Source organism: Nicotiana tabacum, chromosome 6 (assembly GCF_000715075.1).
Source record: "Nicotiana tabacum cultivar K326 chromosome 6, ASM71507v2, whole genome shotgun sequence".
NCBI lineage: Eukaryota > Viridiplantae > Streptophyta > Magnoliopsida > Solanales > Solanaceae > Nicotiana > Nicotiana tabacum.
In genome coordinates, this window is record NC_134085.1 from 88,311,176 (window position 1) to 88,455,354 (window position 144,179).

The 144,179-nt window shown below is 38.8% G+C and overlaps 5 protein-coding genes across 12 annotated transcripts; 2 read left to right on the top strand and 3 right to left on the bottom strand.

Moving 5' to 3' along the window:
* The first annotated feature begins 6,677 nt into the window (after positions 1-6,677).
* LOC107815993 (uncharacterized) lies at positions 6,678-15,455 on the top strand. Of its 7 annotated transcripts, none has more exons than XM_075254914.1 (9): positions 6,678-6,845; positions 7,499-7,573; positions 7,701-7,757; positions 7,846-7,933; positions 9,195-9,262; positions 12,270-12,360; positions 13,574-13,613; positions 13,701-13,785; positions 15,204-15,455. In XM_075254914.1, exons 1-5 carry the CDS (start codon positions 6,785-6,787, stop codon positions 9,250-9,252), a joined length of 339 nt encoding a protein of 112 aa, XP_075111015.1. In that variant the 5' UTR covers positions 6,678-6,784; the 3' UTR covers positions 9,253-9,262; positions 12,270-12,360; positions 13,574-13,613; positions 13,701-13,785; positions 15,204-15,455. The 7 variants fall into 7 exon arrangements, 3 of the variants coding, with proteins under 3 accessions (XP_075111015.1, XP_075111016.1, XP_075111017.1); XR_012710451.1 differs by having other exon boundaries at positions 6,684-6,845; positions 7,846-8,862; XM_075254915.1 differs by lacking the exon at positions 7,846-7,933 and having other exon boundaries at positions 6,680-6,845.
* Positions 15,456-36,689: 21,234 nt separating this feature from the next.
* Positions 36,690-39,624, bottom strand: LOC107810163 (putative fructokinase-5). The gene is made up of 4 exons (XM_016634901.2): positions 39,322-39,624; positions 37,923-38,468; positions 37,736-37,852; positions 36,690-37,011 (listed from the first exon to the last, which is right to left on the bottom strand). The coding sequence occupies exons 1-4, from the start codon at positions 39,496-39,498 to the stop codon at positions 36,874-36,876; spliced, it is 978 nt and encodes a 325-aa protein (XP_016490387.1). The 5' UTR covers positions 39,499-39,624; the 3' UTR covers positions 36,690-36,873.
* A 35,853-nt stretch (positions 39,625-75,477) lies between these two features.
* On the top strand, positions 75,478-91,693 carry LOC142181639 (uncharacterized). Its single transcript, XM_075254917.1, has 11 exons — positions 75,478-78,739; positions 79,053-79,210; positions 81,541-81,626; positions 81,703-81,807; positions 81,924-82,014; positions 83,730-83,853; positions 83,936-84,014; positions 84,940-85,060; positions 85,159-85,316; positions 90,331-90,451; positions 91,337-91,693. Exons 3-6 carry the CDS (start codon positions 81,587-81,589, stop codon positions 83,815-83,817), a joined length of 324 nt encoding a protein of 107 aa, XP_075111018.1. The 5' UTR covers positions 75,478-78,739; positions 79,053-79,210; positions 81,541-81,586; the 3' UTR covers positions 83,818-83,853; positions 83,936-84,014; positions 84,940-85,060; positions 85,159-85,316; positions 90,331-90,451; positions 91,337-91,693.
* A 4,523-nt stretch (positions 91,694-96,216) lies between these two features.
* LOC107821171 (berberine bridge enzyme-like D-2) lies at positions 96,217-99,007 on the bottom strand. The gene has a single exon (XM_016647590.2). It carries the CDS (start codon positions 98,006-98,008, stop codon positions 96,308-96,310), a length of 1,701 nt encoding a protein of 566 aa, XP_016503076.2. The 5' UTR covers positions 98,009-99,007; the 3' UTR covers positions 96,217-96,307.
* A 133-nt stretch (positions 99,008-99,140) lies between these two features.
* Positions 99,141-100,971, bottom strand: LOC107821170 (uncharacterized). Of its 2 annotated transcripts, none has more exons than XM_016647589.2 (3): positions 100,788-100,956; positions 100,533-100,707; positions 99,141-99,670 (listed from the first exon to the last, which is right to left on the bottom strand). In XM_016647589.2, the coding sequence occupies exons 1-3, from the start codon at positions 100,921-100,923 to the stop codon at positions 99,574-99,576; spliced, it is 408 nt and encodes a 135-aa protein (XP_016503075.1). In that variant the 5' UTR covers positions 100,924-100,956; the 3' UTR covers positions 99,141-99,573. The 2 variants fall into 2 exon arrangements, with proteins under 2 accessions (XP_016503075.1, XP_075111019.1); XM_075254918.1 differs by lacking the exon at positions 99,141-99,670 and adding an exon at positions 99,677-100,121 and having other exon boundaries at positions 100,788-100,971.
* Positions 100,972-144,179: the final 43,208 nt, after the last annotated feature.

The window sequence follows — 144,179 nt, forward strand, 5'->3', positions numbered from 1 at the left end:
GCCTTTCATCTTGCTTGATCGGACGGACGATATCGATCCACCCCACCCCTATATAAATCCCAAACCCTTACCCCGGCCCCTAACTAAACACCCCCCCCCCCATCCTCTCCTGTTCATCGTCTTCTCAAACAGACCCCTAACCCTAGCCGCCCCTATTCCCCTTCGCCTGAAACCCGGCGGCATCAACGCCGCCGGTCACCAAAGTAACACCCCAGAACCCCTGAGCCTCCCCTATCCAAATATGTTATCTGCTTGGTTCGAATCTCCCTGAAGGTTCTCGAATCTTCATTTGAAGATTCGAGCCAAGTTCAGATCTAAACCAAACAACATCAAATTAACACCATGGCTTCCCCTAACAACCCTTGTTATAGATCTGAAGTTAGTTTGGTTCGAATCAGATCTGAAGTTAGTTTGGTTCGAATCAGCTCGGACCAAACCAGGACGAACTCAGATCCGTTTTAAACTGACACCAAATGACCCCTAGGCTACCCTCACCCTTGTGTCATGTTTGGTTCTTCTCGAATCTGACCAGAAATGGGTAAATCCCAAATCAAATTTTTAAGAACCCTAAAAATACCAAACTTTCGGATTTTGTTCAGATTAAGTGAAGATTGAGGTTTAATCGACCTTAGTCGAAGTATTTTCAGTGGAAAATACTTCGACTAAGGTCAGTTTGATTTCAAACAAAAAATCCGAAATCCAAGTTGAGTTCGAGTCTGAATAAAAAGATTCAAAGGTATTTTTTCTATTTATTTTGTGTATTATACATGTATTTTTGTGTTTGTTTTAGTCTGTGTAATTTTTCCCATCTTTTATTATCATACTGTCTCCTACCCGTCTACCTGATTTTGAATGTGAATTGTTTCTATTGATTGTGCTTAGTTACAATGTGTGTAATCGACTCGATTAAGTTCGTCGATTAATTATATTACGAATTCTCATAATACTAATTGAAATTATCTGTTTCTATTATTATGTACTGTTTATTGACAAATATTATAGATAATCATTTTTAACTAATACTCGTTAGTTAAATCATCCTGGTTTATATGAATCTGTCAAAATAAAGGTTGTATATATGTTATTGTTTGAACATTAAAGTTTCAGGACATTGTCAGTATTGACAATGATCCTGTGTGTGTTTGATTCTAGTTCAGTGTTAGGACCAGTCTGAATTGTTTTGATAATTTCAGTAATATGTTGTTAGTTCTGAATTCAGTGAAATATTGCTGTAATGTCAAGTTTGGATTCAAGTTTACAAAAGTTGGTCAGATACAATTGTATTAGGAGGTTAATAGGATTGGTTATAGCTGTAAATCAGAAGAATAACTAAGTTTGTACAGATTTTAGAATCTATTTTGCTGTAGGTTCTGATTTTTCAGTAATAACATCAGGATTTCAGGGGCACTTTTGGGAATGAAACAGTAAAAAATAGGGTGTTAGTGCTAGTGTATTATAATGTAATGTTAATGGCTATATTTAAGTAATAAAGGGGGAACAAGGGATAATGGGGCTGCTGAAAATCATGTTAGGATCACATAAAGTATTAAAAAGAAGTTTGAATGGAAACTTTCTGGCTGTTAAAGGGATAAAGGGTCCCTCCAATACTAATTAGTGTAGAACCAGCCCTGTTTAAATACAGGAGCTGGACAGACCTTAAGGAGGGGGTCTTTTGATCAGTTTTAAGACAGAGAGAGAGAATTTTGAGGAGAGTTTTAAAAAAAAAAGGTTTTCAGAAAAAGGGATAGAGCTTAAGGCAGTTTTTTTTAAGAGAAAAAACAAAAATCTGAAACAGAAACAGATACAGTAGAAAAGGAAATAGAAATAGAACACTCACATATATACTCACACACAGGTACAGCAGCAGAAACAGAAAATTAGAAAAAAATGGGAATTTGAAACAGGAAGAAACTGAAATTCTGAAATGTATTCTTTCTGAAATCATGTTGTTTGCCTGTGAATATTGTTCAGTCCAAATCTGAAATTTTTCTTAAGTCTCTGTCACTATTCATCTGGGTTAATGGGTCTTGTTCAGACTTGCTGTGTTATTGGTATATTCTACTGATTTTGTTATTGCTGCTACTGCTGACATTTACTCCTCCTACCTCCATTTCCAGGTACATATCCTCTTAAATTCTATGTTGGAAAGAGATTCAGCATGATAAATCAATGAAGCTTGAATTGCATTTCTATTTTTCCATTTATCTAAGTTTGTTATTATAAATTTCAGTTTTTTTTTGTGTTTCATGTTGTTTCATATAGAAGTATGCTTAACATGTTAATTGTCAGCTGATTATTCTCTTTTGAAATTCATATAAGTGTTGTAATAATATTACTTATTCTAGAATTTCATTATAGTTAAGATTGAATTGTTAAGGTAGGGAACATGGCGTAAAGTTGGCTATTAGTTAAATCATATGACGTTGTTAGTCAGGTATAGAGTATGACAAAAATGAAAAATGCATGGTTAATGTATTTCGATTGTTTGGTTATGGATTAAGGTTAAATATTGTTAGTTGAATAAAGAGTAAAAACCATGTTGCTAGTTTATTCTAATACCTAATTTAGTTATGGATTGAATGATGTGAGTTGTACGTTCATATATGGCATGATAATAGGTATATATAGAATCATTAATGGATGACGAGTTGATGTATCTCATTATGATGTTAAAATGCTAGGAATGTTTCAGACATACAACTATGTTGCATGAAAGGCAATATTGTTAATCGATTTATAATTCCCTTTCTTATCAATTTGATACCTATTTACCGTCGTAAATAAATTAATCTAATTTCGCCTATTAAATTAAAACAAGTGTAAGAGAATGAGATTGAGAGGTATAAGCATGAATCGCAACATGTTATATTAAGGGTGAGTAGAAATAGAATTTTCATTAAATAAACAATGAAAAATTCTTTAAAAATATCCCTTCCTTTTATAAAACATTTTTTTGTGTAGTTGCACATGTAATTCATTTTTGGGTATATACATATATATATGTCATATTTACGAGAAAGTGGTATTTTTATTCACACTTCGTTTATTTTACTCCTAAAATTTGAATAGTCTTGAATGAACATGTTATATGCGGAAATTATAATCAACGAGCAACATTCAATAAATTGTGAATTCTTTTTTTTTAAGAATTAAGGATATCTAAAAATGAAGATTTCTCATAATATAATAAAACAATTTATAGAAAAATCCCTAATATCATTATAAATATGTCGCGTAATTAGGGATACGTTCGCGTACCCTGATTATATTTTTAAAAACTAAATTCGGATTATGCGTACGCGCAATTTCGAACGAATATTTAATAAAAGGATTTTTCCAAAGGCGTTAAATCAATTTCATAAAAAACCGAGATGTACGGTTCACTATTCAGAAAAACAAATATTCTTGATTCGACACAATTTCGAAAAAATGATTGCTTAATAAATATGTTATCAAAAGTTATTGTGTACACGTACGCGTGACACAATTCCGCATTTTTTTTAATTTATAACACGAATATACGTACGCGTAATTCGATTCAAAGAAGGGTTCTTAACCACAATAAGTAAAAGCGGTAGAAAAAATCATGTAATAAAAAGTATTTAATAAAAATCAAGATAATTAAGCCAACAATAAAAACAGTTAAGCGACCGTGCTAGAACCACGGAATTCGGAAATGCCTAACACCTTCTTCCGAATTAACAGAATTCCTTACTCCGGATTTCTGGTTCGCAGAATAATAAACAGAGTCATATTCTCCTCGATTCAGGGATTATAATTGGTGACTTGGGACGCCTTAAAATTCCCAGGTGGCGACTCTGAAACAAACAAACAAATCCCGTTTCGACTCCCTTTAATTGGAGAAAACTCCCCACGTGCCCCGCGGGCGCGGCGAAAAGGAGGTGTGACACCTCTAAAAAGTTTCTGACGGTTGATTAGACGCACATCTCTCCGCATTTAACGCCCCGAACACGCGTCATCCCACGATGCAACATCACTTTTGCCAGTTATCGAGGTAATTATGGTCATGATTTTAGCCGCCTATACCTTTACTTATACGCATCAAACTTCTTCATACACAGTTCATAATTATTCAAACTTTCTCCAACTCTCTTTACTCAACTTGTACTTTGTCTTCAAGCTTTCTTTAACTTTCTTCTTGAGAGAAAACTTTCCTCCTTTTCATAAAGAATGGCCTCTTCTTCCAGAAACCCTAGATCTTCAAAGAACAAAGGTAAAACTGATGATGTTGCTTGTTGAGTGGTTTTGGTTTTGATGATTGACAAAGGAACACATGCATGAACCAGGTCCATGGACAGTGTACACAGGTGACAGATAGAATCAAGCAAAATGCATGCACGTAAAATGGATAACCACTTATACATTATCCATTTTAACCACTTATACTTATCCATTTTACGTGCATGCATTTTGCTTGATTCTATCTGTCACCTGTGTACACTGCCCATGGACCTGATATGCTTTCTCACATGCTGATATGCTTTCTCACGTCATAGGAGAAGACTATGAGCTATGGGACATTTTCATTGATGGTCCCCAAGCTACCAAAAAGAATAAGGCTGAAGGAGTAGATGTGCCAAAAATGAGAGCTGACTGCAACGTTGAGGACTTGAGGAAATGGGAGAAGAATGCTAAGGCCAAGAAATGACTTGTGTATGGACTTGGTCCAAACGAGTACATCAGAATTCAAAGTTGTACCATTGCTAAGGAAATTTGGGACACTTTCCAAGTGGCTCATGAAGGAACACCTCAAGTGAAGAGGTCCAGAGGAACACTATTGTATTCTCAATATGAGAATTTCACCATGAAGGAACGGAAAACCATCCAGAAGATGTATACAAGGTTCACCACACTGACAAATAAACTTAAGTCTCTTGGAAGGGTTATTCTTGAAGAAGACAAAGTTGAGAAGATTTTGAAAAGGGTTCTGCTACTCGCTTGGGAATGCAAAATCGATGTTATTTAGGAATCAAATAACATCGCCACTCTTAAGTTGGATGAGCTAATTGGAAATCTCACTACCTATGAACTTATAAGGCAAACGATGAAGATGGATGCACCCAAGAAGGAAAGGATCCTAGCACTCAAAATCACTGAAGGTGCTGATCTAGAGGATGATGAAATGGCCATGATCACAAAGGACTTCAAGAAGTACCTAATGAGAGGAAAGGGTCCTTCCAGAAGTGGAAACCACAATAAACCAAGGGTTCCTAAAAAGAAAACCAATGAGGGATGTCACAAGTGTGGGAAGATTGATCACCACAGCAAAACTGCCCTCAATAGGAAATTGAATGGAAGAAGGAAAGAGCTGAAAGTAGAAATAGGAAGAAGGAACAGGTTCATCCCAAGAAGAACAAAGGATTAACAAAGGCTATGGTTGCTGCCTGGAGAGAAATCTCATATGAGGACTCAGAGAATGAAGATGGAGATGAACAAGCACTTATGGCTATTGGAGAACCTGATGAGAAATCTGAGGTCCAAGTAAAGGGAAGCAACCAAATATAGTACATAGATAGTGGTTGCTCAAAGCACATGACATGAAGCAAGAACGAGTTACTTTCACTTGAGGACCTCAAAGGAGGAAATGTCTCCTTTGGAAATGGAAAGAAAGGTGATATCATTGGGGTTGGAAAGGTAGGTAAGACAGACTCTCACTCTATTGAGAATGTCTACTTGATAGATGGCTTGAAATACAGTCTAATTAGTGTATCACAACTGTGTGGCAGAGGTAACTTGGTAGCATTCACCTCTACCAAATGTTTTGTGATAAATCTTACCACTAACAAGATTGTTTTGAAGGAAAAAAGAGTAAATAATATTTACATTGTAGATCTGTCTACACTTTCAAAAAATGAACTCACTTGCTTAAGTGTATTGGACAATGATCCCCTCATGTGGCACAAGAGACTTGAACATGCAAGTCTGAGTCAACTCAACAAATTAGCCTCCAAGGACCTGGTGATAGGACTTTCTAACAACAAGTTTAAAGAAGACAAATTTTGTGAGGCTTGTTCCAGGGGGAAGCAGGTAAGATCCTCTTTTAAATGCAAGAAAGTGGTAAGCACCACCAGAACAATGGAACTGGTCAATATGGATCTATGTGGTCCAGTGAGAACATTAAGCGGAGGTGCTAAAAGATATGTGATGGTGCTTGTTGATGATTACTCTAGGTTTACCTGGACATTATTTTTAACATCTAAAGATGAAATATTTGACATGTTTACTTCTTTTGTTAGAAAAACTCAGAAACAACTAGATAATCAACTTGCATCAATTAGGTCTGATCATATAACTGAATTTGAAAATGCCAAGTTTGCTGAATTTTGTAATATGCATGGCATAAATCATAATTTTTCTGCTCCTAGGACTCCACAACAAAGTGGAGTAGCTGAAAGAAAGAATAGGATCACTACTACAAAAAAGGCCTTTGACGACAATTATTTTGCGGCAAAAAGGCAATTATCGCTAATGGATTCTTTAAGCTAAAATATTAGCGACATTTTACCATTGGCCAGTAAAAGATATTATTTAGTGACAATAAAAAAATTTGCCACTAAATTTTTTATTATTTTAACTTTCTATCTGAACAAAATAAAATAAAATCTTCCCTCCAATTGTTTTGGACAAAAATTAAGTATTCCCTCCAATTAGAAACCAATACGACTTCTGCCAAAAAAGAAAAAAAATAACAAAACCTATTCCCTTTCGACAGTATTTGGCCTGCAAAATCGCTCCGGTTAATAGTCTCTAGTTAACAAAATCAATGTGGCCTGCGACAGCTCCGGCCTGCCACAGCCCCCGGCGATCTTCTTCCCAAATCCCAGGTAAATTTCTCTTCTTCCCCAAGTAAATTTTGAAAAATCTGCTGTCAATCTTCTCCCTCTATCTGTTTTCCCCAAATCTGCAATTTTTTTTTGAAATTTTCCCCAAATTAATTAAGAATGAGAGCTCTGATTTATGGAGCATGAATTTACAGCAGTTTAAGGTAAGAAGAATTCCGTCATGACTGCTAATAATTCAATATCAGTACATAAATTACATATGTCAATGTGTTGCAACTGTAAGGCGGTATCTACTCTTTAAACTTTAGGGGCATATGACGATTAATGCTGAGTTGAATTAGTCATGCTTTTGAATTTCTTGTCTTGTTGTGATGCCATATTGATTCACTACTTCCAGTATTATGGCAAATAGGTTGATATAGTTCTGAACTCTCTCCTAAAATCCGTTCCCTTCATGGAAAATGGGTTCAAGTTATATGTTATTTTTCTTGTAATAAATGCAAAGAAGAAAACATTACAACACTATAGACTTGGACAACTTAAAGAAGAAAATAGAATACCCCTAACTTAATTTTTCTGTTTGCATGTTTTCTTCCATATATATATCGGATATTTTCCAAATCTGCTCGATTATGCTCAATCATCCTTGTCAATCTTCTCCATCTTATCTGTCTTCAACTTCTCTTTTCGTGTAGGTTTCAAGATTGCCGCAGAAATCATTATTCTCTTTCACTTTCTTGTCTTTATCGGCAAAACATTCTGCTTACCAGGTACCAATTTATTGTAACGACCCGACCGGTCGTTTTGAACTTTTGCACTTTGATCGCCAGTTCCCGGGCATGACTTGCCTCGTGTAACGTATTATGACTGATGTAGATCGTTGGTTTTGGTTTTTAGGAAAAATCAGAATAAATTTGAAGGAACAATCTCAGTTGAAAGCTTTGAATTTGAAAGGTTTGACTAAGAGTTGACTTATTTGTATATGAGCTCGGATCGGAAATTTTATGATTTGGATAGTTTCTTTGGGTGATTTATGACTTAGGAGCGCGATCGGAATGCATTTTGGAAGTCCGTGGAAGGATTTGGCTTGAATTGGCAAAGTTAATATTTTGGCGAATTCCGGTTGATAGGTGAGATTTTGATCCAAGGGTCGGAATGGAATTCCGAGAGTTACTGTAGCTTCGTTATGTCATTTGTGATGTGTGTACAAAATTTCAGGTCATTTGGACGTCGTTTGGTCGGTTTTTTGATCTAATTCGAATTTTGGATGATTTGGAATTCTTAGGCTTGAATCCGAGGGTGATTTGATGTTTTGATGTTGTTTTGAGCATTCCGAAGGTTGGAACAAGTTTAAATTATGTTATGGGGTGTGTTGGCATGTTTGGTCGGGGTCCCATGAGGCTCAGATATGTTTTGGAAGAGGTTTTAGAAGATTTTGTCGTTGTGAGCATAAGCATGTAATGATCCAAAGGTCCATTTTTAGTTCTAGAGATCGAAATTTGATTTTGAGACTTCCGGAATTTTGATAATGAATTATAGGACTGATCTGGAAAGTTTGGTCTAATTTCATCAAGCCGCGATTGGGTTTTTGACACGAAACATGAGTTAATTGTTTAACGAGCGAAATGGGTATTGAACTGAGCAAATGAGCTCCGAATTGAGTTTCAACTAAAGGGCTATGTTTGTATTATTATTTGTGACTCATAGGAACAAGAATCATTGAATTCCGAGTTCGTACGATGGAGTTAGAGCTTTTTTAGTGAAAAGAAAAGCTGCTGCAACTTTCTGGGCAGTTTCTCCATTTTTCGCACGTGTGAACAGTAACCGCACCTGTGTGAACAATATCCGTGTACAGTACCATGTATAGTAAACATGAACAGTATCCGTGTACAGTACCCCGTGAATAGTGTAATGAACAGTACCGCGTGAACAGTACCCAAACGCGTGAACAATGCCCCGACATTTTCTGGGCAAATTCTTAAGTTCCCATTTTCTATTTTTATCAAATTGGAGCTCGGGGAGAGGCGATTTTCGGGAGATTTTCAGAGAAAACAACGGGGTAAGTGTTCTTAACTTAATTTTGGTTAGATTACCCGAATCTATTACTAGTTTTGGCATTTAATTGGTGATTTTAGTTGGGAAAATCTTGAAAACCATCTTGGTTTAATTTGAAGATTTGAGGGTCGAGTTGATGTCGGATTTTAGTAAAATTGGTATGGTTGGACTCGTGGTTGGATGATGTTTCATATTCCGTAATTTTTGTCGAGTTTCGAGACGTGGGCCCCACGGGCGAATTTTGAGTGCAATTTCGTATTTTTAATGAAAAATGTAGAATTTCATATGGAATTAATTCCTATAATTTTATTAACTGAATCGAATTATTGTGGCTAGATTCGAGGCATTCAGAGGTCGATTTGAGAGACAAAGGCATCGCGAGCTAGAGGATTAGCCGATTCGAGGTAAGTAATGATTTTAAATACTGTCCTGAGGGTTTGAAACCCCGGATTATACGTCGTTGTGTTACTTTGAGGTGACTTGCATGCTGGATGACGAGCGTGGGGTAGAGCACCGTTGGAGATTGTGACCTAGTCCATCCCGAACGAATATGTTAATGCGTATTGGATAGTTAATTGTTTGACATTATTATATTTTTGGGTTGTATGCCATGTCTGGGGCCTTGTGCCGACTTGTTGAGACCCTTAGGGGCATTTTTACTATCTTTCCTCACTCTATTTGTTTGAAAGCATATTCTCAGTCATGTTTTACCTGTTTATTGCTCAAATCTGGCTTTATCACTATATTCTTAACATGTGGAAATTGTTTTGGGATGAGTTCCCTGTTTTACTGAGATAGACCGAGAGTCTGATTGTGAGATTGATGACTGAGATAGACTGCGAGTCTGATGGTGAGGTTAATGACTGAGAGAGGCCGAGGGCCTAGTTGTGAGGATTATATATCTATGGATCGGGTTGCACACTGCAACAATGTGTATATATATATAGATCGGGCTGCACGCTGCAGCAATACTTATATGGATCGGGCTGCGCGCGACAGCAATATAGCGTTTGGGCTGTAGGAGCCCCTCCGGAGTCTGCACACCCCCAGTGAGCGCAGTCGACTATTTATATGGACCGGGTTGTGCGCCACAGCGATGCATGGATCGGGCTGCACGCCGCAGCGGTTACTTTGATTTTAGTTATTGTGAGAGATATACGGATCGGGCTGCACGCCGCAGCAGTTACTATATGGTACCAATTGAGCGTGAATGCTGAGTGCGAGTACTGATTGGTAAGAGTTGAGTTACGAGTGACAGAGAGGCTAGCCCGAGGGGCGATAGATATATACATGCATATGAGTGATGTTTTTGCCTGAGAGGCCTGTTTATGGACTTATTGATTTCACTCCTCTTTAAAGTGAATTTCTATCGAATATGTTGATTTATCGACTGTTTTCACTCATCTTTATATTGAGCCTCTGTCGGAAAGTTGAACAAATGTTTTAAAACAACTTTTATTTAAACTGGGGTTTATGAGATGTTTAGAAATTAATCACTGATTTGGCATTGGTTATTTCCACTGAGATTTTTAAGTTATGAAGTGTTTATGATTACTGTTTTACCCGAGGGGCCGATTATGGCTTTAATCTCTATTATTATCTTAAATGGTATTGAACCCCTACCGAAACTGCTGGAAAGTATTTCAAAATGATTTTTACTAAAAGCTGGATTTTAAAAGGGAAGATTTACTCGTATTATGATTTGAAGGCCTGTTGTGTTTATGGAGCCTAACGTGAATGTGGATTCATTGTTTCCTACTGCTCAGCCTTTATTTACTCTTATTACTTACTGGGTTGGAGTACTCACATTACTCCCTGCACCTCGTGTGCAGATTCAGGTATATCAGAACCCGGTAGCGGGTGTTGATAGCTCAGTCGCATGACGTTCACAGCACCGCTTCCTTCCCCTCATTGTTGTTACTGTATTTAGTACATTTTTAGACTTTTGTTGTATTCAGACCTTGATAGTTGCTCATGACTAGTGACACCCCGATGTCGGGCTGGTATTTTATTTCGCACTGTTATTCCAGGATTTTATTATGAAACATTGTTTAATTTAAAGACTTAAAAATGACTCTTAAAGCTTAAAGGGTTAAGGTGAGTGTTGTGTCGGCTGGCCTTGTCTTCACGAGAGGCTCCATCACGACCGGACCGGTTTGGGGTCGTGACATTTATGATTTTTGATATCCAACTATGGCATTTTGGAATTTGTGAAAGTTTAGCTTTTTTGTGTTTGCTAAATCGTTTGTGATATTTGGCTGCTGTTAGATTGCTAGTCGATTGATTGAATTGATTTCTCCTCTATTCCTCTATTGTTTTATGAACTATGAAATTTGTCGCTCATGCGGTTATTACTCACAATAATATATATTTAGAATTAAATTTAGTTGAGATAGAATAGATAATTTTTTAAGTATACATGCATAAGCAAGTTTGAGTATCTCTGTTAGGTATACAATGGTACTCTAAAAAAAGAACGCACAGAGCAAAAAATACTATCTAAGCTTATTCTCTATCACTATTGTTAGAGTATCTGAAACTTATATAATGGCTGGAACTTTATCCAGTAGGTTTTTGTACCACAATGTATAGTTGCAAATCTGATCCATATGTAGTGGGTAACAATGTAGCTCTTCTCATTGCTAAATAAACTAGTTTTAGTAATCTAATGACAATGATGGGATATCTTGAGTTTGCCGTTATTTGTTACTTTCAGTGTAAACAGGATCTTACGCGTAGAGCAACAATCTAGATAACTTAAAGGTTTTCCCTGTTCTTATCAATTTACTACGCTGCAAGATACAATTAGTTGAAGTGAGCTATATGATTTTCTCTACATTCAGTCAGTTCTGTTCAAGTCAGAGATCATCAAACTAAAACTATCTTCAGTAGGAAAGAAGTTCTTAACGTGTAAAGGTTGTTAAAATAAAGTTAGCTGTAGCTTTTAGTTTCCTATAACTTAGCACCACACCGATCCAAGTTGGGTAATAGCTGCATGTTACACTTGTAGCATATGTTTGGTTACTTGGTTTTAGTTTTGATTTTTGTACTTGTAGCTTGCAGAGTTATAAAGTTAGCAAAACTTACATGATGTAAGGTCATTCCCATAGTGATCACCAAACAAAGAAATTGATCCTAGCGTTGGATTGACTGGGTATAAAAAGTTAAATTCCAAAAAATGAGGGAGCACAACTCCCTTTTTCTTTGTTCCTTAGCCTGTTAACCCTCCATGAATTATCTGGTTTTAGTAAGTAGGAAAAATTTTAAACACGGTGAAGCATTTTCTATAAACACTTGTGTGTTTGTTGGTTTCTATTGATTTTGTGATGTATCTAAGTGATACGTCAATGCTACTGATAAACTTGCTACTTGTGCATATTTCTGTTTAACACTGTTGTCAATGGTTAGCAGTTAAAGAAAGTCTAATGCTTACTCACACTTCACTCAAGCACCCAAGCTGAAAGAGTCTGCAGAGCTGCCATTAGATGTACACTTTGTACAGGTATAGTCTTAATGTAAGAGCACCTTATCTCATTTGTAGTGACTATGGATTTGGATCTGAAAACATGAGTCCTTGTGGCTTTGGAAGGTTTTAGCTACTCTGGAGGCATTAACACTATGCTCTTTTGGTGTCGATGGAACTCGCCGAAATGAATAATTATCAACTTTTCCAAACATGGCTTAGCTAATTCTACTCGCTAGTCACACATAATCTATTACAGTATTCCTTTAAATAAAATATTGGTTGAGTCAAACATTGGTCACAAATGGATAAATTTTTCTAATCTAACCATTCTAAAGAATACTGAATTCTTCAAACAGTTGGGTTAATGTATACCTTCATCTTTGTCATAATAAACAAAATGGCCTGATTTGAAGGGCCCTTCTTTAGTCCCATTAGTTGATGTCACAAGATGATGTTTTGACTCTTCTTTAGCTTCAGTTTGCTCTTCAACCCTATTATTTGCAGCTACAACCTACTGAATTGACACTTCTTTTTGTTCTTTTCCTTCTTCAGTTTCAACCCATTATTGAAATCTGAAAACTGCTCCCCTGATCTTTCTTGTTCATAATCAAGATCAGATATTTCAGTCCCATTAGCTAAAGTCACAAACTTCTGTTTTGACTTTTCTTTAGCTTCAGTTGTTCCCTATTCTACTCCATTAATTGAAGCTAGAACTTGCTGAATTGACACTTCTTCTGGTTTTGTTTCCTGTTCAACTTCAACCCCATAATTAGAATCTGAAAGTTTCTCTTTTGAATTTTCTTGTACATCACCAAGATCATATTTTTTTTGTTCCATTAGTGATCTTTGGGGAAGAATTTGAATGCCCATTTGTCTGAATTTTCCTATTGGTTACTTCTTTAGTAGCTTTAGAGCTTCTTATTTGAAGACCCCCATCTTGTTGTTGTTATTGTGCATAAACTAAGGTTTTATCATGATATTGTTAACAGATTTCAGAGCATCTCTCATGTGCTTAACCATATAAGTTTTTGTCATTTGATAACCTTCGAGTCTTCCATTCTAGGTAATTCGGAGCCAAGAAAGATTCGTGGGTCTACTTTACTAAAAAATATTTGAAAACTTTTTCTGGGAAAAGTAGTTGATGTGCCGTTTAATAATCGTAACCAAGTTGTTGAGGAAAAAGGTCAAAAGCTTGCTAGCTTTCTAGGAATTATTGCGAGAACTCCAGAACTAACACCTCTACATGCAGGTGATTGGAGAAATTTTAGAAAGGAGGAAAAGAAGAATAGGTAAATGCATTTCATAAGCTTTAGGCATTTTTAATGAAATTCTAATCATATAAAAATATTGTTATCTAACATGTTAATATTTATTAGATCCCTAACGGCAACAGCGGATATGAACGAGTACCACAAACATAAAGGATACCTAGTGTTGCTGAAAATGCTCTACCTTCTTACGGTACTACTCATGTTTGAGTTTTCCTCCTTCAATTTTTATTAATTTATTGTTGTATTTGGGCTTACTTGGATGCTTCTTGCTTTTATATATTTCCGTTTATCACTATTGGTTTCCGTTTCAACAGTATATATCTTTTACATTTGGAAATAATCTTCTGTGTCTTCTTTAGACTATTACAATTAGAAATAGTCTTTTGTGTCTTCTCAACAATATTTTTATTAATTTCTTTCTTTTAGCTAAATAATATATATCTTTTAAAATTATAAATAGCATGAATTTGTGGAGAAAGAAATGTTGTATGCTCACAATTCAATTATATCATATATATATTTATAGCCAGCTTCTTAATTTTCTGTTTGAGAACTCTTGTGATAAAGGAGACTATAGAGTCAAGATTAAATTGATTACAAACCTTTTCCATATGTTGCTGGGCAGGCTCTTCACAATATATATCATTAAAAATACAAATATGTTATTTACAACTACTCTTATGTTCTGAGTCAAATCTTTCCTCCGAATTTTTACAAACCTGAGCACTAAAGCAGTATCATTATTATTTTGTGGTCCTAAGTACCACTATCTTAAGAATCTACTATCATAGGACAAAATAATATTCCGTTATGGGAGAAAAATCTAGTCAAGGAGCAGACATAATAGACTGCATTTTTATAATTTTGTGCATTTTGAACAGTTGCAGTTGCTTATTACGTTATTTGATAAGATAAATGTGTCTTGTCTAGCTGTTCTCACCAATTATTTATTTTTATTTTTTTGATTTTTGAGATACCAACTTGGTAATATAAAATCGTCTCAAGTTAACATGTCATTTTAGGTGGTGTTTTGGTCTTTTACATTATCTTCCATGATTCGCCGGAATTTTCTACAACATTTTGTAACAAGAGATGATAGGAAATCACATTATTTTTATACTTCTATATTATAGAATCTTCCATAGATCCATATATCTATAACATGAGATATTTCAGTTAATTTAAGAAAATAATTAACAATCATGTTGAGGGGATTAATTTTCTGTTTTATCAGGTTCATTTGGAATTTAAACTGATGGCTTAATATTTTTAAGTTTCACAAAATTTAGAATTATCTGATAAGTGATGGTACATATGCTTTAAAGAGTCTTATAGGGAACTCTGCAGCATATGAGTGATCTTTGAATTCCTGTTGTACACATGGTACCAATGTTATCTAAAGGAGAGATAGTAGTAAGTGGTTATTACATGCACAAATGAAAGGAGAAATACTTGTATGGAATGTGAGCTGTCTTAGAGGCTAGTGCAGAAATGACATTCACAAGTGCAGATAATGACTTGTTTATGAATTGTGACAGTGATGAAATCTTCAAGATATTTTTTTCACATTGTATTTTATCTTCTTACATAGTTATTTTATAATTGCAGGTTATACAGTTCGATGTTCGATAATTTAGCAGGTGGAAGATTTCAAAATGATAAAAAATTGTGGAAATCATTTGAAGACCATCATTCTTCTGGATTAGTTATATAATAACATTAGCTATTTAGTTCAAACAATATAAGTTTAGTTACAATGACATTAATATTTTTGATTAGTACTTCCTTTTGTTTGTTAAAATTTGATGAGATATATATATTTTTTTGAATTAATATTAATATATTTTCTTATTTGAGTCATATTATGGATGAATGTAGTAACTATTATTAATGGTGGCTACACTATTGCTATTACCTTTTGTGACTTTTAACGCTAATTTACTTGGATATACCAGCTATATAAATGGACGATAAAGGGCAAATTAAGATGTTTTCACAAGGGATATTGCAGCTAGTATAACTGCTGTAAAACAACTGCCATTAAAGATATTGACTTTTGGCGGCAATTTAGTTAAAGATATTAGCCACTAAAATGGACGCTAAAACGGTAAACTAAAAAGTTTTCAGAAGGGATACTATGACCGTTTTAATTATCACAAAATAATTTCCATTAAATATGCGACCTTTTAGCGGTAATTATTTTGAATTTAGCGGCTATAAAAATGGATGTTAAAGGAGTATAATTAATCATTATGGATTGAATTTAGTAGCCATTATAATTGCCGCAAACAATTACCGTTAAAGATAATAATCTTTAGCGGCAATAAACTATACCTTTTACCAACTTTTGTGACAATAGCCGTTAATAGCGAAATACTAATGGCCGGTAAAAGTGATAGCGGCTATTGTTATTGCCGCTAAAGCCATTTTCTATTGCCGCTAAAGCCCATTTTTGTTATAGTAATACTTGAAGATATGGCTAGGACTATGCTTTTTTCTAGTAAAATGCCCCATAATTTCTGGGCAGAAGCTGGAAATACTACATGCTATATCATCAATAGGTGCATGACTAGACCTCTTGTAGAGAAGACTCCCGATGAGTTACTTAAATGGACAGAACCAAATATATACCATCTTAGGGCATTTGGATGCAAGTGATCTGTGCACAACAATGGTAAAGACTCCCTAGGTTAGTTTGATCCCAGAAGTGATGAGGGAGTATTCTTGGGATATTCTTCACATAGTAAAGCTTATAAGGTATACAAAAAAGGAACTATGTGTGGAAGAATGTGTACATGTAGTTTTGGATGAAACTAACATTCTTTCTGAGAGACAAGAACATGAAGATGAAGCAATTGGGCTGGTAAGAACTTTAAATGAAATCACATCCCAGATTGAAGCTGCACCAGAAGAAGAAACATGTGATGGAATAGGTTCTTCTATTCAGGGCAACCTGATAGGGGGAACTAAACAAAGAGGAACTAAATCTCATACCTCGATGGAACATGTCCATGAACCTATTCCTCAGGAACAAATCATTGGAGAAACATCAAGAGGAAACTAGTTGGTTGTGAAACCTTACAAGTATCAAAGTTCTCATCCCATTGAGAACATAATTACTGATTCAACCTCTGGAATTAAAACCAGATCTTCACTAAAGAATCTTTGTGCTATTGATACTTTCTTAATTTCTTATTGAACCTAAAAATGTTGTTAAGGCTTTTCAGGATGCAAATTGGGTAAATGCAATGCAAGATGAACTCAACCAATTTGAAAGAAGTCAAGTTTGGCATCTGGTACCAAAACCCAATGACATATCAGTAATTGGCAATAATTTGGGTCTTCAGAAACAAATTTGATGAAGATGGAACAAATACAAGGAACAAGGCAAGATTGGTGGTTCAAGGATATATCCAAGAGAAGGGCATAGACTATGATGAGACCTTTGCTCCATTTTCAAGATTGGAAGCAATAAGACTCCTCATAATCTTTGCTGCTTACATAGAATTTACTCTTCACCAGATGGATTTCAAGAGTGCCTACCTCAATGGATATTTAAAGGAAGAAGTGTTTGTCAAGCAACCTCTAGGGTTTCAAAGCAAGGAGTGTCCGGATCATGTGTACAAACTTGACAAGGCACTCTATGGGCTCAAGCAGGCTCCTAGAGCATGGTATGAAAGATTACCAAAATTCCTGCTTGAGCATGGTTACAAGAGAGGTAAAATCGATAACACTTTATTCTTGAAGGAAAAAGGTAAAGATCTTCTAGTAGTACAGATATACGTTGATGATATAATCTTTGGAGCAACTACTGATAAACTAAGTAAGGAATTTGCTAAACTAATGGGGAGTGAACTTGAAATGGCTATGGTGGGTGAGTTTAATTTCTTTTTAGGCTTACAAATTAAACAAAACTCAAATGGAACTATGATCCATCAGCAGAAATATGTGAAAGAGTTACTTAAAAAGTTTAAAATGGAAGAATCAAAAGAAATCGATACTCCTATAGCAACAACCACAAAATTGGATATAGATGAACCTAGTTCATCTGTTGATTAGAAGTTGTATAGGGAAATGATTGGTTCTCTTTTGTATCTTACTACTAGAATACCTAACATTGTTTTCAGTGTAGGTCTTTGTGCTCGGTTTCAGGCAAATCGAAAGGAGTCCCATTTGACTATTGTCAAGAGAATATTGAGATACTTGAAAGGCACCACTGGCCTTTGCCTTTGGTATCTAAAAGGTAGTAATATTAACCTAGTGGGATATGCTGACACTGATTATGCAGGTTTTCTTGCGGATAGGAAGAGCACCTCACTTATGGCACACTTTCTTGGTTCATGTCTTGTGTCATGGGCTACCAAAAAGCAAAATTTGGTGGCCTTATCTACTACTGAAGTTGAGTATGTTGTTGATGCTTCATGTTGTGCTCAATTGTTGTGTATCGAACAACAATTATTAGACTTTGAAATTGATGTTGGTTGTATCCCCATATTTTTGTTATAACACTAGTGCCATTAGTATGATAAAGAACCTAGTTCATTATAAGAGAACTAAGCACATAGATGTTAGGCACCATTGTTTAAGGGACAACTATGAGAAAAGCTTGATCACTGTGGAGTTTTGTGCTACTAACAAGTAAATTGCTGACATCTTCACAAAAGCCTTAAGTAGAGATCAATTTGAAAGGAACAGGTTGGAATTAGCGATGATTAAGATCACCTAAAAGGACCAGTTCAAGGTTAAACGGAAAAAAATTGAAAAAAAAAAATTGGTTAGAAAGTCTGTAAATTGTGTATAATTAGATTAAATCTTGCTCAGTCTCATACTTTCAATAGTATACTCTTGTGCCATGTGTTAAAATGACTCATTAATCTCTAATGATATTTTCTATATTTTGGCAAATTTAGACTTACACAAAAAAATTATCGGTGAATAACCCGGTTCATCAAGATGACACGATATGTTTTCTACACTCTGCATAATTTGGAATAATAATATTTGTCATGAGCAGAGTCCTACCTAAGCTAAAATTTCTTTTGAACTTATCCATTACAAGTGAACCAGTTCCGTTCAAGATTCCTAACCGTATTAAACTACCTAGATTCTTTTAAGTCTGCTACTGAGAGGGAAGAAAGTGGTTCTTCGAAACTGAGCAGGTATCTTCTGATTCTAAATTTGCTCCTAAGACAATTTAGTGCGGTGAAGTTGCTGAAAATTTGGAGAATAGATTCGTAGGATCTATAACAGGTGTTAAGACTACAGAAACTGGAGAAGTTAGTGGTAAAAATGTAAAAGAAAAAAGGAGAGCAAGGGTGCTAGGAGTACTGTGAAGGGAAATGAGACAAGAGTGGCTGATTCTTCACCCACTCCTGTGAGTTTAACCAAAGATACAAGTGCAATGATTATTTGGGGAGATGAACCCGGTTCATCTGTAGAGGAAACTCTCGTAGACCTGCTGAAGAAAGTGACTGAAAGCTATAATCCAGCTTCTTGATAGAGTTATCAATGGCACCAAAACTCATATTATTCCCTATGGTTTCATTCTCACAATTGTGCTTGCACATTTCAATGTACCTATGAAGAAGCGGGAGGTTAGTACAAGCAAGGATCATTTTGGGGTTAATACTCTGCTTGCTTGCGATTATGAAGTCAATGCCACTCCTAAAGAACCTGGTTCATCCAAAAAGGTACCAGTGAATAGCATGGTCAGAGCCTTGGTGCAAGAAAGTGGGACTAAGAATGTTAAGATAGAAAGGCTGAAGACAAGGTTGGCTGAGGTAGAATCTGAGAGAGATGCTCTCAGAACTGAACTTTCAAGGGAAAAGGAGAAGAATGATGGAATTCTTCAAGACATGCTGAAACTTCTCCAAGCCAATAACCCAGCACCTAGTTCTTCCAAGCCTTAACTTCCTAGCCTAGTGTAGTTCCTTCAGTGACCTAGTTTGGGATGGTTTTCTGTTTGCTCATGTTTTTAGTATTTTTATTTTCTTTTATGCTTTGTGGAAGAATCATATCACCTATCAATGAAATCAATGAAATCTGCTAGTTTTTTCTCTAATTGTTTGTTTATATTTCTTTGATGGTTGAAATTCTTAGCTTGATCGATGATGATTAATCCATGATTGCATTTGGGATAGCCCTAGTGGCCATGAGTGATATCTGATAAAATCTGGTTATCTAACATAATTATGCAACTTTTCAATGATGCCAAAAGGAGGAAGATAAGGTGTGCTTTCGCTTTAGACTGTGATGTTTATAACCTAATGAACCTTGTCCTTGATGATTTGTGACTTTAAATGGAAAACAATCTTATAGTATGATTGATGTTGTGCTGAGCTAAAACAGGTTCCATGCTTTTGAAAAGCACATAGTTTGTCATCATCAAAAAGGGAATTTTTTTGAGTGGTTTTGGTTTTGATGATTGACAAAGGAACACATGCATGAACCAGGTCTATGGACAGTGTACACAGGTGACAGACATAATCAAGCAAAAAGCATGCACGTGAAGGGATAAGTATAAGTGGTTATATCTGATATTCCCTGAACGAAAAGGTTGCATATTTGATAAGGAGGAGGACTCTTTACTTGAGAAAAATCCATCCAAGACAAGGGAAGAATTAGAAGTCGAAGATAACTAGAACTCTTCCACCAAGGAAGAGTAAAGCATTAGACTTCTAGTTAATTTTTATTTACTAACTCTATATATATCAGTTGTCTTCTCTTTTACAGGTGATGCACACATACTGAAGTAAAGCAAGAATTGAGAGCAAAATAGCAAGGCATTTTGTGAGCAATTCCTGTGAGTTTAAAGAGTGCGATCTTGAAGCTACACGAACCAGATTGAAAAACCAGCTCCATAAAGAGTTTTAAGTGTTTGTCTTTTATTCTAATTCAATTGTAGTAGGTGCTTTTATATTGTACCTTTCAGCTTTATCTAGAGGCAATTGTAATAGGTACTCAGAGTATTCAAGTTAGAGTTAACTTGAGGTTGTCGTAACAGTTAGAGGTTGTTAGATACAATGGGATTAGAGTTAATCCTAGGTTTACGAAAGTGTTTTGTAAATGCACTTTTTGGCTCAGTGATTTAGTGAAGATTTTGGGAAAATCTTACTGGGAAGTAGGTCGTATTTTTTTTCACCTTTTTTGCTAGGTGTTTTCCACATAAAAATACTTGTGTTCTTTACTTTCCATATTTACTATTTCTGCAATAGTAGGTTAAGGAACACTTAGAAGAACCAGGTCATTCCATAATCAATTTAAGCGAAAAATTGGACACCACACAAATCAGCCCCCCCTCTTGTGTGGTACTGAAGTATAAAATATCAATTTGTATCACTGAAGGTGCTGATCTAGAGGACTTCAAGAATAGCCATGATCACAAAGGACTTCAAGAAGTACCTAATGAGAGGAAAGGGTCCTTCCAGAAGTGGAAACTACAGCAAACCAAGGGTCCCTGAAAAACAAACCAATGAGAGATGTTACAAGTGTGGGAAGACTGATCACCACATCAAAAACCGCCCTTAATAGGAAATTGATTAACCTTTCTCTTCTGTTGAATTCAGGTATACCCCATGGCTTAACTTTCATCCCCGAGAAGGATGTTTTGGCTAGTCCTACTGATGTAGTGAGGCTGCTGTAGGAAGCTATTACCCTGAACAAGTGTCTTCGGGCCTGCTTCTGGTGCAATTTCTTCTTCTTGGACTCCCCAGATGGAGAACAACCAACCAAAAAGAAGACTTTCCTCCGCGGCCCGGGAATAATAAAAAGGCAAAGAGTGTCACACCTGAGTTGTCTCTTAAAGTTGTGGTGATGATCCCCCGACCCGAGCCGGCCATAGACACCATGATGATTGACGATGATGGAGAAACCAGCGATGAGGGGGCTTCTCTACATAGAAGATGTTGACTTTCCTCAGCTTAATAGACTGCTTAATTTGTTGGGTTAATTACTCTAGGGGGATTATGAGATGGTGGAAAAAGCCAATTCCTGCTTCCGGATCCCAATCACCGTGCCCGGTGTTGTGAGACTGAGTACTAGGTTGTTGTCATCTTCGGTTGACGAGCAACCAACAACCAACACTACACTTGTCGTAGCCACTTCTCATCCTTCAACTCCATCAACTTTATATCCTTCTTCGCCAACTCTTCCTTCACCACCAGCAACTTCTACATCATCTCCACCGGCTCCCAATCCCAAATTCACGGGAACTTGGGGCAAAATTATGCTGCCCCCTCAGAAGATCTACATAGGAGGGGAAATGTCACCCTCTCGATTTGCACTGGATGTCATCTGTTGTCCCGGTCGGTGGGACTTGCTAACTATCTAAAGCCTTTGGCTTTAGAGAAAGATTAGGAATTCTCTCGGGAGAGTGTTTGTTGAACAATGCTATGCATCATATAATGGCGGTATAGTCTTTGTTTTCTCTATTGTTTCTTCTATCAGTATTATGCCAGGGTTTTGAACTTGCATTCTTGTTTTGGAGGATAACTTTCTTGCTTCCAAGGGCCTTCAAAGGTTGATTCGTGATAAAAAGGAGCTTACCTCTGAGCAGGATCAACTTTTGACCGAGCGGGACCATACTGCTGCTCGCCTCTCAGAATTGGAAGCTCGAGCTGTCGAAGCTGTTGAGTTGGAGGCTCAGTTGTAGCACATCAAGTAAGAAGTAGTGACTCTTAGCTAGGAGGTCGCCCCATTAAGGGCATAATTTGAAAAAACCAGGGCCATGGGTTGAGGTCCACAATGTCATTCTTGCTGCATCTGATCGTGAGGCTGCTTCTGCTGAAAGATTGAATAATTTAGAGGCGGCCTTAAACTCCAAAGTTGAAGAGCTTGCTGATATTAGCGAGAAGTATGACTAATTGGAGGAGAAGCATAAGAGGAGTATCGAGCATAATAGAATTTTCAGCTTTCCTATCCGCGACTTCGATGCCAGCCTCCAGTCCATTAAATCTGCACGGGAAAACATTTCTACTGAGGTCGGCCATCTTAAAGAAGAACTTTGGCACCGAGTGGCTTCCCTCTTTGTTTAAAAAACATATGCTATGTAAACCTTGGAAGAGGCCAAATCGGGTGTCATTGACTTTGAAGCCAAAATCACTAAGGTTTGTGAGTTGGATTTAGCTACAAAAAGGGGTCTTTCGGCCCGGTATGATGCTACCTATTATTATGGTTTAGATTCTGAGTTCTCAGAAACTGAAGAAGAACCGAAAGGCGAAGATCCTAAAGGCCAAAATGATGAACTGGTGGCGGATCCACCCACTTCTTCTGGGGGCGTATATTCTTCTCTTCCTCCGAGTTCCGGAAATGCAATAGTTTAGTTTTTGCTTTCTTTTTTCAAACTTTTGTAGTTGTGCTTTTTGGAACATTTATTGTAAATAGAAACACTTTTTTCGTTCAAGTATCGTATAAGTTTCCCTTTCTGCGTACTTTTGCTTAAGTATTTGCACAAGTTTGATCTTTGCGTCTTTGTTCATTTAAATGTTTGCGCAAGTTTTTGCATCAAATTGTGCAAGGATTTGAGTGAATTTCCCCCCCAAAAAATTTGGATTTCGGGCATAAGCTCTTCCGAAATCAACCCTTTAACGTGAGGGTTTTTATAAGAGAGGGCCCTCTTATGTTTACGGTGCTCTTGAAGAGGGCGTCTCCTATTTATTACGGCACTAGCATTTGAAGTACTTATTTAACTTTCAAATGATAAAATCAATTTATCATTTAGACAAGAAACAAGATAAAAATAAAAGGACTTTACTTTATTCCTTCCATTTTCAAAAGTATGTAAGTATACGTTGTACTAAAAAGAAATTGACATTTCTTGTGGCTAACTTGTACAACTTGTTTCTACGGGGTTGGCCGTGCAGTCCCCGGTCTCGATGATACAACTATATTTCCGGGTTTTGTATTCCGGCCATAGTGTTAGTCGTTGTTGTCGTATCCTCATATCATCCCTCTAGTGTTTGAATGCGAAGAATGCGAATTTGAACACTGCAAGTTTTACACCTTCGAGTATTCCACTAGTGAATTGCTAGATAATCTTTAGTTTGGTAACAATCTATGCTTCCCTTTAGGAATTTATTCTATCGATCCAAAGATTATCTAACAATCCCCAGTGTCTTGCACTTGTGAACAGTCGGATAATCTCTGTTCGATAGCAAACTTAACTTCCCGTTAGGAACTTTGCTACCGAGTAAAAGACAATCTAAGTGCTCCGAGTGGTCCTTTGCTTATGTTCCTTGTCATTTAAAGGTCTTATTGATACTCTCGAAGCTTCAATCGTAGTATATATTCCGACACTACCTCGTTAAAAGCCTTGCCAAAAAAATCCAATTGGGAAAGAACTGAACGAAGGAAAAAAGAGTGCAGCACATACTTTTAGTACATGTGATGTTCATCAGCAATAGTATCTCTTGAGGTGTGCCACGTTCCAATTGCTTGGAAACTTTCCTGCATCTTGATTCTCTAACTCGTATGATCCTTTATCGGTGAGAGCTGAAACCCGCTAGGGGCCTTTCCATGTTTGACCTAGCTTCGTTGCATTGAGCTCTCAGGTGTTCTGAGTCACATTCCTTAAAATTAAATCTCCCACTTTGAAATAACAGAGGTTGGCTCTTCAATTGTAATATCTTTCTATTCTCTTCTTTTGGGATGTAAGTTAAGAGATAGTTGAGTCTTTCCTTACTTTGTCCCTATGTGAGGCTAGTCTGGTAGGGTTTTTTTCGAAGTCAGCTAGTGTTTATATTGTGTCTTACTACTATTTCGTTTTTCATTGCGCCAGGTCTATACGTTGTCTATCGTTTTTCCTTTACATCTACTTTTTCATTTTCATGATGTTATTTTTTCTAAGTTTTCTATTTGAGGCACTAATATTGTATCTTTGTGTTTTTGTCTTCTTAAGCCGAGGGTTTTTTGGAAATAGCCTCCCTACTTCTTCGGGGTAGGGGTAAGGTCTGCATACATACTACCCTACCCAGACCCCACTAGTGGGATTTTACTGGGTCGTTGTTGTTGTCTCTTCTTTTGGGATGCCATCCTTATATGCACCAAGTCCTTGAGTTCATTGAGCAGCTCCAAGTTGACCAATATTGCTTCATTATTTGTTTCTTCATTCTCCCGAAAATATCTCATGGTAGGCTCCCCTACTTCTACCGGGATCAAGGCTTATGCTCCACACACGAGGGAGAAAGCAGTCTCTCCCGTGCTCGATTTAGCCATTGTTCAGTACGCCCATAATACACCTGGCAGTTCTTCGGGCCAATTACCTTTAGTGGCTTCCAATATCTTTTTGAGATTTTGTATAATCACTTTGTTAGTTGATTCTGCTTGACCATTTGCGCACGGATGATCGGGTGAAGATGTGATCCTTTTGATTTTCAAGTCTACAAGGAACTTTGTGACCTTTGCACCTATAAATTGTGGCCCGTAAGTCGCATGCTATCTCTTTTGGTATCCCAAATCTGCAAATTATATTCTCCCACAAGAAATCTATCACTTCACGTTCATCGATCGTCGGATAAGGACCTGCTTCAACCCACTTAGAAAAATAGTCAGTTAAAATCAAAAGAAATCTTACCTTAATGGGGGTGGTGGTAGTGGTCCAACAATATCCATTCCCCACTTCATGAATGGCCATGGTGACAAAATGGAGTGTAATGGCTCTACTGGTTTATGTACCAACGGTTCGTAGCGTTGACATTTATCACATTTTTGAACACAAGCTTTGGCGTCTTGTTCCATCCGGGGCCAATAGTATCCTACCCTAATTAATTTTAACACTAAGGAATCTGAGCCTATATGATTTCTGCATATCCCTTCGTGGGCTTGTCGCATAACATAATTAGCTTCGGAGGCTCCCAAACATCGGGCCAGCGGGCCTTGGAAATATTTTCTATACACTTATCCTCCTTTGAAACTATATTGCTCCTTAGCGCCCCAGATGCCTTGGGATCTTCAGGCAACTTTCCGTGCTCAAGATAATCAATGATCTCATTCCTCTAGTCCTAAACCAAATTAGTCGCATTTAACTCGTAGTAGCCATCTGTGTCCAACACCGAGTGCATAAGTTGTACGACCGTACTAGAGTACGATCCTTTTATTTCCTCAGCTTTTGCATTTTCTTCCCTTGGGATATGCCTGATTGACCACTCCTGAAATCGAGCGAGCAAATCCTGAACCTTCATTACGTATTGTTGCATGCATTCCTCCTTGGCTTTGAAGATCTGTAGACTTGATTTACCACTAACTGGGAGTCGCATTTGATTTCTATGACCTCAGAGTCAAGTCCCCAGGCCAATTCGATCCCTGCAATCAAAGCTTCATACCACACTTCATTGTTAGTTAGAGGAACCGTTCTTATGGCTTGCCTTAGGGTTTCTCCCGAAGGCGTGGTTAATGTTATGCCAAGATCAGACCCTTTCACATTGGATGCTCCATCCGTGAACAAGGTCCAAACTCCGGATATCGATTTCGACACCATTACTGCTTCTTTGGTAGCCACAGGTAAAAGTCTTGGACTGAAATCGGCCACAAAGTAGGCCAAAACCTGTGACTTAGCTACAGTCCTAGGTTTATATTCTATGTCAGATTCACTCATTTCAACGGCCCACTTGTCCCTGCCTACCTGAAAGTTCAGTCTTATGAAGAACATTTCGCCGGGGAAAAGTGGTCACTACAGCTATCCGGTGACATTGAAAATAAGGGCTTAGCTTTCAAACGACGACTACGAGGGCTAAGGCCAATTTTTCTAGATGTGGGTAATGAGTTTCTGATCCGGCCCATTAAAATTTTACTAACGTAATAAATAGGAGATTGCACACCGTCATCCTTAAGGACTAAAATGGCACTTAGCACTACCTCCGAGACTGCAAAGTAGATCAACAGCTTTTTGTCTTCCTCAGGTTTTGATAGTAACGGAGGGCTTGACAAACACCTTTTCAAATCCCTCAAAGCCTATTGAAATTCCGGGGTCCATTTGAAGTTGTTCTTCTTTTTGAGCAGTGAGAAAAATGATGGCATTTTTCTGAAGAGCGGGAAATGAATCTGCTCAAAGCGGCCAATCTCCTCGTTAGCTATTGAACCTCTTTTACGCTTGGTAGCTTGTTCGGGATATCATTAATGGCTTTGATTTTATTGGGGTTAACCTCTTTCCCCCTTTATGACACCAGGAATCCGAGGAACTTACCGGAGCTGACCCCGAACGCACACTTCTCGGGGTTAAGCTTCATGTTATTCTTCCTTAAGCTATCAAAGTTTCTTGCAAGTGTTTGAGATGATCACCTGCATTCAAAGACTTAACAAGCATATCATCTATGTAAACTTCCATGGTTTTCCCTATTTGTTTTTCAAACATCTTGTTCACAAGCCGTTAATAAGTGGCTCTGGCGTTCTTTAGCCCGAAGGGCATCACATTGTAACAATTTGTGGCGAAGTTCATGATAAACAAAGTTTTCTCCTAATCCTCCAGATTCATTTTGATTTGGTTGTACCCGGAGTAAGCATCAATAAAACGCATTAACTCGTACTCGACCATTTCATCAATCATTTGATCAATGTTTGACAATGGGAACGAGTATTTTGGGCACGCCTTATTTAAGTCCTTATAGTCTACATACATGCAAAATTTATTATTCTTCTTCGTAACTATTACTATGTTAGCTAACCAGTCATGATACTTTACCTCTCGGATTGAACCAATATCAAGCAAGCGAGTTACCTCTTCCTTGATGAATTTATTCCTAACCTTGGCAATAGGATATTTTTTTTTGTCTTACTTGAGGGATGTTGGGATCTAGGCTTAGCTTGTGCACAACCACTTTCGGCGGGATACCTATCATATCTGCATGCGACCATGCAAAACAATCGACATTAATTTTAAGGAATTCAATAAATCCAGACCTGAGCTTGGGGTGCAGTCCTGTCCCTAAGTGGAACTTCCTCTCCAAGAATTTTTGGAACAAAGCGACTTGTTCAATCTCTTCTGATGTGGACTTTGTTGCGTTCGTCTCTTCTAGTACCTGAAAATACCTTGGCACATTATAGGATTCCGATGAATCTTCCACTTGGTTGTCTTCACTCGCCCAGGGAGCAGGCGTCGGTTCCTGTAATTGCTATGCTGCAAGTTCCTTGCTGAGATTGGGTTCATCTCCCTTGCTACCGGTTGGTCACCTCTTATTTGTTTAAATCCCTCGGGAGTTGGGAATTTCAAAAACTGGTGATATGTCGATGGCACAACCTTCATCTCGTGCAACCATGGTCTACCAATGATAATATTATAGCCCATATTGCCGTCCACCACCTCGAAAAGGGTAGTTTTCATCACCCCTTTGGCATTCGTGGGCAGCAGAATCTCTCATCGGGTCGTCACACTTGCTAGGTGGAACACGACAAGAAGTTTTGTGGCCGTAATAATGCTTTCGGTAAGCTTGGATTGCTCCAATACCCTCCATCGTAGGATGTTAGCCGAACTTCCTAAATCCACCCAGAACACGTTTAATTTTAAAATCTAAGATATTTAAAGAGATTACCAATGCATCGTTGGGTGGTAGAAACAATCCATCTGTGTCTTCCTCCGTGAAAGTAATGTCGTCTTCAACGATTTACATGAGTCTCTTGCTGTGGGTTACTAACACCTTCATCTTTTTTACTACCGAGAATGTAACCCGTTAATCTCGTCCCCCCTGAAAATCATATTGATCGTCAGGCACTGGGGATCTTCTCCTGCTTTTGAAGGCTCTACGTTATAACAGTTGTGACCATAGTTATTTTTGGCCCGGTCACTTAAAAATTCTCTAAGATGGCTTTTTTTAGCAATGTCGCCATTTCTTCACGCATATGCCGGCAGTCCCCAGTCCGATGAACATTTTTCTCGTGGTATTCGCACCATAAGTTAGGGTCCCTTTGGCTGGGATCAGACTTTATTTTCTTTGGGAATCGTGCTTCTTTAATGTTCCTCATGGACGACACTAGCTCCGCCACACTGACCTTGAAGTTGTATTCAGAAATCCTGGGGTAGGAAGAATCTCAAGAACCTGATGTTTCCTTGTCCGGTAATGACCTATTATTTTTGTCCTCGATCAATTTTCCTATTGGTAGCGAATCTATCTGCCGATCAAAAACCTCTATCTCGTCCTTTAACCCATTCATAGGGAAAAAATCGACTCCTTGAAGACCGTCGATCTGTGTCGAAATCATCTTTCAATTTCTCCTTATTCTTCTCCCTGTCTCGATCCTTAACCAATGTCGGGAAACCGAGCTGGTCATCTTCAATCCTTATCTTTGATTCATATTGGTTGTGAACATCCGCCCAAGTTGTTGCTTGGAACTCGAGCAAACTTTCTTTTAACTTTCAGGAAGCGTCGGAGCTTCTCGGATTCAGACCTTTGGTGAATGCTTTAGCCGACCATTCGTTCGGTATGACCGATAACAACATCTTTTCCTTCTGGAATCTGGTTACAAACTCTTGCATCAACTCGAAATCTCCTTGTGCAATCCTAAATATATCGGCCTTTCGAGCCTATACCTTTCTGGCCCTAGCATGGGCCTTGATGAAAGAGTCCACGTGTATCTCAAAAGAGTCTATGGAATGCTCGGGCGCAAGCGAATACCACGTCAAGGCTCCTTTCGTAAGAGTCTCCCTGAATTTCTTCAGCAAAACTGACTCAATCTCGGGGGGAGCTAAATCTTTCCCTTTCACCGCCATTGTATAGGTGGTTATATATGCTCCTGAGGATCTGAAATCTCATCATACTTCGGCACGTCGGTCATTTTAAATCGCTTTGGGATCAATTCTAGTGTTGCGCTTGGTTTGTACGGCAATTGTATGTACTTTTTTGAGTCCGGCCCTTTCAGCACCAATGGTGTGCCCGAAATTTGATCCATTCGGGCGTTTACTTTTTTCAAAAACCACATGAGTTTGATTCTAAAGGGATCACTCTCGTTATTGTGACCAGATCCGCTCCACCATCCCCATCGAAGAAAACCTCGTGCCTTGGGGTGTTGTTGTCGACCCTCTGTGTTATTTGATTTGCGGGAGCATTGGGAAGAACTGGACCTCGTCCATTCGCGTTGTTTGAAGCACCCGACAATGCATGCTTCAGCTCCGTCATGACCTTATCCTGTCATGTGAGATGGCCTATAATGGCCTCCTGTTGCTCCTGCAAGAGCCTTACTCCTTCGACAACATACTCTTCTTCAACATCACCAGGAGTCACCTCCCGAACATATTACAGATATCGGCCTCAGTGGACCGGTGTGGCTTTGTTCCCCTCATTACGGGTATCGTTGATAGAATCTTCGTGGTGAGGCTAATTTCCTTAGGTCTCAATGTTGTGTGTGTTGTTAACACCATTATCTTGTCACGACCCAATCCCCAAACCCGGTCGTGATGACGCCTCTCGTGAAGACAAGGCCAGCCAGACCAAAATGGAACACCTCTTTTAAATAGTTAATCATCATAAACAATAATAACATATAAATATAATACTAATAAATTGCGGAATTTTAACGTTAACAACAGCAGGAACCATCCCGACACAGCCCAAACCGGGGTGTCACAAGTCATGAGCTACTACAGAATCTGCTATAGGTCTACAAAGTACGGAATCCGATACAACTGTCTGAAGAAACATAAATGATAGAGGATAAGAGAGACAAGGGGCTGCAGGCGTCAACAACTACCTCGTAACTCCAAATCACTGCCTAGCTTGGATGGAATCAATGCTCAGGTGCGGACTCTGCTATACCGAAATCTGCACACACAGTGTAGGGAGTAATGTGAGTACTCCGACTCAGTGAGTAATAACTATAAATAATGGCTGAAAGTATGAAAACACGTAAAGGCACAAAGCAATTCCATATCAAGCAGTAAAAATCACTTAAAGTAGTAAATCAGTGAAGAAATCAAGTGATATTCCTTTTAAAAACAAGTAAAATCGGTAATTTAACAGGTAAATAACAAGTAGAAATCCACCCCTCGGCCACAGTATCAATCGCTCAGCATAGTATCAGCCCCTCGGGCTCACTCTCGATACAGTATCAGCCCCTCGGGCTTAGTATCAATCACTCAGAATAATGGGTACCCGCGCTCACTGTGGGTGTGCAGACTTCGGAGGGGCTCCTTTCGGCCCAAGCGCTATATCAAGCCACCTCGTGGCATCATCACTTGGCACTCGGCCTCACATCACTCGAGCCACCTCGTGGCATATAAAGTATCTCAAGCCCTCAGCCTCATATCACTAAGCATATCCTCACCATCTGGCCCTCGACCTCACTCAGTCCAAAAATCATCACAAGCCCCTTGGGCATTAGTAAAACAGTAGTTCTCAGCCCAAAACATGATGTAGAAATATCATTTAAGTTTCAAATCTGAGTAAAAGTGGTTGAGTTTGTAAAACAGTAGATATCAACAGGACTGAGTTCAAATAATAAGTCAAGTAGTGAGAAAACAGTGATAAAAATCCCCGAAGGGTTCAAATAATTGGCACGAAGCCCAAATATGGCAATCAGCCAAAATCATGATGATAACAAATGAATTTCAGTCAAATATTCGGTAAAATCATCAATCGGGATGGACCAAGTCACAATCCTCAGTAGTGAAAGACCCTACGCTCATCATCCAGCGCGTATCTTGCCTCAATATAGCACTACGATGTGCAATCCGGGGTTTCAAACCCTCAGGACATCATTTACAACCATTACTCACCTCGAACTGGCTAATTCTCTAGCTCGCGACACCTTTTCCCCTCGAATTGGCCTCCACACGCGTCGAATCTATCCAAAATCAGAACGAATACGTCACAATATGCTAAGGGAACAAAGCCCAAGCGAAAACATTCGAAAAATATCAAAAATCCCGAAATTAGCAAAACCCGAGCCCCAGGCCCACACCTCGGAACTCAGAAATTTTTACATCATCGGGTTCCTTATCTCGCCACGAGTATATACATACAAAAATCTCTCAAATCGGACCACAAATGGCCCCTCAAATCCCAAATTTAGAACTTTAATTTCAAGCCCTAATTTCTTACAATTTGGCTACATTTTCATGAATTTCAAGGATGATTTCATGATATAATCATGTATTTAGTTCGTAGGACTTACCTCCAATTACTTCCCGTCAAAACCCCTTCAATTCCCGTCCAAAAGCTCTCAAGGTTGCTAAAAAATGGTGGAAAAATGGGTTTGGTTCGCGGATGAAATGTTTTTAACATTCTGCCCGGATCACTGTAGCTAACTCTATGCGATCGCATTCAAGCCCCTGCGATCGTATAGACCAAAAATTCCATGGTCTCAAATTACCCTATGCGATCGCAACAGGACTATGCGATCGCAGTGCAATACCAAACAACACTATGCGATCGCAACCCCTTCATGCGATCGCATTGAGCAACCAAACAACCCCTAAAATCCTTCTATGCGATCGCAGCCCTTTGTGCTATGCGATCACATAGAGCAAAATTGCTCTGCACTGACTGCTGCATTTCTGCAGCATTTTCCAACTTCAAAAATTTCCGTTAGCCATCCGAAATCACCCCGAGGCCCCCGAGACCTCAACCAAAAGTTCCAACCCATCCTAAAACATCATTCAAACTTGTTCCAATCATCAAAACACCACAAACAACACCAAAACCATCAAATTACATACGATTTAAGCCTAAATTTTGTTAAAAACTTCCAAAATACGCATTTGATCAAAAACCCGACCAAAACACCTCCGAATGATCTGAAATTTTGCACACACATCCAAAATCACCTAGCAAAGCTACTACAACTCTCGGAATTCCATTCTGACCCCTGTATCAAAATCTCGCCTACCAACCGGAATTTGCCAAAATACTAACTTCGCCAATTCAAGCCTAATTCTACTCCGGACCTCCAAAATCAATTCCGATCACACTCCTAAGCCATATATCAACCCCCGAAGCTAACCGAATCACCGAAAATTACATCCAAGCCCTCTAACTTCATAGTCAACATCCGATTGACTTTTCCAAAACAAGCCTTCCTTAAAGAGATTAAATGTCTCATTTCCTATCAAAACCAATCCGATTTAACTCTAACACATCGAATACCGATAACGAAACATGAAGAAGCATAAAAATGGGGGAAACGGGGCAGTAGTTCACACGACGACGGGCCGGGTCGTCACATATCTGTTTTTTAATAATTTTTGCTAAGGGCAAAGAATCAAAATAGTTAGTAATAGATGCAGGGAACAATTCAATTACACAATTGTCTATGCCCCACGGTGGGCGCCAAATTGTTTACACGTAAAATGGTACAATTGAATTTATACGTGGTTTATAGATAAGTGAATTAGTTTGATCCTAAAATAATAGATGAATTAGACAAAAATGTAAGACTTAGCCTTGAAATTGAAATGAAGCGGTAGATATCTTGATCACGGGCGCAGGTCTACCAGGGGCAGTAAGAACAATATAAATAAGTAAGAAAGTAAAATGTTATTGAGCTTTTGATAGAATATAGTGTATGCTTGTCAGAAAATTCGTGTCAATAGAAAGATGATAAAGCTCACAATTTATAGTTACACCTAGGGAACAAGGTTCCAGGATCAAGCTCCTTTTTAATGATAATTATGAGTGCCATTAAAGAATGTGTAATGGTAGGTAGTGAATGACATATTCCCTGTAACGGATCATGCACTTAATGATGTAGAATATTCTTCATTGAATGCCACCGGAAGGCGGCATTTATTTTGTCTTTATGAGTACTATTTTTTTCGATGACAAACGAAATCATTACCTTCGGGTTTGGCTATTTTCTGTCTTCCTTTCCATGCGTCGCTTTCTCATTTTACCCCATACAATATTATGGTCGGATGACCGACTAATTCTGGGCATTTTTGGCCAAAGTAGGATCTAAAATAAATGTGTTATTTTTAGTTTTAATTGTGGTTGTGTTGTATGCTAGATTCCAATTGAATAAATCCTTATTCTAGATGACACAAACAAGGTTCAAGAGATTCAACTTTATTCTCTACAAAGTGTTGGGTTTAATAAGAAAATTTAAATGGATATTTTTTCAATAATATGGGTAAGAGAAGACTAAAGCAAGAAAAAGAATAAAATTTAATGGAACAAGAGAGGTGAAATTTTTTCAAAGGAAATCCCTATTGAGTTTGAAAAGGAAAGGTGAAAAAATGAGTAAGAAATGTGAAAAAATAAAGAAAAAGGTGTAAAAAAACAAATGAGGAGAAAAATACAAAAAGTAAATTTTATAAAAAGTGTAAGGCTAATTAGTTTTTTAAAAAAAGTGTAAGGCTAATTAGTCATTACACACTATTAGGTGGGTCATTTTGATGGCCTTTTTAGACTTCACGCGCTCTTTGGCAAGTTATTACACATATTATGCCATGCAAGCAACGAGAGAGTTTTAGTATGAAGGGGGAAATAGTTAAAAGATGTTTTAAGGTATTAAATCTTTAAAAATCTTTTAACTTGTAACCGAATTAGGAGAAACTTCAGATCGATGTTGCTGCTATTGCTTTTCCTTCTCCTTTTTTATTTCCTTACTAGTTTAGTTACTCGCGCTTCGTGCCGGTTCGCGCGAACATACAAGATATTTTAAATTTACGAAATATACTATTTTGTTAATAAAACATAACAATTTCAATAGAATGATTAAAAAAAATAGCTCTCTATCATCTTCTATCTGATAGACTTGGTAAAAAGTATCTATTGTTAAACCAAGTGAACATTCACTTGAAACAGAAACATCAACTTAGTTGAAACGGCAATTGAAATTTTAATTTTGAGAATTAACTAAAGCACTATCATACAATGATAAATACACATTGTCAAATATAGCGTAACAGAGATCTTAGTACTTTAGATGGTCCGTCAAATTGTACGATCTCTCAACATCTTTCTGATCTATGCTTGGCGCGGTCTTTAAAGACATTTCATCTTGCAAGCATCAATTATAAACGAAACTTCATTTTAACAAAAACAAACAAAACTATAGTAGTCAACTTAAAATTGCTTAAATATGATAATGGACAATCAAAGTACATTTAAAAGAATTTAGCATGCGCTAAGTGCCTTCTGCTTTCTTTTCTTGCAATGACTACTGTCTTTGTTCAAAAATTTGAAATAATCAAAATGCCAAAAAATTTGAAAGGAAAAGAACTCGAAAACCTTATTGCAGTCATGGACATAGACACACTTATATTAGATATTAACATATTCTTTTCTTTAAAGTATTTATATTTATAAGGAACAAAATAAAATAAAAAATATATATTGTGGCCCAAATATACCAACTCTCAAAATCATAAGACAAAATACAGTCTTGTTTAGCAATCAAAAGAAAACAAACGAAAAGTACGCAGAATGGAAAAAGTCTGTTACAACTTGGATGCCTTATAATTTCTCTTGCTTGTCCAGTATTTTTTACCCTCATCCATTCTACATAAATAACTGACATCATCTAAATTTGTTATAGCAGGGCTCAATGGTGATTTACTTATATACATAGTGATTTAATTCTATACCTAATAAATAAACAAGTGTAAGAGAACAAAAAATGATCTAACGTTAAGACAGAGAACTGCTAACTGAATTAATCTAAAAACAATAAAGAATGTGTTAGGAAGACCTGATCAAATAAGCATGTCTTTTTGTTTCTATGTGGCTGCTGCTGAGTTCATTTTTTTATGTTATTGAGACTCCCACCGAAGCCTGAGCGATGACAAAGTATTAATGGCTCTCAAATGGTTTTGCAAGTTGTTAAGCCTTCCAAAAATAGACCAATACTTCAAAAAATCTGTCCTTTGATAGTGGTCTTTGTAATTTAAAACACTATCTATGCATTTATAAACTAACAGAACCATTTGAGAAGAAACTCGGTAATACCAAAAAAGCCATTTGCTTCTCGTAGAATATATAAATTGATACCCAAATAAGAAAGCAGATTTGAGGAGGAAGAGAATCAATGATAAAGAGTGTATTTGCATAAGAGAGGAAAGAGAGAGTTGAGGTACGTAGGGGGAAATTACAGGAAAAAGACAACCAAAAAGAAGGGAAAGGGGTATTAAGGGAGGGGCCAGTCTGCCAGAACAACAAAACGTATTGTAACCGTTGCGGAGGGAGGGCAAATAGTTGTGTCTATTTAATATTAGGTTAATGACAGTTAATGTTTGATTTACAAAATGAGGGCAAAGCGTTGTGTCTATTAAGAAATGAAATTAGAGGGGAAAGAGAAAAAATTGTGGAAAAAGAGAAATGCAATTCTTGCTAAATGAGCCTGCCACGCCACCGGGTAAATGGCTCTCAAATATATATATATATATATATATATAGATTCGTAGAAGAAGAACCTCCTTAATTACAAATCTTTGAGTGCGTTGGTGTCAAAAACGCCATCCAAAAGAACGTTGTTGCCCGTTATGTTTTCCAGATCGTTCCCAAGTATGTCTATTTTCTTACAAATTCATTGTTATATCACCCAACAGGCAACTTGTTTGGTCTTTGTATGAAGCAGACATGATTTATGGGGTTTAAAAGTTATGAGTTTAGGCTGGCTATTGTTTCGAGTATTATAACGATAACTTTAGAATTTATTTTTATGTCTGAAGTTTAGGCTTTGACAAGCTTAACTTCAGATTTGAACTACTGAAGTTACATGGAAGAGATAGAACTGCTTAAATTTCAAATTTTTGAAGTTGTGAATTTTTGAAGTTTCATTTGAAAGATAAAAAAACTTCATATATATTTGATTTTTAAACTTACATGGGAAGATTTATTGAACTACTTCAAATCCGAGTTATAATTTGTAAAATTTTGTGCAATAAGAGTATAACTTCAAAAGTGGATATACACAATCAAATTACTCTCGAAGTGATAGCGATAAGTCCTATCACAACTAACCTTGCTAAGGAGATACACGATGAGTAATCAGTATTTTATATTATCACAGTGCATTGGTCTCAATTGTACTACTATGCTCCACTTAGAACATTAAATTGACGAGTTTTGACCTTATAAGTAGGGTTTGGATATATTGATCTATATAACATGCAGAATAATTGGATTAAATTAAAAGTGTTAGTGCAGATTATTAGAACTCATCAATTTGGAAGAATAAGACGGAAGGGAATTGTTCATAAACTACGGAGTAATACAAACAGTACTAATTAAGCTAAATATATTGTCCAGCAAATTAAACTTATTAAGGAGTACGAATTTGGAGAATTGTAGTCATCAAATGATAGTGGCAGTAAAAAAAAAACACGATGATAACTAGGATAGGTGGTAATTAAGAATCATTAGTAAGCCTTGGAGCCAGCAATGAGTCCTTGGGCATCAGATGTTGATGGCAATGCTGGAATGGCTCCCTTTTGGGTTGTACTGATTGCACCACATGCATTTGCAAATCTCAAGGCTTTCTTCAATTTCTCTTCATCCTACGCAAGCACAGTTAGCGGTTCAATCAATAGTCATCCAAAAAAAGCAGAACAATTTAAAGAAATGAAGAAAGTAGTGTAACATTGCTTCAAAACATCCATATTGCAAAACATCTCACTGATACTGTTTACAAGTTTTGAATTAGGCTAATTAAAAAGAAGGAACTGGATGAGGGATTAATGTCGATCATTGTTAGTGTTCAGTAATTAAGGAAGGAGAGAAGTATTAGTGGAGGATTCAAATACCATTCATATTATCTTATTCAGTCCTGAATAATTATAACAACAACAATAACAATAACGATTATGCCTCTTTCGAATAAGTTCAAGTTAGCTATATAATCTTCAAATATAGATTCTGCTCCATTATTCCAAACCAAGGATTTTCTACATCTCACCCTTATTCCTATAGTATCATATACTATCTAACTAATCCAGACACCGGATCTAATGCAAGTGTATCAATAACAACTAAACTTAATCGTAACTAGTTGGTTCACCTAGACACATATATAGCTTGTTTCCTTTCCAAGAATGAATGTAATTACAAAAACTGTATGCCAAACAAGTAGAAGTACATGTTAAATACTTATGAAAATATGAAAACTCTCTGCTCCTCAACATAGCGCAATACTTTAAAAACAGAACTTTGAGTAAATAAAGCCCATAATAAAAATTTAAAACCAAATGTAAGAGATTCTTGTCAATATCAAAGTGATGATACCTGGAAAATAGAAGGATCTTTGGCGATGGAAACCAGAAGGGAACCTACAAAAGCATCTCCGGCTCCTGTGGTATCTATTGTCTTGACAGAGAACCCACTCACTTTTCCTTTGAAACTCTGTGCATGATTATATAGTGATTGTGTAAACAAAACTTCAAGAACAAGAAAGAAAATGTTAAGAAATTACCTTGGTGAAGTATCTGCAGCCCTTCTCTCCATCAGTAACAACAAGAAGCTTCAAGCGGTCATGCCATAGGGACAACACTGTCTCCTCCTTTTCTGCGTCTTTTTGTGTCAGGAAATTTACCTCATCATCACTAACCTTGATAAAATCAGCTTCATTCCAAATGCTTCTGATATTATCTCTTGCAGCTTCAGGGGAAGGCCAGAGAGGAAGGCGAACATTTGGGTCATACGAAAGGAGGACGCCTGCTTCTTTCGCAGCTTTCATGGCAGCCATGTGAGCTGACCTGCAAGGCTCCGTGATCAAACTTATGGATCCATAGTGAAAGATTTTAGCCTGCTTTATCAGACCCAAGTTCAGCTCTGACTCCTTGAGCAGCATGTCCGCGCTCGGGTTCCTGTAGAACATGAATTCCCTCTCCCCGTTGCTCTTCAGTGTCACAAACGCTAGTGCTGTCCTCGCCTGAGTATCGAAGCACACTCCTTCGCTGTTCACCCCATTACTCTTCAGTATATCCACCAACATACGCCCAAACTCGTCGTCTCCCACCTGCTCAGTTAATCATATTTGAGAAACTTATATATTGTCGAGATCGATATATGAAAAGAAGTACTACTAAAACAAGCTGTTAATTACATACTCCTGGTACATAATAGAATACAAGGGTCAAACATCGTAATTTTTGGTGTAAGTTAAGGATTAATACCTTTTCACTAGGAACTCTCACAAAGGGGATCCAATGCATTGAAAAATTAAACTCAGGCTATAAGCCTCTCAAAACTTAACTTTTCTTCAAAAACTAATACTCCCTCCGTTCCAGCAGTTTACGTGACGCTATTTCCTTTTTGGTCTGTTGAAAAAAGAATGACTTTTTTCTAAATTTAGAAACAATTTAGTTTAAACTTCCAATTCTACCCTTAATGAGAAGCTTTTATAACCACACAAATACTCTGGGCTCCATTTTAACTTGTTTAGGACCACAAATTTCAAAAGTGGTCATTCTTTTTAAACTTTGTACCCAGTCAAACGGGTTCACATAAATTGGAACAGAGAGAATAGTAATAAAAAACTGTTGAGTCCCACATCGACAATGAAGGGGATGAGTGATCTACTTATATGGACTTGGGCAATCACCAAGTCTTGAGCTAACTTTTGGGGTTGAGTTAGACCCAAAATCCATTTAACAAAAACAAGGTAGATGGCTTGACCAAACAGGAGGAGATGGACATAGAATCTTCAAGTTTTATCAAATAAATTTATATATTCATAGATTATATAGAAAAGGTATTGTAAATCACAAAACTAAACACTAAAATAAAATCTTGGTTAAAGAAAAAGATTAGACTCTTCAAATAATAATACTGTCATGTAAAGTAATATCATTGTACTACTACGTACGTACCTTTCCAATGAAGGCGGAGGTGCCGTCAAGTTTGGTAATGGCGCAAGCAACATTAGCAGGTGCACCACCGGGGGCTTTGAGAAAGCCCGTAGACTCTGCTAAGGAGACTCCGGCAGAATCAGGAACGAAATCAATCAACATCTCCCCGAAACAAACAATCTCTGCTGACTTTGCCATCACTTTACGTGTAATTCTACAGAAATATGCAAGCAAAGAAAGAAAGAAAACGGAAAATTAGAGGCGATCGAGAGAGGATATATCTACTTATGTAAACTATATGCTGGAGCAAGGGGAAATCTCTAGCTCCTGTTTAAATAGAAAGCAACATGACGGATTAATTAGACTTTGATTAGAGATCTGGATTCGTACGTAACTAACTCGCTACTTATCCTCTGAGCAAACCTTTTGCGATTATATATCCTTCTTTTTACTAGTTTTCCCGCGTCCCTAGTAACTAAAAACGAATAAATCGTTTACTTAATTAGTTCGTTAAAACATCACAACAGAATTGGAATATATGAATAGAATACTAATTGCTTATAAGAAAAACACTTGGATATGTTTTTATCTTCTTTTACTTTTGTTTATTTATCTAGTACGTACACGTTGTCTTATTCGATTTGGATTCTAAAATATTCAATGTAATTTATGACGATTGTTAAAACAACTATATATATATTGGCTCCAAAAGAAGTTTTTACGGACCCCTAATTGTAAATTAAAATCCATGAAGAAACGGGTTTAATTTATATACGTGTAAAGGTTTTTTATATTATTAGGTCACTTGTCTTGTACTCCAGATTTACAAATTCCACTTTTTAGGGAGGTTATATATAAATATTTTTTGGTGACCTAATATGATGAAGGTATAAACAAAATTATATAAAGTTTTAAAATGAAAAAAAAAATTCATATATTAACATATTTGTTACTTAAGTCTAGTTTTTTTCCGACCTAACTCAATTCTAAGTAACCTTTATGTGGTCCATGGGAAATTAATGTAAATCACGAAAGATTCTGGGTTTGGACATCTTGAGCATCAATTGCAAATGAGTCTGAAACCTTTAAAGTGATAAGTTCAGCTGCTGCCAACTACCAATTTTAGAAGCTCACCATTGTTGAAGCCACCAACCCATTTTAGAAGCCACCATTGTTGAAGCCTCCATTGTTGAATGAAAAATTCAACCACCAACCACCTTCTTTAAGGCTATAAATAGAGCCTTATGTTTTACACAGAAAAATCAATCCAGAGAGATTGAAATACAATCCAGGAAGAGATTGTGAGAACAAAAAGAGAGTTTGGTGAGGTTTTTTTGTAGAGAGAAATTCTTGGTGTAAATTCTCTGTAATTCTATTCTTGTGAAATAGAGTTGTTTTTCCTCCCAAATAATCTTCATATTGATCCGAGAATCACAACAAGTGGTATCAGAGCCCTCGATTTTGTGTTCATCGAGAAATATCGGAACATTGAAAATTTCAACCCGGATTTACGTTTTTCGAAAACGTGATCTTCGGTGTGTTTTGATCATTTCATTCGATTCCTTGCGTCGATACGAATTCAATGCAATTTTTCGGAGGCCAAACAAAGCTAAAACGAAGAAGTTATGGCAATTTTTTTTCTTCTGCCCAAGGAAGAAGATGATGAATAGTAGCTGCCCAGTCAGCGCCACGTCATCACCCAGTCAGCATCTAGTCAGCGCCCAGTCATCATAATTTTTAGAAATTTTTGAAATAACCCCTGAAGTTACTGAAATTATAAATCTGCCTCACAAGTTCAGTATATTTTCGATTTAACCCCAAAAGTTTGGTGTAAATTTTGAAAATTTTCTGGAGGCCCTATTTTGACCCAAGAAGAGTCAATCCTACCATTTTTCACCATTCCGGACGCGTTGGTGAGATTCTGCTCCAAAATTTTGACCAAGCCATTTTAAAGACATAATGGAAGAGTCATCATCATCTGGAGCTATGATAAAGCTTACTGCCACAAATTACACATTGTGGAGACCTCGGATGGAAGATCTCCTTAGTTGTAAAGATTTGTTTGATCCCATAGAAGCAAAGGGTAGGAACCCCGATTCCACCAAAGAAGCAGAGTGGAAGAAATTAAACAGAAAAACTATCGGTCAAATTCGACAATGGATTGACGATAGCGTTTTTCATCATGTTGCACAAGAGACAGATGCGTATGCCCTCTGGGTGAAGTTAGAAGGGATGTATCAAGCCAAGACCGCTAGGAACAAAGCCTTGTTGATGAGGCGTTTGGTAAATTTGAAGTTAAAGCACGGAACTTCAGTTGTCGAGCATACCAGTGAGTTTCAGAGCTTGATAAATCAATTATCGTCTGTTGACATGCCGCTCGGGGATGAGATGCAAGCCCTACTACTCCTTAGTTCTCTTCCTGATAGCTGGGAGACGCTGGTAGTCTCTCTCAGTAATTCAGCTCCTAGTGGAAATCTGACCATGTCTATGGTTAAAGATGCCTTATTTAATGAAGAAGCCAGAAGAAAGGACATCGATCATGGTGAGTCGCATGCCCTTATTACAGAAAGAGGGAGACAACAAGAAAGAAGTCAAGATAAGAGGAGAGGCAGAAGCAAGAGTAGGGGAAAATCCACAGATGGTAGGAAGTCATCATATGTGTGCTACCACTGTGGAATAAAAGGCCATTTAAAGAAGAACTGCAGAAAATTGCATAAGGAGAAGGAGCAGTTGAAGCAAAAGGATGGAGATACATTAGTCACTACCCACGGAGAGGTAGCCATTTGTTCCATCCAAGAAGAGACATGCCTTCACGTCTCAAGTCAAGAAGAAAACGAATGGGTGATAGATACTGCAGCATCATACCACGCCACATCCTGAAAAGATTTCTTCACAACATACAAAGTAGGAGACTTTGGAGTAGTGAAGATGGGGAACACTTCTTCCTGTGAGATAGTTGGAATTAGTGATATCAAAATACAAACAAATATCGGGAGTACAATGATATTGAAGGATGTCCGTCATGTGCCAGATCTTCGTCTAAACCTAATATCAGGTATAGCTCTTGACAAACAGAGCTATGAAAGTTATTTCGGAAAAGGCACATGGAAATTGCTGAAAGGGGTTATGATTCTCGCTCGAGGACATATTTGTGGCAACTTATATAAAACTCATGTGAAGGTATGTTCAGACAACCTCAATGTTATGGAAAAAGTGGCGTCTCAAAACCTGTGGCACCAGAGACTCGGTCACATGAGTGAAAAGGGGATATCAATTCTAATGAAAAAGCAGCTTATCAGAATGGACAAGAAGGCTGCTTTAGACCATTGTAATCATTGCTTATTCGGAAAGCAACATAGAGTCTCTTTTACATTTTCTTCAACCACAAAATTAGAGTTACTAAGTCTGGTACACTCTGATATTTGTGGTCCCATGGAGGAGAAGTCACTTGGTGGCAATAGGTATTTTCTGACTTTCATTGATGATGCTTCTCGAAAGGTGTGGGTGTACTTCTTAAAGACAAAGGACCAGGCTTTTGATTATTTCAAGATATTTCATGCCATGGTAGAGCATGAAACGGGAAAGAAATTAAAATGCCTTCGCTCAGATAATAGAGGCGAGTATACTTCCAAGGAGTTCGATTCCTATTGCAAGAGACAAGGGATTCGACATGAAAAGACGATCCCACGCACCCCACAACACAATGGAGTAGCCGAGAGAATGAACCGGATAATTATGGAAAGAGTCAGAAGTATGATCAGTATGGCAAAGCTGCCTAAGCCATTCTGGGGAGAAGCTGCTCGCGCCGCCTGCTACCTAATCAACCGGTCACCATCAGCCCCGTTGAATTTTGAGGTTCCAGAGAAAATATGGTCTGGTAAGAATCCCTCATATTCTCACTTAAGGGTATTCGGTTGTTTAGCACATGCACATGTATCCAAAGAGCTCAGGAAGAAGCTTGATGGTAGAACTATACCATGTATCTTCATAGGCTATGGAGATGAAGAATTTGGGTATAGATTATGGGATCCAATACAGAAGACGGTGATCAGAAGTAGGGATGTTGTATTCCACGAAAACCAGACAATTGAAGACATTGAAAAGCCCACAATGTCTTATGAAAGAGGTTTCAGTGCCCAAAAAGTTGGTCCAGATCCACTACCATTGCAGTTTGACACAAATAGCACGGGGGAGCATGAAACAGTACCAGAAGCAGAACAAGAGGATGTTTGGCAGGGGGAGGCACAAACCCCTCAGGAAACTACAGAACCATCACAGGGGAACGATGACGGTACACCTCCTGAAGCTAATAATCAACAACCTCGTCGATCTGAACGAGGTCAGATTCCATCAACTCGATACCTAGAGACCGAGTATATTCTACTTTATGAAGATGGAGAACCAGAGAGTTTCCATGAAGCTATATCTCATAAGGATAAAGAAAAATGGCCGCAAGCAATGACCGAAAAGATGAACTCTTTACAGAAAAACAACACTTATGAGATTGTGAAACTTCCACAAGGAAAGAAGGTACTGAAGAGTAAATGGGTATTCAAGCTCAAGAAAGATGGCAGAGGAAAGGTGGTGAAGCACAAAGCCCGGTTAGTAGTCAAAGGATTCCTACAGAAAAAGGGAATTGACTTTGATGAAATATTTTCACCAGTTGTAAAATTGACTTCAATCCGCATCATCCTTGGATTGGTAGCCAGTTTGAATTTGGAGCTTGAACAAATGGATGTCAAGACAGCATTTCTTCATGGTGATCTAAATGAAGAAATCTATATGGAGCAGCCGGAAGGTTTTGAGGTTTCAGGAAAAGAAAACCTCGTCTATAAGCTTACGAAAAGTTTATATGGCCTAAAGCAAGCACCGAGGCAGTGGTACAAAAAGTTTGACTCATTTATGGTAAGTCAAGGATATAAAAGGACTGCTGCAGATTAGTATGTTTACATTCAGAGATTTTCTTTGTTGTACTTCTACTTTATGTAGACGACATGTTGATCATTGGACAAGATGCAACAAAAAATAGACAGTTGAAGAAAGAACTCTCTAAGTCCTTTGAAATGAAAGACTTAGGTCCAGCTCAACATATTTTGGGATTGCAGATAACTCGAGATAGGAGAAACAAGAAGTTATGGCTATCTCAAGAAAATTACAATGAACGGGTGATCAAACGGTTCAATATGAGTAATGCCAAACCGGTAGGTGTCCCTTTGGCAAATCACTTCAAGTTGAGCAAGAGTTTGTGCCCTTCATCCAAGAAAGATATTGAGGAGATGTCTACAATTCCATATTCTTCAGCAATTGGAAGTCTTATGTATGCCATGGTTTGCACGAGGCCAGATATCGCACATGCGGTAGGTGTGGTAAGTCGTTTTCTTTCTAACCCTGGAAAGAAACATTGGGAGGCAGTTAAGTGGATTTTCAGGTATCTTAAAGGTACTTCAAAATCAAGTCTGTGCTTTGGGGGAGCTGATCCAGTCTTGGAAGGCTATACAGATTCAGATATGGCCGGAGATCCTGATGGAAGAAAATCAACCTCAGGATATGTTTATAGTTTTGCAGGGGGAGCTGTGTCATGGTAGTTAAGATTGTAGAAGTGTGTTGCACTATCCACAACTGAAGCAGAGTATATTGCTGTAGCGGAAGCTGGAAAAGAAATGTTGTGGCTAAAGCGGTTTTTCCAAGAACTAGGGATAAATCAAACAGAGTATAAGATACATTGTGATAGTCAAAGTGCAATTGATTTAAGCAAAAACTCAATGTATCATTCTCGGACAAAGCATATCGACATTCGCTATCACTGGATACGCGAGGTGATGAATCAACAACTGTTGAAACTAGTGAAGATCCATACGAAGGAGAATCCAGCAGACATGTTAACAAAGGTGGTCACTCAAGAAAAGTTAGAGCTGTGCAGAGACATAGTTGGAATAACTTTCAAATAGTAGCTGCGTTGGAATGCAGCTGAAGGGGGAGAATTGATAAGTTCAGCTGCTGCCAACTACCAATTCTAGAAGCCCACCATTGTTGAAGCCACCATTGTTGAATGAAGAATTCAACCACCAACCACCTTCTTTAAGGCTATAAATAGAGCCTTATGTTTTACACAGAAAAATCAATCCAGAGAGATTGAAATACAATCCAGGAAAAGATTGTGAGAACAAAAAGAGAGTTTGGTGAGGTTTTTTTGTAGAGAGAAATTCTTGGTGTAAATTCTCTGTAATTCTATTCTTGTGAAATAGAGTTGTTTTTCCTCCCAAATAATCTTCATATTGATCCGAGAATCACAACATAAAGCTCCCTGAGATTATGTTGCAATTAAGCCCCATCATGCTTGACTCTCTAATTGAATTTTGGTTTAACTCCTTTTTGTTCGAAAATGTTTACAACTACCATTCCTTGCCTGACTAGCTAACGGATTATCGAAGGTGTATACGGTAAAATTGGAGGGTTCAATTTTCGGTCACTACGGCGCTTCATAAGCACATTTTTATAGGCTCGAGATTATAGTCGAGATTAACACCCAAAGGGCTGTCAACGCCCGACCTCGGGGCAATTCAGATCGATGGTTATGGCAAAAAAGTGGGAAGTTCCCAAGGCGCGTAGCTAGAGCTGGCAAAGCCTAGTGAGCTAGTTCAGACCCGGATCAAGGCATTAAATGGCTGTACCAGCCCAATATCTTTTCAATAAATGCATTTGTACTATGTTGGGATTCCCCTGATAAATAAAGGGGATACTTGTTGTAAGAAGGAACGGGAGAAAATATGATATATTGATATGGTGTATTCAATACAATCAAGAGGTCCCTATTTATAGCTATACACTACAAGGAGATATTACTGCTCTTCCAATGTGGGACAAGATTACACTATACATATCTATAAACTAACACTTCCCCTCAAGCCGGTGCATACACATCATATGTACCGAGCTTGTTACACATGTAACTAATACGAGAACTAGTAAGAGACTTAGTGAAAATATCTGCTAGTTGATCATTCGACTTTACAAACTTTGTAACAATATCTCCTGAAAGTATTTTTTCTCTGACAAAGTTACAATCGATCTCAATGTGTTTAGTCCTCTCATGGAACACCGGATTTGATGCAATATGAAGAGTAGCTTGGTTATCACACACCAGTTCCATCCTGCTGATTTCTCCGAACTTTAACTCCTTGAGCAACTGCTTGACCCAAGCTAACTCACACGTTTCCATAGTCATGGCCCGATATTCCACTTCGGCGCTAGATCGAGCAACTACATTTTGTTTCTTGCTCTTCCACGAGACCAAATTACCTCCTACTAGAACACAATATCCAGATGTAGATCGTCTATCAGAAGGTGATCCTGCCCAATCAGCATCTGTGTACCCAACAATCTGCTCGTGGCCTCGATCCTCGAATAGTAATCTGCCTGGAGCTGACTTTATATTCCGAAGTATACGAACAACTGCATCCCAGTGACTATCACAGGGAGAATCCATAAACTAACTTACAACACTCACCGGAAAAGAAATGTCAGGTCTAGTCACTATGAGGTAATTCAATTTTTCAACCAACCTCCTATATCTCGTAGGGTCTCTAAGAGGCTCCCCCTGTCCAGGCAGAAGCTTAGCATTCAGATCCATAGGAGAGTCAATAGGTCTGCAACCCATCATTCCAGTCTCCTCAAGAATGTCTAAGACATACTTCCTCTGTGAAATAACAATACCTGAGCTAGACTAAGCGACCTCAATACCTAGAAAATACTTCAGTCTGCCCAGATCCTTAGTTTGGATGTGCTGAAAGAGATGTTGCTTCAGATTAGTAATACCATCCTGATCGTTGCTAGTAATAACAATATCATCAACATAAACCACCAGATAAATACACAGATTCGGAGTAGAATGCTGATAAAATACAGAGTGATCAGCCTCACTACGAGTCATGCCGAACTCCTGAATAATTGTGCTGAACTTACCAAACCAAGCTCGAGGGGACTATTTCAAACCATATAGTGACATGCGCAATCTGCATACACAACCACTAAACTCCCCCTGAGTAACAAAACCAGGTAGTTGCTCCATATAAAATTCCTCGTCAAGATCACCGTGGAGAAAAGCATTCTTAATGTCTAACTGATAAAGAGGCCAATGACGTACAATAGCCATGGACAAAAAAAGACGAACAAATGCTACTTTAGCCATGGGAGAGAAAGTATCACTATAATCAAGCCCAAAAATCTGAGTATATCCTTTTGCAACAAGACAAGCCTTAAGCCGATCAACCTGGCCATCCGTGCCGACTTTGACTGGATAAACCCAACTACAACCTACAGTAGACTTACCTGCAGGAAGAGGAACAAGCTACCAAGTGTCACTCGCATGTAAAGCAGACATCTCGTCAATCATAGCCTGTCACTATCCAAGATGAGATAGTGCCTCACCTGTAGACTTAGGAATAGAAACAGTGGACAAAGAAAATATAAAAGCATAATAAGGTGATGACAGACGATAACTTAGACCAACATAGTAGGGATTAAGATTAAGTGTGGACCGTACACCTTTGCAGAGTGCAATTGGTTGACTAAGAGGAGACAAGTCCGCAGTAGGTGTAGAATCTGATGCAGGACGTGAATCACCTAGGCCTGATGCTGGATGTGGACGGCGATGATAAGTCAAGAGTGACGGAGCTGCAGAAGGTTGAACTGGATTATGTGGAGGAATTGGACCTATAGGTGGTGAAACTAGAGCTATAGATGGTAGAACGGGAGCTATAGGTGGTGGAGCTGGAGATGCAGAGGAAGATGGATGGGAGATAGTGACTGAATCTCCAAAAGAAGAGACTGGTAGTACCTCAGAAATATCTAAGTGATTACCTAGACCTGTAAAGTATGATTGGGGTTTAAAGAAGGTAACATCAACGGACATAAGGTACCGTTGAAGGTCAGCAGAGTAGCATTGATACCCCTTTTGCATTCTCGAGAAACCAAGAAATACGCACTTAAGAGCACGGGGAGCTAACTTATCTGTTCCTGGAGTAAAGTTATGGACAAAATAAGTGCTTCCAAATACACGGGGTGGAAGAGAGAACAAAGGTAAGTGGGGAAACATAATAGAGAATGGAACTTGGTCCTGGATAGCTGAAGATGGCATACGATTAATAAGATAGCAAGATGTAAGAACTGTATCCCCCCAAAAATGCAATGGAGCATGAGATTGTATGAGTAGGGTACGACCAGTTTCAATAAGATGTCTATTCTTTCTTTCAGTTACCCCATTTTGTTGAGATGTGTACAGACAAGGTGTTTGATGAATAATCCCATGAGATTTCATAAACTGCTGAAATGGGAAAGACAAATACTCTCGGGCATTATCACTACGAAATGTGCGAATAGAAACCCCAAATTGATTTTGAATTTCAGCGTGAAAGGTCTGGAAAATAGAAAACAACTCAGATCGATTTTTTATCAAAAATATCCAGGTGCACCTAGAATAGTCATCAATGAAACTAACAAAGTAGCGGAATCCTAAGGTAGAACTGACCCGACTAGGACCCCAAACATCTGAATGGACTAAAGTAAAAGGGGACTCTGCTCGATTATCAATACGTCGAGGAACATGAGAGTGAGTAAACTTACCGAGCTGACAAGACTCACACTCTAGAGCTGACAAGTGAGATAAACCAGGTACCATTTTCTGAAGTTTTGACAAACTAGGATGTCCCAACCGTTTATGTAATAAATCTGGTGAATCAGTAACATGACAAGTTGTTGAAGGAAGACAAGATGTGAGTTCATGTGATTTAGCAAGGATAAGGTAATAAAGTCCATTTGATTCACACCCGGTACCAATGATCCGCCTTGTACTACGTTCCTGTATTAAAACATGGTCATCAAGAAATAAAACGACACATTTAAGTGATTAGTCTAGGCGACTAACATCTATGAGATTAAAAGGACTATTAGGGACATAAAGAACTGAATCTAAAGGTAAGGAAGGAATTGGGCTTGCTTGACCTATTGCAGTTGCCATGGTTTGAGACCCATTGGCCATTGTGACTCTTGGAAGAGATTGAGAATACGAAATAGTAGTGAAAAGGGATTTGTTCCCAGAAATATGATCCGATGCACCTGAATCAATGACCCAAGACTCAGAGGATGAAGATTGAGAGACACAAGTCACGCTATTACCTGTTTGAACAATGGAAGCTATCTCAGAAGATGTCTGCTTACCTGCTTTGTACTGAAGAAACTCAAAATAATCCACTAAAGAAACCATCCGACTATTCAAAGTATCGGTTCCCATGTCGCTACAATTAATAGTGGTAGGGTTAACTTGAAATAGTGAAAATTAGTAACTCCTTTGGGAAAACCGAAGAAATCGTTGAGAAAACACTTTTTACAGTAGGAAAACAGAACATTGTTCACTCCAGAAATATTGTAGCTCTCGGAATATTACTGTAGCAGCCGGAAAGTTACTATAGCTGCCGAAAAAAAATTCAAAGTGGTCAGAATGAAATAAAAACAATAGGGGTAGGATTAGAATTAACAGAAGACCCAACTGTTCTGAAGGAACTTTTTCAAAAAATGGCCGGAAGTCCACTTTTGAAATCACTATTCACGTCGGAAAAATATAAAAGTGGTCGGAATTTGGTGTAACCTGGATGGGTTGGCTCGAAATTGCAAGGGAAACAATCTGTCCTGAAGAGTCGTCGCCAAACAATGGCCGGAAGGTGGCCCATGCGATGTCGGAACTTCGCCGGAAAATTTTCTTCGGACAGCTACAGTACCGCCGGAGATTTTCACTGGGGTTTGGTCGCCGGACAGTGACTACTCTTGTGGTAGTGTTGGAATTTTTGCATAACACTGACCGAGACAAAGCAGATGCAAAACAACTTTGAAATGTTACCGGAAAAAAGGGTTCTGGTGACTGATTTTACTTCCCGGAATCGCTGAAATTTATGCATAGCGATAAATCTCTCACGATAGCTCTGATACCATGTGAGAAGGCACGGGAGAAAATATGATTTATTGATATTGGATATTCAATACAATCTAAGAGGTCCTTATTTATAGCTATACTATAGAAGGACATACTACTCCTATTCTAATGTGGGACAAGACTACACTATATACATAGATGTAAACTAACAAAAACAATGTGATAATCATTATGAATACATATTCATTCTTGCAAGATATTCTCTTGATCTCATTACTTCCATTTATTGCTTATATTCATTGTGTTCTATTTATTGTTCATCATTTATTGCTTATCATTGTTCATAAAGAGCCATCATCGTAGCTCTCATAACTGTTAGTCCTCCTTCATCGCTCTAAACCGGCCATCCAACTCGACCTCGAGGCCTCATATACGACAGCTCGAGGCCCCGATCCCCAGCCGTTTGGTTCGATTATCACATCGTTTCTAAGCTATAATCTTGCTTTCTAATCTTTTACTTAGCATCCATTGCCTAACAACTAGCATAAAAATAGATCATGTATTTTTAGAACCACAAAATCAAATTTAATTGTTATTACCATTTTCACAGTAAACATTTTGGCGCCCACCGTGGGGCAAACAATAATAGTAATTATTTTCTTGCTGGTTTTACTACATAACGCAAGTTATCTTTCACGCTTTTCTTGTCCAAGATCTTTTGATTTCAGGTCAAAATGTCTAACTCAGTAAATGCACGTGAAAACAACAACCTTGAAGACCATAGTGAGAATGGCGTGGATGTTCCAGGTGTTGGTGTGCCATCACGAAACCCTAAGAATGAACCAGAACCAATTCCCGTGGACGTGGTCTCGTGCAATGCTCAACACGTCGAAATAAGCTCCCACACCAACATGAGCATACACTAGGAAAATCAACAAGAAGCACAAAAAACCCCAGCTCAAGAAGAACAAGGGGTTAGCCTTCACGTCATCTTCGAAATGTTACAAGCACAACAGCTGGAGATTGCTCAGTTGCAAAGACACCAAAAGACTCCAATCACTGTAGCTCGAGAAACGACTTCCCGAGCCGAGCAGGTACCAGAAAGATCAAGCAACAACGGGTCGGCAGCTGACCCTGCCATCATAAAGATGCTCGAGGACCTCACAAAGAGGATCGAGTCGGGCGAAAAGAAGATAGAAGCCAACGACAAGAAGGTAGAGACCTACAACTCTAGGGTCGATCAAATCCCGGGCTCACCCCCGATTCTGAAAGGTGTAGATTCAAAGAAGTTTGTACAAAATCCATTTCCACAGGAAGCGGCCCCAAAACCCATTCCAAAGAAGTTCAGAATACCCGACCTTTCGAAGTACAACGGAACCTTGGACCCCAATGATCATGTCACTACTTACACTTGTGCGGTGAAGGGAAATGACCTAATTAAAGGACGACGAGATCGAGTCCGTCCTACTAAAAAAGTTCGGAGAAACACTTTCAAAAGAGGTAATGATGTGGTATCACAACCTGGCCCAAAACTCGATAGATTCATTTGCCATGCTAGTAGATTCTTTTATAAAGGCACATGCTGGTTCTATCAAAGTAGCTACAAGGAAATCCGACGTCTTCAAAATCAAGTAGAGGGAGAACGAGATGCTGCGAGAATTCGTATTTTGCTTTCAAATGGAACGAATGGAACTACCACCGGTCTCCAACGACTGGGCAGTGCAGGCCTTCACTCAAAGTTTAAATGAACGAAGCTCGGTGGCTTCGAAACAGCTAAAACAGAATCTAGTTGAATACCCCGCTGTGACTTGGTCGGATGTTCACAACCGATATCAATCAAAGATCAGGGTCAAAGATGACCAACTAGGATCACCCTCGAGCTCGGTATATCCTAATAGGCTTTCGGCAAAGGAATCAAAGCCAAACAAAGAGAGATACCAACCATACACCGAAGATAGAAGAAACTCCCCAAGGCGCAACATACCCCGCAATGACTGAAGAATGGATCAAGATCAGAACCCTCGGGGACTTGTCAGTAGAGCTGGATTCGATAGGCATACAGGGCCAACAGTGCCACCTCGCTTGTCGGAATACAACTTCAATGTCGATGTTTCAGACATCGTATTCGCCATTAGTAAAATCAGAGACACCAGTTGGCCAAGGCCTGTACAATCAGATCCTTCATAAAGGAGTCATAACTTAGTGTGTGAATTTCACAACGCGCACGGCCACAGGACCGAGGATTGCCATCAACTCCGAGAAGAAGTAGCCTGACTACTCAGCAAAGGTCACCTCCGAGAATTCCTTAGCGACCGAGCCAAAAATTAGTTCAGGGAAAGAGAGGAGACCAAGAAGAATGAAACAAATGAGCCACAACATGTCATCCATATGATCTTAGGAGGCATCGATGCTCCACAAGAACCCATGATCAGAAGAACAAAAATATCCATCACTAGAGAAATCGAGACCTTCTCTCATCCTCATAATGATGCACTGGTAATCTCTTTCCTTGTAAATACATTTCAAATTAAACGTGTACTTGTGGATCCAGGTAGCTCGGCCAATATTATCAAGTCAAGGGTGGTAGAGCAGCTTGAACTGCTTGACCAAATCGTGCCCACCTCTAGAGTCCTCAACGGATTCAACATGGCGAGCGAAACAATGAAAGGGGAAATCACTCTCCCAGTCAACATGGCCGGCACAACCTAAAATGCCAAATTCTATATCATCGAAGGAGACATGAGATACAACGCCTTGCTCGGAAGGCCATGATACACTGCATGAGAGCAGTACCATTCACCCTCCATCAAATAATGAAATTCCCGAAAAGGGATGGGATAAAAACCATCTACGGGGAATAGCATGCGGCAAGAGCAATGTTCGCAGTGCATGATGTACCGCCGACACCAATACCTCCACCATCGAAAGAGCCAAAGGATAAGCAAACAGTAAAATAGTGATAACAAGCTACATTCTCAACTATGCCGGACTAAACAAAACGAAGGACTGTACCGAGTCCTCATAACAAATGATTGAATCACATCGAGATCCGAACCGCCGTTATCACCGAGGTATGGTCATCCCCCTTTCTTAGTTACATTTTATACTAACCTGAATGAAGATATCCGATCGAAACGGCCGAAGCACTTTCCAACTTGAAGGTCTTAGCTTCCAAAAGCATACGTTGCACTCTTTTCTTTCGACCGAGTCTTCATCCCAAGAAGGGTTTTACCGGCAAGGTTTTTAACGAGGCAACGTCTATATGCTACTAAGGAAGACTCAACAAGTATTTAAGGCTTATTTTTGCAATCAACCTCGAATATGAGGGGAATCCGCCCGAAAGGTCACCTACTCGAAGAATTCAAGATGCGCCTAAACAGGGTCTCGATAGGAAAATAATGTACCGGGCCAAACGGTCGAACGAACTGTGTCCGTATAGAATCACCGAGCCCTTAACATCGAAGACATGTATACTTGTACCAAGCGATCAAAGAATACTTTCCAAAAGCATTTCGCGTTTCAAAGAAGCTTGGTATTTTTTGCAAAAATGGCTCCTCCACAAAAAACGTCCCGAAGACTCGGGGACTGGCGTCAACAACTCAAAATAATACGACCCCCGGGTCGGAGCTTCAAACTCATAAGCCCTCAATGAGGCAGCATCAAGATCACAAAACAGCTCCAAAGCCAAAACGTCCCAAACACTCGGGGACTGGCGTCGAAAACTCAAGGCCACATGACCTCCGAGTCGGAAACTCCGAAATCCTAAGCCCTCAATGAGGTAATACCAAGTTTACAAGTAATGTCTCCCGAGCCAAGAAACTCTCGACAACTCGGGGACTACCAACAATCGCCAATCGCCACCCCATTGAATTATCAAAATCCGAGGCCATAAGATCACATGCGGGCAACCTCGGTCTCGTAAGGCCTATATAAGTCAACATCAAAATCTGTAAGACCTCAAGAAAGGCATGAACCATACTTGTACCAAGTAATCAAACTATAAGACCTCAAAGGCATGTAAAATTTGTAAGACCTTACAAAAGGCATAATCCCGATCTTAAAGTTAAGGCTATTTATCGAACTTGTAAGACCCCTAAAAAGGCATACCCTCGATATATATGCTGAAACTACTTCACTCGGGGACTGAAAGGCTTCGGCCAAACACAATGACTACGGTCACAAGGCTGTACCAGCCAAACTAACTCAACTCGGGGACGCCCGCCCGTCGCTATAAAATCACAGGCCTTCAATTACTTTAAATATACTTCGAAAGAACAGGTTAAACAGGCTACCCTCAACATCAGGCAAAAGAGCTTCGACCATGCCAGCTCCAAACTATAGGCTTCGAGATACTCAGCCACCGAACCAAACCTCCCGAGGTGCTCGATTATCGTCATATAATGACTCACAATCGAGGTTTTCATTGAACCGTCGAAGAGTCAGGCAAACACAATTTCAAAAGTCCTTAACACAATGCGTAAGAGCTTAAGGGCCATTATCGCCAATCCATACTAAAGGTTATACCGACCCACTGCGTAAGAGCCACTATTGCCAGCCCATACTAGAGGTCGTACCAACACAATGCGTAAGAGCCCTTATTGCTAGCCCATACAAAAGGTCGTACCGACCCAATGCATAAGAGCCCCTGTCGCTAACCCATATAAAAGGCCGTACCGACCAAAACGTGTAAGAGCTTAAGGGCCTACTTTAAATTCAAAAACTTGAGGGTCAAATGAGCTTGAGTCAAAACCCGACTTGGAGACGAAACCCAAAACAGTTAACTAAATATGCCCAAGGGCAAAAGCATAAGAGCTCAAACGCCGGCTTATATTAAAAGGTCGTACCGACCAAAGCGCGTAAGAGCTTACGGGCCAGCCCAATGAGCCCCAGGGCCATACTATGAATCTAAGGATTCCTTTTAAGCCGAAGACCAATTCATCCGGCTAACGACTGAAAAATATCAAGGCAAAAGCAAATGCGTGAAAAACAAAACCACGAGGCTTGTTTTTATATATGTATGCGAGAGAATACAAGATTCATTTACAATATTCTTTGAAAATACTATTGATAGTAGGCTATATAGATGCTATTTATACTCTAAATGAACCATACTTTATTGTTGTTTTGAATGCAAAATGATAACAAAATTACTCTAATTAGTGTTCTTATGCTTTGCAGGAACTAATCCAAGTTAGGAAGATACTTATGGAGTGTTTTGGAGTCAATAACATGGATATAAGGCCAATCAAGAAGAACCCAAATGAAAATAACCAAGAAAAAGGCAAAGGATGATGGGATAAGAACCCATCGCGACCGCGGTCGACCGCGGCTGGAACGCGGTGGGCCAAACACACGAGGTAGAACTGATGCATTTCACCGCTGTCGCGTCGCGTTCTGCCGCGGTCGACTTTGGAATTGCCCATAAATTTAGGGACTAAATTTTAAATCGTGGGAAACTTATCCTAACCCTATAAAAACTCAACAAACTTGCCCAAGTCAAGGTTAAGCTTGTTTTTAGATTGAATTGGAAGCAAGAACAAGTGTGAGAAGATTAAGACCCCATTAGAGTTTTTCATTCTTCTTCTTTTTATCATAAAATCATGGGAAACTTATCCTAACCCTATAAAAACTCAACAAACTCGCCCAAGTCAAGGTTAATCTTGTTTTTAGACTGAATTTGAGGAATGAACAAGTGTGGGAAGATCAAGACACCATTAGAGTTTTTCATTCTTATTATTTTTATCATTATTTTGAGATCATGGAAACTTATCCTAACCCTATAAAAACTCAACAAACTCGCCCAAGTCAAGGTTAAGCTTGTTTTTAGACTGAATTGGAGGCAAGAACAAGTATGAGAAGATCAAGACACCATTAGAGTTTTTCATTATTCTTCTTTTTATCATTATCTTGAGATCATGAATTATTTTATGGTTTTATCTTTCTTTACTGTGAGTAGCTAAACATTTAATCTAGGGTTGATGGAACCAATTGTTAGATGAAGTTTTGACTCAATTTTATTATAATTGAGCCAGTTTTATTATATAATTGTTCAACTATGTTTTGTATAGTGATTAATTGAATGGGCCCTTGATTAATTATGTCTAATTGCCTTGTGTTGCTGGAGAAAGAATACTAGGTAGATTGTTGTTGAACAACACCACTTTTGGGTAATTGAAGAGATTAATTACTTGAATTTAAAAGTGGGATTAGAGATAAAGAAACTTTGGTGGGATAATTCAGAGCTGCATAAATTATCAGCTAGAGTAGTTCGAAAGAATGCTCTAGTAAATTATCATAGTTGATCGAGAGATAATTGCGGTAACCCATAGCTCATAATCCTCATAGAGTATTACGACGAGATTATAGAAAAAGAGTTAAGACTTGAACTAACAATCGGAGAAATCAATACCCTAGATCTTTTTACCATTGAATTATCTTTGATTTAGAATATTGTTAGTTTTAATATCATTTTACTTTAGTTAAAAAATCAAAATATTTATTAATAAAAATCTTGCATCCAGAAATTGTTTGAGCTTGTACTAGCATAACTAAGAGTTGTAATAGATAGGTTAGTTCCCTGAGCATTCAACTCCGGACTTGAAGACCGAATTATATTTGCGACGACCACTTTGTCTTTTATAAGACATAGTTGAGCGTGATCAAATTTTGGCGTCGTTGCCGGGAAACTAATGGTGTTATTTATTACAACTTAGAAGTAGTGCTAGAATTATTTGTTTAGATCAATTTTCTACGGTGTTAAATAATTTTTCATTGAAATTCTCACGTTTGAACTCTTGTGTGATTCAGGTGTATGCCTAGAGATTCCTCGAGAACTGGTGAACTGTTTGAAGGATTCTCAGACCCCGAGAAAACACTAAGGGCATTAAAGCAAGCCAACAAGAAGAACAAACAACCACAACAAACACACCAACTTGAAATTGAAATGGGTGACGTAGATAACATCAACAGGAACATCAGGATGGTCCAGTTGACCCAAACGTCAGAGTGGTGGCACCTCTTGTGCCAGAAGCTGCACTTTATTATTAGGCACAACCAACAACTGACAACCTGGCCACCGCCATTGTTGTGCCCCCAATACAAACGGAGACATTCCAGATCACCAACAACATGTTGCATCTTCTGCAGAATAAGGGATTGTTCTCCGGGTCACACATTGAAGACCCTCAACAACAGCTGAAAATTTTTATGTCAATTTGTGTGACCCAAAGGCAGCCAAATGTGACCCTAGAAGCCATCAAGTTGTTACTATTCCCGTTCTCTATGACTGGGGAAGCTCAGACTTGGTTGAATTCGCTCCCAATAAATTCTATTGTCACTTAGGAGGAATTAGTCAAGCAGTTCCTGAACAAGTTCTACCCTCCCAATAAGACTGCAAGACAAATTGATGAGATATTGCAGTACAAGCAACATCTTACTGAGACCTTGCAGGAAACTTGGTAAAGATTCAATTGGATGCTAGTGAAGTGTCCCCACCATGGTATTCTAGAACAGATGCTCGGCTAGAGATTCTACATGGGGTTAGCAGACAATTTAAAAGCCAATGTAGATGCTTCAGTTGGGGGTGTATTTTTGAGCAAGACATTCACAGAGTGTAAAATCCTTCTTGACAAGATGTCCTAAAACTCGGGGTGGATGACGAGAGGTGCGACCCTGGCACCAATAGTGCATTCAGTTCCTCTTGACCCAAATAATTCATATGCAGAGAACATAGTCACACTCATGACTCAGATGAGTATATTGACAAAGAAGTTGATGAGATGGGTACAAAGCAAGTGCATATCATTGACACAACAAATAGAGGACTGTGTACACCTTGCATTAATCAGTCTTATGTGTGTTCATGGAGTGGAGAAGGTGACAACCAAGAGTTAATAGAGGATATGAATTATGTCAACAATTTTGGGGGTCAGAGACAAGGAGGACAACAATGGAGACCAACACCCAATTAACAGTACAGACCGAACATGCCACAACCGGGACGTATGCATCCCAAGGCCAAGTGGTGTCATATCAGAGACAACAGGGCTATCAACAGCAGCACCAACAACATCTGGCATATCAGCCACCTCCTCAGCAACAGGATGGCAACATGGCAGAAATCAGGGGTATGCTGTAACAACTCAGTGGAACGAATGGTAAGATGCAGGAAAAGTTAGCAGTGCATGACTCAACAATAAAGAATATTGATACTCAACTGGGGCAGCTGCCCATGGCCTTAAATAACCGCCCCTATGGAACATTGCCAGCCGACATGAACATTAACCCCAAGGAGTAAACCCGAATCAATTGATGGCAGTAAGTCTCCGAAATGGGAGAGATTTAGACAGGGAGTAAGAAGTTGCTCAATCCAGAAGAGAGACTACCACAGCCACTCCAGTTCCATTAGATATAAATAAATCAGCAGAACTCACTGTGTTCAGGTTGATAAGGATAAGGCTAAAGAGAGTGAACAAGCTGCAGAACATGTGGTACCTCTTATGCAACAAAACCCCAACAAAGAGAAGCCAACAAGCAGTGAACAATGGGTGATACCTGCACCATTCCCTCAGAGACTAGCAAAACAAAAGAAAGAAGATCAATACAAGAAATTCATGGAGATGATTCATCAAATTCAATTGAATATTCCTCTGATGGATGCTTTGAGGGAAATGCCAGGCTATGCAAAGATGATGAAGGACCTGATGTCATGAAAATTTAATTTTCAGGACCTATCCACAGTAACTCTAACACAGACTTGCAGTGTAGTAGTAACAAAACCCATGGCTCAAAAGATGTCTGATCCAAGTAGCTTCACTATTCCATGTACTATTGAGAGTTATGCTTTTGCAAAAGCATTGTCTGACTTAGGGGCCAGGATAAACATGATGCCTTTGGCAATATACAAAAAAACTAGGCATTGGAAGAGCTAGACCGACTTCGATGTCATTGCAGTTGGCTGACTGAATGGTTAAAAGGCCGACGGGGATTCTTGATGATATGCTGGTACAAGTGGGAAAGTTTGTATTCCCTACAGACTTTGTTATTCTGGACTGCCAGGTAGATGAAGAGATACCCATCATTCTGGGGAGGCCATTCTTGGCCACTGGGAGAGCATTGATTGATTGTGAAATTGGGGAGTTAAAAATGAGGTTGAACGATGAAGAAGTTATATTCAACGTTCAACAATCCATGAGGAGACCCAGTGAATATGCAAATTGCTCACTAGTGGAAGTTGTGGATGTGATCCTTCATAAAGATGAAGGGACCCTGAATGCTAAAGATCTATTGGGAGCTTGCTTGACAAATTTAGAGGAGATGGATGGTGAAGGGTTGGTAGAGTAGGTCATGGAACTCGAAGGCCAAGGATTCTGGAAGAGGGAACCTCAGTTTGAGTCCCTTGTGTTAGAAAAGAGAGCTACACCACCTGCAAAACCATCAATAGAGGAACCAACCTAGCTAGAGATGAAACCGCATCCATCCCACCTCACGTATGCTTTCTTGGGTCCCAATTCTACTTTGCATGTTATTATATCATCTGGTTTGCTAGCTGTGCAGGTAGAACAATTATTGCAGGTGTTGCACGAATGCAAAATTGTCATCTCCGATAGCAATTGGGTAAGCCTCGTTCAGTGTGTACCAAAAAAGGGTGGAATGACAGTTGTACAAAATGAAAAGAACGAGTTGATCTCAACTCGTACAGTCACAGGGTGGCGGATTTGCATGGATTATAGGAAACTAAACACAGCCACCCGAAAGGACCATTTCCCCTTACCCTTCATTGACCAGATGTTGGACAGGTTAGCTGGGCGATCCCATTTTTGTTTCTTGGACAGATACTCAGGGTCAAATCAAATCTCAATAGCTCCGGAAGATAAAGATAAAACATCCTTCACATGTCTGTATGACATCTTTGCCTTTCGGAGGATGCCCTTTTGGACTTTGCAACGCACCGACCACATTCCAGCGGTGTATGCTAGCCATCTTCACCGACATTGTCAAAGACATTATGGAGGTGTTTATGGATGATTTCTCCGTGGTAAGGGATCCATTCGAAGATTGTCTTCACAACCTTAAGATAGTGCTCAAATAATGTGTGGAGTCAAATTTGGTGCTGAACTAGGAGAAGTGTCATTTTATGGTACAAGAAAGCATAGTGTTGGGACATAGAGTGTCCAAAAAGGGGATTGAAGTAGATAATGCAAAAGTTGACATGATTGAGAAGTTCCCAGCACCCACTTCAGTGAAAGCAGTGAGAAGTTTCCTTGGGCACACCGGATTCTACAAGCGGTTCATCAAGGATTTTTCAAAAATTGCTAACCCCTTATGTAAGCTGCTTGAAAAAGACCAGCACTTTTTGTTTTCTGATGATTGCAGGTTAGAATTTGAGGAGTTGAAGAAGAGATTGGTGATTTCACCCATCATTGCTGCACCCAACTGGGAGCAACCATTCGAGCTGATGTGCGACGTCAGTAATTACACTGTAGGAGCAGTTTTGGGGCAGCGCAAGGAGAAAATTATGTACCCAATTTATTATGCAAGTAGGACGCTTAGTGGTTCACAATTGAACTACCCAATCAGGGAAAAGGAAATGCTCGCTATAGTGTTTGCCTTCGACAAATTTAGGTCATACGTGATTGGCTCAAAAGTTATTGTTTATACTAACCATGCAGCCATTAGGTACTTGATAGCAAAGAAGGAGTCCAAGCCCCACTTGATTCGCTGGGTTCTATTGCTACAAGAATTTGACCTGGAAATTAGTGACCGAAAGGGGACAGACAACCAAGTAGCAGACCACCTCTCGAGGTTGGAAGGGGCAGAAAAGAGAACGGAGGTTGAAGATATCCTTGAGACATTCCCTGATGAGCAATTACTTATTATGACAATGGAGGAGGCACAATGGTATGATGATATTGCTAATTACTTAGCATGTGGTATTGTACCTCATGATCTCTCCTCAATTCAAAAGAAAAAAAAATTCGTGATTATCGGGTAATTATTGGGATGAACCTCTATTGTTCAAAATATGTGTTGATAACATGATCCGGCGGTGTATCCCCGAGCAAGATCAACCCTCTGTTTTGCAGGCTTGCCATGCTTCGCCATATGGTGGACACTTTGGAGGAGTTCGGATAGCAGCAAAGGTGCTGGAATCAGGCCTGTATTGGCCTACATTGTTCAAGGATGCACATGCTTGGGTCAAAAGCTGTAATAAATGTCAAAGAACGGGAAACATATCCCGTCGTCATGAGATGCCAATGACCACAATCCAAGAGCTGGAAGTGTTTGACATGTGGGGGATCGACTTCATGGGGCATTTCGTCAGCTCATACGGTAACAAGTACATACTAGTTGCTGTTGACTATGTCTCCAAGTGGGTCGAAGAAGTTGCTCTCCCAACCAATGATGCAAAAGGGGTGACCAGTTTTCTAAAGAAAAACATCTTCACACGTTTTGGCACCCCAAGCCATAATCAGTGATGGTGGCTCTCATTTTTGCAATAGAGCATTTTCACGCCTGTTGGAGAAGTATTGAGTTCGCCACAAGGTAGCCTCACCATACCACCCAAAAACAAGTGGGCAAGTGGAAGTCTCCAATAGAGAAATCAAAACTATCCTCTCAAAAACAGTGAATGCAACAAGAACTAATTGGGCGATGAAGCTGGATGATGCATTATGGGCATACCGCACAACCTTCAAAACTCCAATTGGTATATCACCATACAAGTTGGTATTTAGAAAGGCATGCCACCTTCCGGTTAAGCTCAAACACAAAGCACTGTGGGCATTACGTCATCTGAACTTAAACATGGAGACATCGGGCACCAATAGAGTTGATGGGTTGCATGAGCTTGAAGAATTCCGGTTCCAGGCATTCGAGAGTTCTAGACTTTATAAAGAAAGGATGAAACTGATGCATGATAAGCACATCTTGAATCGGAACTTCAACCATGGAGAATTAGTGCTGCTATATAACTCAAGTTTGAGGTTGTTTCCAGGTAAGTTGAAGTCCCAATGATCAGGACCATTCAGAGTGGTACAAATGTTCCCAAGTGGAGCTGTGGAGATCGAATCTGAAGATGGGACAAACAAATTCATAGTGAATGGGCAGAGGTTGAAACATTACCGTGGAATGACTGAAGAAAAAGGGGACAACATGGTGATAACGTTGGAGGAACCCCAATACACAAATGAAGAGTGATAATATGAGCTTGCGTCACGCCACAACGTTAAATCAGGCGTTGCGTGGAGGCAAACCATGTTTTCTTTTGTTTGATGTTGTACCAGATGTGTAGGAAATTAACACTCTTATTAAAAGAAAAAGAGCCCGTGATAGTGACTATGGTAGGACCGCGGTACGACCGCGGTAAATGATGAGCATTCTGCTTTGGATTGCTCGATCCACCGCGACCGTGGTGGGACCGCTGTGAAACACAACTATTCTATTTTGCTTCTCCTCCTTCACCGCAGTCGCGGTGGGACCGTGGCGCGACCGCGGTGAAATGCGACGGGCGCAGGTAAGTTTTACTTAAAATTATTTTTTTTATTCTCTTTTCTTTTTCTCTTCTACCCCCCCCCCTAATAAAATTAAAAACACTAACCCCCCCCCCCCCTCCACTTTCCCCATTCTTCTCTTAATCCTCAGCCCTAACACACGCCCCTTTTCTTCATCATCATCTTCTTCTTCTTCACATCTCTCACACACCCACTTCTCTCCCATACACACCCACACACTTCCAACTCTCTCTTCCCCAACTTCCATTACTCTCCCCTTCTACAAGAACCGGGTATGTTAAGCTTCCCATCTCTCTTCTTGTATTTTTTTTTATTTTGCAATTTTAATGCTTGACTTGTTGTAGTATCTATAATTGAATTTTTGGTTTTCTTTTCTTCTTTTTAGTGGGTAATGTGTAAAATGTTGTAGAGAAGAGCTTGGTATTGTTATGTAAAGTTAATTGTGGTGGGGTGGAGTTGTGAAGTGAGAATGGTTGATTTGGGGGGAGAGTTTATGCTTCCATGGGATAGGTGTGTTAAATTATAGACCATGCTCACAAGATGTTTGTGAAATTGCCCCAATGGAGCTGTAATGGCTAATGTGACCATGGTGGTGGTGAAGTCTGAGTAACCAACCAAGGTTCACACAACTCAAACCCTCACTAATAGTAGCCTCTGTTTGTCAGGTACAATACATTAGTCAAGGAAGAGACGTGCCACAGGTTCCTCCGCTAATAGACCAGGAGGTTCATCTAGAGCTTGATGTCAGGCTAGTGCGGACCAGTTTGACTGCACTAGGTTTGTTTCCAAAGCAGCTCAAGATAGGTTTAACGCAAAGGCATCCAAGAAGTTATTACCTGAAGTACACATTGACAGGCATGCCTTGCAAACTGAATGCCCAAGTGTCTTTGACGAATTGCAGAGGTGTCAGATGGACATCTTTTTTAATGAACCGGAAGAGGCAAATGTACTGATGGTAAGGGATTTTTATGCGAATTGCTCGGATCATGTTGATAGGGTGATCACGGTACGAAATACCTGGGTGAATGCATCTCTTGAGGCCATCCGCCGAGTGTACAGACTACCGGTATTCACTGGAGAGATGGATTATTACCTTGCTTATAATCACCTAACTATCTGGTGGGCACCAATTCTTGAAACAATATGTGTGGTTGGCCCGGAGCCAATATGGATAAAGTAAAGAATTACCCTGAACTCCCAGTCTCTCACTTGGGAAGCTAAGTGTTGGCTCACAATCATCAACAGTCGTTTGCTGCCCTCCAACAACTTTACAGATGTTAATGGGCTAAGAGCAACGGTGATTTATTGTTTTATGACCCATCAGGATTTTGATGTGGCCAAGCTCTTTTAGGATGAAATGTTCATTTGCTCCCTAGAAGTACTCAAAGGGTTCTACTTCCCCTCCCTGGTCACCAAGTTGTGTCATGCTGTATGAGTTCCTGAAAATCCCATAGTAGATGGGAAGTGGCAATTGAAAGCCCTATTCAGGGCTAGCAAAATCACAGTTGGGAAAGAGCCGGTTGTGGTGGTTGATGTGATGATGATGATGATGATGAGGATGATGAGGGACTTATGCGTGCTGCCTTCCTACCAGAGGAGAGTGCTGATGAGATGGGCCCATCACAGGCTCGCCGAAGTACCCGCATGACAGCCCTAGAGCAAGAAATTGCTGGCTCACGCACTTTAGTCACTGACCTAAGTATTAGAGTGGACAATTTGGGTACTCAAAATGCTAGGTCAGAGAAAAAGATTATGGCCTAGCTCTGGGCACTAAGACGAGCGTGTCACCTCGTTTCTGGCACCGTCTCTGATGAGGACTGAGCACCAGGAAAGTCCCCTTACCTTACTCTACTTTAAATTCTTTAACATGGGGACATGCCAAATCTTTAAGTGTGGGGTGGGGGATGGTTGTTGTTGTACAATTGTATAAATTGGTTTGGTGTTGTTGTTGTTTGGTATTTTTGGTTGATGTTAATTAACTTTGACTTGGCCCGAAGATGGACACCTTTTGACGGGTCTCTTGAGGGACTTAAGTCGAACAAAAAAAACAAAAGATTTCGTTTGTTAGGTAGTGTATCAACTCCCCCTTGGTTTTTCTTTAAATCACGGTTCTTTTCCAAGGGTTTCCATTTGAACCAGGTGTAGTTAGTTTTTTTCTTTTTAGTTTAGGATGTCTTGGGCGAGATACAAAAATGGAAATAGGGACATTTAACTCTATGGTACCTCGAATAAAGACTGCTTTAGTGTGACACTTAGGCTCTTTAGTTGATTCAAATAAGGCTTAAATTGTGTGTTCTTGCTTGGTTCAAGTACTTAGAGCAGAGTGTCTGATGATCCTAACTGAATTGAGTCATGTGCCATGTGTGAGTGAGGCTTTGTGTATTCCGTGTTAACATTCAATGCCTAGAACTTGTCCTGTGTGTGTAAAAAGTGAAATAGTAGTCTCGTTTGGTCTGGAAAGTGATATAGGTGTTTCTTTACTTAACCTTTCTATGTATTCTTGCTCTCACCTAATTGTATATACCTTAGTCAACCCCGTTGAGCCTGTAAGCTTGTTTTCATTGGCAACCGCATTACAAGCCTAACCCAAGTTTAAATAGCCTATCTTGTTGAACCTTATCACCTCTTAGAAGCACTTGAAGTGTAATGGATATGGAAAAATATAAGTGCGGGGTGGTTGGTTGGGATGTTAAGTGAAATTAAGGAGACATAAAAAGAAAAAGGTACACTGGTTGATAAGCAATATTAGAGGCCACCAGGAAAAAAAAGAGAGAGAAGTCTCAAATTCGTGGTAGCTATTAAAAGAAAAAGTATGCTTAAAAATAAGGGGTTAACACAATAATGTAATGGTGGAATGAAGGTGTGACAAAGTTAAGAGCTTAAAAGTACACAATGTAGTGGAGTGCTTAGGGAGGTGTAGTTACTATACCCATATGTATCCTACCTATTCCACAGCCAACATTACAACCAAATAAAATCCAATTTGATTCTAGACCGAATGAGCTCGATTAGTCGAGTATTACACTACGGGCAAGCCTATGGTGCGTTGTTTGTGGCATAAGAATTTGTTTCTGAGGGTGAGTGAAATGTTGTATTCGAGTTACTCGGTGTGTGATTGGTAAATAATATAAGTCTCTTTTGTAGTGAGTAGGCACATGATTCATGAAGGGAAGGTAAGTCTGGACCTCTGACTGAGAGTAGGAGAGCCGGTTAGGGGTATTGCATGGCTAGAAAAGAGTCCACTCTTGAGGCGAGGATGTCGCGCTAAAGTAGTCTACCGTGTGAAGTATTATTAGTATAAAGAGTAGGGGAGGTATCCTGTGATGATTAGGCCTATAGAGTGTGGTTTGTTGCTAGAGTCTAGCAACGGTTTAAGTGTGGGGTATTGATAGTAGGCTATATAGACGCTATTTACACTCTAAATGAACCATACTTTATTGTTGTTTTGAATGGAAAATGATAACAAAATTACTCTAATTAGTGTTCTTATGCTTTGCAGGAACTAATCCAAGTTAGGAAGATACTATGGAGTGTTTTGGGGTCAATAACGTGGATATAAGGCCAATCAAGAAGAACCCAAATGAAAATAAGCAAGAAAAAGGCAAAGGATGACTGGACAAGATCCCACCACGACCGTGGTAGACCGCGGCTGGAACATGGTGGGCCAAACACACGAGGCAGAACTGATGCATTTTACCATAGTCGCGCCGCGTTCTACCGCGGTTGCCGTCGACTTTGGAATTGCCCAAAAATTTAGGGACTTAAGTGTAAATCGTGGAAAACTTATCCTAACCCTATAAAAACTCAACAAACTCACCCAAGTCAAGGTTAAACTTGTTTTTAGACTAAATTAGAGGCAAGAACAAGTGTGAGAAGATCAAGACACCATTAGAGTTTTTCATTCTTCTTTTTTTTATCATTATTTTGAGATCATGAATTATTTTATGGCTTTATCTTGCTTTACTATGAGTAGCTAAACATTTAATCTAGGGTTGATGGAACCAATTGTTAGATGAAGTTTTGACTCAATTTTGTTATAATCGAGCCAGGTTTATTATATGATTGTTCAACTATGTTTTGTATGGTGATTAATTGAATGAGACCTTGCCTTGTGTTTCTGGAGAAAGAATACTAGGTAGATTGTTGTTGAACAACACCGCTTTTGGGTAATTGAAGAGATTTATTACATGAATTTAAAAATGGGGTTAGAGATAACAAAACTTTGGTGGGATAATTCAGAGCTGCATAAAATATCAGCTAGAGTAGTTCGAAAGAATGCTCTAGTAAATTATAGTAGTTGATCGAGAGATAATTGTGGTGACCCATAGCTCATAATCCTCGTAGAGTATTACGGCGAGATTATAGAAAAAAAGTTAAGACTTAAACTAGCAATTGGGGAAATCAATACCCTAGATCTTTTTACCATTGAATTATCTTTGATTTAGAATATTGTTAGTTTTAATATAATTTAATTTCGTTAAACAACTCCCAATATTTATTACTAAAAATCTCGCATCCGGAAATTGTTTGAGCTTGTACTAGCATAACTAAGAGTTGTAATAGATAGGTAAGTTCCCTGAAGATTCGACTCCGAACTTGAAGACCGGATTATATTTGTCACGACCGCTTTGTCTTTTATAAGGCATAGTTGGGCGTGATCAACTATACACAGAATCAGAAAGGGAAGGCCTATTCTACGTCCCCATCGGGGACTATGGCCCGTCGGCCTCTTTCTCCCTATCCTCGGCATCGGACAGAAGGGACCTAGCGTCATGTTCGTCCGCCTTTGCCTGTTTCACCTCTTCCGGGAGGTCAAAGCCCCTAGCATGGATCTCCTCGAGGGTCTTCCTACGAGATTTGCACCGAGCATATTCCTTGCTTCTACTCTCACGGTCAAGAGCCCTTCTCAGCTTAGCTCGAGCATCGACAGCATCCTTCAAATAAACCGCCACTTTCCTGTCAGCCTTAGTTCGGCTCATTACGGCTTCGGCCTGGGCATCCACAACTTCGGTTTTTATCTTCAAAAGCTCAGACTCAAGCTTTATAACCATATCCATTCGGACCAAGCTGTTCTCACGAGCTAACCAAAGTTGAACCTCGAGGGCAGAAGCTTTAGTCAAAGCACCTTTCTCTGCTTTAGTATAAACATTCGCCCAAGCCTTTAACTCATCGCGCTCATGTTTGGCTTGGCCAACTTCGCTACTAAGGCGTTCCAAGCCCCCCATCTTCTTCTACAACTAAAATAAACGAAATGTCAGCCTCAGGGATAGAAAGGGGAACATGCGCCCCATCTAGAGAAAGAATTACCTGTTCCTCGAGGTAGCTTTCGTAGTTCAGGATTCGATTAGCCTTACATCGCAAGTACGCCAACTCATCTTCTCTCTCATCACAAAGAAGCCTGAGGGACTTCTCCTCATCCACGACCTTTCGCAGCATGGCCTCGCGACGAAGTAGCTCGGACTTCAGCTTGTCAAAAGCCTATGAAAGAGAAACTTGATAAGAGAGTAAACATTATAAAACTATAAAATCAACACGGACGGGCAAAGCTCACCTCAGAATAGAGCCACTAAGCTTCCTCAAAAAGTTGAGCGCACATCTACTAGTCTGGCTCCGTCTATCCCGGAAGAACTGCTCCCGGTGGGGGCGCGATCGCTCAGCGTATGCGGCCCCTGGTTTCGAACATCCCTCGAAGTACCTTCGATGGGAGAAGTCACATCCTCTACGAGCCCCCGGCCTGTACTCGTCTTGCTATAAGCATCGTCACTCTGTGAAGGCCTTTTTTGCTTATTATTATTGCTCCGTAGCCAGAAGCTGGCGATCCTTCTCCCTCTCCGAGATGGAACAGTATCGTCCCAAAGGATTCCCCATGCCTACGGTGACGGGGTTAGTACGCGTAAAAAGAAAGTGCCCTTCAAAAAAGGAGCAAATCACATAGCACGTACCGTGGTGTTTGGCCTCCCATCTGCCCTTAGACAAAGCTCGCTACTTACGCTCATTATAATTCGAGCGAGTCGCCAACTCTCGATCCTAGTCCGTCAGGTTGAGGACCTCGTACGACATCCATAAAATTGTTGTAAAAAGGGAAAGGAAGGCGCATTTGCGGAACCTGCCTGCATCATAAGCAAAACTACAAAGGCACAAGTATATCACTTACGCATAAAATTCCATTCCTCGGGAAATGGCAGAAACTCCATAGGGATAACATCGACAGTTCGTACTCGGACGAATTGGATCATCCATCCCTAATCCCCGTCTTCTCCATCATCAATAACGAAAGGCGTGGTGGATCGGCATCGTAGGGTCAACAGACCCCGATGGTGAAAAGGCCGATACAACCTGATGAGATGACTAAGAGTGAATTCGAGCCCTGCTTCTTCCGCGAAGAGCCTAATCATCAACACTATCCTCCAAAATAACGGGTGAACCTGCACCAAGGTAACCTGGTATTTTCGACAGAAGTCAAGCACAACCCTATCGGGGGGCCCCAGTGTGAAGGGCTACGTGTATACGTTCAAAAACCCTTCAGCGTGATCCATGATTCTCTCTCCCGGGGAAGGTACCTGCAGTACTCCCCTTTCCCCCCATCCACAATCTTTCCTCACTAACTCAAGGTGCCCATCTCCTACTAAAGAAATAAATTTCGAGACATACTCCCAATGACCCCGAGCATTTTGGTTCAAAAAGCCTTCAAGGGCGGAACTCCCCTCTCCTTGCCGAATGGACCTTGGTGTGGCAGCTATAACTATGGTAAAACTAGGGAATTCGAGCAAGGGCTTCAAAGTTGAAATGGTGAAGGTCCTAACACAGTAAAGGAAAGCTCTATAGAAAAGGATAACTACTCGGAATGGCAGAATCCTCAAAAGAAAGAATACAACCCTATATGTGGAGAAAACAACGACTATCCGTCTGCCTTAAAAGCTAATTAAAAATGCTGACTAAGCCATTTTTTGCTTCAACAAGATGTACTAACGGAACTGCCTTGGTCGCTTCATAACTGTGTCATGCAATTAACGCTGCCATACGATATTTCGGGGATCAAAAACCCCCACATCATTACAAGCCTCGAGATGGTAACCGATCTCGAGGACTTCTATCAAAAAGAAGATAGGCTCTAGAAATCTATTTACATCATCACAAGCCTCGAGATGGTGCCGATCTCGAGGACTTCTGTCAAAAAGAAGATAGGCTCCAGAAAGCCATTTACATCATCACAAGCCTCGAGATGGTACTCGATCTCGAGGACTTTTGTCAAAAAGAAAATAGGCTCCAGAAAGCCATTTACATCATCACAAGCCTCGAGATGGTACCCGATCTCGAGGACTTCTGTCAAAAAGAATATATGTTCTAAGGAGCCATTTATATCGTTATAAGCCTCGAGATGGTACCCGATCTCGAGGACCTCTGCCAAGAGGAAGATATGCTCTAAGGAGCAATTTATATCGTTATAAGCCTCGAGATGGTACCCGATCTCGAGGACCTCTGCCAAGAAGAAGATAAGCTCTAAAAACCTACTCATCTGGGTTTGACCTCGAGGTAGTACCCTACCTCGAGAATTTCCATTATTGCAAGAGCAGATCGCTCAAATTCCCCTTTGGATCAAATTAAATGTTTTCTCGATTACTTTAACCTAGGGGCTATTCAAGTCCAAGCGTACCCTCATCCGGGGTCTATCTGCAATGCCTTGAGGCTATCTTCTCTCTAAATTCAAAACAAGTTTCCAGGTCGCCCGAGTTTGAGCAACTCTCACTCAGGGACTGTTTTCGAAAGCCTACAGGCTATCTTTATTCTCAGACATTCGAGCAAATCCCTCCTCGAGGACTATCACGGGGTCTGAAAAGCTCAGTTTCATTCTAAAAGTTTGAAGCCTTACTCTCATTCAACTCGAAGTCGGGGGTCCCGACAACCAGAGTTTATCAATCCAATTCGGGCTCGGTCTAAGGAACGACAAAGGGTTCCATAGTAAATCGAGTTAATCAGTCAAGAGCCAGGTATTTTTGTTACTCTGCTCACTTTGTGCTTTCTGCAACGCCTTTTCCCTTCGCACTCTCTTCAATACGCGCTTTCTCATCCTCTATCGACGTGGAAGACGAATATGTTCTTGCTTCTGCTGCTATCAGCTGTTCTTCCAGATGGGTAACACCTGCTTTTGGATGGATATCCGATTAGGGGTGACTGTCAATAAAATCTGCAATACCTTCTGTTTTGTTTGGGTTTTCTTTTCCTTTTTTTTGGTTGATGGCTTACTACTCTGTTCCTTTTGGTGTCTCTGCTTGCTCGGTGAAACAAGTGAGTTCTTCTTGCTTCCTTCTTTGTCTCCTCCTTTAGATTTCTGTGTACTGCAGTATGTTACTCAAGAGTTATTAGCTACGACCTTTATCTCTTGTAGCCTTTTTTCCCTATGACGATGTTCAGAGAAAGGAGCTGTAATTTATTCTTTAATCAATAAACTTTTGGAGATTTGTATTCACTTAAAGTTAGGCACACAGCTGGTCGTTCTGGTGCTTCTCGCGTTATCTGCCTCTCTCTCTCTGTATCCTTGTATGACGCTTTAGCACTTTGTACTTGAAAAAGATAACAATATTCATACTAAGATACCTATTCAAGTTGTTGTCACTATGATGTATACCCTTTAAGATTAAAACAAAAGGCCCACCAATTAGACCATAAATAATTGTTGGAAAATCTGGGAATAATGTTTAAAAGAATATTTTAGTAAATTCTTATTTACCATGTGACTGGTAGCTTGTCTCCCCACCCTCCTTGTTTTCACTTGGGTTAAATTGCAGTCTAGGATGAGTGACCAGCTTTTTTGTTGGCCTGTGGAAGGGATATAAAGATGGATGTTGGGTATGCTTTGTGAGTCTATTCATGCCTGTGAAAATTTCCAAAGCGTTGTTGTTGTGTTAGCATAATTAGGCTATAATATATGAAGTGATATGGAAATATGTAACAAGACTTTGTAACTTGCATCTTTCTTTTCATGTTAAATTTACTTGAATAAGTTTTAGAAACGTAGAGATAAGTGGTTGGCACATGGCATAAAATTTACAGATGGATGCAGATAAATGAGTTGTTAAAATTTTGTAATTTTTCCTTCAGAACATTTGGTGATTGATTTTTGCTTGAAACAATGATTTAATTCAGTTATTTTTCCTTATTAGTAACCAAGGTACAATACCAAAATCTTGCTGGAAAAATTATATTATTTTACCATGATACTTTTATCTGGGTGTTGTATTATATGATGTGTTAGAAGAAAATGAAAAATAACTTATCTCCAAATGAATGACTCCAAGATTCCAAGCATGTTCCTGGAGAAAGTTTGATGTCGACCTGTTAAATTTGGATCTACTGAATAAACAACGGAAATTTAGCCTTTGTGATCTATATTACGAGGATACTGGGTGGGGGGTATGCAACTACATTTGGTTTTTTGCATCATTGTATCTTGGAAGAGTCATATGAAGTACTGACGAGTAGCCTTTCTAACGGAAATAGCCTTTCTAACGTAGAGCAGGAAAGAATTTAAAGTAAATTAGTGCATCATGAGGTCTCCGAGTGTAAGAAGAAAGCACTGTATTTGAGAGAATGAATATAACATCAACTGAGATAATGAATTTAGGAAAAATTCTTTATTTTGTCAAACAAGTCAGCCTATTTTATGTGTCCGTTAATGTGCCAGAATGATATTTTTAGTGATTATTATCTATTAGAACACAAACAAATAAGGGAGAGAAAGGGGAAACAAATTGCTTCCACCCTACGGAGATGAATTGAACCATAATTATTTTTTAATATTTGCTTCGATAATACACTGCTGCCAGTCTGTAAGAAATTCTCTTTTTTTTAAATCCTGAAAGGTTCTTCGATGAAAATTGGTGAATTACATGTTACTTTGATCGGTCAATCGGTCCACATCATAAATTAATGGAATAACCCAGTAGCACACACCAACAACCTTTTTCCTTCATTGTACCATTACATTTGAGACAGTGACGTTACAATTTCCATACAAAATTATTTCTAAGAGTATTTTCGATGCCCAACATGTTCTGTATGTTGACCATGAATGAAATTGTTTTTTATTTTTGTATAATTGTTGACGTTTCTCTTACGTTCAGTACAACCAACATACTTGCAGAAGAAGTTCAGCACTGTAAGGTAACCAACTATCTTATTTCCGTAGTTGCTGTTGTCCACCATTTTCTTTTGTACAATTATTTTGTTTATTTTTTGTTTGTAAACTGATTTATGTGCGTAACAAAAAGTTTGGCTTGATATATTTGCTTTTTTATTTATGGTGTCGTCTCACGGTGTCCATTTTCTTTTATTTCACTTTAGGTCATGTTTTGGTTAGATTTTCCCGCTTAGTTAGTGAAGCTTTACTTTTGGAAAAGTACCTTTGAGCGGATGTTATAATACGAAGAAAAAAAACCTAAAATATTATCGTAATTGTTCTCCCTATAGGTACAAAAATTGATCAGAAAGCTCAGAGGTATTCAGTTGATTCCAATGTCACTTATGCAAAAACTAATAGTCAAAGCGTATTTCTTTTTGAAAACATACCATGACATTATGAATTGCCTCCCATATTTTATTCCTTGGGGTAACTATATCTGGTCAAAGATAGCCTCAATTTTGTCACTTCCTGCCGTGTGATATGCATCTCGGTGATAAAAATTAATACAATATTAAAAGGCTATGACAGTTTGCGCAATATCATTTAAGAGTAGGTTCTACAGTTCTGATGGATCGTACACAAAAAAACAAGCGCCCCCTATCAGAAACGGATAGGAATGTCAACCGACGTGAAAAATACAAAGCGATGTCAGCAGAGAAAAAACAGAAGTTGCTGCTACAGCGTCGACTTAAATACCAATAATCAAAGACAATCACACCTCCTGAGAAAATAACTGTGGATCGCTTGACTGGAATAATGGATCCACCTGAATGCTCTACGAACACTTCTTACATTCTGCATCCAGGTTAGAACATACGATTCTCCGTACAAAATCTCTTTCACCTTGTCTCGCAGAGTTATCTTTCATTTTAAATAGTTAACTTCCTCGACGCTTTCTCTTCGATGTAGCTTTTAATACGTGTAAGAATTATCCTCTGCCTTCTGCTATGGGTAACGAAATAGATGTACCGCGTCCACTTTCTACTTATGAAAAAGGTGAGTATGCCGGCTTCCACGCTTACTTTTACACTACTTGCCATCATTTTGTACCATCTAAGGACCACCTAACTTGGTCTTAGGTTCAACGTCAGCAGTACCCGGGGAATTACGTAATAGAGACTCAAAAATAGTTATGCCTAGAGGTTCGTTTGGTTTTCTGTCTGCTGAAACACTAATTGTTTCCTCTGGTTCACCTTAATTTTAACGGTCTATTTCCAATATATAGGTCGTACACCCACTACAAAGTCTGCTCCAATTATCGATCAATTGCGTTCAAACTATGCTCCGCTGAAGAAAGTTCCAATCTGAAAATTTTGCCCAGCAAAGAGATTTCAATTTGAACTGCCTACATTTTGCTATGGCAGTGGGACAATAAAGTTAACTTCTCATCAAATGCCTACCAAATTGCGTAATTTATTTCTTGGAAACAGTGTGGAGTCCAAACACTTCCGAACATACATTAAAACATATAATAATCTTTTTGCGTTCACATCACTTGGTGTAAAGTATGACAAAGATTTAGCAAAAAGAAATTCTGGTATCTACACCTTTAGAGTTCAAGGGAAGATGTACCATTGGATAAATAATTTGCACCCTACAAATGACAAACCAAGAAATATACAGCTGTACTTTTATGATAACTGGAATGAGCTGGCACACAGGATGGCATGTTCCGCCAGAATCCGCGAATCAGTAGTGAAAGAATTGATGGATATATTATCAATAAATCCATACTCTGTGTTTTTACGGTCCTTGGTACATATACCGAACCGTCAAGATTTCCATATAGCCTTCATATGCGACTTAAATTTGGACCAGAGAGTATATAATTTGCTGACTTAATCTGAAATTGCAGCAATATGGACCGAGGAAAATGATAGCGCTGCCTTTAATGCACCACATATTCAAATTTACCCTCGTACTGATCGAACACAAATAGTGAATTACTATTATGGCTGTTATGATGCATTGCAATATCCACTATCATTTCCTCTAGGGCAAAGTGGATGGCATTGTGGTATTAAGAAGCTCCCAGCAAATTGTCCTGCGTACTTACGAATTGCGCATCACGAAAAGGTACCAAGTATAAGAAATGTTACGTCACTTGACGGATATCTTGAAATGGAAGCTGAAATAAAAAGGGCAGCGACGAAGAGATACAGTTTCTATTTGTGAGTATTATTGTTACAAATTACAAATGAGAAATGACGATGAAGATGAAATATTGCATATCGGAAGAATATTTCAGCAGTATTCAGTTGATGAATACATTAAACTCGAAACACAAAGGTTGGATTTTACAGCGTTCAATCAAGATTTATTCAGGATGGCTATGCTACAAGGACTTCTTGACATCTTGCAATTAGGTGAATGCGATGCTTCTAATATCGGGAAACAAAATTTTCTTCCAAGCTCTTTTATTAGAGGGCCCCGGGATATGCGACAATGGTACATGGATGCTATTGCGCTCGTGCAGCATTTCGGTAAACTTGATTTATTTATAACCATGACATGTAATCCCTTTGGATGGAAATAAAGGAACATTTAATCTCAACTGATGAGGCACATAATAGGCCTGATTTGATCAGCCGTGTATTTAGAGAGAAAATAGAAGAATTCAAAAACGATATACTAAAGCGAAATATCTTTGGAAAGGTAGAAGCTTTTATGTATACTGTAGAGTTCCAAAAATGAGGTTTACCACACGCTCATTTTCTTATAATATTAACTAATGAATACAAGTTACTTACCCTAGAGGCTTATGATAATATTATTCGTGCTGAAATACCTGATGAAAATGCAGAACCAAATTTATATTCGCTTGTTCTTAAACACATGATGCATGGTCCATGCGGTAATCTAAACCCAACAAACTCTTGTATGAAGAAAAAGGCTATTGTAAATTCAAATATCCAAAAAGCTTTGCGGACCGGACATCAAAAGGAGTAGAATCTTACTTAATTTATAGAAGACGCAATAAAGGACTGGTGGTAAAAATAGGAGAACAATACTTGGATAACTCATGGGTTGTTCCATATAATCCTTTTTTGCTGGGGAAATTTGACTGCCATGTGAATGTCGAGATATGCTCTGATATTAAGGTCGTTAAGTATCTCTATAAGTATATATGTAAAGGTCATGACAAGATTGCTTTTTCAGTACATAATAATGATACAAACACAGAAGTAGATAAAATAAAGGAATACCAGTCTGCTAGATGGGTGTCGCCTCCCGAAGTTATGTGGTGCTTGTACGGTTTCTCCATTAGTGAAATGTCACCGACTGTATGCTCTCTTCAACTTCATCTCAAAGGACAACAATTTGTTTCATTCAGAAGTAGCGCAAATGTAGACACACTTGTAAATAATCCGTTGATTAAGCAGACGATGTTAACACAATTTTTCGAAATGAATAGAACAAATGCAGAGACTATGAAGCTCAATCTATTATATCGGAAATTCCCTGAACATTTTGTTTGGTCTTCAACAGAGAGGATGTGGACACCTCGGAAACAACGATATGCTATTGGTCGTGTTGTAACATGTCAGCCAACAGAATGTGAGTGATATTATCTTAGAATGCTATTAATGACTATTAGAGGACCAAAATCATATAAGGATTTGCTAACTATTAATGGAGAATGTTGTAGCACCTTTAGAGAATCAGTGGAAAAATGGGGATTGCTACAAAGTGACAATAGTTTGCTTGAATGCATGTCAGAAGAAACAAGTTATCAGATGCCATACAGTTTGAGACGTTTATTTGCTACATTACTGATTTACTGTAATCCTACTAATCTAAGACAACTCTAGGAACAATTTGAAGAGCATATGTCCGAGGATTATACGTTGGTACCCAATATTAAGAAAAACGATATTCGATACCGAGTTTTAAACAATATTAACGACATATTACACTCTGTGGGTGGTGACATAAATGAATATCAACTCATTCCTGAAACAATAAGGCATTCCTTCTATAGCGGCAAAAGAGGTACACTTCGAAAGGACTATCATGGTTACTAATGAGGATATACTATTACACAAAAAGTTGAATAAAGATCAGCTTAAAGCATACAATATAATTATAGAGAGAATTTTTTCAAACAAAATAGGGGCATTCTTCATTGATGGACCTGGAGGCACATGGAAAACCTTTTTATATCGTGCATTGTTGGCAATTGTACGATCTAAAAGGTATATAGCATTGGCAACTGCCACTTCCGGTGTAGCTGCATCTATACTTCCTAATGGACGAACTGCACATTCACGTTTTAAAATTCCTATAAATATTGATGAAAATGTGACCTTCAACATCAGCAAACAAAGCTCACTTGCCTATTTGATTCAAGATGCAAAATTAATTATATGGGATGGAGTGTCTATGGCAAAAAAGAGAACGATCGAACTGCTTGATTTACTTTTAAAGGACTTAATGGATTCAACGATACTATTCAGTGGAAAAGTTGTAGTTTTTGGAGGTGACTTCAGGCAGACATTGCCAGTAGTTCGGAACGGAAAAAAGGAAGATTTCATTAACGAAAGTTTACTATATTCTCATATTTGGGAAGAACTTGAAAGGCTACGGTTATTCGAAAATATGAGAGCGAAAGATAACCCTTCATTTTGTAATTATTTGTTGCGAATAGGAAACGAAGAAGAAAAAGTAAACTCAACAAACAAGATTGAAATTCCAACTTCTTTGATCATTCCTTATACACAGAAAAGGAATCTTTGGATAAATTATTCGCGATAACTTATCCAGACGTGCATACATTATTTTCCTCCTCATCCTGTATAAGTTCCCGCGTTATCTTAACAACCAAGAATGATTTCGTCGACGATATCAACGACATGCTTGTTGCTCGCTTCCCAGAAGAATCAAAAACTTTTATTGGTATTGATGAAACTATTGAACCTCATGATCAATCACAACTTGAGGATCTGTTGCACAGTTTAAATCCACCTGGTCTGCCTCCTTACAAATTGACATTGAAACAAAACTGCCCAATTATATTATTACGAAATTTAAATCCGTATGATGGTTTATGTAATGGAACACGTTTGACTTGCTGTGATTTTAAATCGCATGTCATAGAGCCAATATTTCAGTTGGTCACTTTAAGAATACACATGTGTTTGTCCCTAGAATACCATTATTAGCATCCAAAGATGAAAAAATGCTTATTCCATTTAAAAGGATACAATTTCTTGTAAGATTGTGCTTTGTAATGACTATAAATAAAGCGCAAGGTCAGACATTAGATTTTGTTGGAGTTTATTTGGAGAACCTGTGTTTTCGCACGGACAACTTTATGTGGCTTTGTCTAGAGCTAAGAGTTCGAACTGTGTGAAAGTGCTAATCCGACCTACTATACCAGGTAGCGAGGATGATCACTAACGGATAATATTGTTTACAAAGAAATCATCGAAAAAGCTACTTTATGAGGGTATTGCGACAAGAACAGATAGTATCCTAGCTAAAAAAAGGGAAATAACTCACGAAGAATACTGATGATGTGCAATCCAGTCGGTAACAATCAGCTTGTATTCGCTTGCATATAGTACTTTTCTCCATTGTCATGCATCAAATGGCTGTCTCTCCTCTTTCAAAGCAGGCGAGCTTCAAGCTTGGTAGATCAAGCGATGAAACGATAGCTGACGCTCTTTTCGCACATGACTGCTCCAACAAAGATGAATCTATACGAGGTTGTGGCATTGGCTACGATGGTCGTGGAGAGGCATTTTTGCATGAAAATTTGGTACATACTGCTGGAGCTAAAGGGCAATAGTTGGACAATTGATGGCATCACTTAATACACTGGTGGAGAACTGTTCCTATATGTAATTATTTCACAATCTAAAAGATGACATAGATATTTTTAAACAGATGTACCTCTATATTTTATAAAATATAAATGTTTACAAAACTTGAGAGTTTACTGCAACTGAACTTTACATGAGAAAAAACAATTTGTTAGATTAATCTTTTTAACTAATAATGTCAACTTCGTGTGCTAATTATCATTGCATAAAATTATTAAATATAAAATTTCATCCATTTTATTATTTGTATGTACCTATTTTTTAATCTTTTGATATATACTGATGATGTCCTCTTTTTTTCCCCAATGTAGAGTCTCCATAATACATGGAGTATAGATTAACCATTGATAGGATCACTCCACAAACAAAATAGTGGACGTCAAAGGTACAACTCATTGAGAAACCTCAGCCAAGGCAAAGTAAAGATGGAAAGACGCGATTCCGGATTGTTGTTGTCCAAGACGAAAGAGTAATCTTCTAACTACCGTATTATTTCTTATTCTACTGGTTCAAATATAATTGCAATAGCCACTATTGTTTAATTGAAAGAAAAGAAAGAGATCCATCAACTTAGGTAATCACAAGTGTCATCGTTTCTCTCACATTGGCTATGTGAGGAACTAAATGTTTGAGATAATCTATGAAAGTAGATATTCCACATTTACCATTCATGTCTGTCTGATATGTGTTTCTTCAGATAAAAATTGTGGTACCAAACTTTGGAATTTCTTCTTTGGATTATTTACTTCTGCCTGTATAGTCCTTTATTTGTCCAGAAGGATATATTTACGGTACACTTTGCAGTCGTCGTGTTAGAAATTTGCTTAAACTTCTTACATCTTAAGAAATTAAAGAACAAGAATTCGGAAGGCAAGACCAATTTGATGGTAATTATTTCATTCATTTAATGTTCTTTCTCCAAGGCCGCACTCTAATAAAATAAATATCCATAAATTACTGCAGTTTGTTGCTTCATTAGATGTGAACATGTAGTGGTGAGATATGATGATAAGCTTGTCATTAAGTACCTCTAATTACTTTTAGCTTAAAATTTATCTTCCGAGATATGATATTTGAGATCTGTCACGTTCTAAAAAGTTTCTATTTGTATCTTAGGAAGCCTTTTTAAAATCCAAATTATGCATTACAATAAACAACATGAAATCACGTTAAAATCAGATTACATATACTATTTCAAACAAAAGAGTAAATGGAAGCATTCTTAATTGCGAGACATTTGATAGATTGTCTATTTGTTGAATACATCCCCCACAATGCTAATAATATCAGAAACAGTTCATTAAAATACTTCAGCTCACAAATTACTTACATAATGCAAATTAAATACTAGTTACTATTATGTCAAGAATATGACTTTATTTTGTTGCAAATACCTAGGCATACACATAGGAATATGTTTCCTTTTAATTTAAAGTGCCCTTTTATTTGAAAGCCTCTTCGCGACCGATTTTCATTCATTAAGTTAGCAGTTTAGACCTTGTCTTCAACTGTAGGAGTATCATTTCATAGTTATCCTTCCACAACTTATAGATTGTTGAAACCATATTGTTTTCCTTGTGTTAACTGATCATTTATACCTTTATTTAGTAAGCTGAAGGATTAAATGTGGACGTTTCCTCTAAGATAGTAAACTTACACTTTCATAATTGACAGATTATTGAAATCATATTGTTGTCCTTGAAACATTTTAAGTAGTTGGCTGATAATAATACGAGTAGCTAATACGTTAATGTTCTTTCGCAGTCATACATTGTATTCAATTTATTATTCATCGTGCTAATTTGCGATCCTTTGAAGTTAATTTTATTTACTACCTTGCTGTAAACCTTTTGACTGCTACACTACGCATTTTTCATGTAATACCAATTGTCAGTTAACTAATGTATATATGATTTTAATTTTTCTTTTTACCAAGAGAATGTTTTACTTTCTAGCCGCTGGAATACGAACCACACTTGGTAACAGGTCTATTTGGTTTCATCCATACGGAATTGTTAACTTGCTTTCTTTATCATTACTACTGGACTATTGGTGACACTAACAACGAAATTTCGTTAATCTCATCCAAAGTTGTTTCGAGCAGTAACAAGGTTTTACAATAACAACTTTGTTTATGCTATTATTCTTCCACAATGTTGTCCACATTTTCATGTTGTCAAGATCCTTTGCATTTAGTTTTCCTTTGTCCCCTAAATTCCAATTGAGAAGTAGAAAAGAAAAAACAGTTGGTGGAATCTTGAGATGGTAGCCTCATAAGAAAAGTAGCTAAAAGTGGTGGAAACTTCAGATTGGCCTCATAACAGAAGTGGCTAAAATATTTAGATTTCTTGGGGTTGTCACAAAAAGTTTCCCGAGTCACTTTTTTCTCATTTAAACGTTTTAGACATATATAATTATTTTCCAGATTTTGTGATGCAATACTATGGATTCTCTTTAGTTTTGGTGGATGAGATCTACATTTGAGAATGGGGAGTTCAACTACACATTCTTTGCTTCAAAGAGTCATGCTGACTTTAGGTCAATGGTATGAAATAATTTTAGCTATGGTTTATGACTGACTAATATTCTTCTTCGGGCTCCTTTTTTGGTAGCTCTCTACAAATTGCAAATCTTGTATAGATTAGTTATCAATTGTCTTTCATGAGTTTCAGGCTGCTCATACTGCACTTTTTTACTATGTTAATATTTCAATATGTTGCATTAGTATGTCTCCATGTGTTTATATGGATACAATTACGCAAGGGTAGTTGAGTAAGTCATCATTCTATTAAAATGCAGGAAGAGCAAGTAGCCGCTGTTCTATACGGGGAAGACATAGAAAAGTATGCAGACAACTTCACCCCGTTTTCCACTTACTTGCAAAAGTGAGAGTTCTTTTACCCTACAGAGTACCTATCAATCGTTTTGAATGGGTTATTAACAAATTTATTGTCATCGAAGAGGTGAAAGATGATAACATACAAGACCCACCGCTCCCACCTCCGACGAGGTTGAATACTGTACCCTTTGCATATTTGCACGAGCAACGGCGAAATACGGAATTTGGTAACCATTATTTTACGCGTAGTACCTTCTGACAATTAAAATTATTTGTATTCTTATATTCTGAGATCGTGTACATTGGTCTAAATTATAAGTCGCTTGCAATGTCCACTACACAGACATAATTGCCATTGTGGTGAACTGTGGCTCGATAAAGTATGCTGGCGCTAACAATAGCAAATGTCGTGAAATCACCGTAATGGATACCAAGTAAGTCTGCTGGCATTCTATTTACTTTATAACTTTCTTCCAAAAAAAATTGGCTACAAATATATAGCCAGATACTGTATGACGATGTCGTCTTATTTAGTTGATTACTTTTGTCAGATACCTTTAATTAAAAAGTTATAATGTCATGAGATTATAATCTCAACCATCTCCTCATCGGTGTCACCTTCTTCGACTAAAGCTAACAGGAAGAAATATCTCCAGACTCATCTATTGCACCTTCAGCTTGATCTATGCCATATGCGTTACTGCTTTGTTCAACAAATTTAATCTTTCTATAAACAGAACAACGCATAAGATCTCCAAAAAGAAATTGTATAGGATTTCAGACATAATCCAGCTTTCTCTTTGTCTTGACATTTTGAAGTACAACATTTTAGTGATCACCATAGTTTAGTACAAATTTTTATTTTGTATATTGGACTAGGTAAAATCCAGTACTACTCACAAGAAAAGAAATGCAAAGAAGTCTGAAATGTGTCTATCACTATTTTTTTTAATGTGTCTGTTACTGCCTTTTTTAATGTAAACATTAACTACTACCATCTGATACATCGTAGTGAAGAAGACTTCATTAGTCAATGGGAGATCAAAACTCCTTATATTCTACTGTCCGTGTCATTTTTGTAGCTAAAACATGATTCATATATAATACGACTTAAGAAAGTTTGTTACTCATTTTAGAAGATTATCCATTGGAAAATATTTAAATGTGTCTCTTTGTCTTGACATTTTGAAGTACAACATTTTAGTGATCACGATTTAGTACAAATTTTTATTCTGTATATTGGCCTAGATAAAATCCAGTACTGCTCACGAGAAAAGAAATGCAAAGAAGTCTGAAATGTGTCTATCATTATTTTTTTAATGTGTCCATTACTGCCTTTTTTAATGTAAACATTAACTACTACCATCTGATACATCATAGTGAAGAAAACTTCATTAGTCAATGGGAGATCAAAACTCCTTGTATTCTACAGTCTGTGTCATTTTTGTAGCTAAGACATGATTCATATATAATACGAATTAAGAAAGTTTGTTACTCATTTTAGAAGATTATCCGTTGGAAAATATTTAAATGTGTAGCTAACTCTAATATATTAGATAGACGTGTCTCATTTCTCCAAATGCTCTCCTATTTCCTCTTCTAGGTCAGTTACAATTTTTTGTAGAAATATTTTTGGTTGACAAAAAAACCTTAACAAAGAAACATAAAGTACAATATATTAACATCTGAAAAAATATTTATATAAGCTCTTAAGTGCCTATATAGGCAGAAAAATTCTCTTCTCAATCTTTATACTCGGCAATCTATCAGGTAATTTATTTGTTCTCTTTTTTGGACCCTAAAATATATATTTTCCCGATGTATTTGCTGCGTAGATTTTAGAAAATACAGTGACAACTACATAATCCAGAAGTCATTAGTTCCAAATCGAAAAAACCCGTATAGGTTATGCTGCATTTGTTTGCTTAGACACACAAGATGCATCATTTAAAAAACTTTTTCGCCAACCTTCACTCTCTTGCGCGAACATGTTACTTACTTCTTGTAGCATTGTTTGAATTACGGTCTTACCGAATTAACTCTGCTATTTTTATATTTACACCCTCATCTTTATTACTCTTGCTGAAATTGTTAGACTTGTATTTTTTTATTGGGTAGTATCAGTTATTGTCCATTTATTTTACTGTAGTATGAGGCCTACTATCCTTACCCTGTGGGAAGATTTCGCCGACGCTGATGAAGCATCCTCGCTGCAGAGGTTGCTGAATATCCAGTAATTGTAGCAAAACGAATTACGCGAACCACCTATGCTGGTATGGAAAATATTACGCTCTTTTTTTTAGGTATTCCAAGAGGTCTATTGTGAATTCTTTACTAACATAATGAGTCATATAGGATTATCATTGTCGACAAGGTACAACTCGGTCATACTGATAAATCCACCATATCCTCAAGTTGGAAGACTTCTAAACTGGTATGGAACAAATATTGATATAATCGAATTTTATATTTTGTTAATTAGTTCATGCCAAATTAAACATATGCGGGTAAAATTAAATAGTCCAACATATGCAATTCCCTTCTGTACTACCGTGTTTCCCTTCTTCCCCAAAAAATGGGACATACTTAGCGGACTATAAGTTCGAAATTTCTCTTTCAGTTAATTACAAGTTTATACCAACTTGGTATCTATGTATTTTCATTGAAATGGTTTTGAACTACATTGCATCTCATTTTACAGTATAACTTTATGAGTTTAAAATCTTAAAGCTTATATGCAAATTTTCTCACCGATATAATTTACTGAATAGCTCTTGTGACTTTGCCTTTATATTCGGTGAGTATGAGTATTTGGGTATGGTATATGTAATATTGCTAAGAACAACCACTACTTCTATGAGCTCCCAATATGTACTGTTATCCCTTTTATCAGCTATGAAATAGCACTGCAGCACGTTGGTTATTGGGGATAGCTACTCTACAATCTGACAAATAAGGTGATATCGTTGTTCAATGTTGACTAAATTTGTGCAAAATTTGCTTATTCTTTCAACAGGAACTGCTGTAGTCACTGAGGCTAATAACCAAAGTTTCTTATATGTATTTTTATAAAGTGTCTACACTATATGTACGCATACCACATATGCACTATATATTGGAGCTGTAGCCAGCTGAAAAATTATGTTATATGCATTATAATTGTGGTCAGCTAAAAGAATTTTTTTTGGGTACTTTCTGTTAATTTCTCGTGTTATTGGTGTAATCTGCGCAATAATTTGTCACTGAAACAACCTATTCTTACTTTATCCTATGCTTTTAATTTTTGTCACAACCTTTTCGTGTCGTTTTAAATCTACCTGACATTTTGTTGCCATTGAAATGCCTCTATTCATGCACAGGTTCAGAGACAACCGACCAAGATTGATGAGATACAGTCAGCAGGCAGTAGATTCGTCTCTTGTGCTTGCGGCAAAATACAATGATACTGTTCCAATTGCTGATATCCAGTAACAACCTCATGTAGGCGTATTTCATCCATGCTAATAGGTGTACATATAAAGTACTTTAGTATTTTTATCCCAACTCAATAAATCTACTTCAATCCCTCTCTTTCACAGATATAACTCTTTTACGTGGAAAGTAAATTATCATTGCCGGCTGATGACCAAGATTTTTATGAATTACTATGTTCCTACTGCGGGCAGCAGTACAGAACTCATTCGCCGAAAATTATTCATCGTGCGAGCTGCAAACAACATGCGATGTTAACACCCAGGTATTGTGACTCGAATCCAAGCCTAATATAATATGTCCGTTCTACAACTTCAAACAAAAAAGGTTTCTTCAGTCATTGGCTTTATGAAAATCAAATAACAACAACAACAACAACGACGACCCAGTATAATCCCACAAGTGGGGTCTGGGGAGGGTAATATGTACGCAGACCTTACCCCTACCCCGAAGGGTAGAGAGGCTGTTTCCAGGAGACCCTCGGCTCAAAAAGCAATAGGAGATGATATATTAGTACCATAAAAATGCGTATTAAAAATAACAACAATATATAAGAGATATGAAATATGAAATACAGAATACGAAATACGAAATACGAAATAGATGGCTGGTATAGTACAACTAGAAGGTAAAGCCCTGCATCAATAGACGACCAATGACATTCCTAGTCTAACTCCTAATTGGATAGTCTCACTCTATTGTGCTGTAGAAATATCCACACTCTCCCCTAACCTACAACCTTAATGCTCGACCTCCATAATTCCCTATCAAGGGTCATGTCCTCAGTAATCCTAAGTCGCGCCATGTCCTGTCTGATCACCTCTCCCCAATACTTCTTCGGTCTTCCTCTACCTCTCCGCATGCCCACTACAGCCAGTCGCTCACACCTCCTCACCGGTGCATCAGTACTCCTCCTCTGAATGTGCCCGAACCATCTGAGTCTTAATTCCCGCATCTTGTCCTCCATGGGGGCCACACCCACCTTCTCTCGAATATCTTCATTCCTAATCTTATCCATCCTTGTATGCCCGCACATCCACCTCAACATCCTCATCTCTGCTACTTTCATCTTCTGGATGTGTGAGTTCTTTACCGGCCAACATTCAGTTCCATACAACATGGCAGGCCTAACCACTGCTCTATAAAACTTACCTTTTAGTAACGGTGGCACTTTCTTGTCACACAAGACTCCCGACGCTAACCTCCACTTCATCCACCCCACCCCTATACAGTGTGTGACATCCTCGTCAATCTCCCCGATCCCCTGAATAACCGATCCAAGGTACTTGAAACTACCTCTCTTGGGAATGACTTGAGAGTCAAGCCTCACTTCAACTCCCGCTTCTGTCGGCTCAACTCCAAATTTGCACTCGAGGTATTCCGTCTTCGTCCTACTCAACTTGAAACCTTTAGACTCAAGAGCATGTCTCCAAATCTCTAGCCTCTCGTTGACGCCACCTCTTGTCTCGTCAATTAGAATAATGTCATCAGCAAATAGCATGCACCATGGAACCTCCCCTTGAATATGATGAGTCAGTGCATCCATCACCAGGGCAAATAGGAATGGGGTGAGCGTAGACCCTTGGTGCAACCCCGTAATAACTGGAAAGTGTTCAGAGTCGCCTCCTGTTGTCCTAACCCGAGTCTTAGCTCCATCATACATGTCTTTAATCACCCTAATATAGTTACTCGGGACCCCTTTATCCTCTAAGCAGCTCCATAAGACCTTCCTAGGAACCTTATCGTATGCTTTCTCCAGATCAATAAACACCATGTGGAGATCCTTCTTCTTATCTCTATACTGTTCCACCATCCTCCTAATAAGGTGGATAGCTTCTGTGGTAGATCGTTCCGACATGAACCCGAACTGGTTGTCTGAAATAGACACCGTCCTTCGCACTCTCATTTCTACCACTCTCTCCCAAACTTTCATGGTATGACTTAGTAATTTGATGCCTCTATAGTTGTTACAGCTCTGGACATCACCTTTGTTCTTATACAACGGGACCATTGTACTCCACCTCCACTCTTCAGGCATCCTATTAGTCTTTGAATATAACACTAAACAATGCAGTAAGCCATTCCAAGCCTGCTCTACCCACACACCTCCATAGTTCAACCGGAATTTCGTCTGGCCCGGTAGCTCTGCCCCTTCTCATCTTACGCATTGCCTCCATGACTTCATCGATCTCAATGTCCCTACAATTACTTAATTCATGGTGACTGTCGGCATTCCTCGATTCCCCAAGTATAATATCCTGCTCCCCTTCTTCACTTAGAAGTTTATGAAAGTAGGTCTGCCACCTCCTCTTAATCTGGTCATCTCCCATCAAAACTTTGCTGTCATCATCTTTTATGCACCTCACTTGGTCCAGATCCCGAGTTGTCCTCTCTCTCGCCTTAGCGAGTCGGAATAACTTCTTCTCCCCACCTTTGTTCCTTAGTTCCTCATACAGACGAGCAAAAGTTGTCGTCTTAGCCTCTGTCACTGTCATCTTCGCCTCCTTTCTAGCTACCTTATACCTTTGACTGTTCTCTCTCTTCTCCTCCTCGTCAGTGCTCCCTACTAACCTTAGGTAAGCCGCCTTCTTTGCTTCCACTTTACCTTGGACAACTGCATTCCACCACCAATCTCCTTTGTGTCCACCATAGTGGCCCGTAGATATCCCTAACACCTCTCACGCCGCCTTTCTTATACAGTCCGTCGTCGTCGACCACATTGTGTTTGCGTCCCCACTACTTCTCCAAGCTCCCATTGCCGATAACCTTCCTTCCAACTCTTTAGCTTTATCCTTAGTTAAGGCACCCCACCTAATCCTGGGGCGTCCTTGTACTGACCTCTGCTTCCTCCTTATCCTAATACAAATGTCCATCACCAAAAGCCTATGCTGCGTTGAGAGGGTCTCACCTGGGATAACCTTGCAGTCCTCGCACAACCTTCTGTCGCCTCTTCTGAGGAGGAGATAGTCAATCTGAGTCTTCGCCACCGATTGGTAAGTAAACAAATGTTCATCCCGCTTCGTAAAACTCGAGTTTGCAATGACTAGATCGAAAGCCTTGGCAAAGTCCAACAGCGCAATGCCCCCTCCGTTCCGCTCTCCGAAACCAAATCTGCCATGCACCTCAGTGTACCCACCTGCAGATAACCCAATATGACCATTGAAATCTCCTCCTATGAATAACCTCTCAGAAGGCGGTATACTACGAACAATCTCATCCAACCCCTCCCAAAATTGCCTTTTAATATCCTCATCCAAGCCTGTTTGTGGTGCATACGCGCTAACGACATTTAAATTACCCTCACCCACCACCAACTAAATAGTCATTAGCCTATCATTCACCCGCCTGACCTCTACCACGGACTCCCTAAGATGGCTATCTACCAGTATACCCACTCCATTCTTACCCCTCAGGACACCAGAGTACCACAACTTATACCCATCCACGTTTTTTGCCCTCGATCCGACCCACCTAGTCTCCTGGACACACGCTATATTAATCTTCCTCTTCTGCAGGATTTTCGCCAACTCTATGGATTTACTCGTTAGTGAACCTATGTTCCATGACCCGATTCTCAACCTATAGGCTCCCTTGCCCCCTCTACCTCCCCTGCTACCCGACCCACCCCCTGAACCCCACCCCACACTCTGCCCCACCCGAGGACATGCCCTTATTCTATCATCCGAGACTGCAGCCACTACACCTACAATAATCTAGAGAAGATTCGCTAGTGCACAACGTACACAAATCAAACTAGAAGGAAACGCGTGGTAACTAGTATCCTAGTTGAAAGGTTTAACTATTGCGAAGTAAAGTAATAGTAATTTAGCTAACACCAAAAGGGAAACAGTAAAACAGGAGGTACCAACTCCCGACAACAAAACCTGTGGCTGATTTGATGCGCTCGATGTAGTTGTACGCTCCTGCCCACTTCCTACCACCCTTGCTGACACTCGCCCAGGTTGCTCTCCTTTGCCAGTGCTCGTGCGCCCAACTTGTCTCCAATACTCCGAGAATTCTTGTGATTAACGTCTGCTGAGTTGGAATTGAGACGAAGCCTCGGACAACAACCTCGACGTACCGGACCTCGACGACCTCAACGGAAAACAGAAAGTTCGGACCAAGACTGTCAACGACCCGAGGGGTTGGTTGCTGCTGTTTTTTTTCTTTTTTGACGCAGCACTGGTACGTGAATATGAAGCGAAAGGGGTCATTAGCGACGAAGGCGAAGAATTGCAGCGACAGCTGCTCAGCAACGCAGCAATGCAGCAACCCGAACGACGAGCAACAGTAGGGTCGACGGGGCTGAACGACGAAGAAGGTGATGACGATGGTTATGGCGTTTGGACGTAGGGTCGACGGGCAGTGACGGGTGAAGCAGGAGGCGGAAGCAGCTGCGATGAGAAGCTGGGAACGATGGTGAAACAACAGTGGTCGTCGGATTTAATGGAGGATCGTCGGACTGGTTCACGTGAGAAAGATGAAGCGCGACGGGGTTTGAGCCACCATTTTCGTGTAGCTAGAGCTGGTTTTACGACTGGTTTGATGGAGCTAGGAGGAGGAGGAGTGGTCGTGGGCTGGTGGTTCGGACAGTAGGGTCGAGGGGCCTGTTTGGTGGTGGCGGGGTCTGTTTGGTGGTGGTGTTTGGTGGTGGCGGGGAGCTGGTGGGTTTGGACGTGAGGGAGTGGGGTCGACGACGAGCAGCTGCCGGACTGGCGGAGCTGGAGCTCCGACGAGGGGGGGGAGTGGCTGACGGGTCCGTTAGGGTTTTTGGTTTTTTGCGGAAGAAGATGGTCCCTTAGGGTTTTTTTTCTAGGTTTTTTCTTTTTTGCTTTCTTTAGGAGGAAGATGAACTCCCAGTCCAAATTTTTCTTTTGTGAAAATCAAATAATGCAAATTAATTGCTAACGTAAATCAAAGAGATTAATTAATTTACTTGATGCTTAAATCATTTTCTCTTATATATATATATATATTCTAGCTTTGGTAGTACATCATGAAACATTTAGTTTATGAATGCTTCTGCCTGTAAAACTCAATATGGTTGATTTGCTCTTTCATGTTAAAGAAACTTTATTCCCTTGAAGATTTGTTACACTCCAGAACAGAAAAAGGGAGAATTGAACAGTTTCATGTTTCTAAAACTTCACTCTTTTGGGTTTATGGAGAGCATTTTCATTCTTTTCTAAGAAACCAGGCAAGTCAATTGTTACTAACAATTATTTTTCTTGTGGGGTTCTTAGTGTTAATTGTGCTTCTTCTTTTTTTGTTGTTATTAGAGCACGCTTTGAGGTTGTAATGACAGATGGCAGTGGATCAACTGTTGCAACATTAATAGGCGAATTAGGAGAGAAATTTCTTGATATGACTGCCGCAGATACCTGTGAAATCTCAGTTAAGGTACGTTGTTGAAGGCAACAGGAGAAACTTTTTTAAAACTATGATATCGTGAAAACAAGTTTACTCTTAATTTTTTCAATTATGTTTTTAATTGAACATAAATGTAATTCAAACAGAACTTAACATAATTTTTCTTTTCACCACTAAACATAAGTTGGTGGAGTGAAATTTTCTTTTTCTCGCATTAATCAAAAAAGTTCATTGTAGGAATCATATATTGTATTATCTCCCAAGAATTTTTGTCATTTTGTAACATCTAAAATTTTTATCCTTCCTTTTTTTTCACCTACTAATTAAAACATAACCACTAATTAAATATGTTAGAAAAAAATCTTAAAGAAAGTTATTTGATATTTTGTTTATATTTCAATTTAAGAATTACAACTAAAGTAGTTTCACATAGACCTTAAATGATCTAGTGGATAAGCTTTTCTAGATAGACAGAACCATACATAGAGGTAAAAAGAACATCAAAAAGTAAAAGCTCAACAGAAACAATAAAGTGAAATGTTAGTTAACCCTAAGTTATTACTTGACTATTCAATGTTGCTTTGTTAGTTCATCATCTGACTTGTACTGCTTAGCAATGTTAGTTACTACCAATGCACAGAGGTTGTCAACAATTTTCTTACTAAAGTACTGATTATGTCTGCTTATACCTCCATTTTCACATGCCTGTCGAAAACTAAAACATATCCTTTAGGTCGCTTAAATATTACAATTGGCTTCTTAAATTCATCATTAATGAAAAGATAATTAAAGGCTATAGAAGCTTCTAGCCTTTGCATCCCAAGTACATTATAGGCTTAAAACATCAATTAATTCAGAGTATATTACTTTTGAGCACTATCTTGATGTGTTAATTCATCTTTTTCTCTCCTGCAGGACCAACCATTACCTCTTGAACACGTTCGACAACGTCTTCCTTATAAACTCTTCAAGATATAACTGTGAAAAATATTTTCTAGAACTTCTGATACGCGGTTGTTCATTGTGTCCTACTATGTGAAGGAAGATTTGTTTCAATTGCCCGCACCAGTAGCTTCTGATGAAATTGGAGAGAGCAGTAACACTAAATTGGAAAATGTTGAGCTGAAGAAAGAGATAGAAAATGAAGGCAGTAGTCAGTTGAATGTGGAACAAGTTACACCCATAGAAGAGCTGAAGACCGAGTTAACTACAGAAGGTGGCTCTTCTACCAAGAGGCAACAAACTGAACTGGAGACTCCCCCGAAGAAAAAATGAAGGTTAATAAACTTTAATAAACTTTATCTCTACTTTTTCATTACTTTTTTCCATACTTAAAGATGATAAACTTTTAGGAGCTTGTTATTCATGTTCAAGAATAAATTCTTTGATTTCTGATGTAGGAGTAGCAGATTATAGTTGAATCACAAACAACTCAAAGGAAACTTTAAATTAAAAAAAAAACTACTGAATATTCCATTCCATTCTATATTCATTCATAAGCTCTAATTCACTCACATTTATCCTCTTCAAAGAACGCCTTCCTGCAGCCAATCCAAAAAGAAAAGACAGACAAATTAATAGTTTCATGCAACTGCTAATCTGCCTGGTGATTGGCAAACATTATTGTGTTGATAATGTTGACAACCCATTGTTAGCTAAATTTCTAGTGCACTACCTTTCATTAAACATCAGTAATGTTCCAGTGTTCATGCCTACAAAAGAATTCTCTAAGTTCCTATGATAATATATTGCATAACTGCTATATTGATTGACTTATTTTGTTCAATTTACTATTGTTACACTTTTTATTCCTGATAAACAATTACTTATAAAGTAGTACTATTTATCAGTACAGGTTTTTTAAGACATTCTTTTGTCTGAATTGATTTATACTTACTACCTTGCACTTTTATTTCCCTTGTATTGGTATAACTGACTAAGATTATGCAATATGTTTTTCAACATAAATTGTGGTTCACTGATAAAAAATTTTGGTTGACGAAAAAAGGTATCATTATAGATCTTACATCTGATTTGTTCGCAGAGTGTTATAACTCCGTAAAATGCCTGTATGTACGTTTTCTCATGCTATGTACATACGTGTTTGAAGGTCGCTAGCTTGTGTTTGACAGGTAATGCAAAGAACAACTGCTATTTTTTTAAGCTACCAGATACGTTGCTACTTGTCGTTACTGACGTCCTTTTGTTTCTAATATTGCAGAAGATATGGACAATGCAGGTCACTTTGTGTGACTTACTGGCATGTACATTTATATTTTTGTTAGCCGGTAAACATATTGGTCCTGTAACTAATGTAAATAGTGGGTTGAAAGACTAGCACTAAATATGACCTCTTTTTTTGGCTTGAATTTGTTTTCTTCGCTCTACTATATATCCAAGTTTTTAAGACTAAATCGAAAGAAACATACTGCTATCCAAAGGATCATTTAAAGTGACCACGACGCACTTCGTCGCAGAGACCATAATGTTTAACAAATCAACTCACATATCTCAGTACATAATTTATCATAATGCAAGTTGCTCCCTATAAAAGGTTATTTATTTTCTTTATAAATTAATAAAAGCTGCTATTTTTATCAAGTTTGGGCACGGGCTCAGCACGGGCCGTTCCTAATAGTTCATTAATAAACGACAATTATAAAAGCCCACGAGGGGGTCCTTACACATGATTACAAAAGTCCACGAAGGGTCCTTACACAAAAACAGAGAAGCCAAAGAAAAAGGAAAAATGCATATAATAGCTACGAGCCTAATCCGTTTTTCGGGGTACATCCTCAAGGGTAGTGTCTTCAAGAACCGTTCCTCGGGCCCTCCTCTCGATCTTTCAAACGGTATCTTCAAGATAAATAAGAAGCAAAAAACGATGACGAAGAAGAAGAAAAAGATGAAGAAGTGGCTAGGTGAAAAATCTGGCAAGTATGGGTCCCGCCAGCACTACTATTGAGAAGTCACTTCTCGAGACATTGCACCGGTGCGGGATGCAACAGTTAGTAGATGGCACCACTTCACTCCACGGAAAGCAAAAGGAACGAGGCGCCACACTAGGCAATTAGGAAGGATAAGTAGAAGTCTGTGGTGCATATATCCTTTAATGCGAGGGTAATTTGAGATTTCTCTCTCATTACCTCGGGCCAATAACAACAACAATAACAACAAACCAGTACAATTCCGCTTGGGAAGGGAAAGCTCTGGAAAGAGGTCATGGCGCAACTGATGAGGACGCTGCCATGTAACCTTAAGGCCACGGGCCTCAAAATGGGAAATAACAATAGATGAAGATAAAGAGAAGGAAGGGGTAAAGGGCTGTCGAAAAACATTTGAATGAAGTTTGATTTAAGAAGGCTTCCATTTATAGGAAGGGTGGGAGCATAACCGATGGCACAATCAATGTCTTTGAAAGACGTAACGGCAGGCGCAATCAATGCATTTTTGGGAACTAGACCGGCGGCGATATTATCACTTTGGAGAATATAAATTGGTGGTACATCGAACGATTATGGAAAGGTGAGTCGACGAGATGCCTCAGTTATCACAAAGGCTTACGTTATGAGTATGACATCATCGCAGTAAGGTCGAGGAGATAGATATCGAAGTCGTTTCTTATCGTTTCACTCCAAGAAACGCGGGGACTATCTATATACGGTAAAATCGGAGGGTCCAATTTTCGGTCACTACGGTGCTTCATAAGCACGTTTCTATAGGCTCGAGATTAACACCCGAAGGGCTGTCAACGCCCGACCCCAGGGTAATTCAGATTGATGGTTATGGCAAAAAAGTGGGAAGTTCCAAAAGCGCGTAGCTAGAATTGGCAAAGCCTAGTGAGCTAGTTCAGACCCGGATCAAGGCATTAAATGGTTATACCATCCCCATATCTTTTCAATAAATGCATTTGTACTATGTTGAGATTCCTTGTTATTTTGTAAACATCTGATACTCAATATTAAATATACAAGAACATTATCTCTACTCTCTAACATATTCTCTTGATCTCATTACTTCCATTTATTGCTTATATTCATTGTGTTCTATTTATTGTTCATCATTTATTGCTTATCATTGTTCATAAAGAGCCATCATCGTAGCTCTCATAACTGTTAGTCCTCCTTCATCGCTCTAAACCGGCCATCCAACTCGACCTCGAGGCCTCATATACGACAGCTCGAGGCCCCGATCCCCAGCCGTTTGGTTCGATTATCACATCGTTTCTAAGCTATAATCTTGCTTTCTAATCTTTTACTTAGCATCCATTGTCTAACAACTAGCATAAAAATAGATCACGTATTTTTAGAACCACAAAATAAAATTTAATTGTTATTACAATTTTTACAGTAAACAGAAATGGCGGATGACCATTAGGCTTATCTGACTAGCTAGTCTTGTTCTTTGCCTTTTTTTTTATCCACCGACTTATTAGAACCCGTCATTAGGGGTAGATCCAGTGAATTAGTTATGGGTTCCCGTGAACCCAATAATTTTTTTCAGGATTCGGTATTTGTATTGAAAAATTCATCAAGTACAAAAGAATATTTGGCTTGGAGCCCAATACGTTAATCCAGTTATTATTATATATTAATTTAGTAAAAATAGCACGGTATAGCCAGTTTTCGGACTGGTCATTCAAAAATAGCTAGCATTTACCAAGTCAATGAAAAATAGCCACTATTTTGCTGCAACAAAGACCGGTCCAGCATAATATACTGGAGTTCAGGGCACCTGTGTGTGAACTCCAGCATATTATGCTGGACCGGTATACTTTGCTAGCTCCAGTATAATATACTGGAGACTGGAGCACCGGTGCTCCAAACTCCAGCATATTATGCTGGACCGGTATACTTGCTGGAACTCCAGTATATTACACTGGAGTTCTAGTGTACTTATGCTGGAACTCCATCATATTATGGTGGAGTTCCAGCATACTTATCCTGGAACTCCAGTATAATATGCTGGAGTTCAAATATAATATGCTGGAACTCCAGCATAATATACTGGCGTATTTTTCGAGTTTTGAATAGTGTTTTCGCTCAGATTTATCTTTACATGAAAAGTGGCTAAATTTCGATTACTTTTGAAACTGAGCTATTTTTGAACAACCAATTGTAAATCTGGCTATTTTTGAATTTCTTCCATTAATTTAAGATTTCTGTAGGAGCCCACAAGCTTAAAATTTTGGATCCGCCTCTGCCCGCAACGGTAAACCTTTGAATTGCTACCAACCAAATCAGAGGGAAAACGACAGAATCATCTCTTTGTTCAATTTGTATATGCAAGATTTATTTAATTCGCTGTGGTTTACTTTAGATTCTTAAAAGCACATATTTCAAATATCATTACTTTTTATTGTTCTTTGCTGTTATAAACCTCAATTGCTTAGCAACAAACCCGTCTCTTCATAATTATTTTGGTTTTTATCATATTTTTTATCCATTGCTCTTTTTTTTTTTTTTAAAAATAAAATAAATTCCAACCCATGTTCAATAACCACAATATTGGAGCTTCGATTAATCCAGGTTTGCGTCGTATAAGACTCATTAAAAGAAAAATACTCCCCACCAGAATTTTTTTTCATTTCCAAGCACGAAATCGAAGCTTGGAACTTCTAGTTAAGTATTTAGGGATATTATCTACCCACTACAACTGTTGTGAGTCTCTATTGTTTTTCATTCTCAGCTTAATAAAAACGTATGGTCGCTTATTACCTTTTTCCATGATTAAATATTGGAAGAGCTATTCCCTTTTTTTTTTTTAAAAAAAATGCTACATGATCCCAGGAGGCAAAATAAAGTAATAGGACAACTAACAATGTTTTAAAAGGAAAAAAAGAAAAGGAACACCCAGAGACGAGCTAGAACATATATTTGTTATATCTCATTTACTACTATAGGTATGCTCTGGCATTGAGGCGAACATAGGAGGGATGCCCTGTTGATGTCGAAAAACGTTTAGTGGGTCAATTTTTGTCTTAGCTTTGACCAATCTATCATAGTTATTCAAGAAATACTTTTCACCCCAGACCCTTGCTCTCTCCACGGCATGATTAGCAGACGCAGTAGTACTAGTACATGGCAATAAGTAGTCGTCCATCACTCCAAGGTCCAGATCCATGTAGTTGACATAAGCTGCCCTAGGTGAACTTGAAACATGGGGTGCCATTGTATTGTAAAACTCTCTTATCCACTCTATGTACCCAATACTCTTGGCAATATTATTATTGTCCTTTTCTTTCCACACTACTAGATATTGAATTCTGAATAGGTTACCCTTTCTATGAGGGAAAGCAATAGCTTCCTCGCTAATTCTCTGCATGGCTGCACCATAAGGGTCAAAGATGACATGTCCATTTGGTTCTTTCTCAAGAACATCAAGAGCTGTCATAATCCCTCCCACTGAAATTGGGGTCTTCACATGGTCTGATTTGGCTTTGAAGTATGATTTGTTTTCAAAGTAACGCTCTTTCAAACGAGAGACATCGGAGGTGTTCGCAACGTTATCTAATTCGGAGAAGAAAAGTGTTGATTCAATCCAACTCATTTCTTTGCAGTCACTTTCCACAACTCCCAACTCCGGAAAGGCCTCATTCAAGATGGAAATGGCTTCGGTTTTTGTACCTAGGTAAAATCCGCTGAATTGGGCATTTATTTCAATAGGAATGTTTCCTTTACTAGCAGAGCTCATGGAGATCGATAGATAAAAGTCATCGTCTAACTTTGGTGCAACAAGTTGCCATTTGTGAACTAGTTGGGACACATATCGTTTGGAGCCAGGCCTAGGGACTATGAAACTAGTCACAGTCTTGGGCACTTTGAGCAATCGGATTTTCCAGGCGTAAATGATTCCCCAAATTCCTCCACCACCACCTCTGATGGCCCAAAACACTTCTTCTCCCATGGCTTTGCGGTCTAATAGCCGTCCTTCCGCATCAACAAGAAGAGCATCCACCACGTTATCAGCAGCAAGTCCATATTTTCTTGATAAAAATCCAAAGCCACCCCCGGAAATGTGGCCCCCAACCCCAACTGTTGGGCAAGAACCAGCTGAAAATCCATGAACGTCACTGGCCCGGGAAATGGCATAATAAGTCTGGCCAAGTGTAGCGCCACCTTGTACCCACGCGGTTTCGGAATCCAAATCTACCGAAACATCATCTAATTTCATCAAATCAATGACCACAAATGGGGAACCATCAAAGGAAACGTAAGAAGTCCCTTCATAACTGTGTCCTCCGCACCTTACTCTGATTTCATAAGAACCTTGTCTGCAACACAGAACGCTGCTCACCAGCTGCTCCTTGCTCTCTGGTACGATAATGACCGTTGGTTTTGGTTTAGAGGACGCTGCGAATCGGAGATTCTGAATGGAGAAATCAAGCAAGTTATAGTACCTATTACCAGCATGATTCCTTGTTGGATAAACAGAGAAGTTACTGACTTTGTAATTGATCAAACAGGTGGAAATGGTATTGAGATTTGTAGCAGAGACGGAAGGTACAAGAAGAGAAGTAAATAAGAAGCTGATCATCATCAGAATTATGAGCAAACGCTGAAGAGACATGGATATATTTCGTTTCATTGCAGCTTTCGTTTACTTCCAACTTCTTGTTTGACCTCTCCGGATTCCATTGGAGGTACAGATAAGCTTTATACAAGGAAGAGTGCATAGTAGAGGTCAGCAGTTTGAGGACAAAAAGATGAAGGAAACAAGGAAATGAAACAGAATAAAAGGTGCCGGCCTAAGCCTAATCCTTTCTTAACACTTATTATATCTGCATGAAAAAGTATGGAGTGATAGACGCCTACCGTAACGTGACAAAATAGCAGGAGAATCAGGGTAAAATAGGAACAGTGCCGGCCAATTTCAGCATACAACAATTTTAGCAGATTCAAGCGCTCCATGAGAACTGCTATTTTACTTTGTTCATGAAGTAAATCTAAACTGAAGTCAGTCTCCTTTACTCTGCCTCAGTTGTTAATTTGTTCACTTGTCAAAGCAATCAGTGTGCATTATACTCTACAACACATAATAGTACTTCAAAATTTAAGGGACGTGGTTTGATATTTTTTATACACTTAAAAGGCTACTTAGTTTAAGATTTTGTGCTTTTATTAATTTGACCATTACAATACTAGGTTTCAGCCTCATGTCCGAGGTAACTTTCAAATGTTGAATTTGGTTTTCATTAATATTGATGGTAATGACCATATATGTTTAATTTGGAGCACTTAAAATGTGAAAAGTTATGGCCGAACTCGACCTGTTTGTTATGGTCTCACCCATCACTACCAATGGCAGCACACCTTGTCAACAGAAGTAAATTGACTTTTGGCCATTAAACAATCTCAATTCACAATTTTTGTGCACTGATCCTTAGCTTGTTCCTTGTGTATATATAGCCTGTTCCTTGTGTATATATTAGGGGTATTATCATCCTCTCTACCCTTCTAGGGGCAGGAGCAAGACTGCGTACATCTTACCCTCCTCAGACCCCACTTATGAAAAACTATTGGATTTGTTGTTGTTGTATTCAGTAGAAACTTATGCGTACATATTACCATTTTGTTAGATTAAGTTAAGCCAATATAATTGCTTATTTACAGATAACTACTGGTATTGCTGCAGCAATTTTTATTAGTGAAGCTGCTTCTTCTTCTTGTCACGACTCATTTGCGTGCCTCTCAAAAGGCTTTACTAAATTATGAGAACATTAAAGGAAAGGACATCTCGACACCAATAACATCAAACATGAAATATCAAAAACATAATGCTTATTTATATCCACTTAGACAAAGCATCTAAACCTTCGGCTAGAAACTAGCTAATTTTTTTTTTTTTTTTGATTTGTACCGGGTGTCCGAGTCTCTAAGAGCCCCGACTAATCCCGGGGGTGCACAGGCCCTAGGCAAAGAGTTTCTCGCAAGTGCACCACGGTTAATTCAGGTTTTACCCAGTCCGATGGCCCTCAGAAATTGTTTGCACCCAATTGGTTTCGAACTTGAGACCTTGAAAGGGAGCAAACCCCAAGATTTACATAATATACTTCTAGACCAGGGACACCTTCGCTCCAAGGAGCTAAGCTACTTAAGAATTAGCATGTACATTACAAGGAGTGAGCTGTGTACAAAAGGGAACGGCACAAATTAGGACCTTCTCCACTTGTCCAACTCTTGTGTAGTTGCTTTGATTAGCTTTTTGGTGTTCACAACAAGCTCATCGATGAGTTCCCCTACCTCATCCCTGACAATATTACGAATATGGCATTAGGAAATACACCTTAATGGTTAGAAACAAAGCACATATCATGTTATGTATATTGGTAAACCACCCTCAATTTGATCCCCTGGTTCCAAACTCAATTCCAAAGAGGACACAATTAGCTAGAGCCAAGAGAGACACCCATCAAGGATAGTTCCAACAGTTCGTATTTAACGAGAGAAATTTGGCTGTTGAATGCTAACAATAAAAAAGACACTAAGTGTAGGAGGAGACCAGTTTGTTTGTGTCCCTCTTCTCAGCCTTCTTTTGTTTGGAATTGCGCAACTTCTGCCTCACTGAAAATATTGCAGGCGCATCACGATGAACACGTTCTGCTTTCTATGCAGAATTAAAAGGAAATTTTCCCCAGTGATCAACTTGTATAGCCAACAGAAACATTCCACTTGATGACAAGGTCAACATTAGGTCAAGTCTAGAATTGCAGAGCAACATGCAAGATTAGAATCCAGGAAGATAAGCCCAACACTACACTGAAAGTCCTTATAGGCCACATAAAAACAAGAATGTTGGTTAAAACATCTCATTGAGGTACAGTGGGAGAGTAAGAAGTAATCTAAAATATTTATCTAAGCTTAGAAGATAAGTAGTTGAGTATTTTATTTTATCGAACTCTAGTTCTACCGCGTTGGCTGTTGCACTTGATATGACAGCTACATATTATTTTACTGATACTACAATGGGAAAAGGAAGGACTGTTCTTTATGCTTCTTTTAACCCTGTTAATTATCAAATGGCCCTGAAACTTCAGAAGGAACTAAATACTATAAAAATAATGGAATTCCCATCGGTCACGAATAACATAAATTGAGCAGGCAAAACTTACTGATTGGGGAAATTGGCATGGCTGTTGAAGAGCTTTCCAACATTAGAGTATTTACGGTTGTCGTCATAAGCAATTCCTCTTCCAACAGCATAGCCAAAACCAAGACCAATTCCACACCCAGCACCGAACCCAAAACCCAGTTCCAACCCAGGAAGCCCCGGACCAAAGCCAGTGCCTTAACGAAAGAAAGAAATACTAGCTCTGAGTTAATTACTCAAAAATGAAAAGTCAGGAAAAGGGAAGAATTAATTGAACCTCCGATAAGGCCGATTCCGAGACCAAAACCACAGCCTATGCCAAGTCCAAAAGCAGGTCCAATCTTCCCAAATTGCTTCGACTTAACTATCGGTAGCTTCCATACCAAACCCTTTTCTTCGTCTCTGCCGTTCATTTCTCTCTCTCCCGATTTCTAATTTTCGTCTCTCTTTCAGATTAGTTTTATCTTAAGAGTAAATGACAGCTCTAGCCCACACCTTCGGAACATATCCACTTTAGACCTTCATGTTATATTGTAAGCCGATTTGGTCCTTAATCTCCCTCGCATATGTCGGGGAAATGAAGAAGAATTGACCAAAATGATCCATTACGAGTCGACTCTGATTTCAACTAAAATTATCCTTGAAATTGCACATCAAATGAACAGTTTTTATATTTTAGATGCTACTGTTTTCAAAAAATTAAAAGCCTTAGTTTTCGAAAAAAATGAAAAGGCATAGGAAGAATATCTGAATTGATACATGTGCTTGCATCGGATTTTAAAGTAAGTTCTTATCTCCTTTTTTTTTTCTTTAATTGAATTTTAACACTTCTACCTCACGAGATGAGAATTAACTAACGGGACATGATCATGCACATATTAATCAAGTAGCAGGCAATATTGACTGCTTCATCTCACGAACAAGATCCTTCGTAACTAACTTGTTCAGCAAAGAAAAACTTGTATGCCCCAATCGTTTATGCCATAAATCAATATCATCAATGACACTTAGGCATGTTAAATCACCATCATTCAGTGAATCAAAGTCCACAACATATATGTTCTTGAATCTTTTGGCTATCAACATTACTTCACCAGATTTGAGATTGGTAATAGTGCAAGATTGAGACAAGAACTTCACTTTATTTTCTTTGTCACATATTTGAGACACACTCAACAAGCTATATTTCAAGCCATTCACATAGTACACATTCTCAATTGCATGGGATACTATTTTGCCAACACCAAGAATATAGCCATTCTTGTCATTTCTAAAGGACACACTCCCACCTTGGAAGGCCTTGAGTGAGAGAAGTCATCCATTCTTTCACTCATATGATTCGAGCAGCTACTATCTATGTACCATTTTTGATTGCTTTCTCTAAGTCCAACATGCACACAAAATCACTAATTAGACTTAGGAACCCAAGCCTGCTTGGTTTTCTTATAATGATAGAACAAGCGGATCAAACTTCTTTTTGCCCATACAGGCAATACATATTTTCTTCTCAGAGAACTAGGTTCCTTAACAGTATACTTCTTTTCAATAAAAACTTAATTTTTTTTGTAGAGACTGAATTTAGATTTATTGGAAACAACCACTGTATCCTCACAAGGTATGGGTAAGTTTTGCGTATACACTACCCTCCCCAGACTCCACTGTGTGGGATAATACTGGGTATGTTGTTGCTGTTGTTATAAAAATCCTTGTAATGACCAGTTTGATCACAGTGAGTACACAACCAATTATCAGCCACAGTTACATACTTGCTATGGGGATTATACGAGGCTTTAGCCTTTTGGAAACTGATTCCTTGTATGTTTCTGCTATTACTCTTGTACATAGACGTTATTACATCATAGGACCAGGTCTATTTGAGTGACTTATCAAGATCATTTTTAACCCATTTTTAGATCCTCCTAAAGTTGTCTATTCTTTTCAAGCTCAGCAGCAAGACTTGTTTTAACTTTCTTAAGTTCATTCTCAAGCTCAAGTTAAGCCTCACTAGCCACTTCTTCTCCTTTCATCCATTTTTTCATGTGATTTTTCAACAAGGTATTTTCTCTAGTTACTTCTTCCACATATTCCTTCAAGCCTACAATAGAAATTATTATATCATCACTCTCTTGTTCTACGTCACTAATTTCTCTAATTAAAGCATTTTTCTCATTAATGAGGCTATGATAGGCATCAATTAACACATTTGCTAAGGACATCAATTTTTTCTTAGAGTGAGTTTTCAAATTTCTTTGAACATCAAGAAAACTTACCTTACCTTCCTCCTTGTCCTCCTCATCATCAGATTTAGCCATGAGTACAAAGATTGACTCATATTCTGAAGATTCATTGTTAGCAACCATGATAGATGTATCTCCTTGCTCATCCTCACCTCCAGATTCACTGGAAGAATCTCCCCAGGCAGCCAAAGATTGCTTCACCATGTTATTAGCATCATCTCTTTTTTGAACTTCCTGTTAGAGACCTGGTTACTCTTAACTGCCTTATCAATGTTGGTTTTGTAGTGATTCTGCTTATGAAGAGGACAATATTTAATGGAGTGTCCAGACTTTCTATACTTATGACAATAATCATTTCCTTTGAAATTCCTGCTGGAGCTTCCTTTCTTTGGAATCCCACCATTTCTTTGAATCATTTTTTGGAATCTTCGAGTGAGATACACCATGTCGAATTCATCATTACTTGAGTCATTGTTGGCAGCCTTGAGAACCAGATTCTTTTCCTTCTTGGGCTCTTTTCTTTCATGATCTTTCTTTCTCTTCATCTCGTAGGTTTTGAGATTTTCAATAAACTCATGAATAGTCAGATTCTACAGGTCTTTGGCTTTAGTGATCGCATTAACCTTGCTCTCCTAGGAACCTGGTAGAACATTGAGTATTTTCTAGACCAGCTTGTTTCTTGGGATGACTTCTCCAAGGGAGTGAAGCTCTAAAGGTGAATCGTGTGTGCATATCCTGAATGGACTCATCCTCTTTTATCTTGAAAAGCTCATACTCGATAGTAAGCATATCAAATTTAGACTGATTAATCTGAGTGGTTCCCTTATGGGCAATTTGAAGAGCTTCCTAGATCTTCTTAGTAGACTGATAAGCTGAGCTGCGGTTGCATTCATCTAGTCCAATGCCACAAACAAGAATCTTCTTTGCCCTGAAGTTCTTATCAATAGCCTTTCTATCAGCATCATTGTACTCCTTTCTTATCTTTAGGACTGTAACTGTTCTCTCACCAACTATTTTCATGGGAACAAAAGGACCATCACAGATCATGTGCCACAGCTTTGAGTCCTCAGCCATGATGAAGTTATGCATTTTTATTTTTCACCAACCATAGTATTGGCCGCTAAATCTTGGGGGTCTATAAGTCGATTGTCCTTCCTCGAAGTTTGGTGGAGCAGCAATGATGAAGATCCTTTCTAGGTGTTAACCTTTTAGAAAGAACCTACTCCGATACCAATTAATAAAAACTAGGAGTCCACCAAATAGTATAGGGAATCGGGTTCTCTATCTGTTCCCATAGTATATAAGTAAAAAGTAAAACCAAACAGTATAGGGAAATAGGTTCTCTATCTGTTCCTACAGTAAATAAGTAGACAGTAAAAGACAGATGATATTTACGTGAAAAACTCCTTGCTCAAGGGATTAAAAATCACGACCTACCCTAGTAGGATTTCACCTCTACTAAATAGAGAAAACTTCAGATTACAACCTATTGTGATCTAGGAATTAAACTCTTAATCCATTACCCCTTACAATAACTCTATTGTAAACCATTTGCAATAACTCTATTACAAAGCAACAAACCTTGACTAACTCTAGTCAAGAAACCAAACCAACAATGGTTGAAATCTGTCCCACAAAGACACTTCTTGAAAGTAGTGTAGGATTACAAGTGAAGAAAAAATGACAAAGGCTCAATAAACCTAAGGACTTAAGATATCTTCAATCTCTGATTTGGTCCTTAAGGTTATAGCAACTTTGTTCTTGAGAGAGCATTGAAGGTTGTGGCGGCTAGCACTTGAGAGTACGATTTTTAACTTTGAAAGTGTTAGGTTAAACCTTGTATCATATTCTATATATATCACTGAACATGTGAGAAGATATGGTCTTTTAGTTTGGCCTTATCAAGCTACAACTATGTTGCTACACTACTGTCAGTCAGTACTATACAACAACTTTTATAGTTGTAGAGTTGACTGTACGACAACCAAGGGAACTGATCATATCTGGTCCCTATCTGGTTCCTCGAAAACTTTGACCAACATTAAAACATGAAGTAACATATTATATTAAGGCCAAAGAAATTGATCACAACTGGTTCCTATCTGGTTCGTCGAGACTGTTTGACAAATCATCAAAATAGCATAACGTATCATGCATGTAAAATTCGAGATAGTATTTAATTTTAAGAAAACCAAGACAACAAATTTCTGGTTTTCATATACTCCATTTCTATAAGATGTGATTTTTAAGAACCGTTACTCCATAAAATGCCACGATTAAGAACCATCATTCTATGTGGTTTTGCTAATTTTCCATATCAAAGAGGACACGTCTCCATGCCTGATCCAATGAAAGATATTCTTTCTTAAAATTCCGTGACAAAGATGCAAAAGACTCTTGATCACTATGATTACTCGTTCCCACTATCCACTACTACGTCTCTCAACTCACCATCTGATGAGTTTTCAATGTTTTTGCCTTACGCTTCTTATGTTTTGATGATCTAACAAACTTATTGAAGAACCAGATAGATAACCTGACCATGTGGTATACATTTTAAATGAATAATGTCCAGTCTGGTCTCCAGCAAATGAATGAACAACCACAAGGAAGAACACAACAGGGACCTGGTCACCTAGTCCCTTAGGGTTCTCTGACAGAAGTACAAGTCAGTGACTGTCCGCAATTATTCTAAAGAGGAACACAACAGGGACCTAGTCCCTTAGGGTTCTCTGACAGAAATACATGTCAATTGAATAGCTGGAACGTAATAGCAGAAAGTGACTGTCTTGCAACTGTTACAAAAGAGGAACACAATTGGGACCTGGTCCCTTAGTGTTCTCTGATAGAAGTACAAGTCAACTGTACAGTTTGAACGCAACTGCACAGAAGTGACTGTTCAGTAGATAGTGTAGCAGTCACTTCTCATTGGGAAGAAGCGTGTACCAAGAATTGACATCACTATCCATTGTGATGCCTTTTGCGATATAACAACCTGGTGCAAGGCACAATAGCTTACTTGTGCATTTAGTGATACTCTCTCAAGCATAACAATGTTTATTTGGCATTTAAGTCACTGGTGTGTCAAGATTAAGAAGACAACTCCACTAAGGATCAGTTTCTTAATGAGTTTATGTAAATCCGTAGTTGAGTTGTAATCTTGTTATTTATTCTTTATTGTATCTCCTATCTTGCTTTCTTAGAAGCTTTGTCTTAGGAAAACCAAAAATCTATAAACTTTCGAGTTTATATTGTGACTAGGATTAGTCATAAGTTTAAAGTCTTTGTAACTAGGAGAGTTATAAAGTGGCTTGTGGTGAGAGCATCATAAGTTAGTTGAAGTCTTTGTAATAGGGTTATTGCAAAGTGGCTTGTAATAGTGAGATTGCAAGTTATTTAAGTTAAAAGCCTACAAATGTAGGTCGTGGTTTTTTGATCCCCTTGTATGGGATTTTTCCACGTAAAAATCCCTTGTCTTCTTTGCTTTCAGTTTTATTAGCATTCTCAACATTATCTCATAGAGAACCAGGTGCTCTACAGTTTGATGGACTCATACAAACTAACAATTGGTATCAGAGCGGGTTCTTTCTAAAAGGTTAATACCTAGAAAGGATCTCAATGGCTGCTCCACCCAACTTTGAGAAAGAACAATCAACCTACAGACCTCCTAAATTCAACGGTCAATACTATGACTGGTGGAAGACTCACATACATGACTTTATAATGGCCGAAGATTCAGAACTATGGGACATTATTTGTGATGGTCCACATGTTCCTATGAAGAAGCTTGAAGAAACTATACCAATGGTGCCGAAAGACAGAAAAGAGTACAGCGACATTGATAGAAAAGCCATAGAAAAGAACTATCGTGCCAAGAAAATCTTAGTATGTGGCATAGGACCTGATGAGTACAATAGAGTCTCAGCGTGTGATACTGCAAAATAAATATGGGAGGCATTGCAAACCGCATACGAAGGAACTACTCAGGTTAAACAGTCTAAGATTGACATGCTCACCATAGAGTATGAGCTCTTTAGGATGAAGGATGATGAGTCTATACAAGATATGCACACCAGATTCACCTCCATCATAAATGAACTTCATTCACTTGGAGATGTCATTCCCAGAAACAAGCTTGTAAGGAAAATCCTCAGTGTTCTACCTGGTTCTTGGGAAAGTAAGGTAAATGTCATCACTGAAGCTAAAGATCTACAAACTCTAACCATGGATGAGTTGATTGGTAATCTGAAGACATACGAGATGAAAATAAAGAAAGACAGTGAAAGGAGAGAGCCTAAGAAGGAAAAGAACCTGGTACTCAAAGCTGAAAGCAGTGACTCAAGTGATGAAAATAGTGACATGGCCTATCTTACTAAAAGATTTCAAAAGATGGTTCGAAGAAATGGTGGTATAGCAAAGAGGGGCAGTTCAAGTAAAGCAAGGAACAATGATCTCTGTCACAGGTGCAGAAATCCAGTGCATTTCATCAAAGATTGCCCACTCACGAAACAGGAGCAATACAAACAAAATCCTGACAAAGCAGTAAAAAAGAACCTGGTTCCATTCGAAAAAGTGCAGCTGACAATATTGTGAAGCAGGCACTTGCTGCTTGGGGAGACTCCTCCAATAAATCAGAAAGGGAACCAGATGCAGAAAACAGTTCCATGATAGTAGTGAAAACTGAAGCAACGAAGTATGACTCACTGTTCGCGCTGATGGCTCAGTTTGATAAGGATGAAGAAGATGAAGATGATGAGGTAAATTTCAGGGATGTTCAGAGAAATCTGAAATCCTACTCTTCTAAGAAGTTAAGGTCATTAGCCAATGTTTTAATTGATGCTTATTATAGCCTTGATAATGATAAGGAGATCCTGACCTTAGAACTAGAAGAAGCTGAACAATCTAGAGATGATTTGGTTGTTGTGTAGTGGACCTAAATGAGACCATAGCTAATCTTGAAAAAATAAAAGGAAGCTCTAAATGATAAAACTAGTGTAGAAAATGAGATAGATGACCTGATGGTAGTGGTGGTTGACCTAAAGGAAACAGTGGAAGGTCTCAGCAATAAGAAACACACTATAAAAGGAATTTTTTTAGCTACTGAGCAAGAGAGGGATGATTTTTTAGTGATAATCACTAACCTAGAGGAAACCATTGAGGGACTCAATAGAGAACATAGGACTGTGAGTCTTGGGAAAGGGAAAGAAGTAGCCAGTGAGACACACATCAAGCTTGAACATGAATTAAACGATATGAAAACCAGTCTATATGGTGAACTTGAGAAAAATCGGTAACTTCAAGCTGAATTAGAGAAAGTCAAAAGTGATATTGAGAAATCTCTAAAGTGGACCTGGTCCTCAAATGTTGTGACTGCCAAGTACTTGAATAACAGTGGAAACAGGCAGAGAATTGGGTTCCAAAGGGAGAAAACTCCTTACAACCCTCACAGCAAGTACGTCATTGTTCCTGATAATTGGCTGTTTACCCACTGTGGGAACAATGAGCACTTAAAAGAAAATTGTTAGGCCAGGGTTCAATCTGTTCAGAAAAATAAAGTTTTTACTGAGAAAGTGACTACTAACAAGGGACCAGGTACCGGTCGCAAGAAACGAATATTTCATGCATGGACTAGAAAAGCCCTTATCTATCCCTTTTATCATAACAAGGGACCCAAACTGGTTTGGGTTCCTAAATCTAACCCATGATTTGCATGTGCAGGGAACAGTGAGAGGAAGCAGACGTCAATGAACCAAGGACAGTGGATGCTCAAAGCACGTGGATGGAAGCACCATAGATTTCTTCTCACTGAAAGCCCTGCAGGAAAGGAATGTATCCATTGAAAAAGGGAAAGGGTACATTCTCAATGCTGGAAAAGTTGAAAATCTCTATGTCACTTAATTAAGAACGTGTACTATACGGATGGCCTAAAGTACAGTCTCCTGAGTGTCTCTCAAAATCTGCATTAAAGGGAACAAAGTAGAGTTCTTGTCAAAAGAGTGCACAGTTACCAATCTGGTGACTGGCAAAGTGGTCTCAGGAGTCAAAAGAAACAAGAACATCTATGCTGCTAACTTTGAATCTTTAACAGACTTCCTAGGACAGAACTGCTCTGATACCACTTCTGTCACGACCCAAACCGAAGGGCCGCGACGGGCACCCGGTGCCTTACTCAACTGAGTACCAACGCAACATATCTTTCTTATCATATTATCATGAGTAAATGAGCCAGAAAACCCGTCATGAGATAACAAGAATAAAACATAAGGGAATACTCAACATATGAAGACCCAACATGATATACAAACTTATATATGTGATATACGAGCCTATAAGGCCGACATGACCATTAGTAAACTCGAAACATAGGCCCACAAGGCCATACAAGTATCCATACACCTGATATCTGTCTACAAGCCTCTAAGAGTACATAAAATCATAAAGATCGGGACAGGGCCCTCCATACCAATCAATACATATCCAAAGCATACTGACCAACTAGGCAACTCCGGAGCAAGTAGAGTGCACCAACACCTTCGCTGAGCTGATAGCCTACTAGGAGGACTGTCAACCTATCAATTGGGACCTGCGGGCATGACACGCAGCATCCCCAGACAAAAGGGATGTCAGTACGAATAAAGTACCGAGTATGTTAGGCAGGAAAGCATAAACAAGAACAGTAATGTAAAGAGAGATAGAAGAGATACAACCTGTAACATCTGAGTGCCTCTGGGGGCTACTGACATGAAATGCATAATACATATATATACATGAACTTTTTAAAAACATTCGCCTCTATGGGCATCATCATCATCATATCGTACCCGGCCTCAAAGAGGACTCGGTAAAAACGTACCCGGCCATCATAAGGCTCGGTAGAATCGTACCCGGTCATGTGGAGCTCGGTAAACCCAACTAATCAGTGGTTGCACAATAGGTGCCATACCCGGCCGACTATAGCGCGGCTCGGTAGAGTAAAATAGATACATATATATAATGCATGCTCGACTCATGGAATCACGTTCTAACCCTTTCGGAGTGATGTAAGGTCATTGCACCTTCAATTAACATTATGGACATCCCTACCATCAATATGAACCTTAGTGGGATTTATGGATCATACACACTTTTTTAGAATAACTTTATAAGGAAAGAACAACATGGACAACCTTAGTTTCTAGGAGTAGATCCATTATGAATTAGCGTACCGTTTATGTTCATGTCACTTTAGATCATGCCAAAAGAAAGAAGAAAGTGCCTTAACATACCTTGTATATTCTTCCCAACCTCAAGCTATGCAATTTCACGGCTCCTTAGTCTACAATAAGTGAAATGACACTCTCGTTATCGTTTAAGCGTCGTAACTATTATGTATCGACCACAACCTATTTTACAATGAAAAGGACAGAACCTCCCCTATATATATGACTTCACACTAGTCAAAACAATCACAAACAGCCCAACATACTTCTATCACTTCATACACAATACGACAACCATAATAGTGTCAACCAACCCGAAAATGTTACGACGAACGACCAACAAACAACCTTGCCATTATGTGGTGTTTCTCCACAACCTTCCTCCTCTCAACTCCATAAAAATAGTAGTAAAAGAGACAACCCAATACCAACACGAAATAGCCCAAAAATATTCCCACAAGTTCATCAACTCAAAAATAATTTTTCAGTTTACTTAAACACGTTTCGACTTGTCTTTTCTTTCAAATTGGGAAATACAACCAAAAGTACATCATTATACATCTTATCCAATAAACCAGCCATGAATTCAACTTAAAAATAAGTTTACAACCAGCCAACCATTACACAAGAACAAACAACATACCATTCTTTCGAAACTAGCTAAGTCTATTCTTTACGATCGAGTTACAACTCGCAAACGCATAGATAATGGAAGGAGAAGCATAAACTTACCTTGTACTGAGTATAACCCACGAAACCTGGTCCTTTTTCATCAAAAATAAGTTCCTCAACACGGATACAAGAAGGAGAAAGAGAAACTAGCAAGCTGTCCGGACTTTTCAGCACTAGAATCGCGTCGTAACACCCGGAATACCCTAGGGTTTATGTGGGATTTTTGGGGAGGAGTTGCAGGGGTTCAATTAGGTTTTCTTGGTCTGAAAGATAGGTGAAATAACTGAGTTTATAATCCCTTAAAAGTCCCCTCTTGACCGACTTAGTTGAGGCCTCTCTTTTTGGAAAGTAGGTGATGCACCTACTTGTCACCTACTAGCAGCGCGGTCTCGCGAAAATGCGAATATCTCTATACTCCGAGATCGTATTGATAAACGGTTTAATGAGTTGAAAACTAGACTCATAGAACTTAAACTTAATATGTAGATCATCCCTTTATTCAAAGTATGTTGGGAGGAAAGCTCAGCTACATTTAACCTAAGTTTCAACTCATTTTTGAATGTAACTTGTGATGACCTTTTCCAACTTTTGTTCCACAACTTGCCTGACTTAAAAACATAACACACGACTATCATAAGACTAAACTAACTCATAACATAACCTCATCATCATGTTAATCACCCTTGTCTCACCCCAAAAGTATAGGTTATAACATTCCAAACTTGTCGACATTCGACGAAACTTATTTTCTTTAATTCATTTAGTGCCTAAGCTTTCCAACCCTTTTGGTACTCGTTATTCATGATCATAAAGATTTGTAACCTCCATTATAAAAGGATTAACTTACTTTACATACTTTCAAAGTTGATCTCATTTCTGAGCTTACATCAATTGACTTACGGATACTCTAACATACGAAAACATAGGGTGTAACATTCGTGGTCTGTCAAAATTCACCTAGACACTGGTTCCTAGAACAAATGATGAGACTTTCAAAGTGTTTAAGGCCTTTGTCAAGAAGATTCAAGTGAAGATAAAATTGAAGGTAGTATGCACCATATCTGACCACGGGACAGAATGCGACAACGCCAAATTGGATGAGCTTGTAACAAAAACTTGGAATCACACACAACTTCTCAGCACCAAGGACTCCACAACTAAATGGTATTGCCGAAAGAAAAACCAGAACTTGAAGACATGGCATGGACAATGCTCATCGACAATGGAATCGCCAAGAGTGTCTGGGCAAAAACAGTAAATACTGCTTTCTACTTGGTGAACAGGTGTATGATCAGGTCCCTCCTGAATCAAAACCCACTATGAGCTACCAAATGGAAGAAAACCAAAGACAACTCATCTGAGAACCTTCTTGACTGAAAATGCCATATTCTCCACAAAAGGAAGGACCATCTTGGGAAGTTTAATTCAAAAGGCAATGAAGAAATCCTTCTAGGATACTCTCCACAAAGCAAAAGTCACAAAGTCTACAACAAAGAGCACACTAAGTGGAAGGAAGTGCTCATGGGGTATTTAAAAAGACACCTTCCTCTAACCAAGGAAGAAACGTTGATGATCAATATAATGAACCATCTCTGGTCCCTGTGAAATATCTGAGGTTTCAAATAGGGAGGCTGATATGATGAGTAAGATGAAGGAGACAGGTGAAAGACAATGCAACATCATCCTCCACTTCTCACAAGGAGCCTGGTACTTCACTTACTACCCCTGAAGCTACTCCAAAATTTAACAGAATAAAGAGTGTAGAGAAATCAAATTAACATCCCAAGTTCCCCTACCAATCAAGCCTCAGTCCCAAACTGGAAACACAAAAGCTCCCATCTATCTGAAAACCTAATTACTTTTTTTCTAAGAGTTAGACAAGTATTGAAAATTCAAAAAAATAAAATAAAATTGGTCCCTTTTGTATCTCCACTCCAGAATAGAATCCAAAGTCAAGTCCTCAGGAATCCTACTTGATGGCCGCCAAAAGAAGTTTGAGATACCTTAAAAGAACTCAGGACCTGGTCCTGCATTACCCCTCAGATGACAGTTCTTATCTTATTAGGTATGCTGATGTTAACGATGCAGGTTATCTTGTGTACAAAAAAGCACTTCTGGAATGGCTCACTTGCCATGATCATAATTCATCTCTTGGGGCACAAAGAAGCAACACTCAATAGCTTCGTCAACAACTGAAGCATTGTCTTCTGAGGATCAATGTGGAGAAAGAGTTGATTTGTGGAAAGTCATGCAACATAAGTAGACCTAATTCCAGATATCCTTACCAAAGCCTTGACGAGGGAACATTTTGGAAGAAACAAGGTGAAGCTGGAGTTATTGAAATTTAATGAAGAACCCGATTCTCCATCAGATGAATATGAAAAACACCTTCAGGAAAAATTAGTTAAAGTATTTTCTGGCCAAGCCTAACTCATATCGATACTGTTGCAGGTAAACACGCATGATGATCATAGAACCTAAAAGTACAATTATGAACTGCGAAAGAGGAGCTGCTAAAACCTTTTTCAAAGAAACTGTTCTGGCATCAGGTTCTTGTACCCTAGGTTAGTAGTCCTTTCCTACAGTTTTCCCTTTTCTGACAAACCCTGTTTCCCTCCATATTTTGAAAACCCTATGTCTCGCCATTCCTCTGATCTCATCAAAGAACACTCAGGAGGTTTTACCTCTCAAGTATCAGAAGTCTCTAAGGATGATCCTGACCAATATTTGAACTCCTTCATTCTGGACTTAGTGACCCTCTTAAAGTCACCAAAAAAGGAAGCAGTGCATAACATCATGGCTATCGCTGTTGAGAGTCTGATGAATGAAGGAGCGTATCTCTCATCTGAGTATCAAGGGGAAGAAACTCCATTTCTAGGAGATGTAAGAACAACAGTACTCCTCGAGTCGTTGGCTCATGAGACGTTCTTAGAAAAACCTTCTAAAGAATCTGATTCTCTTCCATGCAAGCCCACTCCTGCACCTCCTATCATTTTAAGCTCTTAGAGTCCTCCTCCAAGTCACCCATTATCAGGTCACAACAGCAAGAGAGTTTTGAGTCTACATTGCAGAAAAGTAGGAGAAATGTCAAGACAAGGAAAAAGAGGATGATGAATCAAAGGGAATTTGTTATTGACAAGAGTGTTCCAGTAAGTAGGATTGACAAAAATGCTCTGAAGTTGGTTCCTTAGTATAACAATCTATGAAAGTTCAAAAGTCTGTGGATAAAGCTTCCGATAAAACTATTGAGAAACAAAATGGTGCATCCGTGAAGAGTCTAAAAAAAGTCAAGTTGAGCAAGACAAAAGTCAAGTTGAGCAAGTCATGTCTGAAGATGATACTGTGGGGTTAGTAAGCTGAAATAGAAAGTCTGTTGAAGGATCTAGCAAACGAAAATGGGAAACTGTTAGAGAACCGGGTGCTCTTAGGACCATGCCCAGTGATAGTGGTCTTTGGCAGCAATGATTAAAAACTCAAAAAGTCTTGTGGGGCCGTACATTTGACCCAGCAATTTCAGATGGCCGGTATGAGATAAATTTTGGAGGTTGTGGAATTTCAACAATGGGAACACTTGTTTGAAGGGAGCATGCCTCTGGTGTACGAAGATGCGGTACAAACGTTTTACACATCTCTCTTCACTGTTGAGAGGGATCACATTTTTGTGCTAGTAAATGGAGTAGATATTGTACTTGACGCTTCAGCATTGGGAAAGGTTCTTAGAATTCCATGTGAAGGGATGTCCTCATTAAAGGATGTCTATGGTGTAAACTTTAGGAGAGTCATCATGAAAGAGCAAGCTATTCAGCAAGGGGAACAAGTACATAAGAAGGTATTGCTTCCTGAGTATCAGCTTCTCTTTAAACTGGTCAATAAGGTGCTCTTACCTCATTCTAAGAGGCGATTTATTACTGCAAAATTGGATATGGTCTTAATGGAAGCGCTTGATGAGTTTGTCCCAATCAATCTGCCAGCAATCATGATAGATCATATGCAAAAGGTGGCAAACTTTAAAGGTGGGAATCATGGGCTACCATATGGCTTTCTCCTCACTCAGGTGTTCAGATTCTACAAGGTCCCCTTGGGGAATCCTAGAGTGGGCACACACAAGCAAACCTTCTCTAAGACCACTTTAGAAGAATGTGAATGTGTAGAAAGAGTTGGTGGAAGCATATCGACCATTTCTCAGCTGATCAATGCTCAAAATGTAGCTTTTGAAGAGATCAGAAGGTTGAGGGCTCAAAATGCCATATTGGAAACTCAGCTCAGTCAAGCAGTTAAAGTACCTGATTCTGTTAATGAAGAAGTTGCCCGATTGACAAAGGAAAATGATAAACTTTGGGCACAATTACTTGAAGAACAACTGGCTACAAATGCTCAACTGGACTTGGTTCTCAAAACTATTGTTGCCTACTCTTCCAAGTCTGCCCCTCTTAGTGTCCCCTAGGATCCTCTCAGTGACCAGCTAATTTTTGGCTCTAATGTTTTGTGGCTATTGTTTCTCTTTTGTGTGCCTTGTTTTTGTGATAGGCATGCTGGATTTCACCACTACTGCTTCTGTGTTTGCTCAGTCTAGTGTTAAGATTAATGGCACAACTTCTCTTTTTGCATGTACATGTTGTTTTCCTCTGGTTTCCCTTTTCTGTCATGCTGTGTGCACATATGTGGCATGAGTTAGCTGTGTTAAACTTCTTTATGCTGATTACCTGCTTGTGTTTCTTTTTAATGATGCCAAAAGGGGGAAAAGGTCTGGGAGACAGGGGGAACTGTGTAGAAAGGGTCATGGAACTTGTGTAGAAACTTGTTGCTTGTTGCCAATATGAGGGATCTGATTAAGGGGGAATCAAAAGCAAAAGGGTCAGGGAGACAGGGGGAACTGTGTAGAAAAGGTCAGGGAACTTATGTAGAAACTTGTTGCCAATATGAGGATCTGATTAAGGGGGAATCAAAAGCAAAAGGTTTCTGGAATTTCTGAAACCCTATCTGTCTATTTCCGTTCTAAACAAAATCCTATCAATGCCTAAGTTTGTCATCATCAAAAAAGGGGAAATTGATGGGTTTTCAATGTCTTTGCCTTATGCTTCTAATGTTTTGATGATCTAACAAACTTATTAAAGAACTAGATAGAGAACCTGACCACATGGTATCCATTTCAAATGAATAATGTCCAATCTGGTCTCCAGAAAATGAATGAACAACCACAAGGAGGAACACAATAGGGACCTGGTCACCTGGTCCCTTAGGGTTCTCCGACAGAAGTACAAGTCAGTGATTGTCTGCAATTATTCAAAAGAGGAACACAATAGGGACCTAGTCCCTTAGGGTTCTCTGATAGGAGTACATGTCAACTAAACAGCTGGAATGTAACAGCAGAAAGTGACTGTCTTGCACCTGTTACAAAAGAGGAACACAATTGGGACCTGGTCCTTTAGTGTTCTCTGACAGAAGTACAAGTCAACTATACTGCTGGAACACAACTACACAGAAGTGACTGTGCAGCAGACAGTGCAACAGTCACTTCTTATTGGGAAGAAGCGTGTACCAAGAATTGACATCACTATCCATTGTAATGTTTTTTGCGTTATAACAACCTGGTGCAGGGCTCAACAACTTTCTTGTGCATTTAGTATATTCTCTCAAGCATAACAGTGTTTATCCGGCATTGAAGTAACTGGTGTGTCAAGAATAAGAAGACAACTCCACTAAGGATCAATTTCTTAATGAGTTTATGTACATCCGTAGTTGAGTTGTAATCTTGTTATTTGTTCTTCATTGTATCTCCTATCTTTCTTTCTTAGAAGCTTTGTCTTAGGAAAACCAAAAATTCGTAAACTTCCGAGTTTATGTTGTGATTAGGATTAGTCATGAATTTAAAGTCTTTGTAACTAGGAGAGTTATAAAGTGGCTTGTGGTGAGAGCATCACACGTTAGTTGAAGTCTTTGTAATAGGGTTATTGCAAAGTGGCTTGTAATAGTGAGATTGCAAGTTAGTAAAGTTAAAAGCCTACAAGTGTAGGTCGTGGTTTTTTGATCCCCTTGTGTGGGATTTTTTCACGTAAAAATCCTTTGTCTTCTTTACTTTCAGTTTTATTAGCATTCTCAGCATTATCTCATAGACGAGTAGGTACTCTACAGTTTGTTAGACTCATATAAACTAACACCATCCATGCCTCGCCTCTTTGGTCAATCAAAACTATTTGCTCTTTCGTTTCTCTTCGCAACAAACAAATAGCCACAGTAATTTCTCTCATGCGGCCTGAAGGCAGTAAAAATTTTGTTAGATTTAAATCTATAAGAAATTTAGATTTAATCTTAAATTAAATATATTTTGGTCGAAATAAATGTTACGGGCTAATATAATTGGATCAATTATATAAATCCAATATATATGGATTAAATAAATAAGTCTTAATTCATTGAGCTAACCCATTTAGTTGGGCTGCAAATGAAAAGCCCACTTCATTAGGCTCAATATTCCATCTTTCTAGAGGCCCAGTTTGGTGCCACATGTTAAATGACATGGCACGCCAAGTGAAATGAAAGAGCTAACAGGATCATTCTACATGTCAATATGATAAGGCACGCCAAGTCAAATTAAAAGGCCAATAAAACTGCGCCACATGTGCAAGTGACATGTTTCGGCCAATCAAATGCGGCTATAGCACGCTTCAATCTAATTGGTCGGAAAAAGTTTATTCTCATCGCAACTCTTCCCTTCTACAACTATAAATAGGGGTCTTCATAACTCAGAAGGAGGCCAGAAATTATAACAAGAAGCAAGAGAGAGCTCGTGGATCAAAAGCTGCAAATTTCTCTACAAGTTAAAAGCTTCAAGCAATCAAGTTCAAGATTAAGAATGAAGAACAAATCAAAGTCCAAGGAGTACGAGTTCAAATCAAAGTTCGTGCTAGTTTAGTTCAAGATCATCGTTCGTGGCAACAATATAGATTCCAGATCAAGCTAGAAGGCCCTTGAATTTATTTTCTATTGGAAAAAAGAATCAGAGGATTCATAGAGATTGTACACTCATATCATTTGAAACCAAATACTACAATTGTTGCAATATTTTTTGGTCTCGATTTTATTTTCTTGACGCAAATTTATTGTCTACAAATTCAGGCATGCCCAGTGGGACAATCTCTACCTCTCATCTCAACTCTTCAATCACCAAAGTTCAAGAACATCGAAATGGCTTCAAAGAAAATCAACTCTAGATCAACTTCAACTAAGACTACTAATTCCAAGTTCTATGTTGATGTGGAAAGAATCTTTGATATTACCTTTGGAAGCTTTGGGAGCATTACAAGGAGCAAAGCAAACTCTTTAGGACAACAAACACTCCAAGTGTTATCTGCATCAACCCATATTTTTAGATCTTCATCCTCAAAAGGAGCAAGATCCTCTACACGCGCGACCGAAAAAGGGAATAATGTTGCCAAAAGGATCAAAAAGGTTCTTGCTCAACTTAGTTTATCTAAGTCCAAGAAACCTTTCATACAAGCCCATGATGATGACTTGAGCGTAAGATCTCCTCTAGTCTCCATTAATGCGACCTCTAAGCTCTATCCTAACAATGATGCATATTATTCTTCATCCTCTACGATGATCATGCAAGCAATGGTTATTGAAGCTTTATAGGTTTGAAAGGTTTTCAATATCTTTGCCTTGTGTTTTGATGATCTAACAAACTTAATGTCAAGAACCAGATAGGGAACCTGACTCACTTAGATTACACTACATCTAATGGATTCCAACCAAATGTGAACTTTCTATAGCTTCAGAAGGAAGGAATCCAAACAAGTAACTGATACTCTTGTGGGTTCCTTACGGCAGTACAAAGTCAATTGGACACAGCGAGAAACGAAGATTCTGCTGCACTACACTGTTTCCAGCGCCCACTCATTCTCTGACCAACTAAAGTACTCACATCACTTCAAGTGATGTGATCAAGGTGTACCTACAATGAGTCTATACAAAGCATCATTCAAGTTACTCAACTCAAGACAATCTGGGTGGTGTGCACAAGAAACAGATCAGGAACCTGATCCCTTGGTACTTCTCTGATAGAAGTCCAAGTCAACTATACAGCTGGAATGCAACTGAGTGACTGATCGCAACTATACAAAGAGGAACACGATAGGGACCTGGTCCCTTAGGGTTCTTTGACAGAAGTACAAGTCAACTAGAGTTGGAAAGCAATTGCAGAAAGTGACTGCCTGCAATAGTGCAACAGACAGTGCAGCAGTCACTTCCCATTGAGATTGGACATCACTAAGGATGTCTTGTGTAGTATAAACCTTATGCAAGGCACAAGTTTCAGGTTCTAACACTTGCAAACATAGAAAACAAAAATTCTCTCAAGTGCTCAAGAACTTCTCTCAAGAACAAAGCTGTTGCAACCTCAAGGACCTGATCCGTGATTGATGATATCTTAAGTCCTTAGGGTTGTTGAGTCTTTGTTATTTGTTCTTCATTGTAACTCCTATCCGGCTTTCTAAGAAGCATTGATTAGGTTGAGTCATAAGCAAAAGCCTTTGTAATTGTAGAATTACAAAGTGGCTTGGGGTGGAAACATCACAAGTTAGTCAAAGCCTTTGTAACCGTAGTGTGACAAAGTGGCTTGTGGTGGAAATACCACAAGTTAGTCAAATTCTTTGTAACTAGGATAGTTATAGAGTGGCTTGTGATGAGAGCATCACAAGTTAGTTGAAGTCTTTGCAATAGGGTTATTGTAAAGTGGCTTGTAATAGGGAGATTGCAAGTTAGTGAAGTTAAAAGCCTACAGGTGTAGGTCGTGGTTTTTTGATCCCCTTGTGTGGGATTTTTCCACGTAAGAATCCACGGCCTTATTTACATTCAGCTTTACTAGCATTCACTGTGGAACCCGATAAAGGACCAGGTGCTCTGCTATTTGGTGGACTCACACACACTTAGCACTGTACCAAACCGATATAGGACCGGATCCCTATACAGTGTGGTTCATCAGTATTTTCAGAGGAAACACATAGAGAACCCATTTCTCTATACAGTCTAGTGGACGCACAATTTCTAACAAGTGGTATTATAGCAGGTTCTTCCTATCAGGCTAACACCTAGGAAGGATCCTCATGGCTGCCCCACCAACTCTTGAAAGGAGAAAACCAAAGAAGGAAAAGTACCGGGTACTCAAAGCTGATAACAATGATTCGAGTGAGGAAGACAGTGATATGGCTTACCTAACCAAAAGGTTTCAAAAGATGGTTAGAAGAAATGGAGAATTACTGAAAAGGGACAACTCTAGCAGATCAAAGAACAATGATCTTTGTTATAAGTGTGGAAAGACTGGACACTTCATGAAAATTGTCCTCTCTTGAAGCAAGAATTCTCCAAGAACTTCAAGAGAAAAAGATCAGCTAACAATATGGTGAAATAGGATTTTGCATTTGGTAAGTCTAAAGATGAAACTGATGATGGTGATAGCTCCATGATGGCAAGTGAAGGAGAGGAAAATAAATATGACTCAACCTTTGCATTGATGGCACAACCAGATGATGATGAAGACGATGACAACAAAGAGGTAAATTTCAGGGATGTTCAGAGAAATCTGAAATCCTATTCTCCAAGAAAACTCATGTCTTTAGCTAATGTATTAATCAATGCCTTTCATAGTTTTGGGGAGGATAGGGATTCTTTGACCTTAGAGTTAGCAGAATCTGAACAAACTAAAGACGACTTAGTGGTTGTAGTTACTGACCATAAGAAAACCATTGAAATTTTCAGAAAAGAAAAGAATGATCTTTTGGCCGAAATTACAGAGCTAAGGAAACAATAGTGAAACTCGAGATTAAGTCAAAACCTGAAAATTCTGGAAAAGAAAGGAGAGAGCCAGTGAGGAAAACATTAGGCTTGAAAATGAGTTGAAAGCTGCTAGAACTAGGATATGTGGTGAACTCAAGAAAAATAGGCAGCTTCAAGCTGAATTGAACAAAGTAAAAAGGGATCTTGAGAAATCTCTCAAGTGGTCCTGGTCCTTAGATGCTGTCACTGCCATGTACTTCAACAATAGTGGAAACAGTTAGGGAATCGAGTAGCTTGGCGAGCCGTACCTTATGGGTTGTTGAAACCAGCCCTTTTGTAGGGAAACTTTCGTATTTATGATTTAGTTTGCTTTCTTGGAGTCTCTTACTATGTTCCTTATATTGTGGTATCAGAGCCAGCCCATCCTTTCGGAGGAAGGAACAGTTTACTAAATATGTTTGAGTTATTTCCATCATCCTTTTCCCTTGCAAAAATGAATATGTCTCCTACTCTATATAAAACCTTGTCCAAAAAAATATGATTACCTCTATGAAGTAGATATCCTGCCCGATGAACAAAAAGTAACCTCCACTGAACTACCCCTCATAAACCCCTACTCAGCTTTTGTCAAAAAATCATTTGCACCCTGGACTCAAATTCGTTCCTTAGTCCAACACAGACCAAAAGGAGTCAAAGAATATGTTGTTGCCTCAAAACTTGACCAGCATCCTATTCTTTCCACTCGAGAGGAACAATTTATCACTCTTCAAATCCCAGATGATTTTCCCAGACAATGGAGAGATCATGGTTTTACACATATCCATTTTGGTGCTATCCGAATCACTTTAACATATCATGGAAGAAAAGGTCAACCTGTTGTGGCTCGACTTTCTCTTCTAGATACAAGATAATTGGAGTACCAACATGCAAATTTGGGTACTGCAGAAGTTACCCTGAATGCTGGGACTGTCTTCATAACTATCTTTCTAAATTTCAACATGTCCCTTTATGATCCATACTTAACCGAAGCTCTAAAAATTCAAGTCTAAATCCAAGGAGCCCCTCAAGCAAAAGATTCCATTCAATCCACTCTTCATTACCAAATGGCATGGCGAGTCCAAAATCATGCCATGGATCTTTGCCTTCCCGGAGGAGAAAATGCTTTACTCCTAAATATTGATGCTACCAAAGAAAACACCATGTGCACCCAAATACCCAAACAAATTTCCAGAGATGAACTTGTCAAAATTCTTCCTGATTCCTGGATCACAAATTATGAAAAGTTAAGAGAACCGGAGGAATCTCTACAATCTGGTGAACCAACCTTTACCAAAAGAAATGACAAAACCATCTGCATAAGCTTTGACCATTCCCATCTCAAAAAACCCAATAAAACCATCTTCTCTTGCCAAATGATTCAACCCAAAGATACAATAGATACATACCCTGAACCTGATGGAGAATTCTTTTGGAATATACAAAGAATCATGGAAGAACATGACTGGTGTCAAAATTTTAACAAAGAAAGAGAAAGGGCTTGGTGGTTTAAATGCCGCTTTACGGGACACTGCCCTTGGGATCTTGATTGCGACTGCCCAGATTGTTTGAAAGATCCAATTGGAGAATATGATGAACACCACCAGTGTCATTAGAAAAGATTCGGCCTCAACAAAACCAAACCAAAATCCAAGAAAAAGGGGAAAACCACTGAAAAACAATTTCGAGCCAAATATGAAAATAAAGATCCTTCAATTGGCTTATTAAGCCGTCTAGGTAAATATGAATTTTTTGTCAGTTACAAACCACAGGAATGGCCAAAATTACCAGAAAAATTTACTCCAAGTTGGGAGGATAGTGAAACCACACACAAACCCAAATTATCATCAACTCATACCCCAGAATCTAAAAAGCCACCTGAACCTGAAACTTTACCGACTCAAAAAACCATAAATCCCACACAACCACAGATATTCATGCTAAGCCCTTCAAGCTAAGATTTTCCTTCACTTCAACCTTTTGAAAAAGAGGGTATAAGCCACGCTCCAAAAATTCCCAAGAAAAACATAGTGCTACCTACTGGAGAAAACCCCCCCAACAAGTGACATCGAAGCAACAATGAACTGGCAATCAGAAAACTCCATCTGCCAAAACAAGGTGTTGAAAAACATAGGCAACACCATTGATTCTAGGGTTGTCTTCTAGGCATCTTTTCAAAGACCTTGTGTAGTAATGCCTGGAATTTGACAGTCCTTCCCCGCTGTGTTCTTTCTCCTTTGGATTGAGAGATGTAATCCGCAACTTTAATCTGGAAATGTCAAGAGTGATCTTTTCTCGAATGACTTCGTATGGGGTTTGATATTCTTTTGCTGCTTCCCGGACTCTTTTCCAGTGAGGATGAGTGTTGGTATAATTCTAGCTTGCCCAATCTTTTGGCCATATCTCTCTCGGGATGCACCTATTTTGCTGGAAAAGGATTCTTTGTGCCTCGCTATATTCTTCCTCCATTGATAAAATGGACACGGGAAATTTCCACCAGAATGATGCCTCTACTTGCGCCTGGACTTTTCCATTAATGATCTTCACTGGCCTATGGAACATGAATATCTTTGTTGCATAGGAATCGCTGAAACATTTCATCCAATATCTTCTAGGCTTGAACCATAGTAAAAATACTTTAAGAGCTAGTGCAATGTTATCAAAATCCTTGAAGACATTGCATTTGAATTCCACAAAAATATAATACTGATGGCATAAGTACCAGAAAAACCATAATAGTTCTTGTGGAAAATCCTTGGCTTGAGCTATGAATATATGGCAGAACGGATATTCTGGATTGACCCTATATGTCTTGAGAATGGATCCTCCATGTTGCCGGAAAACTTGGAGATCATAATGAGTTCTTCTTTCCATAATAATTGACGGATCAAAGGGATCCATGAGGTTGAACAACTCTGGTAGATGGTCTGTTGGCTTTGATGAACTTGTTCCTGGTATACTTGGGAGCATGAAGATGTGGATGATCAGCTTTTGCTATGACTTCAGTTTTGCTGGGGAAAATTTCTTTGAGAATTCTTCCGGTCGAGATAGAAAATCTGCGAGAATATTATCCTTTCCTTTTAGGTGACTGACTTGAAATTTGTATGGAGAGAACCATTGAGCCCACCTGAGAATCTGAGGATTGGGAATACTTTTTGCATTTAGCTGAATCATCTTTGGGAACGCCTTCATATCCATCTCTATTAGAAATCCTGTATGAATAAGGAAGAAATTAAATTTCTTGATTCCATTCTTTAATGCAAGAATTTCCTTGAAAGTGGAGTGATAATATTGCTCGGCATCTTTGAACTTTCCACTGGCGCATCCACATATTTTCCTCTGGCCATATTTTTCTTCAAATAGGACAACACTCCAATATTCATTGCTGGCATCAGTTTGCAATATCTTCTTACCGTCTGAAGGGACATAGAGGGACTTGACATTTTCAGAAATCTCCTTTATTTCCTAGACTACTTCATCTTGCTTCTTTCCCCATGGTGGAGCATTTTTCTTGAGCATCTCTGTAAGTGGAGAAATGTATGCAGAGATATTTGGGATGAAATCTCTCACATAATTTACTATACCCAAGAATTGTTGGATCTACTTTGTTGTGAGGTTGGTATCCATAAATTTGAGTAATTCTTGACATATATGTGGTCCTGGACTGTATTCACCTTGGACAAAATGCATTCCAAGAAAATCAATCTCGTTTTGAGCAAGAACCATCTTTTTTGCTGAAAGCATGATTCCATACTGTGTTACCAATGCCTCAAATTGACGAAGCAAATGGACATGTTCTTCCAATGTATCACTAAATAACATGATGTCATCAATGTAAACTAATGAGGTATGAAGGATGGGTTGGAAGATTTTTATCATGGCTTTTTGGAACAAGGAGGGTGCAGTTTTTAACCCAAAGGGCATGACTTTCCATTGGAAGTGATGATCAGGGATGCAAAATTCTGTTTTGGGTCTTTCTTCAGGGTGGATTCCCAATTCCAAAATCCGGATTTTAAATCAAACTTGGAAGAATATTTGGCCTTGGCTAAGTGGGAGAAAAGGGTGAGTTTATTCGGAATAGGAAACTTATCATCTTAGAGGAAATGGTTAAGTGGCTGGTAGTTGATGACTAACCTGAGTTTTCCTCTTGTCTGTTCAGCTCTTTTGTTGACATAAAATGCTTTTCATGCCCATTATGAATCTGATGGATCTATCTGATCAAATTCCAAAAGTTCTTCACATTCTTTCTTTGCAAGCTGAAGATGGTCTGGATTCATCCCTGAATGGCTAGCTTTTGTTGGATTGATATTTTCATTCTTCTTAAAAGGGAGCTTGATAAAAAACTCTTCGTTTTTCCGTAACGGGTGTTTCCCTTTCTTCATGAAATCCTTGTGGGATTCAACACATGAATGTTCAATGAGATTTTGCTCAATCTCTTTGATTTGTTCGTCGTTGGTGATTTTGAATAGCCTTGGAATCTCAGAATAAGGTCTGAACTGCTTTTTAAAAGCTATCCCGTTAGCCTTGATCTGGAGTTGATCTCTAAGTTGTCTGTAAATGTCGAACCCAATAATAAGATCCTTTCCTGGTACATCAAATCCTAGCAGCTTGGTTCTGTACTTCAATCCTAGAAAGAACTCAATTGTGACCGGGTGCTTTGTAACGACAGTTGTGATCAAGATTGCATTTGATGCAGTGTTGAAATCCTTAAAATGTGGCACCCATTGATCTTCAGGGAGAACAACATGATTTATGAGTGAAGAAGTAGCTCCGGTGTCGATGAAAGCAATAACTCGAGTTGGTATATCCCATTTGGATGAATAGACTTTGAGTTCTACTTGAGGAACGACTGCGAGAGCGTCGATCTCCTCTCGGGATTCGATCACTGGTTCTGAAATTTGGTATTGATCATTGCCTTGATCTTCGTAGATATCAAGAGAGAATAAAGTTTCTTCATTAGGTTCATCATCCATAAAGAATATGGATTCAAGGTCCTCCCCTTTTCCAAGATGTATGTTGTGAGCACGTGATTTTTGCCTCGCGTGAATTACTCTTACGGAATTCCCAAAATTAGGATTTTTCTTTTAATTATTTGATTCTTTAGGAATTATTGCATGATTTTGTGTTTGTTTGCATTTTTGTGTGCATGTTTAATTTATTTAATGCATAAAAAAATACAAAAATATGTTGCATTTGCATTTAGGGCCCTATTTTATATTCTTAGGTTAATTAGTTAATTAATTATACAAAAATGAAAGAAAATAACAAAAATAGTTCATTTTGCATTTTTGACTTTTTAATTTTCGAATTTATTATAGTTTCCTTTTAATTTAGGACTTAATTAATTTTTGAGAAAACAATTAGTTTAGTTTTGAAATTAAATCAGGTCTTTTTATTTTAATTTGTATTTAACAAAAATCTGAAAATGAAAAGAAAAATGGAGTTTTTAATAAAAGACCCAACTTTGGGTCAAATCCACAAAATACCCGTCCAAATTGCCACATACCCGGCCCAAAACCACCCTGACCCAGTCCGTCTTTCCCCATTACACAAACAACCCCGTTTTAATTTAAACCAAATCTGAACCGTCGAGGTTTGTTCATCCAACGGTTGGGAAGCTGGGGTCATTTGACATATATATGTTCGAACAAGACCCTGTACCCCCCCATCTCTCATCTCTCTCACACCCTTCAGAGAACACCCAACAAGAACCCTAGCCGCCGCCCAAAAATTCCCACCGCCTTCACCGGCAGCGCCACCCCCTTTCCCCACCAAAATTACACCATGAACTCCTCTCCACTTCCCTATCCCAGATCTCCATTCATTTTCCCTCAAACTTACCCAGAATCTCTCGAATTTCAGTTCAAAGGAGAAACCCTAACGCTGCCCTAACATTCTCCAGTGGCGGCGCCACCACCAACCACCACCAAATTTACACCATATGACCTCCTCTCTTACCTCTTTCCAAATCTATAGCCCTTTACCCTCAAATCCCCCCTGAACTGCTCAAATATTGAATCAAAGAGTCAAGCCCTAAAAGCCTAAAATCGAAACTACACATGCAAGGTCAATGGTCCAGTCTTATGAGCTTTATGGCCAATTTTATCGCGAAATAATGTTATTTGCCTATTCTTCACAAAGAACAGATGATTGACATTATCTCGCGGTTTAAATTGGAAGGTCAGTCAAGTTCGAGTTTGAATCGGTACTTTCTTAACCCTGAAAAGAAAGGGATTGTTGAAACATGTGAACTGAGAGATTGAATACAGGCTGCTTTGAGCTGATTTCTTTTGATCCTCCTGTTATTTCAGTTGTTTTGTAGTAGATATGTAGTCTTACCGGTTGTTTAAGTTATTCCTCTATACAATTAAGGCTGTGTATATTCAGTAGTCATAAGTAGGAGTAGTGGGGTATGTATGCTTGACAGTAGGTAATATTAGTTTTCCAAGCATGTTCTGCTTTGGTATTTGCTCCTAAATGCACTTTGGATATTCCTTGATATGATTCTTTGAAACTTGTGAGAATGTTAGAATTTAACCTACCGGGAATTGTCATTGTAAAGCAAAGTTAATTTAGCATGATTATGTTAAAAATGATTCAGTGCTTATTTATAACGTGTTTGGTATGAGTATGTTTTAAATCCTGCAAGTTTGTTAGGAGGGGTTCAATTAGAGTTTAAACTTCAATGTTTCAAGTTAACTTAAGGATTTAGGAGTTTTAAAGTCGTATGCCATATAATTCTTCAAGAAATGGATCTTTAATTGTTCCCCCTTCAAAATCATGGTATGGTTTGTATGTTATTCATATGGTAATTTTGTAACTAGCTATTTGGATTCATCTTGAAAGTTCACTGCTCAGCCATCACTGGAGCGCGATACAGACTTGATGTCAAGTCTGATGGGTGTTGGTTCTGAAGCTTTTTGCTTGGGCTCAACTTGGGCTCAGAGTTTTAACATCAATGAAAAATGAAAAGGGGTAGGCCCTATTGCATAGGCTTTCTTTGCTCCAGAACAAGTTTCTTCGTTGATGGTTGGGCCAGAATAATTTTGTTTTAATATTGGCCCAATTCCCCAATGCTCACATCGACTGTGTTTAGTTTCCTTGCCATGCCGACTGAATGAATATTTATGGTCCTCTAATTTGTTGATTGCTGGTTATAGTACTGTGATTTTGTCTAAGTAAGCAAAAATCTTGCAAATTTCCTTCATTTGATTAATTTGATTTTTTTAAGAATAGATTAGTTGAGGTGCGCCATATTGAACAACATAAATAGTTTATGACCCTCAAACATTTAGCTCGAACTTTCCTTTAGAATTGGAATTGAGGTGCGCCGCGCCAAATAAAATCTCAAATGCGTGGCCCTCATTTAATTATATCTGTTAAAATTCTTAGAACCCGAGGCATGCCATTTAGCAAATTTCCATGGCCCTCGCAAAGTTAAAGACACGTAGATGCTTTAGGCGCGTTATTTTAATAATTTACCTTCCTAAGTTAGGGTGCGCATTTATGTGACTCAAATCCAAATCTCAACAATGTTAAAATATGTCGAAGATCGCGGGTGCATTTATATGACATGGTTCAAGACGTGTTTTAATAACGTTGCAATTTTCTCTAAAAGTGAATAAAAGCGGTTAAAGGTTTAAAATGGCACCATAGATTTGAACATGTATTAAAATCAGATAATTGGTCAATTATAATGATTTAAGCGACCGTGCTAGAACCACGGAATCCGTGGGTGCCTAACACCTTCCCTCAGGTTAACAGAATTCCTTATTCAGAATTTCTGGTTCGCGGACTATAATACAGAGTCAATCCTTTCCTCGATTCGGGATTTGAACCGGTGACTTGGGACACCATAAATTATCCCAAGTGGCGACTCTGAATCAAATATATAATCCCCTTTCGAATAATATCACTTAAATTGGAAAAACTCGCTTGTACTACCTTCGGGTGTGTAAAAAGGAGGTGTGACATATGCTAGTGTAATCTTCAATATCTTCAAGGAGTTTGAAAGATCTTCTTGATTGAGGACATTTTTTTGCGAAATGTCCAATCTTATGGCAAATAAAGCATTTGTTCTTCTTGTGAAAATTTCCTGGCCTTCTGCGTCTGAAATATTTTGTGCGTCTCTTGGACCTTGATTTCTCGTCTGGAATTCTTGGCCATCTTAACCTCCTGAACTCTCTCCTTCGCCTGGATATGTGGCAGGAACATCCTGATACGGTGATTAGATCAGATTTGCGGCATGATTTGTCAAGCACTGGATTGTGTTGGATAATTTGTTTTAGGCCAGAGCGCTTCATACAAATGTCATCCAATGCGACAAAAATAGCTTGCCTGATGTAACCAATTTGTGGCATTGTTATACACTGAAACTTTTCTTCAATGATGGTCATGGTTCGTCTTGCCAACAACTTTGGAAGGGAAGAGACAAAGGCTTGCTTCAGATTGGTTTCTCCGCCGATTTCAAAGTATATTTTTGCCATTTTTTGAAAATTCCCGTCAATGTCATTTCTGTCGAATGACACACACTTCATCTCGAAGAGTTGTCTTCGCCTTTTCTCCTGTCTTTGGCTAGTATCTCCGTAGAAAACTTCATGTAGGATTCTGATGTTGAAGGCAAAATCTTGGGAAGTAAGAAAAGTATTTTTGTCTTGAATTCCAAGTGAGTTCCATCAATCTCTGAGGATTCCTGAGAACCGTGAAGTGAGTTCTGACAGGATGATATGCTTTTCTCGTTTCACCAAATTTTTGGTCACCATCCAAGTATAGAAGTCTTGGATCCTTTTTAGGCCATTTTGAAACTTTGACGTCATCTAAGGTGAAAGTGTGGAAACTAGTTCCAACGGGTTTTGACGCCATGGGCTCATATCGTCTTTCAGGTATTGGCTCATCTATCATGTCTTCTTGTTCCTCATCTATTTCAGATACTTCTGGGTCTCTTGGCTGGTTTACAAATATTGGGGGTTGTCGTCTTCGAAAGAGTTTGTTGTGGATTCATTGCTTGATTGAGAGCTATCTTCTATTGTTTCATCGTCTGATGAATTTAAAGATTCCGACCATGGGGTATCTTCTTCTGATATGTATCTTGGCTGGGAGACATAGTGGTCTGGAGCCTTCTGGTCAGAAATCATCAGATTTTCGGGGTTGGACCCTTTTGAACTTTCTCCTTGGTCTCGCCTTTTCTTGGTTTGTTTCTGTGCTGCAAGGGCATCTTTTCTTTCCCAAACTATTTTTGCGATATCAAAATCATGTTCTTCTTTTAAGGGTTGGGTGAAAGAGATTGGATTTTTTGAGGTAGATGGAAAAGAAGAAAATGTGTAGTCTAATTTAGGTGGGGAATATGCTTGTGGAGACATAGGGAAGAAAGTAGGTTTTGAGGGGAAAACTGGGGGTTTTTGTGGTTGAAAGTGGTCATTTCTCAGAAGTTGAATTTGTTCTTTGATTGAAATTGTCTCCTTTTGTTGTTGTTGGAAGAACTGGAAAAGTGAAGTTCCTGGCGGACAAATCTCATGTTGTAAATTTGCCAATCTTAGTTCCAAGGCTTTGATTAGTCCGGCATGGTGAGACGATGTCTGCTCCATCTTTTTTCTCAATTGTTTCCACGTCGCTCATCATTTTGTTTTGTGTGTGGGCCACATTCTTTATGGTGTTTCCTATGTTGTTCAACACCTTGTTTTGGCAGATGGAGTTTTCTGATTGCCAGTTAGTTGTTGCTTCGATGTCACTTGTTGGGGGTTTTTCTCCCGTAGGTAGCACTATGTTTTTCTTGGGAATTTTTGGAGCATGGATTATACCCTCTTTTTTAAAAGGTTGAAGTGAATGAAAATCTTAGGTATGACTGGAGCTTGAAGGGCTTAGCATGAATATCTGTGGTTGTGTGGGATTTATGGTTTTTTGAGTCGGTGAAGTTTCAGGTTCAGGTGGCTTTTTGGATTCTGGGGTATGAGCTGATGGTGATTTGGGTTTGAGTGTGGTTTCACTATCCTCCCAACTTGGAGTAAATTTTTCTGGTAATTTTGGCCATTCCTGGGGTTTGTAACTGACAAGAAATTCATATTTACCTGGACGGCTTAATGATCCAATTGAAGGATCTTTATTTTCAGATTTGGCTCGAAATTGTTTTTCAGTGGGTTTCCGCTTTTTCTTGGATTTTAGTTTGGTTTTGTTGAGGCCGAATCTTTCCCAATGACGCTGGTGGTGTTCATCATATTCTCCAATTGGATCTTCCAAACAGTTTGGGCAGTCGCAATCAAGATCCCAAGGGCAGTGTCCCGTAAAGGGGCATTTGAACCACCAAGCCCTTTTTCATTCTTTGTCAAAATTTTGACACCAATCATGTTCTTCCATAATGCTTTGTATATTCCAAAAGAATTCTTCATCAGGTTCAGGGTATGTATCTATTGTACCTTTGGGTTGAATCATTTGGCAAGAGAAGATGGTTTTGTTGGGTTTTTTGAGATGGGAATGGTCAAAGCTTATGCAGATGGTTTTGTCATTTCTTTTGGTAAAAGTTGGTTCACCAGATTGTACAGATTCCTCTGGTTCTCTTAACTTTTCATAATTTGTGATCCAGGAAATAGGAAGAATTTTGACAAGTTCATCTCTGGAAATTTTTCTGGGTATTTTGGTGCACATGGTGTTTCCTTTGGTAGCATCAATATTTAGGACTAAAGCATTTTCTCTTCTGGGAAGGCAAAGATCCATGGCATGATTTTGGACTCGCCATGCCATTTGGTGATGATGAGTGGCTTGGATGGAATCTTTGGCTTGAGGGGCTCCTTGGATTTGGACTTGGATTTTTAGAGCTTTGGTTAAGTATGGATCATAAAGGGACATGTTGAAATTTGGAAAGATAGTTATGAAGACAGTCCCAACATTCAGGGTAACTTCTGCAGTACCTAAATTTGCACATTGGTACTCCAAGTATCTTGTATCTAGAAGAGAAAGTCGAGCTACAACAGGTTGACCTTTTCTTCCGTGATATGTTAAAGCGATTCGGATAGCACCAAAATGGATATGTGTAAAATCATGATCTCTCCATTGTCTGGGAAAATCATATGGGATTTGAAGAGTGATAAATTGTTCCTCTCGAGTGGCAAGAATAGGATGCTGGTCAAGTTTTGAGGCAACAACATATTCTTTGACTCCTTTTGGTCTGTGTTGGACTAAGGAACGGATTTGGGTCCAGGGTGCAAATGATTTTTTGGCGAAAGTTGAGTAGGGGTTTATGAGGGGTAGTTCAGTGGAGGATACTTTTTGTTCATCGGGAAGGATATCTACTTCATAGAGGTAATCATATTTTTTGGACAAGGTTTTATATAGAGTAGGAGACATATTCATTTTTGCAAGGAAAGAGGATGATGGAAATGACTCAGACATATTTAGTAAACTGTTCCTCCCTCCGAAAGGATGGGCTGGCTCTGATACCACAATATTAAGAACAAAGTAAAGACTCCAAGAAAGCAAACTAAATCATAGATACGAAAGTTTCCCTACAAAGGGGCTGGCTTCAATAACCCATAAGGGACAGTTTGCCAAGCTACACAACTCAGAAAACTTTTGTACTATAACCAAAGTTAGTTGTTTATAACTCAGAAAACTTTCGTACTACAATAAGCTAACTTTTAAAGAGTATTCTTACTTTATTTTCATACATGGACTGGCCTTTCTATCCATTCAAAAGAAAGAACAAGAGGGAAATTTAGAAATCACTCATATGTAATATATCACAAAAGATTTACAAAGGTTACAAGATGATCTTCCATCCATCCGAATCGCTTTAACATATCACGGAAGAAAAGGTCAACCTGTTGTAGCTCGACTTTCTCTTCTAGATACAAGATACTTAGAGTACCAACATGCAACTTTGGATACTGCAGAAGTTATCCTGAATTCTAGGACTATCTTCATAACTATCTTTCCAAATTTCAACATGTCCCTTTATGATCCATACTTAACCGAAGCTCAAAAAATCCAAGTCCATATCCAAGGATCCCCTCAAGCCAAAGATTCCATCCAAGCCACTCTTCATCACCAATTGGCATGGAGAGTCCAAAATCACGCCATGGATCTTTGCCTTCCCAGAGGAGAAAATACTTTACTCCTAAATATTGATGCTACCAAAGGAAACACCATGTGCACCCAAATACCCAGACAAATTTCTAAAGATGAAATTGTCAAAATTCTTCCTGATTCCTGGATCACAAATTATGAAAAGTTAGGAGAACCAGAGAGTCTCTACAATCTGGTGAACCAACTTTTACGAAAAGAAATGACAAAACCGTCTGCATTTGCTTTCACCTTTACCATCTCAAAAAACTCAATAAAACCATCTTCTCTTGCCAAATGATTCAACCCAAAGATACAATAGATACATACCCTGAACCTGATGGAGAATTCTTTTGGAATATACAAAGCATCATGGATGAACATGACTGGTGTCAAAATTTTGACAAATAAGGAAAAAGGGCTTGGTGGTTCAAATGCCCCTTTACGGGACACTACCCTTGGGATCTTGATTGAGACTGCCCAGACTATTTGGAAGATCCAGTTGGAGAATATGATGAACACCACCAGCGTCATTGGGAAAGATTCGGCCTCAACAAAATCAAACCAAATCCAAGAAAAAGGGGAAAACCACTGAAAAACAATTTCGAGCCAAATATGAAAATAAAGATCCTTCAATTGGCTCATTAAGCCGTCCAGGTAAATATGAATTTCTTGTCAGTTACAAACCCCATGAATGACTAAAATTACCAGAAAAATTTACTCCAAGTTGGGAGGATAGTGAAACCATACTCAAACCCAAATCGCCATTAGCTCATACCCCAGAATCCAAAAAGCCACCTGAACCTAAAACTTCACCGACTCAAAAAACCATAAATCCCACATAACCACATATATTCATGTTAATCCCTTCAAGCTCCAGTCATACCCAAGATTTTCCTTCACTTCAGCCTTTTGAAAAAAGGGTATAAGCCATGCTCCAAAAATTCCCAAGAAAAATATAGTGCTACCTATTGGAGAAAAACCCCCCAACAAATGACATCGAAGCAACAATGAACTGGCAATCAACAAACTCCATCTGCCAAATCAAGGTGTTGAACAACATAGGCAACACCATAAAGAATGTGGCCCATACACAAAACAAAATGATGAGCAAAGTGGAAACAATTGAGAAAAAGATGGAGCAGACATCGTCTCACCATGCCGGACTAATCAAAGCCTTGGAACTAAGATTGGCAAATTTACAATATGAGATTTGTCCGCCAGGAACTTCACTTTTCCAGTTCTTCCAACAACAACAAAAGGAGACGATTTCCATCAAAGAACAAATTCAACTTCTGAGAAATGACCACTTTGAGCCACAAAAAACCCCAGTTTTCCTATCAAACCCTACCTTCTTCCCTATGTCTCCACTAGCATATTCCCCACCTAAATTAGACTACACCTTTTCTTCTTTTCCATCTACCTCACAAAATCCAATCTCTTTCACCCAACCCTTAAAAGAAGAACATGATTTTGATATCACAAAAATGGTTTGGGAAAGGAAAGATGCCCTTGCAGCACAGAAACAAACCAAGAAAAGGCGAGACCAAGGAGAAAGTTCAAAGGGGTCCAACCCCGCTGATGATTTCTATCTAGAAAGCTCCAGACCTCTATGTCTCCCAGCCAAGATACATATCAGAAGAAGATACTCCATGGTCGGAATATCTAAATTCATCAGACGATAAAACAATGGAAGATAGCTCTCAATCAAGCACTGAATCCACAACAAACTCTTCCGATCCCCTAATATTTGTAAACCAGCCAAGAGACCCAGAAGTATCTGAAATAGATGAGGAACAAGAAGGCATGACAGATGAGCCAATCCCAGAAAGAAGATATGAGCCCATGGCGTCAAAACCCGTTGGAACTGGTTTCCACACTTTCACCTTAGATGATGTCAAGGTTTCAAGATGGCCTCAAAGGATCCAAGACTTCTATACTTGGATGGTGACCAAAAATTTGGTGGAACGAGAAAAGTATATCATCTTATTAGACTCACTTCATGGTTCTCATAAATCCTCAGAGATTGGTGGAACTCACTTGGAATTCAAGACAAAAATACTTTTCTTACTTCCCAAGATTTTGCCTTCAACATCAGAATCCTACATGAAATTTTCTGCGGAGATACTGGCCAAAGACAGGGGAAAAAGCGAAGACAACTCTTTGAGATGAAGTGCGTGTTATTCGATAGAAATGACATTGACCGGCATTTTCAAAAAATAGCAAAAATATACTTTGAAATCGGCGAAGACATCAATATGAAGCAAGCCTTTGTCTCTTCCCTTCCAAAGTTGTTGGCAAGCCGAACCATGACCATCATTGAAGAAATGTTTCCGTGTATAACAATGCCACAAATTGGTTACATCAGGCAAGCTATTTGTCGCATTGGATGACATTTGTACGAAGCGCTCTATCCTAAAACAAATTATCCAACACAATCTAGCGCTTGACAAAGCAGGCCGCAAATCTGATCTAATTACCGCATCGGGATGTTCCTGCCACACATCTAGGCGAAGAAGAGAATTCAAGAGGTTCAGATGGCCAAGAATTCTAGACGGGAAATCAAGGTCCAAGAGACGCACAAAATATTTCAGACACAGAAGGCCAGAAAATTTTCACAAGAAGAACAGATACTTTATTTGGCATGAGATTGGACATTTCGCAAAAAATTATCCTCAATCAAGAAGATCTGTCAAACTCCTTGAAGAGATTGAAGATTACACTGGCATACATCTTGGAAAAAGGAAGACCTTGAATCTATATTCTCTGTGGATGATGAACCTAATGAAGAAACTTTATTCTCTCTTGATATCTATGAAGATCAAGGCAATGATCAATACCAAATTTCAGAACCAGTGATTGAAGCCCGAGAGGAGATCAACGCTCTCGCAGTCGTTCCTCAAGTAAAACTCAGAGTCTATTTATCCAAATGGGATAAACCAACTCGAGTTATTGCTTTCATCGGCACAATAGCTGCTTCTTCACTCATAAATCCTGTTGTTCTCCCTGAAGATCAATAGGTGCCACATTTTAAGGATTTCAACACTGCATCAAATGCAATCTTGACCATAGCTGTCGTTACAAAGCACCCTATCACAATTGAGTTCTTTCCAGGATTGAAGTACAGAACCAAGCTGCTAGGATATGATGTACCAGGAAAGGATCTTATTATTGGGTTCGACATTTACAAACAACTTAGAGATCAACTCCAGATCAAGGCTAACGGGATAGCTTTTAAAAAGCAGTTCAGACCTTATTCTAATATTCCAAGGCCATTCCAAATCATCGACGACAAATAAATCAAAGAGATTGAGCAAAATCTCATTGAATATTCATATGCTGAATCCCACAAGGATTTCATGAAGAAAGGGAAACACCCGTTATGGAAAAACAAAGAGTTTTTTATCAAGCTCCCTTTCAAAAAGAATGAAAATATCAATCCAACAAAAGCCATCCATTCAGGGATGAATCCATACCATCTTCAGCTTGCAAGAAAAGAATGTGAAGAACTTTTGGAATTTGATCTGATAGAGCCATTAGATTCACAATGGGCATGCAAAGCATTTTATGTCAACAAAAGAGTTGAACAGACAAGAGGAAAACTCAGGTTAGTCATCAACTACCAACCACTTAACCATTTCCTCCATGATGATAAGTTTCCTATCCCAAATAAACTCACTATTTTCTCCCACTTAGCCAAGGCCAAATATTTTTCCAAGTTTGATTTAAAATCCAGATTTTGGCAATTGGGAATCCACCCTGAAGAAAGACCCAAAACGGGATTTTGCATCCCCGATCATCACTTCCAATGGAAAGTCATGCCCTTCGGGTTGAAAACTGCACCCTCCTTATTCCAAAAAGCCATGATAAAAATCTTCCAACCCATCCTTCATACCTCCTTAGTTTACATTGATGACATCCTGTTATTTAGTGATACATTTGAAGAACATGTCAATTTGCTTCGTCAATTTGAGGCATTGGTAACACAGTACGGAATCATGCTTTCAACAAAAAAGATGGTTCTTTCTCAAAACGAGATTGATTTTCTTGGAATGCATTTTGTCCAAGGTGAATACAATCAAGGACCACATATATGTCAAGAATTACTCAAATTTCCAGATACCAACCTCACAACAAAGTAGATCCAACAATTCTTGGGCATAGTAAATTATGTGAGAGATTTCATCCCAAATATCTCTGCATACATTTCTCCACTCACAGAGATGCTCAAGAAAAATGCTCCACCATGGGGAAAGAAACAAGATGAAGCAGTCAAGGAAATAAAGGAGATTTCTAAAAATATCAAGTCCATCTATATCCCTTCAGATGGTAAGAAGATATTGCAAACTGATGCCAGCAATGAATATTGAAGTGTTGTCCTATTTGAAGAAAAAGATGGCCAGAGGAAAATATGCGGATACGCCCGTGGAAAGTTCAAAGATGCCGAGCAACATTATCACTCCACTTTCAAGGAAATTCTTGCAGTAAAGAATGGAATCAAGAAATTTAATTTCTTCCTTATTCATACAGAATTTCTAACAGAGATGGATATGAAGGCCTTCCCAAAGACGATTCAGGTAAATGCAAAAATAATTCCCAATCCTCAGATTCTCAGGTGGGCTCAATGGTTCTCTCCGTACAAATTTCAAGTCAAGCACCTGGAAGGAAAAGATAATATTCTCGCAGATTTTCTATCTCGACCGGAAGAATTCTCAAAGAGATTTTCTCCAGCAAAATTGAAGTCAAAGCAAAAGCTGATCATCCACATCTTCATGCTCCAAAGTATACCAGGAACAAGTTCATCAAAGCCAACAGACCATCCACCGAAGTTGTTCAACCTCATGGATCCCTTTGATCCGTAAATTATTATGGAAAGAAGAACTCATTATGAGCTCCAAGTTTTCCGGCAACATGGAGGATCCATTCTCAAGCCATATGGGGTCAATCTAGAATATCCGTTCTGCCATATATTCATAGCTCAAGCCAAGGATTTTCCACAAGAACTATTATGGTTTTTCTGGTACCTGTGCCATCAATATTATATTTTCATGGAATTCAAATGCAATGTCTTCAAGGATTTTGATAACATTGCACTAGCTCTTAAAGTATTTTTACTATGGTTCAAGCCTAGAAGATATTGGATGAAATGTTTCAGCGATTCCTACGCAGCAAAGATATTCATGTTCTATAGGCCAGTGAAGATCATTAATGGAAAAGTCCAGGCGCAAGAAGAGGTATCATTCTGGTGGAAATTTCCCGTGTCCATTTTATCAATGGAGGAAGAATATAGCGAGGCACAAAGAATCCTTTTCCAGCAAGATAGGTGCATCCCAAGAGAGATATGGCCAAAAGATTGGGCAAGCTAGAATTATACCAACACTCATCCTCACTGGGAAAGAGTTCGGGAAGCAGCAAAAGAATATCAAACCCCATACGAAGTCATCCGAGAAAAGATTACTCATGACATTTCCAAATTAAAGTTGCGGATTACATCTCTCAATCCAAAGGAGAAAGAACACAGCAAGGAAGGACCGTCAAATTCCAGGCATTACTACACAAGGTCTTTGAAAAGATGCCTAGAAGACAACCCTAGAATCAATGAAGGATAATTATCTAAATCCCTACTAATCCCACCATAATCCTACATTACCTACCAAAAAACCCTCAAAAATATCCTACCCATGCCAAGACAAATTCCCATGTCTTTCCATACTATCCGGGCCCCACTTCCACTTGTTTTCACATGCTTCATCACATGCAGCACCCTAGTCACATGCTCCCTCATACTTTCACATGCTACACCAGGTATATTCCACCACTTTCACATGTTTTTAGGAGCTTTTAGTTGTTTTGCCTAAAGTCCTTCACATGCCAAGAAGGACCCATATGTAGATAAGTTTGCCGTGTAAGATAGGTTTATTTTATTATGTAAGTTTGTCTTATAATAACCTCCTAGTCCTATATAAAGGAGGCCTTGTAGTAGTTGGAAGATCATCTTGTAACCTTTGTAAATCTAATGTGATATATTACATATGAGTGCTTTCTAAATTTCCCTCTTGTTCTTTCTTTCGAATGGATGGAAAGGCCGGTCCATGTATGAAAATAAAGTAAGAATACTCTTTGAAAGTTAGCTTATTGTAGTACGAAAGTTTTCTGAGTTATAAACAGCTAACGTTGGTTATAGTACAAAAGTTTTCTGAGTTGTGTAGCTTGGCAAACCGTCCCTTATGGGTTGTTGAAGCCATCCCCTTTATAGGAAAAATTTTGCGACTATAAACAAATTAACTGTTTGTGTAGCTTGGCAAGCCGTCCCTTATGGGTTGTTGAAGTCAGCCCCTTTGTAGGGAAACTTTCGTATCTATGATTTAGTTTGCTTTCTTGGAGTCTCTTACTTTGTTCCTTATATTGTGGTATCATAGTTCCTGATAACTGGTTGTGTACCCACTGTGGGAACAATGGGCACTTCAAAGAAAATTGCCAGGGCAGGGCTCAATCTGTTTAGAAAAACAAAGTGTTTGCTGACAAAGTGACTACTAACAGGGAACTAGGTACTGCTCGCAAGAAACCAATGTTGCTTGCATGGACTAGAAAATCCCTTATCCATCCATTCTATAATAACAAGGGACCCAAACTAGTTTGAGTTCCTAAATCTAACCCATAATTTAGATGTGCAGGGAACAGTGGAAGGAAGTGGACTGCAATGGATCATGGACAGTATATGCTCAAAGCACATGACTGGAAATACCATGGATTTTCTCGCACTGAAAGCCCTACAAGGAAGGGATGTACCCTTTGGAAAATGGAAAGAAAGGGTACATTCTAGGTATGGGAAAGAAAACAAGGTAGAAGTTCTTGTCTAAGTTGGTGATATGAGCTACTTGAATGCAGTTGATAATAATTCGAAGACATGGCATAAAGGATTGGGGGGATACAAGTTTCTCACATCTGGATATATCGATAAAGAAGGGCATGGATGGTCTGTCAAATTCAAAGTTCAAAGAACACGGAGCATGCAATTCCTATGGGAATACTGAGCAGGAGTGAAAAGAGGTGCATGATCAGACCTCTCCTAGACAAAACCCCCTATGAGTTGCTCAATGGAAGAAAACCAAAGATAACTCATCTGAGAACCTTTGGATGAAAATGTTATGTTCTCAACAACGGGAAGGACCAGCTTGGGAAGTTTGATGGAAAAAGTGATGAAGGAATCCTTCTGGGATACTCCCCTCAAAGCAAAGCCCACAAAGTCTACAATAAAATGGCACACTGTGTGGAAGGAAGTGTCCATGTGCTATTCAATGAGACATCCTACTCTAAAAAGGAGGAAACAATGATGATTAAGATAATGAACCACTTTTGGTCCCTAAGAAATATATGGAGTTTCAAATTGGAAGGCTGATTTGATGATTAAGATGAAGGAGACAGGTGAGAAACAATACAACATCCTCTTCTACTTCTCAAGAGGAACCTGGTACTTCCATCATTACCCCTAAAGCAGAAGAAAGAGTTGGAGATGAAGTGCAAGGCACTCCCAAAGTAAAAGAACAAGGAGTGCAAGGAAATCCATTTAGCTTACCCATTTTCTCTACAAATCAAACCTCAGTCCCAAATTGGAAACACAAAGGCTCCCATTCACTTGATAATATAATCACCCCATTGATTCTGGAGTTCAGACAAGATTAAAAACCAGAAATTCCCTAGCCTTATCAGCATTTCTATCCCAAATAGAACCTAAAAATATCAAGGAAGCCTTGTAGGATACAGACTGGATTTTTGAAATGCAAGAGAAACTGCATCAACTTGAAAGAAACAAGGTATGGCACCTGGTACCTAGACCCTCAGACAGAACCATCATAGGGACCAGGTGGGTATTCAGGAATGAGCTGGATGAACATGGAAATGCTACAAGGAATAAAGCAAGGCTTGTTGTCCAAGGATTCAATCAGGAGGAAGGGATCGATTATGATGAGATTTTTGGCCCAGTAGCTCGCATGGAAGCTATTAGGATCCACATTGCCTTTGCTTCACATATGGAATTCACCTTATTCCAAATGGATGTGAAGAGTGCCTTTCTGAATGGTTTTCTCAAGGAAGAAGTCTATATCAAGCTACCTCCAGGTTTTTGAACGTCATGTACATCCTGAACATGTATTCAAATTGGATAAGGCACTATACGTATTGAAGCATGCCTTTAGAACCTGGAAAAGAACCTGCTCATTGATCAGTTTTATGTGGATGACATCATATTTGGAGCTATAGCTAACTCATTGTGTGAAAAATTTGCTAAACTCATGGGAAGTGAGTTTGAAATGAGCACGATGGGGGAACTGAATGTCTTCTTGGGTCTTCAAAAGAAGCAGTCCATAAAGGGAACGTGTATCAGTCAAAAAATGTATCAAAGAACTCTTGAAAAGGTTTGACATGGAAGCATTGGAATCATTGGATCTCTACTCTACCTGACTGCCAGTAGGCCAGACATTGTATTCAGTGTGGTATTACAGGCAAGGTTCCAATCAAATCCTGAGAAATCTCATCTGAATGCTGCTAAGAGAATTCTGAGATATTTTAAGGGCACACAGAACCTGGTTCTATAATATACTTCAGGTAACTTTCAACCTTATTAGTTATGTTGACACTGATTATATAGGTTATCTGGTAGACAGGAAAAACACATCTAGAATGGCTCATTTCCTTGAAACATGTTTTATCTCATGGGGTACTAGGAAACAAAACTCAGTAGCTCTCTTAAAAGCTGAAGAAGAGGATGATGCAGCTGCCTCGTGATGTGCTCATTCAATATGGATCAAGCAAAAATTTAGAATATTTTGGTGTATATATTGATTGTGTACCGCTTCTATGTGTCAACACTAGTTCTCTCAACATGGCAAAGAACCCGGTTCTATACAAGAAAACCAAGCACATTGATATTAGACACCATTTTCTCAGGGACTATGTGGAAAGGGGTCTTATTTGTATAAGATTTTGTTGCACGGAAGATCAAATTGCAAATATCTTCACCAAAGCTCTGAGCAGGGAACACTTTGAGAAACAAGATGGCATTGGGATCACTTGAACCTAATTGAGAACCTGGTTCTGCTGACATGACTATGATAGTCACACTAAAGTAAAATTGGCTAAAGTGTCTTCTGACTAGGTCTAATTCACATCTATACCGTTGTAGGTAAAAATGCATGATGATCATAGAAGCTAAAGGAACAGTGTTGAACTTCGGAGGAGAGCTGTATAAAACCCTTTTACAAAAATAGGTCAAGAACCTAGTTCCTACACCACAAGTTAGTAGTAATGTATTTTTCGCATGCTTGTTCAAAGAAAAAGATAGCAAAATTAATTCAACTGCCACATCATCTAAATTTTCAGACCAGCAGTTCTAAACCATTGTCTCCCTTTGCACCTTTTACCACCTCTCTCACCTTGGCCAATGAATAATCGACTTTTTCTATTGCCATCAACATCACTCCCACATCTCCTCCTCCCTTATCATCATCACCAGAAACCCACTTCTTTAATATACCTAATACTACTGTACCCATACCGGTTTCCTCCTCTTCTCTAGTCATTTCATCTCCAGTTTCACTTCCATGTGTTACAAACCCTATTCTCCTCTGTTCCTGAATCTCAGGGGAAAGAAACTCCATTCTTAGGGGATGAAAGAACTCTAGTGCTTTTTGAGTCTTTGGTTCATAACACTGTCGTAGAAGAATCTGTTGAAGAACCCAATTCTCTTTTAGCTAAAGTAAACTAGGTGGTTGTAGAAGAAAGAGGCTTTTGAGTCTGCCTTGTAGAAGAGTAAGCAGAGTATTAAGAAAAAAAAAGAAGAAGAGGTTGATGAAATAGGGGAAGTTGTGGCTGATAAAAACATTCCAGTGGTTGAGGTTGATAAAGATGCTGTGGAGGAACCTAGTTCCTTAGTGAAAAGATATACAAAAGGGTGTGGCTGAGAAAGATTTGTTTGAGGGTGACATTGTGGATGTTGCAAGTAGGAATGAGAAGTTTATTGAAATATCTAGAAAACAAAAGTGGGAAACTGTGGGAGGACCTGGTTCAATGAAAACCATTCTAAGTGACAATGGACTTGGGCAGGAGAGTTAACTCAGAAAAAGTCTTGTGGGGTCGCACGCTTGCCCGACAATCTAGGAGATGGAAGGTATGAGACAAGTTCTGGACTTAGGCAACTAGTGGAGAACCTGCAGGAGAAACTGCTTGAGTAACAGTTGTCTGCAACTACCTGCATGGACCTAGCTCTCAAAACCATTGGTGCCTCCTCTTCCAAGTCTCCCTCTTCTAGTGCCCCCTAGGATCCTCTCAGTGGCCAGTTATCTTTTGCTCTGATGATTTTGTGGCTGTTGTTTTTTTGTTTGTCTTTTTGTAATGGCATGTTGGATTTCACCGTTGTTGCTCCTGTTGAAACAGTCAAATTTTGTGTCAATAAAATAGCTCTTCTTTTGCCTGTACAATGCTTGTTTTCCCTTTTGCTTCTCTTTTTTATCATGATTGTGTGCACATATGTGGCATGAGTTAGCATAGTTGGACTTCTTTATGACTTTTTGTCTGACTGTGTCTTTTTGTTGATGCCAAAAGGGGGAAGAATAGGGTCGGGGGAACATATGCAGACATATGTCAGGGGGAAGAATAGATTAAGGGGGAACATATGCAGTTGCTGGTACCTTATCTGGTTAAGTTAAATAGTCATCAATGTTCAAAGTTTGTCATCATCAAAAAGGGAGAAATTGATAGGCTTAAGGTCTTTTAATCTGTGTTTTGATAATCTAACAAACTTTTTGTATGGAACCAGATAAAAGACCAAGAATGATAATAAAAAGTTAGGGGAACATATGGGGAAACATGTGTGAGTAAGGGCATAAAGTCAGGGGGAACCTATGGTCTCCTGTTATTCAATCTGGTTGTCTGTACTCTAACTCCTTGTTTTCAATGCTAAGTTTGTCATCATCAAAACGGGAGAAATTGATAGGATTCATAAGTTTTCAATATCTTTGCCTTGTGTTTTGATGATCTAACAAACTTAATATCAAGAACCAGATAGGGAACCTGGCTCACTTGTATTACACTACATCTAACGGATTCCAGCCAAATGTAAACTTGCTACAGCTTCAGGAGGTAGGAACCCAAACAAGGACCTGATACTCTTGTGGGTTCCTCACGGTAGTACAAAGTCAATTGGACACAGCTGGAAACGAAGATTCTGCCGCACTGTACTGTTTCCAGCGCCCACTCATTCTCTGACCAACTAAAGTGCTCACATCACTTCAAGTGATGTGATCAAGGTGTAACTACAATGAGTCTATACAAAGCATCATTCAAGTTACTCAACTCAAGACAAACTGGGCGGTGTGCACAAGAACCAGATCAGGAACCTGATCCCTTGGTACTTCATTGACAGAAGTCCAAGTCAACTATACAGCTGGAACACAACTGAGTGACTGATCGCAACTATACAAAGAGGAACACAACAGGGACCTGGTCCCTTATGGTTCTCTGACAGAAGTACAAGTCAACTAGAGTTGGAAAGAAATTGCAGAAAGTGACTGCCTGCAACGGTGCAGCAGATAGTGCAGCAGTCACTTCCCATTAAGATTGGACATCACTAAGGATGTCTTGTGTAGTATAAACCTTATGTAAGGCAAAAGTTTCAGGTTCTAACACTTGCAAACAAAGAAAACA

Excerpts from the sequence above, each read along its gene's own strand:
- LOC107815993 (XM_075254914.1), top strand. The coding sequence starts at position 6,785 with ATGTGGCCTGCGACAGCTCCGGCCTGCCACAGCCCCCGGCGATCTTCT. Across the intron at positions 7,574-7,700 it reads CAAAACATTCTGCTTACCAG|GAAAAATCAGAATAAATTTG; the intron begins GTACCAATTTAT and ends TTTGGTTTTTAG. Across the intron at positions 7,934-9,194 it reads TGGCGAATTCCGGTTGATAG|ATTCGAGGCATTCAGAGGTC; the intron begins GTGAGATTTTGA and ends TATTGTGGCTAG.
- LOC107810163 (XM_016634901.2), bottom strand. The coding sequence starts at position 39,498 with ATGGCAAAGTCAGCAGAGATTGTTTGTTTCGGGGAGATGTTGATTGAT. Across the intron at positions 38,469-39,321 it reads CCTCCGCCTTCATTGGAAAG|GTGGGAGACGACGAGTTTGG; the intron begins GTACGTACGTAG and ends TTAACTGAGCAG. Across the intron at positions 37,012-37,735 it reads AAGATCCTTCTATTTTCCAG|GATGAAGAGAAATTGAAGAA; the intron begins GTATCATCACTT and ends GTGCTTGCGTAG.
- LOC142181639 (XM_075254917.1), top strand. The coding sequence starts at position 81,587 with ATGCAGACAACTTCACCCCGTTTTCCACTTACTTGCAAAA. Across the intron at positions 81,627-81,702 it reads TTTTCCACTTACTTGCAAAA|AGGTGAAAGATGATAACATA; the intron begins GTGAGAGTTCTT and ends TTGTCATCGAAG. Across the intron at positions 82,015-83,729 it reads ATCACCGTAATGGATACCAA|TATGAGGCCTACTATCCTTA; the intron begins GTAAGTCTGCTG and ends ATTTTACTGTAG.
- LOC107821171 (XM_016647590.2), bottom strand. The coding sequence starts at position 98,008 with ATGAAACGAAATATATCCATGTCTCTTCAGCGTTTGCTCATAATTCTG.
- LOC107821170 (XM_016647589.2), bottom strand. The coding sequence starts at position 100,923 with ATGAACGGCAGAGACGAAGAAAAGGGTTTGGTATGGAAGCTACCGATA. Across the intron at positions 100,708-100,787 it reads CGGAATCGGCCTTATCGGAG|GCACTGGCTTTGGTCCGGGG; the intron begins GTTCAATTAATT and ends TCTTTCGTTAAG. Across the intron at positions 99,671-100,532 it reads CATGCCAATTTCCCCAATCA|GGATGAGGTAGGGGAACTCA; the intron begins GTAAGTTTTGCC and ends TAATATTGTCAG.